The 121896-nt window shown below is 36.2% G+C and overlaps 1 protein-coding gene across 1 annotated transcript; it reads right to left on the reverse strand.

Moving 5' to 3' along the window:
• Nucleotides 1–14891: 14891 nt before the first annotated feature.
• On the reverse strand, nt 14892–114775 carry Pkn (serine/threonine-protein kinase N). Its single transcript, XM_089104598.1, has 18 exons — nt 114639–114775; nt 94995–95382; nt 87242–87327; nt 82180–82354; nt 76247–76398; nt 66769–67022; nt 63006–63142; nt 54458–54711; nt 49380–49515; nt 45597–45859; nt 43744–43929; nt 39685–39873; nt 37409–37588; nt 31559–31710; nt 25254–25473; nt 23059–23166; nt 19233–19373; nt 14892–15464 (listed from the first exon to the last, which is right to left on the reverse strand). The coding sequence occupies exons 1-18, from the start codon at nt 114645–114647 to the stop codon at nt 15321–15323; spliced, it is 3174 nt and encodes a 1057-aa protein (XP_088960724.1). The 5' UTR covers nt 114648–114775; the 3' UTR covers nt 14892–15320.
• Nucleotides 114776–121896: the final 7121 nt, after the last annotated feature.

Genomic DNA, 121896 nt, shown 5'->3' on the forward strand with positions numbered 1-121896 from the left:
TATATTTTTTTTTTTACTGGGGATTTACTATTTTGTATACATTTTTTGTATATATGGCCCAAAGGCTTTTGAAATACACTTACCTATCTATCTATCTATTGGAAGTGAAGCTGGATCCTCCGTCCCTTGGTAGCATAGAAAATCCTTCAGCGCACCTCAAAGTGGTGGAACTTCCTGGGTGGGTGTAAAGAGGAGGCGTTGAATAAATTGGGATGGAGGAGGAGCATGCGTAACTGTGTTGGCCTCAGGCGGCTTGGTGCTGCAGTGAGTTCTTAGCAGTAGTAGTACTAATATCGTCGCTTTCACTTCAAAAAAGTCATATCTGACACTTTCAAACTCTGAAATAATTTCTAAAAACTGTTCTCAAGGAACAGCCTGATATCGTCGCTAAAAGAAACATCTTTGTATAGAATATTGTGCAAAACATGAACTTAAAGATTATTTTTGAATTTAATATTAAATCATGGAAAATTAGTGAATTGACCTGCGCCTGGGAATAAAGGGCCCGATGTTCTTTGACTTTATTGAATATGAACACACAAATAAAAGACAACTCCAGGAATTGATCAATGATCCATAGAGGCCAAATGTAGCCTATGAAGAAGAGCGACCATTCATATTAATATATCACTGATTATTGACAGAACAACAAAGTGTTAAACTTTGGAACAGAAAGAATACTCAAAGACGGCACTGATAAATACTGAAAAAAGGCACTAAAGAATACTGAAAAAAGACACTTGAGAAGATAATGTTAAATAAAAGTAAAAGAGAATCCTCCAGTGCTAGTAAAAAAGAAGATGTTTTTTATAATTGTATCGAAATGACGGAACTGAAACAGAATTTTTTATTCAATTCTAAATCTGTGCAATTCCAAACATATAGGAAGACAAGTCTGCGAACCAAAATTAAAGCATTGGAAGCTACAGGGATGACAGCGGTCAAATATGGCTCTGAAGCATGAGCGCCCCAAAAAAGGATGAAGATTTGCTAGATGTTTGCCAAAGAAATTACCTACGGATTATTTTGGATATCAGACTGACTGACCGTGTCTCAAACAGTAGGCTGCACGAAAAGTGTGGTTCAATCCCGCTTTCTAGGGCTATAATGAAAGAAAGGTCAAGATGGCTTGGGCACGTTCGTCGGATGAAAGATTACCAAAGACTGTCCTTTTCAACCAACCGTCAAGGGCCAAACGAAAACAAGTTGTCTCCGGCTAAGGTGGGGAGGGGTTGTAATGGAACATTCCCTGTCCCTAAAATAGTATCTCCTAGAAATAGAAAAATGGTCTGATTCCGGGATGGAAAAGGAAAAAAAGTCTTGGAATTAAAATCAGAATATTCAAAGTCACTGTGCTGACAGTAGTGAAGTCTCGCTAAAAAACAAAGACACTGTAGAAAGTTAAGGAAGATGTGAACGGTGTTTTCCAGGAGATTTCCTTAAGGATAGTTTTATTTCCTCTGAGCGACCGTATAGCAAACAATATTATTCACGAAAAATGTGGTTCGATCCCACTTTCTACGGTTTTAATTAAAGAAAGGTTCAGATGGTTAGATCACATTTATAGCGATTAAGATTGGACCAATCATAGGCACCATTAAGCTGAATTTCAGGAGGGGGGGGGGCTTACCTGGTCTAATCGGCATTTCCAATCTTGTATAATAGAAATCTCAAAACAGAAATATAAAAATATAAGGCAGCGTCATTCAGCCAGGGGGGGGGGAGGGAGCTGGTGCCCCCTCCCCTTATGGGCGCCCATGGGACCAATCAATAGTGGAAACATCTTCAATGAGGATGGGAAGAAGTTATAAAAAAAGAAAAAAAAATGCAGGAGATTGGTGGGAGAATAAGAGTGGAGCTCAGAGGAGGCTCAAGGAGGAGCATGCGTAGTGATATTGGTTTTAGGTGGCTTGATGCTCCACTGAATTTACCATTACCAGCAGTTTTACCATAATAACCAAGCAGAAGTTAAACCTAGGAAAAAATATTCTTCTAATGTTTAAAATGGACAAAGTCTACTTATTTATCCTCACTGGAGAATGCCAAAGCTTAGAGGTGAGTATACCCTTATATCAACCAGATGTTACTTGACACCGTTGCTCAAGCGTTTTGTCGAATATATATATATATATATATATATATATATATATATATATATATATATATATATATATATATATATATATATATATATATATATATATATATATATATATATATATATATATATATATATATATATATATATATTACTTACTTGTACTTGTGGCGGGAATCAGGCGTTTCCACCTCGCCCGGCATCGATGATCTTGAGACCTTCATGGACCATGTTGAGCGATCTTCTGCCAGCTGCTCTGCAAAAGTAAGCCACTGAGTTGACCATCTGTGTCCGAACTTTCTGAATCCCCCGATAGGTTCAAGGTCTGATTTGGCCAGGTTCCACCAGTTTTTCCTCTGTCCTCCTTGGTGTCTCTTCCAGGAGCTAATAGGCTCGACCAGAAGTATTTGGTGAGGCAAGTATTCTGGCGGCTTCCGTAAAACATGGCCCAACCATTTCAAACGGTGTCCTTTAATAGTGAGCGCAACATCTCTCTGAATATTGCACATTCAATGTAGATCCGCGCTAGATATACGGTCACGCAGCTGTATTCTGAGAATTCTTCGCAGACAGGTATGCTCAAACACCTTCAGCGTATTCTCATGCTGTAGTTTTACCGACCATGTTTCGCATCCGTAAAGGAGAACGGTGCGGACTAGTGCCATGTAGATTCAAACTTTCGTTCAGACACTGACTTCGCGGCGATTCCATAAGGGTTTCCAAAGGGAGGCAAAGACTGTCTGCGCTTTCTATATTCTCTGTTGGATATCAGCGTCGGAGGATCCGTCAATACATATTTGGGAGCCTAAGTATGTAAAACAGTTGACTTTTTCCAGCTGAACTTGATTGACAGTTAGTGTGAATGGTCCTGTGTCGTGGTTAATAGCCATGAATTTCGTTTTCTCTGTGCTGATTTTCAAGCCGATCAGGTCTGCCCAGGCCACCACGTTGTCAAGCATGTTTTGAGCTTCTACGGGTTCTGACAGGAGGCCAACATCATCCGCATAATCGAGGTCAGTCAGTGAAAGATTCTGTCCGATCTGAACTCCTGGATAGGACGACAGTGCATTTTCAAGCACCCAATCGACGCAATAATTGAACAGAGTTGGAGAGAGGACACATCCTTGTTTAACTCCAAACTCAACCAGGAATTCTTCAGTTTCTTCACCATAGGCTCGAACTCGGCTCACTGACGCGTCATAGTATGCCTTCATCAGTTCAACAAACTTCAGCGGCATTCCGTCATTCTCTAGGATCTTCCAAAGTTTCTGGCGAGTGACAGAGTCGAAGGCGGCAATGAAGTCCAGGAACATCAAGATCAAGGGTAGATTGTACCTTTCAAACTGCTGGATAATGAGGCGAAAAACGAAGATATTATCAGTATAGCCTCTACCTGGCCGAAAGCCGGCTTGATTTCCTCGGGTTTTTTCCTCCCTTGCCCCTTTGAAGCGGTTCAAGAGTATGATCCCGAATATTTTGACCGCAATGTCTATAAGACTTATTCCGCGGTAATTTTTGCATTCGGTTTTATCTCCTTTCTTATAGAAGGGGAGAATGACTGATGTCTTCCAATCTTTTGGGAAAGAATTGGTCCTCCACACTTATTCGAGAATGCCATGGAGCTGTTCAGCAGTGACCTCAGGGCATTGTTTGTACACTTCCGGGGGGAGGCCGTCTTCACCTGGGGCTTTGTGGTTCTTCAGGGTCTTGATCGCTTTTAGTATTTCGGCTCTGGTCGGTGTATCCAGCTCGACGTCGTAGGGTTCTTTAGAAACGGCAGGTGGGAAAGCATCAGGGGCGGATGATGGGGATGGGTTTAGGAGGATCTGAAAGTGATCCTTCCATCTTGCTAAGCGCTCCTTCTGACAACTGACTATTTTTCCTGATCTGTCTTTGACTATTTCTGAGACGGCAGCTTTCTTACCAACGGACTCTTTCAGGATCTGGTAAAGCTTGCGGGTATCATGTGAGCGTGCTGCTTTCTCTAACGACACAGTAGCATCTTCCCACATTTGGCGGCGGTCCAGACGAACAGAGCGTTTTACCTGTCTGCGCAGCTCTTTTGTTTCTTCTTTAGGGCCGCTCATCTTTTGTCTTCGCTCACCGACTATTGACAGGGTCCTAGCGGTAATCCAGTGCTGTCGTGTGATTTTTGCGCGGCCGAGGATCTCAACAGCAGTCTCTGTCATCACGGTTTTAAAGGTCTCCCATCTCTTCTCGGGGGTTGGGTTTTCATCAGAACTGAGGGCGTCAAATCGGTTAGTCTGTTCCAAATTGAGGGCCTGCCGAATTTCTTTGTCTTGGAGCTTACCGATGTCGAATCCTGCCTTGGGTTTGGTTTTTCTCCGAGTTGCAAGACGTAGCAAAATTTTTGTAGCAACAAGCCTGTGGTCAGACCCAGACTCCGAGCCTATGTCCGCACCGTTGTAAGAGTGAGAGTCCAGTACGGAGCTTCTCCAGCGCTGGCGTACGACACTGAAGTCTATTTGAGCCTTAGTGACACCGTCATTTGAATGTCAAGTTAAAAGATGGCTAGTTTTGTGCTGAAATATGGTATTGGTGACAACAAGGTGGTTCATCAAGGCGTAGTTGAACAACCTTTGCCCATTCTCGCATCTGTGACCTTGTCCAAATTTTCCCAGGACTTGTCTTGTGGTTTGGTGAGAGGGACCAACTCTTGCGTTGAAGTCTCCAGCAACATATATTTATATATGTATATATATATACATATGTATATATATATATATATATATATATATATATATATATATATATATATATATATATATAACACTGACTGCTACTACTACTACTGAAACTCACCACAGCACCAAGCCCCCTGAGTCCAACACAACTACGCACGCTCCTCCTCCATCCCAACCTATTCAAAGCCTCCCTCTTTACACCCTCCCACCAACACAGAATCGAACATAAATTCACTGAAAAAGTGGGGAAAGCAACCGCGCACTGTTAGAGGAGCATAGTGTGTCTAACAAAGCTGTCAATTCTTCAAAGGCTAACCCACTTAATTTATGACTACAGTTGAAGCAATCACATCAATTAATTACGTAAGTAGCACTTTAAATATTGACAGTTTGACTCAAAATCCCTCAACAGGGACACACTCAAAACATAAACACTCCCTCCCATGGACAGGCATGTTGCAAACTAAAATGCCAGTTTAATAGTTGAAACAACGAGAAACAGAGAAATTACTTATAAATAAAAATGTTGTGATTCAAAAACCTTTTGCTGTTTTGGTTGGCTTAAAATTTCACTCAGACGAATCAATCAGGCGGAATTTAACTTTGCTCCTTTACTGGCTTAAAATTTCACACAGTAGAACCAATCAGGAACAATTTAACTCTCCGTTTCTTTTGCTGGTCTAAAATTTCACAAAATGGAACCAATCAGGTGTTTAAAAAAGTGAGCTTACATGGCTTTCCTGTCTGAGATTCAGTTAAGGGAAAATGCTAGTGGTTTATGAAAATACGTCACAGAAGCAAAATTTTTCTTGGCTTTCATGTTAAGGGAAAATGCTACTGGTTTATGAAAATACGACACAGAAGGAAAATTTTCCTTGGCTTTCATGTCAAGGCAAAATGCTACTGGTTTATGAAAATACGTCACAGAAGGAACATTTTCCTTGGCTTTCATGTTAAGGCAAAATGCTACTGGTTTATGAAAATACGTCACAGAAGGAAAATTTTCCTTGGCTTTCATGTTAAGGCAAAATGCTACCGGTTTATGAAAATACGACACAGAAGGAAAATTTTCCTTGGCTTTCATGTTAAGGGAAAATGCTACTGATTTATGAAAATACGACACAGAAGGAAAATTTTCCTTGGCTTTCATGTTAAGGGAAAATGCTACTGGTTTATGAAAATATGACACAGAAGGAAAATTTTCCTTGGCTTTCATGTTAAGGGAAAATGCTACTGATTTATGAAAATACGACACAGAAGGAAAATTTTCCTTGGCTTTCATGTTAAGGGAAAATGCTACTGGTTTATGAAAATATGACACAGAAGGAAAATTTTCCTTGGCTTTCATGTTAAGGGAAAATGCTACTGGCTTATGAAAATACGACACAGAAGGAAAATTTTCCTTGCCTTTCATTTTAAGGCAAAATGCTACTGGTTTATGAAAATACGACACAGAAGGAAAATTTTCCTTGGCTTTCATGTTAAGGGAAAATGCTACTGGTTTATGAAAATAAGACACAGAAGGAAAATTTTCTTTGCCTTTCATTTTAAGGGAAAATGCTACTGGTTTATGAAAATACGACACAGAAGGAAAATTTTCCTTGCCTTTCATTTTAAGGGAAAATGCTACTGGCTTATGAAAATACGACACAGAAGGAAAATTTTCCTTGGCTTTCATGTTAAGGCAAAATGCTACTGGTTTATGAAAATACGACACAGAAGGAAAATTTTCCTTGGCTTTCATGTTAAGAGAAATTGCTACTGGCTTATGAAAATAAGTCACAGAAGGAAAATTTTCCTTGCCTTTCATTTTAAGGCAAAATGCTACTGGTTTATGAAAATACGACACAGAAGGAAAATTTTCCTTGGCTTTCATGTTAAGGCAAAATGCTACTGGTTTATGAAAATAAGACACAGAAGGAAAATTTTCCTTGCCTTTCATTTTAAGGGAAAATGCTACTGGTTTATGAAAATACGACACAGAAGGAAAATTTTCCTTGCCTTTCATTTTAAGGGAAAATGCTACTGGTTTATGAAAATACGACACAGAAGGAAAATTTTCCTTGCCTTTCATTTCAAGGGAAAATGCTACTGGTTTATGAAAATACGACACAGAAGGAAAATTTTCCTTGCCTTTCATTTTAAGGGAAAATGCTACTGGTTTATGAAACTACGACACAGAAGGAAAATTTCCCTTGCCTTTCATTTTAAGGGAAAATGCTACTGGTTTATGAAACTAAGACACAGAAGGAAAATTTTCCTTGCCTTTCATTTTAAGGGAAAATGCTACTGGTTTATGAAAATACGACACAGAAGGAAAATTTTCCTTGGCTTTCATGTTAAGGGAAAATGCTACTGGTTTATGAAAATACGACACAGAAGGAGAATTTTCCTTGCCTTTTATTTTAAGGGAAAATGGTACTGGTTTATGAAAATACGACACAGAAAGAAAATTTTCCTTGGCTTTCATGTTAAGGGAAAATGCTACTGGTTTATGAAAATACGACACAGAAGGAAAATTTTCCTTGCCTTTCATTTTAAGGGAAAATGCTACTGGTTTATGAAAATACTACCCAGAAGGAACATTTTCCTTGGCTTTCATGTTAAGGCAAAATGCTACTGGTTTACGAAAATACGTCACAGAAGGAAAATTTTCCTTGGCTTTCATGTTAAGGCAAAATGCTACCGGTTTATGAAAATACGACACAGAAGGAAAATTTTCCTTGGCTTTCATGTCAAGGCAAAATGCTACTGGTTTATGAAAATACGTCACAGAAGGAACATTTTCCTTGGCTTTCATGTTAAGGCAAAATGCTACTGGTTTACGAAAATACGTCACAGAAGGAAAATTTTCCTTGGCTTTCATGTTAAGGCAAAATGCTACCGGTTTATGAAAATACGACACAGAAGGAAAATCTTCCTTGGCTTTCATGTTAATGGAAAATGCTACTGGTTTATGAAAATACGACACAGAAGGAAATTTTCCTCGCCTTTCATGTTAAGGGAAAATGCTACTGGTTTATGAAAATACGTCACAGAAGGAAAATTTTCCTTGGCTTGTATGTTAAGAAAAAATGCTACTGGTTTATGAAAATACGACACAGAAGGAAAATTTTCCTTGGCTTTCATGTTAAGGCAAAATGCTACTGGTTTATGAAAATACGACACAGAAGGAAAATTTTCCTTGGCTTTCATATAAAGGAAAAATGCTACTGGTCTATGAAAATACGGCATAGAAGGAAAATCTTTCTTGGCTTTCATGTTAAGGGAAAATGCTACCGGTTTATGAAAATACGACACAGAAGGAAAATCTTCCTTGGCTTTCATGTTAAGGGAAAATGCTACTGGTTTATGAAAATACGACACAGAAGGAAAATTTTCCTTGGCTTTCATGTAAAGGAAAAATGCTACTGGTCAATGAAAATACGGCATAGAAGGAAAATCTTCCTTGGCTTTCATTTTAAGGGAAAATTCTACTGGTTTATGAAAATACGACACAGAAGGAAAAATTTCCTTGGCTTTCATGTTAAGGGAATATGCTACTGGTTTATGAAAATACGACACAAAAGGAAAATTTTCCTTGGCTTCCATGTTAAGGGAAAATGCTACTGGTTTATGAAAATACGACACAGAAGGAAAATCTTCCTTAGCTCACGACACAGAAGGAAAATCTTCCTTGGCTTTCATGTTAAGGGAAAATGCTACTGGTTTATGAAAATACGACACAGAAGGAAAATTTTCCTTGGCTTTCATGTAAAGGAAAAATGCTACTGGTCTATGAAAATACGGCATAGAAGGAAAATCTTTCTTGGCTTTCATGTTAAGGGAAAATGCTACTGGTTTATGAAAATACGACACAGAAGGAAAAATTTCCTTGGCTTTCATGTTAAGGGAAAATGCTACTGGTTTATGAAAATACGACACAGAAGGAAAATCTTCCTTGGCTTTCATATTAAGGGAAAATTCTACTGGTTTATGAAAATACGACCCAGAAGGAAAATTTTCCTTGGCTTTCATGTTAAGGAAAAATGCTACTGGTCTATGAAAATACGGCATAGAAGGAAAATCTTTCTTGGCTTTCATGTTAAGGGAAAATGCTACTGGTTTATGAAAATACGACACAGAAGGAAAAATTTCCTTGGCTTTCATGTTAAGGGAATATGCTACTGGTTTATGAAAATACGACACAAAAGGAAAATTTTCCTTGGCTTCCATGTTAAGGGAAAATGCTACTGGTTTATGAAAATACGACACAGAAGGAAAATTTTCCTTGGCTTTCATGTTAAGGCAAAATGCTACTGGTTTATGAAAATACGACACAGAAGGAAAAATTTCCTTGGCTTTCATGTTAAGAGAAATTGCTACTGGTTTATGAAAATACGTCACAGAAGGAAAATTTTCCTTGGCTTTCATGTTAAGGGAAAATGCTACTGGTTTATGAAAATACGGCACAGAAGTAAGCCAGAAAGCCTACTTTTTACCGCAGAATTTTACGAATGGTAAAATTCTGAATGATATGGTAAAATTCTAAATTACGAATGGTAAATGGTACAATGATAAAATTCCCTTTCCCTTTGCTTAAAATATATGAAAAACAAAACAGTAAACGTATTTTAAACTTTATTATATACTTCAGAATGAACAATCATTTAAAACGAGACAAACACAAGAAAAAATTTCATAGTCACTTAAAATAAATACACTTTATTATTATACGAAAACCTCGAAATATACCTCTACACTAACAGCGCTAAAAAACGTAATTCACAATAATTAGCTGTTAAAACTACTGCCCCGTTGGCGGTTAAAACCACCGCTACGCATCACTCCAATTTATTCTAGAGGCAGTACTCGCTTTAAAAATATGAATTAACAGATACACAAATCTAAACAAAACCAAACCTTAAACGCGTAGACACTATAATATATAAAATATTACAATTTTGTAATCATTTTCGTGAGCCCAAGTAAAAGTTAAAAAATATCTTTTGTAAGTAGAAGCTGAAAAGTTTGAATAAACCCTTGTCCATATCAGCACCACTGCCCTATTAAATCCCTCACATTTCTTCGCAGTCATCAACAATCAAAAGATTGTGTTCTTGCAAGCAATTATAATTAATGATAATTAATATTATTTACGTTCCAAAACACCAGATAACAAAGATAACAAAATTACGTGAATTCTTTGAGTTATAAGAGCCAAGATATCTAAAATATTATCCTGTTTGGTCTATTATGGACATATTAGGGGTTTATATGTATAATCATTTATAAGCCCTTTTGGGATAAATTTAATAATAAGTGATTATTTTGATTAATGATAATTGGTACCTTGGACGCACCCACATTTTTCAGAATAAAATTTTACACTTTAATGGTAAAAAAAGAAGAAAATTCGTTTTTCCTTTTAAATATAGGTTTTCAGTTTTATACATATGATTTTGGTTACACAATAAACTAGTGAGCTACATGGCAGGTGATGATTATGAAGAAAAGGGAGGCTAATTGACAGGGCGGTGCTGAGGTGACATACTATTAACAATTTTTCTATGATGCTGGCAAAGTAGAAAAACATTGGGAAAGAACTAGTTAAGTAAAGCATCTAAAACAAATGATTGTCATTTTCACACGGGATAAGAAATATTCTTTTAAAAAGAAAAAAATGAGGAATTCGCTTTAAAGGCTTCCAGATCAAGAGTTCACAATCCTTATTTTCCACAGTAGGCAATAACAACCCCCTTAGGGGTCGTTTGGAACTCTTCCAAGGGCCATTGCAAGTCTTCGAGAAATTTCTTTAAGATCCCTTTAATAATCAGACATTTTGTAATATTCCATATTTAACATTTCTTATACAGTGCTGGTATTATACAATTTTTAGAAAATATATTACATAGCTTATAAGCAAATTAATCAATAATAAAAAAAATTACGATCACAACTTGCAATATGCATTATTGTTAGCAGCGCTAATAGCCGAGGGTTCTGAAGTTATTTTCTATTGGTGAAAACCCTAACAATGATTAAGATTAAATTGGAGGTTAACAACTTTATCTCATTTATCTTTTAATTTCTAGACTCGACACTGTGAGTGCTGCAAACAATAATGCATAACCCTCGTTGAAGAGGAAGCCATGTATATATACAAAAATCTCGTAAAACATACTCTGCAACTGTTAAACTATTAGCTAGAAATCCTCTTTCACTGTTTATAGAAACTCCATTTTAAACTTTTTTTTTTTTTTTACTCGTTCCAATCAAAATGGCTAACAATATAATGAACGAAACGTCTGGTTCGACCCTACTTTCCATGGCTTTAATTAAAAAAAAGGTTCATATACAGAATCAGGGCCATGTCCAGGATTTACAAGGCCGTATCTTGGATTTTTGTCGGAGAGGGGAGGGTGCAAAAACTATTAAAAACGCATCCGAAATTTGCTTATATGCATTTTTGTTACGTTTTTACAAGTCGGACGAAATTTCAGCGGGGGGGGGGGGGGGTCAACCTCTTCCCCTCCTGAATATCACCTTGTACAGAACAGACCTATACGGAACAGACTATTTTTATGCAAAGACGTTTTTACGTTTAGTATTTTTCGTTTAAAGTCTCTGCAGAATTTGTAGTTTCCGGAGAAGGAAGAAAATTCTAGCTATTGATGTACAAGCTGAAAAATCGTATTTGCAGTGTCAACCTTTGTATCCATTTTTGATTATATTTGAAAACAAAATACTAAAATTTCGAAAAATTCATAATTAAAACTCGATAGACATTTTTAACTTTCGGGTAGTTTTAATTTTTTTTTTTTTGGTGAAAAAAGAAAGGAAAAGAAACCTGTTATCATAAACTGATTTCAGATGTAATGAAAGCTGCACATTTCTATTTTTGGTTTTGCCAATTTTTTCCTTTTTTTTAGGGAAAAAACACATGGCCAAAATTTTTCAATTTTATACGAAGGGGGGGGGGGATAACCTAAATTTAACAAACAAATTTACACATAAATAGAAAAATAATATTTACACAATCAACTTTCTTATTCAGCTTTTGCTAAGCTAAACTGTCAAACCGAAGCATAAACATTCAAAAGAATTCAAAATTAAAATTAATTAGGCACTTACAACTTCGGGGCGGATTTTCAATTTTATTTTGAGCAAAAAAAGAAGAAGTATAACATAGAATCATAGATCAACTTTATAACAGTTGGAAGAAACTATAATTAAAATCTCTAATTTACTAAGTATATAGCCAAAAAATTAAATGGCAATACTAAGTTTTATTTTCATTTCTTTTTTTTATATTAATTATTAGCACATATTTATGTGACTTTAATCATTTTTGGGCATATTGTCATCGGTATTTCCTCTTTCAAAGCAATGTTCTTTTTGGATTTTTTTTTTTTTTAGGAATTCAACGCCTTAAAATACGTTACACAAAAAAAAAACGAACTTGAAATGCTGCTGAAAAACAATAATTTTTTTTTTACAACAGTCCCCTGAAAACCAAGGGTATCAATTTACTTTCTGACACGGGATCCAGGAGCAGTCCTTACTTCAATTACAATTTTAGGGGAAAATATTCCATGCAAACCTAAATTCCCAAGATTTTGTAGTAAAAAAGGTAAAAGTTCCCAAGATTTTGTAGTAAATCGAAATTTTAATGTCCTGAAAATCGAATACGAAAACTAATACTCCTAAAAGTAGTTAGTGTTATTAACTTAGCAAGAGTTTAAAGTATGCTTAGGCCACGTTCCAAAGGAAAAATGATCATTAACTATAACTTCTACCCCTAGGTAGGAATTAGACCTACTTATTATTTAAATTAAGTTTTCCTGGAAGAGAAAATATGAGTAGAAACCTGGCGAGATTGATGCTTTTTTCTGATTGACCATATTCTAGTTTTGCGTAGCTATGTGTAAGAGGAAACAAAATGTCCTATTATCCCAAGTTGAAACCAAAATAATGATACTCTTCTATTAGCTACAAGACACTCGAGAAGTGAAGTTTAGTTAATGCTGATGAAACAAAACAAAATATGATGAAAATATAATATTTTTGAAACAAATTTCGGCTATATATTTGTACATTAGGGGAGTGAAGGGTAAAGCATAGCATATATTAAATACGTAACCTAACCTAGGTACCCTTTCCCCCCTAAATCCCAAAAAACTGCAGTCTAAATATTGTAAACGCAGTGATATATCACTGTTTGCAATCAAATTCCCCGTTGAAAGAACCCGTTTGACTAGTTTCTTTCATCATCTGTCTTGCGTGTCTAGTAGTTAATAGAACATTACCAAAATAATCTACGATTAAGGATCACAATTAATAATCAATTGATATTATTAATTAATTAATAATCTGCAACTAATAATTGATAATCTACAACAAAATGACGATAATGAATGACAATCTACTTCAGGAACATGACATGCTTGTATTTTCCGGTATTACTGATCAAAACAGAATCATCTAACTCTTTTTTACCAAATCACTGGACTATTAAATTGAAATCCCTTAGAATGCATATTGAGTGCATACCGCCAAATTAGCGACAACTCCAAAGTTGCATATCATCAACTATTGTCAATCAAAGAAGAAAGGCAATACTAGCTATAGTCATTTATCACAATTTGAAAGCTGAGAAACTGAATTCCCTAAAATCAGGCGGTTAGAATTAACGAAATTAAATTAGCAAAAGCTTAAATTGTCAGTCATTAGTAATCAATAAAGAACAACCATATTCACTGACTGAACAGAGAAGTTGGAAAGTGAAATCCCTAAATTTGGATATCTAAACTCCAAGAATAAAACCAAATTGCCAAGAAGACAAAACTTGCTTATAGTTGAATCAGATCAGGACTAGACAATGTACTAACACAAAGCCATCACGCCCTTTGATTTCTTATCTATTAAGTGGAATAGAATCAAATTTACAAAATAAATTAAATTTACAAAATAATGGCAGTAATTTAATAGCGGAAGTAATCTAAAAATGGGGGACGCAAATGAAACGGAAGTAAAAAGAAAATCGAAGAAATCTAAAATATAAAATAGACAAAATTTTGCTTCAAACAAGAATTGCTAAATAATTTTTATCTACGTTTCAGAGACAAAATATACATAAAAGTCTCCCCAAAAATAAATAGTAGATTTCACTTGCCTATTACGACTATAATTGCTACTAATTGATAAATACCATCAAACCGCTCAATTGACAGCTCAGGTTAACCATAAAATAAACAACAGAACAAAGTTGCAAAGACAATACATAACGGGTTTTTATCCGACTGTACCCGAAACCAGGCTAAAACAATGTAATACCCATGGCGTATTGCTATTTCGGTGCTTCTTAGTCATAATATAGGCATTAGGGGTACCAGCTGGGAGAGGGGATGGATAACTCCCCTCCTCGATTTTGAAAGTACTTATTTTGGCATGTGCATTCAAAAATACCTTCTTTGCTATTTTTATTGGAAAAAATTGAGAAAACAGAAAAATTCCCCTCCCCCCCTTCCTAGATTTTCAAAAAATACATTCTCCCTTCCCTTCCTTTTCGTGAATTGTCACCCCCTGATATATCCCTAACAGACATCTATAATACAATATGCAGGAATAATGGGTCCCAAATAAGGAGCAGTAATTGCAGCCAGTTTTTTTGTTAGATTTTCAGATTTGCCTATTACAGAAAAATTATAACTATTTTATATATTTCTCATTTTTTATTTTCAGGATTAACAAAAACTTGAATCTCAAAATAGCTGGTCAAGGCACCTTTCTCTCTTTAATATTTCAACACTTTCTTTTTTCTAGAAGAAACACATAAATCCCCTCCTCCTTTATATAAGCTGGTAATATTAAGTAACAAATATGCATTAAAACCAAGGCCAGTAAGTTATAAAATTTTTAATTTAAAAAAAAAAAAAAAAAAAAAAAAAATCCCTCCCTTGAACAGATAAAAGTACAGAAGCAAATATAAACTTAATCTTGAAACACCCTAGCAAGACTCACATTAACTCTTTTTTCAAGAAAGACGCAATAATACACCCCCCCCCCATCCCCCGGCAAAAAGAGGAACATTTAAAAATAAAATAAAATAGAATCTCGAGCAAACCTATCTATACCCCTTTATCTCTTGGATAGTTCAACATGTAGTAAAATTGTGACGCAACACATGGATCCCCCTCCCCCTCCCCAACAAAAGTGGATGAAATTAGCGACACATATTCTATTACCTTTAGGGTACGTTCCAGAAGTAAATTATCAATATTAATAATAAATAATTATGGACTATTACTTTTTAGTTCCCGATAATTAGTTAAAAGTTGGACTCATTCTTCCTTATCCATGAAAATAGGACTAAACCGCTAGCCCTTTCTGCTTATTTCTAGCCCCAAACGCACAAAAAAAACTGATTACGTTGTTATCAGCCATTACAAATCGATCACTAATAACTGTCTTGTGCAATACACCCTGAATGTCTCAGAAGCCTAGAAAGACTTGCACTTCTATTTGTCATCAATTTTTCAACACCAGTCTGCCATGTAATTAAAGTCTTTAAATTGATTTTGTTCTATTTCACTGAGAGGGCGCTGATCCTTGGGCGGAGTCAAAACTGGACGCTCAGAGGTGAATTCTTCATCAAAGTTACTTACATCTTCCATGGTTCGCTACAATAAAAAAAATTATATTAGTTACAAGTAAGTGGGAGAATCGAGTCGAAACTGAATTATTCAGTCACAAAGCAATGAGTGGAGGAGGGAGTGGGGAAAAGAAAAGGGGGAGTGGAGGAGGGAAGTGGATATGGGGAAAACCCATATCCACTCCCAAAAATCTTGAGTACATACATGCCACAGTACCTCCATAATGTCTTGGGGTTTCCCTGAATTTCACTGTAAAAAATTGATATCCCTTAAACCTCCGCAAAACCAACGATTGTAAACACATGAACCTTAGCACAAAATAAAACTGGTAGATTATCATTGAATTACAAATAATTTAATAAATTGATTCAAAACATAAACTTAGTGAGGCACAAATGCAGTAAGGGAGGGATTAGGGGAGGAGAAGACATTCGGGCCCATGCCCACCGAAATCTAAAGAATCTTTCAATAATCCCTAGAATTCGCTTTTTTTAAGTCGTACCCCCTTTCCCCAAAAGAGATTCTTCGGTACATACCAACACCAGAGCTTCCACTATCCCCGATGTTTTAGAGTTTCCCCGAATTTAGCCGAAAGAAATTTTCACTCGAAAATAGAGTTCTCTGATATCTCCATAAAAAATTAAGGTTATAAACAGATAGCAGTGGTTTAGTTTCAGCAACAGCTTTTTTTTGGGGAGGGGGGTTGATTTTTTCTTCCTTCAGAATTAGTCAAGTTCATGTTTTTTGTTAAAATAACATTCATTTATTCAGTTAGAGGTGCTAAAACATTTTTTTTTTTAAATCACGGTTGGTCTGTCTTATTACCAATGAGCAATCCTCTCTTCAATACCTCGCTCTTTACAGTAAAGTTTGATTTTTTGTCCCAATTCCTTAAGAACAACCCCTGAAACACAAAGGCCATTTAATTAGAATAAGAGGCTTTATTAAAGTATAAAAAACAGCAAGGGATTAAGGAGAGGCGTATATGAAATCATTTCTGTTCGTTTTAAGTTTTTATGTTGCTCCTTACTTTCAGTTGAAAAAAACTTTTTTTTAAAAATTTAGTATTAGCTCGGACAGATGTACTAGAATCGAGACTGACAGTTGTTCAAATGTAAATATCCTCCGTCATAGTTTGTACAATTTTCAATAAATTTATGTAATTTTTCAAAAGATTTAAAATTTCCTTTCAAAGGTCGTTGTTTCAACTGTAAGACTTTTATCATCGCAGCAAATTTTTCCGAAACTTTGAAAATACTTAAACCCAGGTCTTGAAAGGATATAAGATACGATGCTGGACTGGGTTACGATACGTTACAATCCATACGGTATACCATCATACGTTACGATACATATTACTCAGTACAAAGGCCCAAAATTTCTCAAAACAAGATAATTCATTTCCATGTTTAAGATTCTCTTCCTTTCTATGTTTTTTCTCGTTCTAAATATTAGAAAGGTACAACAAACTGAACCCCCCTTGATATAAGACCCAAACCCTTGATATAAGACCCAAACCCTTGATATAAGACCCAACAACAACAAGAAAACACCAACCTGCAAAATTAGGCTAACATACACAATTAAATTACCGCATATTCAAGCACTTTACCATGATATATCAGAGCTTGGGGGGTAGCCAAGACCTTCCCTGGGCTGAGAGAGAGGGGATAGAACTCCCTATGGTATTATTTAGAACCACGGCCCAAAATAAAAAAACTAAGAGCATTTTATTTGACACGCCTTAGAAATATCGCAAGTATACACACAGTATATCAAAAGCTATATAATGCGTTAAAGGTATGAGCTTTTGAGCAATGGTAAATTATGAGCAATGGTAAATTATGACCAATGGTAAATGAGCTTTTGATCGTGGTCCTTCATTCTACCTATGTGTCATTAGAAAGCTCTGAGCTGTTCTGCGTTTCTCAATTAAACAAAGGATAGAGAAATTATAGAGGAGTCCCAACTGATCCTTTACCTTATTTCTTTGACGTTATTAACTCTTCTTTTTTTTTATTAAAGCAACGCCACTGGTATATCTTACAAACAGGGCCATTTCTATGAGGGGGGGAGGAGGAGGATTTTTCGCCTGCATTTCTAGGACCAAATTAAGTTGGACAACTTTTATTGGTTATTTAGAAGAAATAGCCTTGTTACCTGCATTGAATAACTAAATTTATTTGAATCAATTTCCTTTTGAGGCAGTTTTGTGCCCCTGTGCGTATCATTTCTTTGCACAAAGAACAGGTCTCCCTGATTGAATGGTCTATATTGAATCATGAATACGTATTTTCTAATGCCGAAAAAAAAAAAAAAAAAAAAAAAAAAAAAAAAAAAAAAAAATCGACTGAAGCAACCCAGCTTACCGAGTGCAATGATTCAAACAAGCTAAATATTTTTTTTTCTGCTAGTAGTGATAACTGAGCAAAATATGACCGAAAAAATAGCAAAAATATAGCAGACAACCTGAGTTAAAATTTTAACGACTAATTCTAATTAGTCGTTAATTCTAATTCTAATTAGTCTAATTAGTCACCAACATCACTCATTGTTTAACTCACTCACCAACATCACTGTTTAACATCACTCACTCACAATATTTAACTCTACGTTTAACTCACTCACCAACATTGAAGGACCTTAATGTGAATTTTTCCGTTTTTTTAAGGAAAATTCGTTTTGTGAATTTTCCTATTTTTGTTGTTGGCAGAGCATGTGCAGTACGGCTTATTTGTTATGAAGTTTGCTCATAGCCTAACTGGTTTTTATCTTTGTTTTCTATTGTGCCCCGTCGACGTCTTCAACTCAACGACGTTTGGAAAAACTCAACGTCTTTCCAGCACACTCATTCATTCACTTATCACAAAAAGCAATTATCATTAGGATCTTTATCGTGAATTTTTCATCTAAAATCCTATTTAAAAACAAAGGTAAACACAACGTTAAAGGATTCGAGGAGTAGGCCCTGTTTCTCATTGATTGAATACATTTTGGCAAAGCTTTGAAAAGAAATATCCTAAACAGCACAAAGAAGGCTATAGGTTATGCCGTAAACGCCAACCAAAACATAGAGCACATGTGTAAAAGAAATACCTATTACATGGGGGGGGGGGGTACACATAAAAAAGTGTTTTCAGGCCCAAATACGAGGTTGTTTTTCCCATCTAAGATATTTTACAGAATATTAAGCCAAAGATATCTGTCAAGCTTACTTTTTCTATTGCAGGTTTTCAGGCTGATTACAAATATGAAAAATGTTTTACTCTCTCCCGTCAGGTTTCAGAACTTATCGACAAAAACATATTGTTTTAATCCCCTTTCGTAAGAATTCTTTTCCGTTTTTTTTTTAGAACAACGCCGAATTTTCCCGTTGCTTGTGAGTACAGTTCAGCCCCCCACCCCCCGCGAAATTTTAATACTCAAATGAAAACATACAATTTAAAATACTATTTAAAAATGTTTATTTAAATATATTTTAAGAATTTTGTGTTTTTAAAATTTTTCCCCCTTTCCAATCTTAAATTTCCCTACACATTCCATTACTTACTACCAAGAATATCTATTACGAGAAAACCGTTTTACGGGCACGAGAGCTCCGACAATCTCTCAAGCAGTTTCCAAAATTTTATGAACATTCCCCTCCCATATCCATGCTGTAAGTTCTTGTAAATAAAATTCTACAAATAAAAATTGGCAATGGAGAGGGAGGGATGGTGCTGGAGGGTCATCTGGCTCCCATTGGTTCTCCTTTCATATAGATTAACTTCCTGTCGGGTATTTTTAAATACATACCACACATGGGACGAAAGGGGGCTTAATTCTCCTAGTAAGTAAATCCTCCCAAGAAATGCCTTTGAAAAACGGCTGGCGTCGGACGTCTTCCGCGTCTCTTTCGGAAGCTCCCAAACGTCTTTCTGGATTCTTTTTTAGAAGCTAAAATAGAAAGCAAAGCTTTACTCATTCAATAACAATTGGCGATAGGATGAATAAAAAGGAAAAAAAGTCATATAGAAACAATGAAAAAAAAAGTTTCGAGCATAAATAGTACATACATAATTGTAGTACATGCATTGTAGTACATACATTGATGTAGTATATACACAAATACACGCATAAATGAACATAATGTACATACACAAATACTTATTACAGTTACATTGCAGTACATGCATTTATGTAATGCATACACAAATAGTAATATATATATACAATGCAGTACAATGCATACACACACACACGCCCACACACATATATATATATATATATATATATATATATATATATATATATATATATATATATATATATATATATATATATATATATATATATATTTTTAGTAGAGGTGGCACAGCGCAAAATTTTAACAAAGACTTGTACCTGCCGTGAGATTTTTCCATTTTTTTACACTTCCAGCGGTCATGCTTCAAGCTACCGCAATTGCCTCACTAATTACAGCATTAGGGATGTGAGACAGAGAAAGCAGAACAGAGACAAAAAAAAAGAGATCAAAAGATGTCATTTCCGGGCCGTATAGCTACACTACTATTTTGCAAATAATACATAGCAAATTGATCCTACTGGGGGAATCCAAAAATGCCTATTAATACTGCTTGGTCATAAGACAAAAATCAAGTTCAAACGCTATAGATACATCGAACCATAGATACATCAATATTTAGTGCTTTAAAGCCACAAGGGTCCAGGCTCCAAAAAGGAGAAAACACACACACACACAACTAACACTTATTCAATATTATTTCCAGCTCTCACCTCGCCCCTCCCCTCCAAAAGTCTTTCCTAATGTGTCATTCCCAATTTAATGTAATATGCTATCTTTTTTATTGTCCCATAACCTTTTGCTCCCATTACCGAAACTAACCCCCTATTTGACCCCACATTACCAGAAAATGTTTTTCCCTTAGACTTTGTAGTTTGGGACAAATGGCCATAAGGTCAAGCCAATCCATACCAGTTTCGCCACACATCGGGCATGAGTAAGAACCATCCATCCCCCTTATTCTTCCTAAATATTTCCTTCTTTCTTTGATCTACGTGCTAGAAATCCTTGACCTAATCATTAAATTTCTTAACTACTTAAACCTGGTTTAAAACAAATATCATTCATTTAATGTCTCTCCCACCGATCTTCTGATCAATGATCCGATCAAATCAAAATTCTGATCAAACATCACTTTTGCCTTGCTAGACAAAAAGATGTCTAATATAGAGGTTAATAACTTGGCAGCAGTCCTTCATGTTGGGGATTCAGAAATAAAAGAAGTAAATGATTTTCGGTATCTGTGCTGTGTTTTAATACAAGATGGCAATTGTGAAAGGAAAAAAAAACACTTCGGATTGCTAATGCAGGGGCAGCGTTTCCCCAGCCAAATGAAAACTGGCAGTATCAAGCTGCGATTGTTGAATAGCACTATTTCATCGGTACTCCTATATGGTATATAGGAGTATTTAATTACGGAGCATGCTAAAAACTATCGAAACAAGACTGCTCGGATTTGAAAAAAAATATCTCAGAAATATATTTGAGTACATTGGACAGAAATTATACCGAATATGCAGAGTAGAGCCCAAACACAGCAGCCTCTAATCACCAATGAAATTCCTAAGAGACGTTGGAGGCACAGGGGATATATGACAAGAATGAAAGGGGACAGACTCTCATAAGATGTGGTGCTGTAAACCGCCTGGTCTGCGCAGAAACGCTAGGCAGAGTATAAACCTTGGTCGGTCACTGGAGGAGCTCTGGTCGATGGCCCACGACCGAGTGATCTGGAGGTTAATAGTTGCTGCCTTATGCGCCTCAAGGCGTGGGACGACAAAAGTCAAGTTTTGAAAAATACCGATGAAGAGACTGAATAACAACAAAAAACGAAAAAAAGTTATTTTTATAAGTTCAAGTACAGTTTGGGACAGTTTGACTATTTCTGGACCATAGATGGATTCCCAGGTATGAATTCGATTGAAATTAGCTTGAATTCGTATGAAATCAGTACGAATCCGTATGAAGGTTCGATGAAATACATATGTCGGAAGCTCTTTCGGCCAATTAGCGTAAAGGTGTTTCAAAAGGGGAAAAAGCGAGGACAAAAGGGGAAAAGAGCTAATGGATGAATTGAACTGCCGTGGAAACGGACCTCCTTTCATGATGCAGACCCTTCGAAAAGAGCGGCTGAGGGCGTGAATCCGGGTATTCAGTGAGTTCTAAGAGAATGGAAAGCTTGAGTCAGGAGAGGATCGGGACAATTGTGAACAGAATTGCCAACTTGATTCTTTGATAAAATAATAATGACAATAAAAAAAAATTAACATAAAATAAAATAAAATGACCATGTAAAAAAACAAAAAACCCCGATATGACACAAAAAATAAAATCATAAATAAAAAGGCAAAACTGTAAAAATGAGGCAAGGACATCGTTTTAAACCTCGAGTTTAATCATCTGGGATATTTCCTGATTATCGATCTCTGCAGTGAAAGTAAGAGTATTATCAGTGCGTTTGCTATAGTTCGCCCACACACATTATGGCAAAAAAAAAAAAATCACAAAATATTTTCATCTAGACCTATAAAATATAAAATTATTAGTATAATTTTCAAAATACGATAAAATATAATAATATGTAGTTAAAAAATTATAATGTATGGTATTTATAAACAAATAATGGTTTAAATTAGAAATGAAGTATCTTTTGCACTGGTTCTCAAACTGGATGATCCTAAAGGACATATTCCCACATTTTGAGCATAAACCCTAGACAGACACCAGGAAATGACATCCCCGACGATAAAATATAATCCAAAGAGTATGGGTAGCTTATAAGAGTGGAAACTGACACTACGAACTTATCAACGCCACCTAGCGTTTGGCGACACTTGTTTTTTTTTTTTTTATCAGGAACTAAGATCAAACACTCATTACTACCCTAATTTTACCAAGTACATAAATTAAATTAATTATTCTTATTATTACACTGGAAAAATGTCAAGTGTTGCCAAACGCTAGATGGCGTTTACGCTTATTGTCGACACTTGCGACAGTTCCCACTCTTATATGTTACCCGTATTCTTTGATATAATCCTTAAAAAGCGACAAAATCATTAGCACAAAAGATCAAAAGTACTTTTTACCTAAAAAAATCATACCACTGTTTACTATTACTATTGACAACGCACTACAACATCAAACCACCTAAGACCAGCACAATTGTGCACGCCCCTCTTCCACCCCATTCTACGGTGTTTGAGATTAGGTTTCCGTCTGGACGGCAGAAACGAGCTAGCTCTCATTATTATTATTTTTTTACTTTCGTTAATTAGGTGTTGTTCAAACCATGAACAACTCTGGTTGAGTGAATAGTTTTTTTCGATTGTTTGATTTAAATACAATATTTAACAACAGCCCAATCGAGGACATCCAGCTTTTCGTTTGGCAATTCCCCACTATCTTAGACTTTTTCTTTTACAGGGTTATAGTCCCAGCGGAATCAAACTTCCAGATTTATTGTCATTCAAACGTGCATTTAAATTATACTTAGACAATTCAAAATCGACTGAAAGCCTAGATCCATTGGTAATAAGGACAAATAGTAATACAGACCTTTCTCATAATGGCAATGGATTCCACGCTCAAGAACTTTGGATACCTGACTTCATCGTTGACAATACTTTCGAAAACTTCTTCTTCATCATCACCCGGGAACGGAGACTGAAATTAAAGAAAACGTTTTTTAGAGTTCATGAGTAAGATCAACACTGGAGCCCCACATCTACTATGTCGTAAAATAACAACCGAAAAGTAAAAACTATTTCCCCAGAATTCATACAGCACTGTTTTTCTTTTATCGCACATTGGTCTTACATACCAATTACAGCGAGACACTTTACGGGGTCATCTGTTGTCAGTTTTAAAGCACAATGAGCAAAAGCCGAAAGAGAATCTAGTAGAAATAAGGATGCACATAGTTTGAACCCTCAGATGAGGGGAGTTAAAAAGATGAAAAAAAATATATCTTAGGCCATTTCTTTTTTTTACAATGGATCCTCTGGACCGATCTCGGGGAGGCGAAGGCTTGTATGCAGAAATGCGTAGAAACTAAAAGCGGGTAAAAACGCAGCGAATGTCTTTAGTCTTTAGATTTAAACAACACAAAATAGAAATTTTCTGTTAAAGATGACCAAAAATTACCAACTACTTACGACGAGCTCATGCAACACCGTTTTCTTTTGTCGCAAAACGGTCTTATATACCAAATACAACAAGGCACTTTGCGGGGTCATCAGTTGTCATTTTTGAAGCACAATAAGCGAAAACCGGAAGAGTGAATTTAAAAGAAATAAGGTTTGGACCCTTAAATAAGAGGAGTCAAAAACTTAAAGAATTTATTTTTAGGCCAGTTTTTTAGACGAATCCTTCGGACCCATCTCGGGGAAATGGGGGGGGGGGCTTGTATGTAGAATGAGTATAAACTAAAAAAGAGAAAAAAAAAAAGCAGCAGACGGTCCTTGGAATATAGGTTTAAACATGACAGAATAGAAACTTCCATTCTCTCATCAGTCTTCTTTTTCTGTTCAGAATTGTTCCTGTTAAAGATTTTCAGTCCTTTTCATGTTCAGAATCTCTTATTTAGAATCAAAATCGATTCACTCAGCGTGTAAACATAATGGTAAATTTTATAATTGGCGCGTCTTCCACCAGCTTGTTATAACCAAACAGAAGAAATATAATGTGAAAAGTAAAAACTTCATTCTTATTAAAAAAAATGCGCCGAGGAAAATTTTAAGAACTTATATCAGGCAGCGATCCGGAAAGTTGGGGAAATGCTAATCTGAGCTATAAAAAGATCCAAAGTTCTATAAGAAATTACTAAATCATTTCAGCCACTCAACGATTGCAAGCAAGATACTAAAGCAAGGCTAAATCACTGTCTATTTCCAACATTTGTTCATGAGCATTCGTTCCCTTCAAACATCACTTACACCTCTGTTCCCTCTCTACAGCCTTTCTGTCACCTGCAACATTATCTTCCAACTTCCCCTGCAACATGTCTCCGAGAACTCTATGCAACATTTTCGTATTCTACAAAAGTCCCTTCAAATATGCCCTGCCACTCCGTCCCCTACAACACTCCCTTCAAATGTCATTTACATGGCTGTCTACTCTCTACATCCTTTTCGTTCCCAAAACATTCCCTTCGAGCATCGCCTGCTAGATATGTCCAACCCCTCTCTACAGCCCTACCGTCCAAAACAAGAATGCCGCTTACCTCTCTGTCACGTCTCTACAATATCTTCGATCAGCTAGACCATTTCCTCCAAACATTATCTACAAGGTGTCTCTACCCACCCTCTGCATCTCTCCATCCCTAAGCGTCCCCTGCACCATTACCTTCAGATATCCCATACAAAATATCTTCGTTCCGTCTCTACAACTTTCCACTCCCTAGAAGATTCCCTACTAATGTCCCTTCTCCGTCCCCAACAACACCCTCTTCAACAATCACTGGTCGCTTACATATCCGTGCGACCCATCCATTCTCAACCAGATTCCCTTGAAACGACCCCAGCAGCATCTCTATATCTCTTGCAACACTCCCTTCAAACGTCACTTACTTCTCTGTCCCCTTTCTAGAGCATCTCTGTCTTTTAGAACATTCCTTTCAACTCCCCCCCCCCCTCTACAGTATGTCTCCACCCTTTCTCTGTAATTCTTTATCTTCCGTTACAGCCTTTCCTTAAAACATTGCCTACATTTTTTCTGCGTACCCTACACCTTTCTTTTCAAACGTCACTTACCTCTCCAACCAGCATCTCAAATATGAGCACACCCAATCCCCACCAATCAACGGCTCTTGTATAAGTAGGTTCCGTCAAAACTTCAGGGGCAAGAAACTCTGGAGTGCCACAGAAAGTACTAGTTCTATCGCCAAAACCCATTCCTTCTTTGCATAGACCAAAATCAGCTATTTTGACATAACCCTCAGTGTCCAATAAAAGATTATCAAGTTTCAGGTCTCTATAAAATAAATCCGGTCTCTATTATTGGACAGAAAAAAAACACACACACAAATCAAAACATACAAAAACCTCATATATCATACTGTACTGATAAGCAAAATTTTTTTTTTTCAAACAAACCCAGGGAAATTCAAATTCTTAACTAAAAGTGAACTCTCACTAACTTACACTCTCACTAACTCACTAAACATTCACTAAAAAGTTAACTCTCACTAAAAGTGAAAGCATGTGAAGGTAATGATATAGAAAACTATGTCAAGACATTCCATTTTTTTTATAGCAGGACCAAGTTTTTTTTCCCTTTTTACTGCATATTTAGGTAAATACTTTTTTTTTTAAATTCTATTTTGTTCTTTTTAAGCTTGGGCGCATCTTTTGGGATAGAAAAGTAAATATTTTCATATCTTGTCATATCGATTCAAACTCTATACTACCGACCACACCCACCTCTAGCTTAAAACAACGAATACCGAGAGCATTACTCGTAATTATAAACGCTCTGTAAATGAATACAGAATTTGTAAAGATTTGACCTTCGATCCTCTAAATAGCTATATAAAAGGGTTAAAACATTTCAGCAAAAATCCGCTATGTTAGGAGTAATGATAATATACTGCTCTCCTTAATAAACACCTTTTTACCATACTACAGGCAGAAAGCCCTCTTAATAAAGTTCAAAGAAAGATTTAAAGGATTACTTCCAGTGGAATACTGTTCCACTTGGCAATTGGTCACATTTTGATAAAACTCCTAGGGATTAAGTTAGGGGAGACCAGCTCACCTTCATCACGGCCCAGGTTCGTCGTTTCAAAATTACACAAACGCAGAGCGCTCAAAACCCCCTGAAACTTTACCGATGGAAGAGCCATCTAATAGCGATACTTTCTTAGTTCAGAGAATCTGTCTTTAGTTGTAAGTAACTTTTTCTAATATTTGGTATTTTTTTCCCCTGTAGAATGCGATATTTTTTCTCTAAGAAAAAGAGCTGTTCAAGGTGTTTTGAAAGATTTAGTAATTGTCTGTTACCACGCATATCTGACAGGTTATGTTGCCACTCACGTCAAAAGCATTTGGCACCATCTATCATAAAATACAGACTAGATCAAAACTACCTGTAGATGACCTTATATACATACTTGTCACAAATTTCCTGCTTAGTTTCGCCAGGCTAGGGTAATGAGAACATGGGCCAGCTTTCCTTTTGTTTTGATTGCAGCGTTTTGTTATCTGTTGTTGCTGTACTATTTTGTATTTTACTAGTTCTATATTGTCTTTTGTATTGTTATAAATAATTAAAAAAAAGTTTGTTTTTTTTACTGAAAGTAACTCACTTAATAAATTAAGTGAGTTAGCCTTTGAAGAATTGAAAACTCTGTTAGACACACTATGCTCCCCTAACAGCGCGTGGGTTGCTCTCCCCCCCCCCTTTCCAGTGAATTTATGTTCGATTGTGGGTAGGTGGAGAGGGTATAAAAAGGGATGCCTTGAATAGATTGGGATGGAGGAGGAGCGTGCATAGCTTATATAAACTTATACATTTGAATTCAGCATAAAAATCTGATTCTTTTGATGTATCTATTCGTATCAAAATTCCGTTTTTTAGAGTCTTGGTTACTCTTGGGCTGGGTCGCTACTTACTTACAGTTCGTTACCACGAACTGTTTGATTGTTATTATATTAAAAAAAAAACAAGTTTTTTTTAACTGAAAGTGAGGATCAACATTAAAACTTAAAACGAACAGAAATTATTCCGTATATGAAAGGGGCTGTCCCATCCTCAACGCCTCGTTCTTTACGCTAAAGTTTGAATCTTTCTCACAACTCTGTATTTTATAACAATAAAAAACTTTAGCGTAAAGAGCGTGGCGTTGAGGATGGGACAGCCCCTTTCATATACGGAATAATTCCTGTTCGTTCTAAGTTTTAATGTCGCTCCTTACTTTCAGTTAAAAAAAAACTTGTTTTTTATTTAATTTCTGAACGTTTTTAAATAATGCATGTTTTGATTTTGGCTCGCCGTACATGAATAATTAAAACGAAATTTGTATATTAATTTACTTTTTTTCTGCTAAATGGCTCTCTCGAAAGTTGTTTAATTTTATTTACGAACGTTTTTATTAGTAGTAAATAAACGTAACTTACAAATTAACTTACGTAGCGAACTTCTATATTCGTATGTTTTTGTTACGTAGGCTATAATTTATTGCAGGTAATTACTTGGAAAAAAAAAAAAAAAAAAAAAAAAAAAAAAAATGTCTTCCTAATTTAGTAACTGAGATAAATGAGCAATTGAACAAGGTCTAGACCTTACTCATCCATCTAATCACCTAGGACAAAACAGTATATCCAACCCGATAATCCGAAAATCAAGTCCAACATAAAGAAAAACCAGCATTAATAAGTATTAGTCATTGTCCCAAACCAAGCCATAGCACCTTAAGTCTACAAAATTTTAATATTCCCCAAGTAATCACCACATGTCAGGGCTCCTCAGATGAAAACTCATTGCCTATATAGGTTTCAGCGCTTAAATTTCATTACCCAGGCAAAATGAGCGGGCCATGCCATACCCCCATTTAGTGACACCTGTGGAACACCTATGAACAAAAACCAAAATACCCTAAAAATATAAAAATATACCCAAAAATTTTTTTACAAGCTTCCTTAACCAACCTTCACCTAGCACTAAATCAAAGGGGGGTTCGCCCCCTAGTCAATACCTCGCTCTTTACACTAAAGTTCGAATTTTGTTCCAATTCTGCAAGAATGACCCCTTAATCACAAAGGCCGTTAATTAGAATAAATAGCTCTTGTGAAAGTACTAAGAGAACTTTAGCGTAAAGAGCGAGGTATTGACTCGGGGGCGAACCCAATCATATACGTAATAGTTTTTGTTCGTTTTAAGTTTTGATGTTGAAAAGTTTTCAGTTGTAAACTTGTTTGTTTTTTTTTTATTTAATTTCTGATCTTTTTTTTAAATAATGCTGGTAAATCCGGCGCCTCCTTCATCGCAATGTCCCTTCCCCATGAGAGCTTCCTCGATGGAAAGATACTCCCACGTAACCTCCAATCCCCCCCCCCACTACCAGAAAAAAAACCCCTGAAAACGTCTGTATACTTCCCAATAACCAATACTATATGTAAACATTGGGCAAAGTTCTTAACTTGCAGCCCTTCCCCCAGGGACTGTGGGGGATTAAGTCATCCTCAAAGACATAGTTTTTATATTTTTCGACCATGCTGAACAAAATGGCTATATAAAAATTTTGATCGGGTGACTTTGGGAAAAAATGAGCGTGGGAGGGGGCCTAGTTTCCCTCCGTTTTTTGGTCACTCAAAAAGGGCACTAGAACTTTTTATTTCCGTTTGAATGATTCCTCCCACGATATTCTAGGACCACTGGGTCGATACAATCCCCCCTGGAAAAAAAACGAAAATAAAAAACAAACAAATAAACACGCACCCGTGATCTCTCTTCTGGCAAAAAATACAAAATTCCACATTTTTGCAGATAGGAGCTTGAAACCTCTACAGTAGGGTTGTCTGATGCACTGAATCTGATGGTGTGATTTTCACTAATGTGACTTTTAGGGGGTGTTTCCCCCTTTTTTCAAAAATAAGGCAAATTTTCTCAGGCGCGTAACTTTTGATGGGTAAGACTAAACTTGATGAAATTTATATATTTGAAATCAGCATAAATACTTGATTCTTTTAATGTATGTATTGGTATCAAACTTCCTTTTTTAGAGTTTCGGTTACTATTGAGCTGGGTCGCTCCTTACTTACAGTTCGTTACCACGAACTGTTTTATTATTTCCCATAGGTGTTAGAATACAGTGGCACTTCTTGAACTGGAATGAACTAAAATTAAAATGGATAAAAGAAAAATGTGTACACTGGACTTGTGTGCTTGGCTCAATAGTCGAATCTTGAAATTTATCTAGTCCTTAGTTTCCGCAAGTTACGGTTTTTAGAAAAACGCAATTTGAGCTACGCATTTAATCTGTAGGAGACAAACACTATAAATAACAACCATTTATCTTATATAATTAATAAAAACCATATTATCTTATATAATAACAACCATTTATCTTATACAATTAATAAAAACTATATTATCTTATATAATAACAATCATTTATCTTATATAATACGAGTTTCAATGGATTTGCTGATGCTAAACTTTTGTTCCTGCTACGAACTAATTAACCAAATCCCACGAATTACTACAGAATCTTGAAAAATCATGTTGTGATATACAGTTTAAGCCCATTCGGTTTGTCAGAAGCTAAAAAGTGAAATTTATAGATGAAGGGCTGTTAAGGCAATTATAATTGGCAATAATGGCAAAATAATAAGATAAAAATTGGATGATGTCAATTTGCATGCCCAGAAGCTGTAACGTTGATTCGACATTGAAGAGCTTGTTATGTTGATGTAACATTTAACGAAGAATATTCAGGCGAAACGCTATACATTAAAGATACAACGTAAAAGAGTTTTTTAAATTTTATTTTCTCTTCCAAGTTCTGAACATATCAGATTTCTGATAAAAGTAAACAAAAAAAAACAAAACTGGGGAATCCAACTAGCACATTTTAAAAATTTGAAGTATCGGAAGTGCGGTTGAGGCATCAGGTATATATGCCCTACTTTAAAATAAGCGATGTTCTTGAGCTTTTTAATGATAACCAGAAGATGGACTAACTAGATCGTTTTGGCATAATAAGTGTTGTATGTTTGGTTTGACTATTTCTTTATTACTAATTACTTATTGATGCTTTTGCCTGTAACCTTTTAGTCAAGTCCTATTACTGTTTGTATGCTTAGATCCAATGAATATAATCAATAATTAACCTACTTCTTCCCCTATAAGACTCCGCAGGTTATACGCCTCTAATTTAGTCGGCCTTACTAGCTATCGAGGTAGGAATCTCAAGCCAAGTTTAGGACCAAGAAAACACTCGTAAAAAGATAGGGCGCGGGACCCATTAATATATTTGACCCTATAATAAATTAAGTTTACGGCATCTAGAAGCTGATAAAAATCACTTTATAGTATTATCATATATTTTTTTTTATCGTTGGCCCTCCCGATACGCCCGTGTCTGTCATAAGTGTTGATCTCACGCCATAGGGCAGAGATGCAATTTTGAGCACCTCCTCCTCCTGTGTTTAGGTATGACAAAAAGTAAAAACACCACTCAGGGTGACCACTTAGCGCCATTTGGGCATATATGATTCACGGTGAGTTCCTAACACGGCCTTCTACCATGCGTATCAAATTAAAGAATGTAAAAGGCAGGAGGAATAAGTTAAACAAAGGCCCAAGCAGAAATTCCTTTGCAGGATTGGAGGGGAGGGGGGTGGTTAAACACCAACATTACACTAAGCGAAAAGGGATTAAGGTTCGGAAGAAGGACTTTTTACAAGACAATTATGATATTGTCTAAAATGGTACAAAACTTTCAATAGTCCAGATCGCAGTATTTATTAAAATTCATATACATTTTTGGGTCGATTAAAAAAAACTACAAACATACGTCCAAACAAATCTGACCTTTGAAGGAAGGAGGCCATTATTTCAGAATTAGGGATCCCTCCACCCCTTGTGCGTAAGTGTGAAAAAAAAATACATAAATGTAATTTAAACGAATTCCAGAACAGTATTTGAAACAAGTTAATAAAACGGCAAAAAAAAAAGAAAAAAAAGATTAGAAACACTAGGGCGAAAGCTTTTGTTTTCCAAGCAAGTAAGAAGAGCAGACACAGCAATTATTCGCAAAACCACCATTTATAAGGGTCTTGGCAAATGGGTGACTCAAACGACCCGGCATACCCACTTTCTGTCAATAGAGAGGGGGGAGGGCAAACTTAGGAAATTCCGCAGGAACCCCTAAACTTTCATGGATTCGATACTAAACACAAATTTAAGAGCAAAAAGTGAAGATTTAAGCATAACCGAAAGGAAAGATAGAAGCATTGAATAAACTAAGAATAGTGAAAACATAAAAAACATACAAATTATAAACACAAAAACGTAATGAATGTGAAAAAAAAATATGCATAACCATAAAATGTACCTGTAAATAATTTTGTTTTCGTGGAGATACTGAAGTCCAAGAACAACACAGGCAGCATAGAAAACGGCACGCAATTCACTGAAAACGTCTGCATGGATATGCATCATCAAATCCCCACCCGCAGCATACTCCATAACAAAACAAACATGAGCCTAAATAGTAAAAAAAAAAGTTAAAAAAATACCAAATCTCCAGCCGCAGCATACTCCATAAAAGAACAGACAAGAACCTAAATAGAACAAAAAAAAGTTAAAATAAAACACCAAATCCCCACCCGCAGCATACTCCATAACAAAACAAACGTGAGCCTTAATAGAACAAAACAACGTAAAAAAAAATCGTCAAATTTCCAACCACAGCAAACTCCACAACAGAACAAACTTGAGCCTAAATAGAAGAAAAAAATAAAAAACAATCGACAAGAGGCGGTAAAATATTGGGAATAACTTAGCAATGTAGACTTATATATTACTGGGATCTAGGCGTTTCACGGATCCAATACTAAACACAAACTTAAGAGCGACAAAAGTGAACATTTAAACATTACCGAAATGAAGAAAGATAGAAAAACTTACTGTGGACCAACCAGCCTCTGTCCTAATAATGTTTATGATGTCTGGCCCTTTATATATACATCGTTTCAAAAAAAAAAAATTGATGAGGGGTAAAGAATATTACATAAATTAATATACTCTAAATTTATAGATCCCTCCTCAGTGAAACAAAGGTTTTCTCAGCCTAGAAACGATTTCTTCCCGCAAAATGTTTCTTTTTTATTCCACAGAAACTCACGTTTCAATAGAGAGCAGGGAGGAGGCTTAAGCAGTTTGAATCTTACTCCATAAATTAACTAAAAAAACAAGTTTTTTTACTGAAAGTAAGGAGCGACGTTAAAACGAACAGAAATTATTCCATATATGAAAGGGGCTGTCCCCTCCTACACGCCTCGCTCTTTACGCTAAAGTTTTTTATTGTTTTAAAAAATAAATTTGTGAGACAGAGTCAAACTTTAGCGTAAAAAGCGAGGCGTTGAGGAAGGGACATCCCCTTTCATATACGGAATAATGTATTTTCATTTCAAGTTTTATTGTCACTCCTTACTTTCAGTTAAAACAAATATTTTCTTAGTTAATTTCTAGACGTGTTTGAATAAACTCAGCTTTGACTTTTGATCACCATACGTGGATAATTAAAACAAAATTCGCATATTAATTTTCCTTTTTTTGGCTAATTGGCTTTCTCGGAATTTTGTTCTGACGTAACTTACGAATTAACTTACGTAACGAATGTCTATGTTCGTATGTTTTTATTACGTATATTAGGGGGTTCGCTCCCTAGTCAATACCTCGCTCTTTACGCTAAAGTTCGAAGTTTGTTCGAATCACAAACCCCTGAATCACAAAGGCCTTTTAATTAGATTAGATAGCTCTTTTGAAATTACTAAAAAACTGTGGCGTAAAGAGCGTGGTATTGACTAGGGGGCGAACCCTCCCGTACACTGAACAATTTCTATTCATTTTAAGTTTTAATGCTGTTTCTTATTTTCAGCCGAAAAAAACTTGTTTTTTATACAATTTCTGATCGTTTTTAAAAAAATGCTGCGAGATCTGACGCCCTCTTTATGAAAATGTTCCTACCCCCCGATAAATATCCTCCATATACAAATCCTCCCCCGTAACCCTTACTCCGACCCCGACCCCACACTAGAAAAAATTTCTCCTGAAAACGTCTGTAGACGTCCCAATAACCAGTACTATACGTAACGACTGGGAAAAGCTTGTAACTTGCAGCCCTTCCCTTGGGAACTCTGGGGCATTAAGTCATCCTCAAAGACATATTTATTAGATTTTAGACTATACTGAGGAAAATAGTTATCTCAAAATTTAGATTAGGTGACTTTAGGAGAGAAATAAGCCTGGCAGGGGGCCAAGTTGCCCTACAATTTTTTTTGGTCACTTAAAAAGGGAACTAGAACTTTTAATTTCCGTTCGAATGAGTCCTGTCACGATATTCTAGGACTACTGGATCCATACGATGACCCCTGAAAAAAAAAAACAAAAAAAAAAACATCCGTGATTTTTCTTCTGGCAAAAAATACAGAATTCCACATTTTTGCAGATAGGAGCTTGAAACTTCTATAGTAGGGTTCTCTGAGACGCAGAATCTGATGGTGTGATTTTCATTTGGAGTTCTATGACTTTTAGGGGTTGTTTCCCCCTTTTTTTGAAAATAAAGCAAATTTTCTCGCGTAACTTTTAATGGACTAGACTAAACTTGATGAAACTTATATATTTGAAATAAGCATAAAAAGCTGCTTCTTTTGATATATCTACTGATATCTAAACTTTTATTTTGGACTTTCGGTTACTATTGAGCCAGGTCGCTCCTTACTTACAATTCGTTACCACGAACTGTTTGATTAATTAAAAAAAACTTTTCCCACGAACTAAGTTTTTCAAAGAAAAGTAAAGAACTCCATTAAACAAAAAATGAGCAAAAATAAAATCAAATAATTTACCAAGCGTGAAACTACCACAAATCAGCATCGATAAATAAATGAAACCCAAAACGAACAGAAATTACAATAAATAACCGAGTCAAACTCAAAACAAGCAGAAATTAACATAAGTTGGGCGTAAAACACTTATGCCTTCCCCAGACCAGAACAGAATTTGCACTTTACTGAAAAAATTACAAATGAATGTGCATTGCCAGTTTAATATACATATACTGATGTTTAGTAATCAAAATATTAATATGATTTGATCTATTAAAGTTATAAAAGTAGAAACACTTATATTTTTTTCAGTAAAAGGCAAATTTTGTTCTTGCCTTGGGAAGGCATAGGCGTTTTGAGCCCAACTTTTTCGTTTTGATTTTAACTCCAAACTCCAACCGAGTCAAACTCGTTTTGAGTTTGACTCGGTTATTTATTGTAATTTCTGTTCGTTTTGGGTTTAATTTATTTATCGATGCTGATTTGTGGTAGTTTCACGCTTGGTAGGTTATTTGATTTTATTTTTTCTCATTTTTTGTTTAATGGAGTTCTTAACATTTCTTTGAAAAACTTATTTTGTGGAAAAAGTTTTTTTAATTAATTTCTGTTCGTTTTGTTGACTTTATAGTTTGGCCTGCTATTTGTATGCTGGAGAAAATTTTAAGCAATTTTTAACAACATACACCCTTTTAAAAATCTGGACACAAATAGTAGTGTTTAATTTAGTTTTAGTTAACCTGAAATGGAAAACTTGATACCATTCGCAAAAAAATCTGTTTACTTTCTTTGATAGCTTGGATACACTTACACTACTTTGATTTGGTTAAATTTCAAGAGCAGAAGTAGCCCCGAAAGTTTGAACATAATACCCTCAGTCGTTCTTGGAATACTGCTGAGATGCCATATAGAGATTTAACATTTACACAGAGTATTTGATTTAATCTTAAGGCAACATTTAGTTTTTAAACATAATGGGCAAATCCCCCAGGGCATAAATTACAACCCTTACCCTAGGCGCTGTTAGGGTGGTTGTCATCCTCTAAGACCTAATTTACAGAACTTTCTACTACGTTAAACAAAATGGCTATCTCAAAATTTTGATTGGATGTGCTTGGGAAAATGGTGGGCGTGAGAGGAGCATTAGTCGCTCTCCAATCACTTTAAACTATTGTAAATGGCACTAGCCCTTTCAAATTTCCAATAAAATGAGCCTTTTTGAAGTTTCTACGACAACACTTTCAATAAAAACCTTATATGCCCCCAGGGCATAACTTGCAACCCTTAACCTGAGGGCTGGGGGGGGGGTCATTCTCAAAAATCTAATTTCCAGAACTTTCTACTACGTTGAACAAAATGGCTTTCTGAAAATTTTGATTGGATGTGTTCGTAGGAATGGTGGGCGTAAGAGGGGGGGGGGGGGGTAGTTACCCTCCAATCACTTTCGACTATTAAAAAGGGCCCTAGCCCTCTTAATTTCCAATTGAATGAGCCTCTTTTGAAGTTTAACAACAACTCTATCTAAACAAACCTTATATACCCCAGGGCATAACTTACAACCTATACCCTGGGGGCTCTGGGGGGGGTGTCATCCTTAAATACATAATTTCCAGAACTTTCAACTACGTTAAACAAAATGGATATCTTAAAATTTGATTGGACGTGTTTGGGAAAATAGTGGGCGTGAGAGGGGCGTTAGTCACTATCCAATCACTTTCAACTATTAAAAATGGCACTAGCCCTTTCAATTTCCAATTGAATGGGCCCTTTTGAATTTTCTACGACAACGTTTTCAATAAAAACCTTATATGCCCTCAAGGCATAACTTACAACCCTTGCCCTGAGGTTTGTGGTGGGGAGGGGTTGTCATCCTTAAAGACCTAATTTCCAAAACTTTCAACTACGTTGAATAAAATGGCTATCTAAAAATTTGGGTGGATGTGTTTGGGGGAAAGGTGGGCGCGAGAGGGGGGTTAGTTGTCCTCAAATCGCTTTTGACTATTAAAAAGGGCACTAGCCCTTTGAATTTCCAATCAAATTAGCCCTTTTTCAAGTTTCTACGACAAAGATTTCAATAAAACCTTATACGCCCCCAGGGCATAACTTATAATCCGTGCACTAAAGACTCTGGGGGGAGTGTCCTGCTCAAAAGTATAACTTCCTTAACTTTGAACTGCGTGGAACATAATGGATATCTCAAAATTCATAAGTGACAACCCTTGCCCTGAGGGCTGTGGGGGAGTTTCCTCCTCAAAAACATAATTACTATATGGAAATCAACTACGCTGAACAAAATGGCTATCTCAAAATGTTGATTGGATGTGTTTCGGGAAATGGTGGGTGTGGAAGGGGTGTTAGTCGCCTTCCAATCACTTTCGACTATTAAAAAGGGCACAAGCCACTCCAATTTCCAATTGAATGAGACCTTTTCAAAGTTTCTATAACAACTTCTTTGATACGAAGTGCCCTGCTCCAAAGGAAAAAAATAATAAATGATACATTGTGCAAACATCGTTCTTAAATGCCCCCAAGGCATAACTTAAAACCCTTGCCCTGAGGGTTGTGAGGGAGTGTCCTCTTCAAAAATATATGATTTTATGGATGTGTTTATGGACAAAAATATATGGATGTGTTTGGGGGAATGATGGGCGTGGGGGTGGGGGTGGGGCTAGGTGCCCTCCAATTACTTTTGACTATTAAAAAGAGCACTAGCCACTCCAATTTTCAATCGAATGAGCCCTTTTCGAAGTTTCTACGACAACTCCTTGGATACGAAGTGCCCGGGCATGAAAAAAAAAAAACATTATGCCAACATCGTTCTTTACTTAGGTAGCGCTATTTCGCTGCCTATGATAAATCATTGAAAGCTCCCTTAATGTTGATTTTATTAAAACCCCCTTTCAATATAGCCTAAAATGAGGGTTTTTTAAATGTTATTTTGCCCGGATTTGTTGTGACAAGTTTCACCATAAAAAACGGCAAAATTACATGAAAAATTTAGGATTTTTTGACAAAATAATAAATTGCAAAATCTCGAGAAGAGGGGGGGGGGGGGGGAGGAGAAGCATGTAATATGCCCGTCTGCGTGAATGTAGGTCCTAAGGTGTGATATCTAAGGAGCAACTTATTTTTGTCAGTAACAATTTTTTTCCTCTAATACGTCTAGTACAAAGAAAAAAAAACAAACAAAGATTTCTACAATATTGCGTCCTAACATCCTACAGACTGCATTATGCATTGCATTACTTTGGACTGATTTCCAATCTTCTACAGTTTTAGCTGAAATTAGGAATAAATATAATATAAAATCAACAGCGCAATATAAATTTTTTTTCCATAACGAATGATATACATACCTCTGTCTGGAAGCACGCGAAAAGGTTGACTAAGAAGGGATGTCGTGTAGAATTGGCTACTTCGAATATTCGTTTTTCGGCAAGTAGGGATTCCACTTCATCTCGAGCTATTATATCACCTTTCTTTAATGCTTTAATGGCGAAATATTCCCGTGTATTTAAATACTGAGCTAATATTACCTAAAATAATAATAATAATAATAAAATTTCAGGTTTATACCAAGATAAAACCAGTGTTATCATTATACCGTATTTCAATGGCAAAACAAGATTGTCTAAGAATGGGTGTTGTGCAGAACTGACAACTTAAAATGTTCATTTTCGAACGTCCCTATACCAAGATCAAACCAGGGTTGCTAGCATGCCGTTTCATTAATGTTATATTGATAATTTTTATCTTCGATTTTTAAACTTTTGGGTAAAATATAGAATTTCTTGGAATAAATGTCACCTTTTGGTCATTTTCAATTCAGAAATTAAGTAAAGCGTCAATTTAGAGAAACTAACATAGATTTCAAAGTCAAACAAACACACCATCTTCTTTATCCCTCTATCACATTGCTAAATATGAACAATATTAAACACTTTTTGCTCTAGTGAAACTTGGGGAACAACTTTCTTTATATGCATTGCGACTTCATTACCAAAAACCCTTTGATTTTATATCTATGTAGTCTTAAGAAAATAGTTAAAAGGAAGACATTTAAAAAGAAGAAAATGGAATCCGTGTGCTGCAGGGGATGAAGAAGCCCATGGAAGAATTTAAAAATACTTCTTCTAGAAATGACAATCATGGTTTGTAATTTAGCTCAATACGAGTTCAGTATGGTATCCCTAATTACCCTCAAACTAAAAAAGGGATTATAGAATAAAGACAAAAATAAATATGACATCAGCAGTAAAGTAAAGGCATAAAATCTGTAAAATAGGACAAAATTTTAGTAATTACTCGGAGTTGCAGTAAACATTTGCTGCAACTCCTTCTCATCGTGGCATGGTTCATCTGCCAGAAGTTTTGTTTAGTTTTCTTCAAACCCTGACAAAAACTCAACAAACCAAGAAGACAAAAATTAATATGTCCTGCCATTGCAAGTTTAATGCAGTGATTGCAAGTTATGTTTGAGACATTGTTTCTGTAAAAGAGTAATATCTATTCTGAGTATTAAAACTTCAGTGGTTCTGCCAGGGGAAGGGGGAAGTGGATACAAAATATTGTATTCGACACTCCAATCCTCCTGATTTTACTCCGAAATACAGCGTTATTTTTTTTTCAATTTTGCATTATTTTAAAAGTTGTTTTTACCCTAAACTTTTGTTTGATAATTATATTGTTAGCTATAATATTATTAATTGATATTATATATTAATTGATATAATTATAATATTGATAATTATAATCATAAGGGAAAGCAGGAGAAAAATTCACATTTCTCTTTTAAGAAAGAAAAAAAGATGTGAATATATTGGGGGGGGGGGGAGCAAATACGGTTTTGACGTGTATCATTGGTGTCTATAACATTTGTCTGTCTCTGAAAAAACTTAAACAAACTTCACTGACTGAATCAGAAAAAACTTTAACAAGGACAAACTATGCTTCCAGCAGCTAAGTGCCACTACAATATTACCATCTACCATTGTCAAATTGTAAAATTTTTACCATTTACCATAATTACAATCAAATAGTAGCCTATGTTTTAACCAATATTTTTACACTTTTCTATGGCCAGAAATAAGAGAAAAAGGTCTTATCTTTAAGGGGAAATAAAGGGTTTCAAATTAAGTTCCTGGGTAAAACAATTATTATATTTGGAAAGAGCATAAAAAGACATCATATTCTTCTGATATAGCATGCTATCCTTTGATAATATGTGATCATCCACTGGTTGCATAACCCAAGCCTTTAGGAGGAGACAGGATTGAGGGATTTTCAGTAAGGATGCAAGTATGCATAAGGATGATCCTCATAAAATCGTTAAGATAATATATAAGTTTACTGCTCAAACTAGTTAGAAGGGCAATTTTTAAGTCTTTTTTCATTTTTGGGCATGTCATAAAATGATTTCGCCAAAGTACTGATAATATTATCCACAAAATAAAAGTGACTTTCACAGGGGAAACTAAACCTCCCTGACTAGGTCCAAACAATTTCAAGATTACTCCCTTGACCCCTGACTCCCTAGGGTAAAAGATCCCTGACTAGGTCTAAGCAATTCTTAAGATTACTCTCTTGCATGTAGACCGCATATTTTTCTTCGGTAAGCAGGAATTAAACTTACTTTGCCGAAATGACCCCGACCAAGGACGCTAATGAACCTAAACTGATCTAAAGCCATTCCTGCAAATTCTGGTTTGGGTGGACGCTGCAATCTCACATCACTGACAAAGCTGGACCGCAAATCATGACCAGATACATGGTGCCCCCTTGGGGGTGCAAGAGGGTGTCGAGTGTGCTCAGGCAAGTATACCTGAAAGGGAAAACAAGCCAAACTTAAAAAGAGAAACAATTCTTGGAATTTACGTAAAATACAATTATGAAAAATCCCATTAGAAAGAACAGACTCAAACCTGAAACAATGGCAGCAAACAGAAGTCAAGAATAAAGTCACTGTTATTGTCACTACATAAATGTCTTAAATCACGAAAATCATAATGTCACTGTCATCTAATTCAAATATTGCTTTCAACAAAATACCTTCTTATGAAGGGATGCCACATTCTTTGCAGAGAACATTTGAATTAGCCTATCTTGTCAATGACAGTGGTTGCGCATTTAGACATAAATAAACGAGAGGAAATTGGCTGTGGTAATTGCAAGAGCGTTATGTGACATTTCTTGTCCAAAATCATTGTCACACTATCTAAAATTAATTTTCAGGCCGACCTCTCAAACAAAGCAAGTTCATTGATTGGTTTAGTCTGTTTTCTCACATCTTTTTGGGTTCTCAAGATATTCAGAATTTTTTTAAAAAACTTTTTTTTTTCACAAGAATAAGTTGGGAATGATTTTAATAAAATTATCATTGATAATTTCTAGAACGTCGTTCTTGTATAAAACAACCTTTTTAATACATAAAAATGGTAAAAAAATGGTAGCAAAAAAAAATTTTTCAGTTTTTTTCTCTTCTGCAAAACCACAGCCAAAACATTCAATTTTTTTTTACTCTAGAAATTTTACTCCAAGCCAAGCTAACGCTTGTTTAGCCCAAGAAGCTTACCTTGTTGGGGGCCTAACAATTAAAAGATAGTATACCCCAGGCACATTAAGCAATAAACTAAAGTAGTACGCAAGATTGCGATGTGATACACTATAAGGACAATAACTAATCTTTCTATTTTGTACCATCTATGTTCCTTTACTCCGTGCATAGATGGCGCTGATACAGAAATACGTCTGTTTTATAAGTATGCAAGGAAATAAATGATTTCAGGATACCACAGATAGTATACCACAGACACATTAAGCAATACACTAAATTACACGATACAGAAAAAAGCAAAAAGAAAGGACAGCACAGAGAATACATAATAGAATACAGTAAAAAACTAATCAAACAAAAATAGAGTTAAAAGGAAGTAGAAACAGAGAAAGCATAGTAAAAATAGAAGACTTGCTCGCTATTCGATCACGAAAAAAAAATACGAGGACGACTAAGAGGATTTTGATGGAATTTACGAGAGCTGCCGTAAAGATTATATTAATTGGATTCGCTGCTAGGTCAATAAATATGAAAGCTTCAATAGAATTATTCAGATAGCATTTTACAAATCAAATTTTCTAATTATCAAATCTGTCAGCTTGTTGATTGTATTAAAAGTTAAATTGGCAATCATAAACATCACAAGTTCGTTATTATTCTTTTGTACTCGCGTCATTTGATCTAATAAAAATATCTTTCCATGGACCAAACTCAAGAAGAGAACCGCCAACCATGGTATGGTCACATCTCATAGCTTTTCGTAACAATAGTTGAAATTTGGCAACACTACTGAAACAACACTTTACAGGCATTAGTAAAAACTGGCAAAAAACAACATTTTTTTTTAGGTTAAGGTGGTTGTGTCTAGATGCATTTCTAAGCCAAGCTTGAAAGTGGATTCATTTTTAGCCATGCAGATTTTACGGTATTTTTAAGACTACTTTAATGAATATACTGACCAATTTTTGTAGCCTTTTTAGAACACTATGGACAAATTTTAGTTTTGAACTATAACTATAAACTTTATGTCATAAGCAAAAGGCTTTGAATAAATTCATTTTGAGCCAGGCAAATTTTAGCAAGGCTAAGACAAGCTTTAGCCAAGGCCGTCCAGAGGGGGGGGGGTTAGGGGGGTTTGAACCCCTCTTTAAATGTTTTTTTGACTCGCAAAAACGTAACAAAAATGGATATAAAAAAATTTTGTATGCTTTTTTTTAATTTTTTTTTTGTGTACCCCCCCCCCCCAAAAAAAATCTATGAGTAAAACCGACTCCGAAAAAAAATTTTTGGGTATGGCCTTGGCTTTAGCAGCCTTATTTTGCCATGTGAAAGATTCATGAATTAATGTATGCTATAAACTTGAAGAATTTTTATGATCTTCTATGAGCTTCACAACATCTTGGTGAAGATACTGCTGTTATTTACAAGTTAATTCCCCCCAAGCAATTTTTAGGGATACTTTCCAGTAATCCACTCAACTACATCAAACAGGGTTGCCAACTAATTGATATATGAATATCATCCAAAAATGTGTCCTTTTCAGCTAAAATGTGCCCATCTTGATATCTCAAGTACTAGAGGTTATTTTTTTTTTAACCAGTTGTATTATTGACCAAAAGACGTTTTGTAGACCTCTTTCCAAGCCGTCATTTGAAATCAAATATAACAAAAAAAAAAAATCAACATAAAACATTCATATAGAAAAACTTAGTCTGAAATCACGAAAATTACGTAAATATGTAAATCCCTGATTTTGGAGAGAATAATTTATCGCAACATTTTTGGCGAAACCTGGATGCTCAGAAAAAAATGGTGAAATTTGACGTGTTTCGTTTTTTTTTTACCAAAATATACATCCAGTTGGGAAATGTTTCGTTAAATTTCTAAAATGTGTTACTTCTTTTCCCTTTTATGTCATTTGGTCCCGGAACATGGGAAGGTTTAAATGTGTCCAGTTGGCAATCCTGGCCTCAAGGACAGTACTTTGACAAAGTATGTCGGCTTCAAGTCACTGCCGTGAGAAGGAGGATTAAGAGTTGTCACGGTCATCACCAAGAGATTTTCGACCAACTCGGGACAGGTTCCAATTCTAGTAATTACTACTTCTTTTAGCCCTGACTATAGATAAAGCTCTGTCTTCACTACGGCCTTTTTTAAGGCAAAGACATCCGATTGAAAACAGCTTTTAATTCACCGGGTTTGACTTAAAGGTGAAAAAGTTACTTTAAATGTGCCTGATTTACTTATTGAGCTTTGAAACCATCAATGGAGACTGGAGCTGCCAGAAGAAGTAAAAAAGCACAGGCGAATTTACCTAATAAAGCCTCAATTTGATTCACCCCCACAAAAAAAAAAAAAAAAAATCAAAAAAAAAAAAAAACCTGAATTCCGTGTTATTAGTTTTCGTTATTAACTAAAAAACAGAAGAAAAAAAAATACCAACTCCTCGAAGCACAAAGCCCCAAGAGGTAAACGTAATCTTCTCAGTGCAAAGCCGTGCCAGTTTCTCGGCTATTTTCAACAAGAGAATTAACACCCCCTGAGTGCCTTGCGACAGGCCATAGTACCTAGAGTTTCGAGGTGCAGCTTTATCCTCTATGCTGTTACAAGTACTTTTTGCACAGCAATGCACTATTCCGAAAATAATTTTCCCATGAATCGACACGCCACACCTTCATCATCAGTTTTGTTTCACAACCTAAATGGATGACTCAATTTTAGACAGTCATCCTAATTCTTAAATTTTCTCAACAAGAGTAGCATGATGTGAAGCAAAAGTATGTAAAAACTGAATCTAAGTGGGCTTGAAGAGAGATTTTATTGACCAAATATACTCATTGCAAAATATTTAGATATTATTTTATGATTTATCACTACCAGATAGAAAATAACTTTATTTTATTCTTAATGTATTTTTACGATTTATATTTTTACAGATGGAGGAGGTAGTGATTAACTTTAAGGACCAAAACAAATGAGATAAGTGAAGAGATGATTCATAATACTTTTGAATGACTCTTTACTCAACCCCATAACAGATTAAGAAAAATAAAATTCTTTGAAAACACCAACGACACCTTGAAAACAACACACTGGAATAAACAACAATACCCATGGGTATGAAAAAAAAAACCTTACTGAAGGTGTTTGTACAATATCTGGTGGTGGAGGCAACTGAGACTGAGAAGGTCTTGGGTTAAAAGTGGGAGGTACTACAGGTGGAAGTACTCTAATACCACCAACAACAGGTCCAGATGGCCTATCCTGAAGGGGTTGATGATAGCTTCGTGGAGCTGGCTGAGGTTGAGGTCTTGGAGCAATTGGCTGAAAAGAAAGAAAACGTACAATACTGGTCATTTTAAGACATATGAAGGATTAACCTGATACTGGAAAGAGTTACCGCTGGTCCATCTTTAATAAGCACTTGCTTGACAATGCTCACACTCGCTGTTTTTTGCGGTTAGTGAACCTCGCAGGAAATCTACTGCTACGTCGGCTTTGTAATTACTCATTTGAGGTCAAGAACTTTTTTTTCCTGTTTACTGCACCCATATTCTTGGGCTATCTCTTATTTGTTCACACTATTCATGGTTTACATGAACTTGAAGCGACGTACACCTGTATAAACTGCCCGTTCTGTTAGTATAATTGAACTATGTGTTGATTTTCGTTTGCTACTGTCTAACCAGCTAAACGTATCAGCTCGCTTCTCGAATTGTCGGCGTCTATTCGTATCAGAAAAGCTGCATGAACCTCATGATCCCGGCTCGATTATTATTTCAGAAAACAGACAACAGATGAAATTCAAAAACAAAATGTGTTCCTAGTTTTGACTTAACTATGGACTGGCTAACACCATATACAGTGTGGGGTAAAGGAGAAGCTTGCACAAAGGTATTGGCCTGAGGTCGTTTCGCGCTACAATAATGTTAGTAGTTTAAGTAAAGCGCAATATTGTCTTAGTCCAACTGGCTAAAACACAATATTGTCTTAGTCCAATTTGCTACGGTACAACATTGTCTTAGTTCAACTGGCTAAGGCACAATTTTGTCTTAGTCCAATTTGCTACGGCACAATATTGTCTTAGTTCAACTGGCTAAAGCATAATACTGTCTTAGTCCAATTGGAGCACAATAATGTCTCAGTCGAATTGGCTAAAGCGCAACATTGTCTTACTTCAGCACGATTCTATCTTAGTTCAACTAGCTAAAGCCCAATATTATCTTAGTCCAATTGCCTAAAGCACAATATTGTCTTAGTCCAATTTGCTACGGTACAATATTGTCTTAGTTCAATTGGATGAAGCATAATACTGTCTTAGTCCAATTGGCTAAAACTCAATAGTGTCTCAGTCCAATTGGCAAAAGCGCAACATTATTTTACTTCAGCAAAATACTATCTTAGTAAAATAGCTAAAGCCCAATATTACCTTTGTCCAATTGCTGAAGGCACAATATTGTCTTAGTCCAATTTGCTACGCCACAATATTGCCTTAGTTCAGTTGGCTAAAGCATAATGCTGTCTTAGTCGAATTAACTAAAGCACAGTAGTGTCTCAGTCCAATTGGCTAAAGCGCAACATTATCTTACTTCAGCACAATACTATCTTGGCTCAACTATAACAAAGCCCAATATTATCCTAATCCAATTGCCCAAGGCACAATATTGTCTACCTCCAATTGGCTAAAGCACAATATCGTAATAGTTCAATTGGCTCACAATATTATTGCAGTCCAAATGGCTAAAGCACAATATTGTCTTACTCAGTACAATATTGTCTTAGTTTAATTGGCTGAAGCTCAATATTATCTTAGTCCAAACAGCTAAAGCACTATAATATGTATCCTAGTCCAATTGGCTAAAGCACATCATTGTCTTGAGAGAGAGAGAGAGAGAGAGAGAGAGAGAGAGAGAGAGAGAGAGAGAGAGAGAGAGAGAGAGACTCCGCAAGGCGGTTTCCTTTTAAGCCTAAATTTAGTTAGTTAAACTTACTTCAGGGATTCCATATGTTGATCCTGGTATCGACAGAGCCTGAATTCGTTGTTCCAATACTTCCATTCCTCTAGCTAATTGAGCAGCAGGGTAAGTATTAGGGTAAGGGGTTGTGGCCTCTACTCCTAAAGGACGCGAGACAGATAGTCCTGGATCCATCGCCTCCTTTCTTTCTCCGGGCACTTCGGATATTTCTTCATCTGAAGTTGCACTTGACAACTCGATACTTGTGCGACTTGATATTGGCCGAGAAGGGGGAACATCTTAAAAAGAGGAGTCAATGTATTTCTTAAGAGTACGAGTCGCACCAACTTCATTTAAAAAATAATAGTTCGTAAGGATATAAAAGGGTTAAGGGACATGGACGAGAAATTTTAAGAAAAATACATCAATTCCATCGATTTGTTCACTAGCTCGATTTTTCACGACAATACTGGCGTTGGCTAGAGAAAGGGCAAGCGTTACATATTAAATATCCAAACTAATGTCCAACCCACCATTCTTTTAAAGCAGGGCAAACACGACAAACATAGAAAAAAATGCATTCCTGAACAAGGCTTCCGTCAGAAACTGGAGAAAAAAAAACAATATGCAAGGGGTGTTTCAGCCCCATACCACACTTCGCTCCTCCAAAACTTCAGTATTTTTATGAAGTTACCAGTAATGGTATATATTCCCGTTTAATTTGCCTTTTTTTAAATGTGCCCACTCCTAAAAACCTTCTACACTTTGGCTGCAGAACACAGTATAAAGATATAGCAGCAAGTTTACCGCAGATAATTTCTGGCTCTTCATTCTCGGTGCGAACAAACAGCTCCTCCCACTTATTCTTGCATTAGCGCGAACAAACAACTCCTCTCTTTTGATCTGCCATCCGCGGTCCAATTACCCTGGAACACGTATTTTGGCAGAAACTTTCTCAAAATGCCTTTGAAACCAACTTCAGACTTAGAAACCTACTTTTAATTCCTAAAACATCTAATAATAACATTGCACTACTAATTACCGATTTTCATATATGTATTGGAATAAATTAATTTAAAATTAATTTCTTAAAAATTTAGTGTTCCAACGTTGAAGCCAAGTTTCGCGTTCAAGAGATATCTGACGTATCAACCCGTGAAAATATCTAATGTCGCTTATGTTTATACGTTCTCTGGAGCAATCGCACCTCGGTCCGGGTTTTTATAATGGGTGAGATAGGGAACGACCATACTGCCTATCATTTATATACTTTGTTGCAGAAATACGAAAGGGGTTAAGTGACATTTTCAAATGTTCAGGAGAAGCAAAAAACTGTTTTGGAAAATATGCCCTCTTTCAAACACAAATCGTGCTTTTCTGGCCATCTCATGGTGAGCCTTATGTGACAATCTTCGTGGCTGTGGAAGAGTCATGGCCTTAACGCTTTTTGGCCTGCAAAGCTGGTCGAAGTTTGGTTATAGCGTGTTTTGAGTGGATTAAAAAACCAAGAATATCTCAGGAACGAAAGGGGATAGGCGCATTCTGATTGAATCAATCGATCGGGCGTGCCTGATTTTAATAGAAGTGGTATATACCTCATTATTGACTGATGTCACTAAACACCTTTCGTATTTCCATGGCCGACTTTTTTGTAAACGTTTCCTAAAACTCATTATTTTGCATTTACGGAGGAAGTATTTTATTTCGCCTAAAAATATTCTAAAAACTGGTTTACCTAAGATAAGGGTTATTTCTAAGATTCCGAAATGCATCAAATATTTTATATATAGAAGATTGAACTTCATCAGCACACAGGATTAAAGAGGGAGATAGCTTCAGTTGCTGGCATTACAAAGAATATTAAACATTTAAAAAAAATTATGTTAAATTGTTTAAAAAAATCGTATCATTTTGTTTTTACAAAGACAATCTATGCAGAGCATTACATCATGCATTAGTCGGAAAGGAAAATCCAAATACCATAAACACTGTCACTAGTGCAAAACTTATTCCTTAATTTTTGGCCAACCTATACAAGCCCAAATTAATTTTTCTAGTAGTACATATAAGTATATTAGCTTTTTTTGTAGTTTCATTTACCCACTTTGTGACCAGACCAGTGACCTTTTCATTTAACTTTCTATTAAAAAATAGCCGTTGTTTAAGTTGTACAGCCATGTGGCGTTTTTAAAAGAAATAAAAATTCCTTTGAACAGTAAACCCTGACTTGAATTCTTGAATATGGGTTATTATATTACTACGAGTCATTAACAAATACAAAATGATTTATATCCTTAAAAGGGTTTTAGATTCAAATTGAAAGAGCCATAAGAGAACCGGGGGTTGTAAGCAGCATTGTCCTGCTTTATAACAAGTAAGTAATATAAAAAAAATAGTAATTCTTTAGATTTGATTCTCCTTAAACAACGGCATTCGCACTCGTGACACTGGCGCTGGTACACTAATTGTAAAATCCCGTTTTAAATTTGATTAGGCTAAGAGATAGGAGGACAGAGTTTTTTCTTACTTTCGTGCAATGGTTAACGATATTGGCACCTGAAAGATTCACCGGTTAAATCTTAACAAAAAATCGTTTTGTCATAGAATTAGAAAGTAATGTGACATAGATATACAAATTAAATCAAATAGAGACAAACAAACTTGGAACAAAATCCAATAATTGGCAAAATGTTGAATATAATAACATAAATAAAAAAAAAACATTGTATTTATGGGAAAAGATTTTAGTGTACTCAACAAAATATTCCTCACAGAGGATATGAGAGAGATATGAACACGGGGGTTAAGAACCACACAAAAAATCGCGCAGGGCCTTCATTTCTCCCCGTTTAATCTTTTTCTTTGTCCGAAGATCTTAAATCTTCGTTTATGTAGTAGGCTCCTCACCGAACTTCACTCTCCGTATGCTGGGGTAGAGATTTTGTTGTAATTGTGTTATATTAGTAAAATTTTCCCGTTCATGTTAAATAGGCCAATAAATACACTCTTGACTAATAAGAAAAGAATGAACATGATATTCAAAGCGGTTCAGGATCAACTAGTCACGTGTCTTGGTTATTTCGATCCCATCTCACTGTCCTTATAACTCAAACATATCACCTACAACTGTAGACACATAAAATCCACTTCAAAAATAATACTATCATGGATATTGGTAGTCCAGATCTATAGGTGAGGATTAGAGAGACCTTTTAAAATTTGAAAGAAGGAGAGGGAATGAACTGACAGACAAAACGTTATTGTTACGTTATTTATGTTGTGTTTTCCTTATTATTTCCTTGTGGATTATATTATTTTGTTTTTTATTTTTTTACTCCGCATTTATTTTATATTGCGGGTTACAAATAAACCGTCCTGGCTAAGTGGACGTGCGCTGGTTTGAAAATTCTATGTCCAAGGTGCACGGGTTAGATCCCTGGCGTGGCCGTTATTTGGGTTTGAGACCGCGGGTCAGTGGTGTGACTCTGTAAGCTTAGCCAGAGTCGACCCAACTCTAAATGGGTACCTGGAAAAATCTGGGGAAGGTAAGCAGGAAGGGTGTGCGAAAGCACAGGATGGCTGGCCCCCAGCCCCCCATTGCACTTCCTGGCTAAAGGGCAACGAAACGGAGATCAGCCTCGCCCGTTTGGACCTTAAGGGTCTAGTACCATCATACTTACTTTTTTTTTGCTTTTACAAATAAACTTACTTACTTACTTTACTTATACAATTGGTCCGAAATGTGATCTTTTGGAAAATGCTAGTTAGGAGTCCTATCTCCCTTTTTTACCACCTTAAGCTAATCAAATATGCACTTACTAACGACTCTTGAATCATCACCACTTTTAAGTCGCTTATGCCATTTGTCTGGCTTTTCATTTTTACGACCTTTGAATACTTTATTTCCACGTCGAATATTTGGTATACGCGAGATCATCGGATTTAGGAACTTAATCTAAAACGAAGAAGGATATTAATTCAGACTAAAGCACTTTGGATGTTCGACCAATTTTATAATACACACACCCACGCATATATATATATATATATATATATATATATATATATATATATATATATATATATATATATATATATATATATATATATATATATATATATATATATATATATATATATATATATATATATATATATATATATATATATATATATATATATATATATATATATTTATAGTTCATTTCATATATAACATATAATATAAATTCAGAAGGAGTGTGAAACGAAATTAATTAGACGACATTCAAATTTAACCCATAAATTACTTTTGGAAATTCAAAAGGCCCGAGACTAACTAGGTAGTTAAAGAGTAAAAAACCCTTAAAAACGCGTAAAAAAAACTCTTGATGAAAGTGTACTCGATGAAGTTAAGTCCGATGGAAGCAAAATAAACTAGAAAAATCTGGAAAATTTAAATTAAGAAAAAACGTGAAGTCATAATAATAAGCATGTAAAGGCTGAAGACCCGAGCTGCCTACGGTAGCAAGTGAAGAGGGCAGAATAAACCGAGGTCATATTTGCGAGGACCAACGTCCCCAACAAATAAAGAAAGCCAACTAGAAGTCTGCGAAGTGGATTTTCTAGCCAAGAGGCTTTTTGACTAGTACTATATTGTCCAAAAGAAAATTAGCCAAGCTATTATACCAATTTTATATTGACGCAGTATTTTATAACATTGTTGCAGTTAAGCATGCAAAACTTGGCAAGAACTTAAAAAACGGATTTTTTTTCAAAAACGTTCACTACACTTAGAAGGTGGGGGAGAAGGAGTGAACGACATAAAATCTGGGGCATACCAGCACCAGCTTCGCAGGGACGTGGGTGTAACTTCAAAATTTCAAATAGTAGCACTTAACTATTTTGCACATTTTAATTCTAAGACAAAAATGAAGTATAATTTGTTCACAAAACCTTTTTGAAAATGGTTCGGTCAAAATTTATAAGCATTCAAAAATTACAGTCAAATTAAGCCTTTTTAGTGTTTTGACCCGTCAAAACCACTTGTAAGTTTCAAATAGGCCAACCTGTTATTCTATACTATCGTAATAAAGAACAAGGAAAATCAGACTGAAAGGCAGAGTTAACAACAACTAAATTGAGACAAAACTTAATGACAAATATAAAATCGAACCGTAGAGATGCCCTACCAGTCGGTTTACGGACTCTTTTGTTCCTACATTTGATCATTCGGAATTTATTACCCTGATGTATAAGAAAATAGCATAATTTAGTTGCAGCCGAGGACGAAATTATGAAAGATGTTTTTATTAAATGAATCTTGTATCTTTTAAATCTTTGGCTAACCGCATCATATTGGCCCCAAAAGGGTATTTTTCGTATTTTCAATTCTTATTCGTATCGTATTACGTATTTTTAATCATTGTGGTTAAAATAACCACCTTGATATTTTCGTCCGATCCCAGATCCCAAAGAGCGATTGGTTACCTTTCAATCGATTTAGTCACATAGGAAAGGCAATATACCTCAGTGTGTTTTTGAATTAGCCTTCTCAAACCTTTCTTTAATCAACCGTTCTATGTGAATAGGCAAAAATAAATGTGAGAATCAAAATACAAGGGTTAATAGCTATATTCAAAGAAGACCAAATCTTCAAATATAATAAAATAAAAGTTAACAGATGGAAATCTGTTTTCATGAAAGAGAGGTAAGTGTGATCTTGGAATAAATTGCTACAAGCGAGAATCGTTAGCATGAAGTAGGAATTTCTAATGAAGTGTGAAAGGTAAGAGTCGATTAAAAAATCTACAGAATGCTTAAAAAAGCAAAATTAAAAAAAACAACTTTATCTTCAAATCTATCAAAAAGTAAAAAAATAAAAAATTCCCTACCATCTGGAAAGATAAAAATTTCTAAACTTAATGGGTGACCGTCTTACTGACGTGTTTCAAACAATAAGCTTTACAAAAAATGCTTTCTAGGGCTATAGTGAGAATAAAGTTTGATACGAATAGGACATATTCTACGGGTGAATGATGATACATAAAGTGGCTCGTCCCCTAAGTGGGTGAGACGAGGTCATAAGGAAGGATCTAAGGAAAATTGGAACTTCTTGGTATAGTGTCAAGAAGGAGGCTTTAAATAGATTAGGGTGGAAAAGTGTGAAGCTGTAGTAGCCTAAGGTCGCTTGGTGCTGCACTGAGTTGTTAGAAGTAGTAGTAAAAAGACGAACAAAAGTAGATATATTAGTTTCTATGTTATAAAACAATCAAAGCTGAACTGACAAGCGAAAGATTGCTCGTTCGAGTCTCAGTTGTGTCTATTGCTTGGTTTGGGGTGAGGGTAAGTGGCGTTTCCCTGAAAGACAAGCCCAAAGTCTATCCAGCTCCAAGTGAGTACCTAAGGGAACCTAGGGAAAAAACACGAGGAAACTAGGATGAATTGCCCCCAGCCACACATGACACTTTGGCCGAGTTCAGAACATTAGAAGATCGGCGCAAGCGCTACATGGATCACCTTGGTCTCCATGGGACATGCAGACCAAGGTCTGCAAGGTTTTTTTTTTTTTTTTTTTTTTTTTTTTTTTTTTTTTTTTTTTTTTTAACACAAAAAAGAATCTTTTCAGGATTGGATCAACTTTAACATTTTGCTGAAATTGCCCTTCAAAATAGTGCCTTGAGAGCCCCCCTTTAACAGCCTGCATCTCCGGAAAGGGTCTAAACAATGTTATAGACAGTTCGTGGTAACGAACTGTAAGTAAGGAGCGATGTAGCTCAATAGTAACCTAAAATCTGAAAAATGGAATTTTGATAGCGATAGATACAACAAAAGAATTAATTTATTATGTTGATTCCAAATATATAAGTTTCATGAAGTTTAGTTTTACCCATCAAAACTTATGGGCCTGAGAAAATTTGCCTAATTGTCGAACAAGGGGGGGGGAGACATCCCCTAAAAGTCGAAGAATCTTAATGGAGATCACACCATCCGATTCAGCTTATCAGAGAACCCTACTGCAGAGGTTTCAAGCTTCTATCTGCAAAAATGTGGAATTTTGTATTTTTTGCCAGAAGAAAGATCACGGATACGTGTTTATTTGTTGTTTTTTTTTTTCGAAGGGGTGACCGTACCGATCCAGTGGTCCTAGAATATCAGGAGAGAGCTCACTCGAACGGAAATTGAAAGTTCTAGTGCCCTTTTTAAGTGATCAAAAAGTTTGGAGGGCAAATAGGCCCCCTCCCGCCCCCCCTTTTTCTCAAAATTTTGAAATAGCCATTTTGTTCAGTATAGTTAAAAGGCCCATAAACTACGCCCTTTGAGATAATATGGACCCTTTGCCCCAATTGTTTAAGAACGACTCCTGAGACACGAGAGTCATTTAATTAGAACAATAAGAAGCTTTTTCAAAAATACTTCAACACTTTAGCGTGAAGAACGAGATGTTGAGGAGGGGAAAACCCCCCTTATATATTTAATAATTTCTGTTCGTTTTAAGTTTTAATGTGGCTCCTTACTTTCAGTTGAAAAAAAAACTGTTTTTATTATTCATCTATGGTATGCGTCCAAAGAAGGGTTTATTTGCAACTGAATATGATTATGATTATAAATATTATAATTTTGTTTAGTGCTGTTTGGAGGTTCGGTGGTTTTCCGATCCCTTAAGTTAAGCTCTAATTATGATTTTTTTTTACTATTATTATTATTTTTTTTATCTTATTTTTTTGGGGGCTTATTGATTTATTAGGAGGGTTTTCTCCCGCACAAGCTTGTTTCAGGGAATCGATGATGTATACTTTATTTTTAAATAAACCCAGTGTTACTTGAAAAAAAAGAGAGAATGTTATCTGAAGATCTTCTACAGAATTTCTAAAGAATAAACTGATTACTTAATTTTTCTAACGTTAAAATAAACATGTTGGAATCAACAAAGTGGAAGAATAAGAACACACGATGCTTCTCTTTTTCCTGTCTAACTTGATAAGGAATTTAGACCAAGCGTTTTTGTTATCTGATTTTTGACATGCGTTGCGAATATTTCGAGAGGACAACCGCCTCCCTTCTTCAGCGGGAAACGAAATAATGTATTCAAGAAAAGTGCCGAAGAAAAAAAACATTTGTTTTTGTTGTTTTTGTTTTCTTCGGCACTTTTTCTTGAATACATTATTTCGTTTCGCGCTGAAGAAGAGAGGCGGTTGTATTCAAGAAATATTCGCTTTTTTGGTTTATTCAGTATTCTCGTTTGGCCTTAAGAAACCCCATTTTTGATCGTTTCTTTTTCTTATATTATGGCAAGCCAATGTGGTTTAAGAAAAAAATCGACTGTTCTATTTTTTTTTTCTCTCTCTCTCTCTTTCGTCTGCTGCTGGTGAACGTTCATGATGGCGGACTTACAGAAACAAAACGCAGTGAAATCTCCCGTAAACCACAAATCGTCCGTATGTGCGTGACAAGGCAGTTATGTAAATCCAGGGTAATGAAATTTTTTGTTCTGCTTTAATTCACTAAGCACCACTATATCGCGTGTAGCACTTTCGATTGTCGATTAAATAACAGCGTTTTTAGACAGCTGAATTCTTACTTATGACGTTCCGTCTTTTTGGGTCCAAACTTTTTGAGGGTGGCAAACTTTTGGTGGATTTGCGGTGGGAGTGGCAGATATTTTTGTGTGATCCTTCAAAAAAATCTTTCTGTGTTCCAATTATGAACATTTTCATATTTTCCAAACCATTTGTCATACTAATTCTCTGGCGGGTGAGGGAAAGGGGGAACAGATGATATTTTCGGACAAGATTATGGATAATGGTATTTGGACCCACCCCCTCTGAAGAATACAGAAAATAGTCATTTAAAAATTATCTTTCTTCGTGGCCGTCGCCCTTACATTTACGGAGGTTTCACTGTCCCTATGAACTTACCTCAGCAAATAATAATCCTTTTGGCTCCAACAACAGCGGTCTGCCCTGGCATATATTGTCAACAAAGTCTTCCAGTCGCAAAAAGGTCACACCACACAATCCCCTCCAATCTTTCCAAAAGATATCAACTACCAATTCGCGTGATTTTTCAAGATCTATTGAGAACCTTTGATCCCATGCTTGCTGAGAGCAAGGCTTCCAAGCTGTTTGGCCCACAACTTGGTTATCTAATCGCAAGATGGCCATAATGTCGTCTAAAAAATAAATAAATGATGATATAAGCGAAAACTAAAATTAGTTTTTAAGGATAATGGTAACATAAGACTCTAATAAAATGGTCGCAGGCATTGAGTTCACTTTTACGCACGAGAGGGAGAAAATTTCTTGGAGATTTCGCCAAGAGAGGGAGCGGGGGTTCACTGGATCAAACTTAGAGGAACGCTTATGTTTGAAAGTATCAGACCACTACAAAATGGCAATTTTAATCACAAAATTAGAAGAAACTACATTTTAGGCGATATTTTTCCCTAAAAAAAAAAGCTGATCGCATGTATACAAAAATGAAGCTATTATCTTCAATGTCTTCGTGAACACGCTAAATAGAATGTAACAAAAAGCTGAATAGCAATGAATTACTAGAACACCAAGCTATTACCAAGAATGGCCAAAAACTAACCAAATAGGAATAAATTGAAAAAGAAGCAGATTGAAAGTAATAATAATAACAAAAAAAAACTACCGTTATCAACATCTTTTCCAACATTCCATACGGAAAACCACAAGTAGCCGAAAAGCAAGAAACTACTCCAACACCAAATTACTAACAAAAATAGCAAAAAAAATAGCCAAATAGCCAATAGCTAAAAACAAGCTGATTGGAAGTAACCAAGAATAAACTACTATTATCAACGTCTTCTCAAACACTCCAAGTAGAAAACAGCAAGCAGACCAATAGTATGAAACGACCCGAATATTAAACTACTAACAAGAATTGCAGAAACATGCCAAATAGTAAGAAACTAAAGAAGGAACAAGGTAACAAGTGACCCCCTTCAGGCAACCCAAGGAAAAGAGAGGCGGTTCTGCCTGAAACTGTTTTTGTAAAATTGCTCCAATAAAAATTAATACGCTGTGTATCAAAATGAAATGATTTCAGTCTCAATGCGGGTTTCAGAAAGCTTCAAATTTAATTTGATAAGCTACAGCAACGTAGCCTTTCGCATGGCCGAGAAATATGGCGCTTTGAGGATATATTTTTGTCCAACAAGATCTACTGATTTTCTCAAACAGATTCCAAATTCCAGAATTGAAAAAATTAAAATCTGACATCTTCTAAACGTGTGCAAAGGTCATTCAAGGACACATCCCCCCAAACCTCCTCCCAACTCCCACCTTTTATCCCCAAAAGCTCTTCAACCTCTTCCTAGCGGCAGTCCTCTCTCCAAATTAATGGGGAAAAGCTTTGCTCCTCACTACGATCTGGACCTGCTTCATCTAGCAGAAGACCGTGAGACATACAGAAGGAGTATACATGCCCTTACGAATGTGTCCTACAATAACCTTCTAGGAAGAATAAAACTGAACTCAAGTAAGCCAAAAAGTAATTACAAAACCCTTAAAGTGATTTCAGATTTATTTTTTATCAGAGGAAGAGAAGGATTTCCAAACAAGTATAAAAAAAAGAACAAACGTGGCGCGAAGAAAACTAAGCGCTCCATTTTATAGTTGGCCCAATAGAAAGAAAGTGCAATCCTTGCGTTTCCAAATACTGCGGAAGTCGTCTCAATATACAAAATCCTCTGACAAATGCTGGGTTTCTTAAAATAATGTTTATGATCTGCGCAATCCATATACTTAAACAGAAGAAGTCGTAGGAAGCAACTAGAAACTGATAGAAGTTCACTTTCTCTATAGGCGTGTAGATTTCCAAGAAGTTATTTCAGACACCATCAACAGCTTGTTTTAGATAAGGCTTGTAAATCTCGTTGGAAATCGTTTCATTTCCACGCTCGTTAGAAATCTTTAAAACTTTAGAAATTCGCCCCCCCCCCCCCAGTACCCACTCCAGTGGGTTGTACAGGTGCCTTTTCCCCTGAAAAGCCGTTTTATTATTTTCTTTCTTAGATAAATCAGCAATGAAGCTTTTGTTTTATTCAGTTCAGTGCAAAATTTTTAAGATATTAGCTTCTCACATTTAACTGGGGACACTCACTGTTTATTCGTACCGTAAATCCACTGTAGAGAGATTTAACAAGTACAATCATTGTCTATATCAACCATTAAACAAAGCCGGACCGAGGCGCACCTGCTCCGGAGAACATATGACAAAATCATTTGTTTTGACATCTGCAAAAGTCTTTTGCTATGTCATATTAAAGTTTAATAATTAAGCTACAGAAAATTATGCAAGCAAGGCCATTGGTGGATCTAGTGAGGGGCCATACCCCCTCCCTCTGGCTCCAAACATGCCCTGGACAAAAAAAAATCTGATTAGCAAATACCAACTGACAATAAACTTGGTAACTAGAATGATTTCAAATAATCTTAACACAATTCTGAAACATTCCAAGTTTTATACCAAACTTGTACATAACCCGAAACTGGAAAGATAATGAAAAAAATCGTTAGGGTTAACTTAATGAGTCTATAAAAAGCTTTTTGATGAGAAGTTTTACGTAATTTGCAAGTTCGTGGCAAAATATTTACAAAATAACAACAAGCTTTACTTTATATTCTTCTTATAATACAAATACAGTTCTTTTCATCTTCTTCAATTTCCTGAAAACTCACTAAGAATTTCACGAAAAAAAGTTCTTAACAGACACTTGGCATTTTCTTGGATAGGTCTATTCCACCAGTTATTAGAAGAAAAACAAAGGCCCTACATCAAATTTCAAAGGCCATTTTCATGGCTCACAAAAAAAGCATATAAGAGGAAACATCCAAGGGAATATTTTTCCTTATCAGGAAGAAAAATGTTTTGACACTCCATGGCGCAATATTACTATCTAAAACCACAGATTACTGTAGTACTAAAAGATAATCTGTGCTAAAACTATTAGGTTGCCCCTTTGTGGTAAAACATTTTGTTGGATCCCTCTCTCACAACTTATGAAATTCCGGCTATTTGTTGTAGTGTCGGTTAGAAGTTAGGACTAGACATTTCCATATTTTTTAAAATTTAATTCCCCCCTCCTTTCAGAAATCCTAGATAGGCGACTCTCAAGTCATACCTGTGAGATGGGACGGTAGCAAATCATTTTGTCGGCTTACCCCATTTCTTTCTGCTTTCACAGCCATAAATAATACAAATTCGCACCATTATTCACTGACTAAGAAATATATACTGAATTGTTGATGGGAGAGAAAATGGGAGGAACTTCAATACACGCGCGGACTGTAGTAGACAAATATTTTTGATTATGATTCTACTGGTTAAATCTCTCTACAGTGCGTAGATCAAAGGCTTACTTACATTTATTCTTTTATCCTTAATATCACGGGAAAACTTGCGTATATGGGGGAGGGGTAGTAATTGATTGAATCTAGTTGAAGAGAGAAAAACGGGTTTGATTTAAATAAAGCAGTGACAAACGTACTAAAAACAAAAGCAACAATAAAACATTAATAAATAAAAAAAATCGAATATTTCGATTCCACATCCGGAAGCCTTTATCAACGGAAAAAAAGGAAAAACAAAAAATATAAAAATTAGTTAATCATGTGCTTTTCTTTGTCTTTTTCTTTGGATGATTATATAATTTTTCTCTTTTTTCTTTTTTCCTTTTTTTCTGTTGATAAAGGCTTCCGGATATGGAATCGAAATATTCGGATTTTTTTTATTGATTAATGTTTTACTGTTGCTTTTGTTTTTACTACGTTTGTCACTGCTTTGTTTAAATCAAACCCATTTTTCTCTCTTAAACTCTCTTGTAAATGGAAAAGTAGTGTGGTCTAAGAAATTATTTATCATTGAATCTAGATAAAAAAGAGAACACATTTGCTGATTAAGATTTTCATAAACGTAGAAAAGTCATTTTTTTTTCACAGCCTTAAGCAAGTTCGGGTCCAAATTTGGGTGTTCCCCAAGAATACAACTTTCATACAAGCAACTCCAAGACCATACACAGCAGCCAGGAAAAGCTTGTCACTTTATCATTTACAAAAGCTTATGAAGCATTAAAAACTTACTAAATACGGCAGTAACAGCAGCCAGATAAACTTAGGAATACATTAAAAGTAAAGTACCGATTCAGATTTCAGAGACAATAGATTACTTATTATATTTACCCGTTTAGCATTCAAAAACTACAGACGTAAGGCGGATCCATAAACATAAAACATTAACGTAACCCTAATTGGCAAGCAGAAGAGGGACAGTTTCCCCGTCGCAAGCGCCATTGTAAATACAGGGAGTCTCCTTTAAACTGCGGGGATCAGGTGAACGGCGACTGACGCTTCCCTTGTTCATTAGGGTACATCCAAAGGGGGAAGGTGACGTCACATCAGTATTTCCCTGCTCCCATGTGCTGCTGACTATAGCGTCCGGAATACATACTGATCAACTAGTATGGTGCCCAGTACTGAATTTTTATGCAGGGCTCGTAAAGCTGCAATGTTTATATCGATAATGTTAAAGCTGCGTCGACATTTTTTTGAAAATGAGAATATTCTTGAATCTAAGAAAATGCTTTGGGTATTTGCAAATGTTTCTATCCCTCCTATTCATGGGCAAAAGTCGTCGGATAGCTATTTTGATATTTTGAAAACCCTTGAAAAGCGTTGAAAAAAAGTGCCGCTACCAAGGTTTATGATTTATGAAATGGACGAAGTGCCCTTAATGGCGAGGGAAGTGAGTGCCATGTTGTCCCGTAAGTCAATGAACTGTGCGTGAAATTTGAGAATTTTGTTTGGACGGATCGCAGCCCCTCATCGTTTCCTCTACCCGTCCTACTACCGACCCTGGAGCCTTCTTACTCAGTTGTTTTGAAAAATCCGCCTCAGCAACTGAATGACTCCAAGGAGCGAAAAGTTTACATAAATAGTCTTTGTGATAACTCTAAAACGGCAGTTAGTGAACTAAGAACCGGTAAAGATTCGTGGCGACTCGTTATCAGTGACCAGACCGCAGAAACTAACATAGCGGATACTTTTAAGACCAAAATCGAACCCTTAAAACCTTGGTTGAAAATCCCTATGTACCATGGTATTGCTCGACTTGTCCCAGACTCTTTCTCCGACGACGAAATGAAGAACATAGTGCCCGGTTGTGGGAGAGCCTTCCGCATTGGAAAAACTAGGTCGTTTAAGTTGAAGTTCTCGCGCCGTGATGACCTGACTACTGCCATCTTGAACCCTGTTGTTATTGAATATGAACAGATTAAAATTGATGAATATGTACCCCTGCCTCCTCGGTGCTCAACTTTCAGGCTTATGGACATATGTCCGGTGCTTGTAACGCTACCATTTGCTGTGGACAAAAGGGTCATTCGAGTAACCATAGCTCCCCTTGCCAGAACAGTGTCATGTGCGCTCTGTACTCCCAAACTGATCATCCGTGTTATACTTACAAATGTCCTGTAGCACAGAAGTTTTTGCGTCCCTCAAAATTAATACAGGACTTAGAATAACGTCGTGGAATATAAACGGATATGTAGATCTGAAGCTCCTATTGATACAAACACTATGTGATGTGAATGACGTAGTATGTCTGCAAGAGCACTTGCCAACTACGGAAAGTCTTAAGCTACTAAACATCCACGTTTCTACTGTTATTTACTCTCACGCTGCTAAACGCTCCGATGTGCGATGATCTAACGGGGCATTGCCATTCTCGTGCGAAACGAACTATTGCCAGAGCCCTTCCAGGACTAGGATTATTTTGTGGCAGTCAAAATACAAAATTGCGTCGTTGCCTGAGTTTACCCTCTCACTGATTATCGGAATTCTAGTTCCGATGTGCTATTTGATAAAGAATCCCCGGCTCTTAGCACTCTTGCCGCTGATTGTGAATCGAGGAATCTGACTTGTCATATTGGCCGGCGACTTGAACTGCAATCCGTTTGATGACTTAAGTTGAAGAGAAAATATTCTGTGTAGCATGTTTCCATAGCTTGTCCTGGTACAAAATGACCTTAGATTCACACACATCCATAATTCTGGCAGAACGTCTTCTCTTGATTTCATGTTTTGCTGGCCTGAAATACTGCCGATCTCGGAAACCTCTGTTATTACCACATTCCAGACTTCAGATCATCTGCCAATCACAAACACTTTTCCCATTGTGCTAACTCCATCTGATCCTGTTACATCAAGTGATACCAGCAAGTCGGATGAAATCTGCGACTAGGGTAAAATTGACCTGCCTACTTTTAAAAAGCGTAAGTGATGCTATCCTTGGAAAAATCAAAGTACCGTTCTAGCTTCTGTTTCAGAAGTGTGGAATTAATGTTTCTGAATGTCACGTTTTACTCAACACGTATTATACTGAAATTGTGCATGCCCTACGCATTGCTGAGGAGATAAGTGTACTGGTCAGTAGAGTACAGGTCGGAGCTGCAAAGCCTGGCTGGACCAGCAATCCGGAGCTCACCAAGTCGTGTGTAAGTTCAAATTTTGGTTTCATATTTGGAAAGAGTGTGGTATGCCACGAACCGATGTATTGAACGAAGTCCGCCTCTACAGAAAGGGATGCTTAGCGAAAGATCTGAAATGACATCAAGCAAATTCTATTACCACAATGTTCAACAAGGCACGTAATGACCCAAACTTTGTGTGGAAAACGTTAAAGCATGGTAAATCCTCACCAGGTAGCAATTATATCCTTACTCGTGACCAGTGGTGTAATTACTTCAGCGCTGAATTTTCGGAGCATGGTGCTGTCTTGGAAAGTGTCTATGAGTAGGAGCTTGATAAATGTTTGCTCAAGTCTAGCAACGACCTCAGTTTTATCGTTACAAGTTCTCTGGTGATTAGCTGTATTTCTAAGCTCCGTAAAAAATATCCCGTGGCATTGATGGCATTTGTGCTAAGCATCTTGAAGTTGGCTTCCCGTCTTTAGTTGAGCACTTGACACTGCTTTATCAAATGATTTTTGCTCAGAATTGGTGCCAGATCTATTTTTGTGCTGGTATAATAAGCCCTGTCATTAAAAAAAAAAAACCTTCCAACCAGTGCTCTTCGTTCAGACCGATTACTTTTTCCCTCTGTTGATATCTGAACTAATGCTTGTTGATGAAATTACGATGAAGTGTAATACACAAGATAATCAGTTTGGGTTTAAGAAAGGGGTTGCCGGCGATCATCCACATCATCTTATTGCTAATTTGTCGGTACATGTTGCTGAAAACGAGGAAGCACTTTACTTTGCCGGTCTTCATGTCTCGAGAGCATTTGACTCCCGAATCCATGCCAACATTCTACTGACAGCTTACAAACGCGGAGAAAAATTCTTCAGTTGTAAAATCTTGTCGGAAAATGTATAGGAACCTGAACGCTAAAGTTAATATTACTATATCCCCTGGTATTACTGAACTTACTCCGCAAATCCCGATTAAGAAAGGTATTAGACAGGAAGCTCTGGCTTCCCAACCCCTGTTCAATAATAGCATTGCTGAACCTCAAGATAAAGCAGTTATGACTTGTGCATTTAGAGGGGTTGATGTATCCTTAGAAAGTTACGCTGATGATATTCTGAACGTTGGTGGAACACAGGCTGGACTAGAAGAGAATTTCCGTGTACTGTCGGAGGAGTATGACCATATTGGAATAAAGTTCAATGAGAGTAAAACTGAATTCCTGGTTTTTAATCACCGTATCCAAGAGCCAGTTTGTTTGTCTCTGAGTTCCCATGTCGTTCATGAACTTACCTTGGAGTACCAACTGGGAAAAATTTGCGTAACAACTCTGTTGAAAGATTTTTTTTTACGAATAAGAGTAGAAAAGCTTATGTCCTTTTAGTTGCTATGAAATTTAAATTTAGTCGCCGTATCCTAGGATCTCTTTACAATGCTTTCGTAGTCCCGCATTTGCTTACTCTTTGGCTTTTTGGTAGCTTTTCACTTGCAGTGATATTGCTGATATCAGAAAGGGTTTTTACAGATATGTGAAATACCTTCTTCGGCTGCCCCTATGGACTAGCAACACCACTTAATCAACCAGATATAGAGTCACTAGCCCCCTAGATGCTATCCGATGAAGAACTGAGTCGTTTCAAAAGCGGCTAAATTTTGATTCTACTTTCTTAAATATATTTATATAGGCTTTTTAATCGTTAAACTTTGAATTTATTTTCTTTGTGTCTAGTTTTTGTTTTTCCTACTCTGTCAGTTGTGTGCTTTTGTACATTATGATGGACAATAAAAATGTATTATCATTATTACTATATAGCCTTTAGCCTTACTGGAGTATTTAATTTTTATTCTGTATCGATTGATGTTCGTAACTAAATTACTTTGTAACTTTATTGGTTATTTCTTAAACATTATTTACATTATTACTTATTTTCACATGAATTTATAGTTTATTTAAAATTTAAATACGAACTTACTTGATATTTCATCTTTGACATTGTAAGATTTTGACTTGCTAAAAAATGACTTTAAATCACCACTGGGACTGTTTGTCAGCACAGGTTTTCTACTTCTTCCAGGAATGTCTTCCATTAAATCTTGACAGCCCATAAGCCTGTAAATACAAGACCTCAGTTTAGTAAAAAAAAGAGAGAGAGACAAGAGCAGAATTTTTTAATCGCTTCAAAAATGACACGAAAAAAAGTAACTAACTAAGATAAGGCAATTAGAAATGCATGTAAGTAAATAATAGAGAAGCCAAGACACACAAAAAAATGAAACAAAAAAAATAGTAAAAAAGAGAAAAACGATGATTATACAAGCCAGTGAAAAATATGGACTTAAATGCAAATATTTCGGTCAAGACCTCCGCTTGGCCGAAATATTTGCATTTTAGTCCATATTTTTCACTGGCTTGTATAATCCTCGTTTTTGTCCTTTTTACTATTTTTTCTTTTTATCATGATTAGCCAGTGTGGTCTCAGAAATTATTTAAGCCAAGGGACGGAGTATTTTCCACATTAAAAAAAGTTTGGAAGAATAGGAATATAGGTCATACAAAGAAGATTGGAGAACTAGAAGCCACGGTGGTGGCATTTGCTAGATATGGTTCTGCAACTTGCGCTCTTGGAAGAATTGAGAAGGATTAGGTACATATTTTTCAAGTGACTGTCAGTTTAAAGTGAACTTGTTTTTGGTGCAGCCTATTAAACAATAAACTGGACAAAAATCGTAGTTCTACAGAGGTGGGTCTAGAACAAAAGAAAGGGTATGGCTAGTTTTAAGTACATGCTTGGGTAGCTTTATATTAAATAGCTTAATAAGGTAAAGAATATGACGTTGGACATTACAGTTCCTATCTCCAAGTACCGATTTAGAACTGGGTCCACTCTGGCTGAGCGTACAGAGTCACACCACTGAGCCCCGTTTCAAACCACCTAGCCAGCGACACCAGGACTCGAATTCATGTTCTCATGGACAAAGGATTTCAGCTCAAAGGATCTATGATGAAAGAAATGTTGAGATTATTAGGACGAGTTTTGCAGATGAAGGATGATCGCCTGCGAAAAACTGCACATTTTGTAATCAAGCTTGAGATAAAGGAAGAACCTTAGATGAGGCAGGAAAATGTAACAGAAAGGATTCAAAAGAATTTAGGAGTTCATGGATTGGAGTAAAGAGTGATGATCTAAACAGAGCGGGGTGGAGAAGGAGCGTGAAGCAATTATCTCAGGTGGCTCCGTGTTGCGATAATTTTTAACATTCATAGAAGTAGTAACAAAAATATAAGCCAGTACACAATTTGAGCAAGCCCAACATAACCCAAAGTGTAATAATACTGAAGTCTAAAAAGTGTAATAAAATCTAAAAAGTGTAACAAAAAGTGTAATAATAAGTAACCTAAAAAGTGTAAAAGTGTAATGATAGACAAACACCGCACAAAGGTCAACACTATCATAGTCTGCAACATCACCTGAGGCATTCAAGATGTCTTTGGAGAAAGCTCACTTCTAACATGTCATTTAAGGCAAAAAAATTGGGTATGAGCCTCTCATAGGAAAAGAAAGAGGCTCTAGTGACAGTATGCTTATTGCTTTATGGTGCGAGTCAAATCCCCACATGGGTATTGACCAGCTATGTTCACTGACTTACTATGGGAGGCTGAAACACTGAGAAAGTTATTTCTAAGTTGCATTACATTATCCCCCTCTATTTACTCATCTTCAACAATATTACCCTGTTCAAAGCTTCTACTGCTAACGTCTCCCCTAGAATTGACAGGCATTATAAAGGTTTTTTTTTATTCTCATCCCAGACTACTCTTGGGCATCCAGCTTTTCTCTTACAACTTAGAACGTAACTAGATTTGTAAGGGCAATTAACTAGACTTTTGGCAAATTATACAGAATAAGATACAATTTGCGTCTACTTGGAGGTCTTGCCAAAGATAACTCAGTTGCCAAATTATAGTTACGAAAATTTGCGATTAGAGTCTATTCATAATGAGATTTGGCCAACCTCAAGTACTGTGTCCACTGTCTGTCTCTTGTACACATATGTTTCTTTTTTGAGGAAATGCCAAAAAAGCTATTATGGCCCAAAAATTGGAATTTCGAGTTCAACGCCTATTCATAGAAAAATTAGGGCGAAGAGCTGACATTGGGTAACGAGAAAATTGATAAAGTGGAATACTCCACTTACATGGGTAGTACCATAGACAGCAAAATAGCTCTGCCTAAATTAAGAGCGACATGGCTTCAAATTATTATTTATCCCCCCCCCCCCCCCAGCAAAACTCAAAGACATCCAATCAAAACTTCGAGAAAGCCATTATGTTCAAAATAGTCGAAAATCGTTGTGGTTGAACATAGTTTCTTCAAGATAATTCATTGCCAAAGATTGCACTATTTGGGCTTCTAACAGGGGCCAAAGGAAAAGAAGAGCATCTCTGATTGAAGCTGGATGAGGTGGTAAGAAAGAACTCAAAGAAAATCAGAGTTTCATGAGAGGGAGTAAAGAGTGAAGCTTTGAACAACTTGGGTTTGAGGAGCAGTATCCACAGCTGTGTTGGCCTCACATAGCTTGGTGCTACAATGGCTTGTTAGTAGTGGTATATTGAGAACTAGAGAATGTCAAGACTTAAAGTGACGCTGAACTAGTGGCCATGAATGATCTGATTGGTTAATTCTGACTGCTTAAGATAGAAAATATCCTTGCGGCAGCCCAGATGGAACCAGAAGTACTTTGGTAAGGAAACACGGTTTCATCCATGGCATCATCCAAAAAGTAAGAAAAAGAAGAATTCAGATTTTTTTTTTTCTATACAACTAAGAATTGGCTAAATTTCAAAATGTTCAAATAAACTAAACTTCGGAGCCGGATCCACCTAGGACTAAAATTTAGCAAAATCCTATTATGAAAGAGTCTAGAACTATACGATTCCTAATATAATGGCTAGCTAAATTCCATTTTAATTTGGTCTTTTATCCTGAACGGTTGAGGTGAATAGATACGAAACTTAAGGAGGGTTGGGGGTGGGTGAGATTGGAAATTTTTTTTTCAGGGAAGGGATTAAATTTCTCCTGCTAAAATAAGGATAAATATTCAAATTTCTAGGCAAATTCATTTGCTTTTATCAGGATTCTGATATGAGTTTTCAGCCACTTTTAGGAGAGCTAATACCTCTTCCTGTACGCAGATAGGATTATGAATTTAGCAATTTTTGTTTACGAGAACGTGCAGTAGAAACTATATAATAGAAAGGGGTTTAAAAAAATGTTCATCCAGAAAATAGACTAGATACTTCCACCACAGAATAATAGAAAAAAAAAGATATTCAAAGCAAATTTGTAGGCTGTCTCGGAATACTGACACGAATTTTATGATACTTCTCAAAGAAACAATGGATCCTCTCTCCTCTGCACAGCTATACTTATAGACCTAGACAAATTCATTACCAAGATTGGAGATAAAGAAAATGCTTCAGAAAAGATGAAAAGATGAAAAACAAATAAACGAACACATGTATTAACAAGACAGGAAAAATCACCCTTCAAACTTGCTAGTGATTGCTACCGGTAAAAAACGATAAAACAGAGTTATAAAAAATGAACAAACAACTAAAAAATAAGGGAAAACCATAACCCATGCTTGCCAGTGATTAATGCTAAGTTACCAAAATCAAATAGATAAAAAAAAGGGTTTAAAAATAAAAAATAAGTCAACAAAAACGGAACAAACCGGACTTCAAGCTTGCCAGTAATTGCTGCTGGTTTTGTATATGGCAGTCCGCGAAGATTATTCGTCGAATTTCTTCCATGTGAGTTGACGTAGCTAATCGAACCAGGACTCGAAGTGATGGAATAAACACTTTCTAACTCCCGTTTCAGCTCCATGGCTAAAGGTGATTGGGGCGATATTTCTTTTAAACGAAGCTCCAAGGAGTGACGTATTAAATCAAGCCTCTGAAGGGATTCATTTAGACTAGTCTGTGCCTGAAAAGTATAAAGGGAAAATTAGAACCAACGCACTAGGACTCGAAGTAATCGAATAAACACTTTGCAATTCTTCTTTCAGCTCCAAAGCTAAAGGTAATTCAGATGATATTTCTTTTAAACAACGCTCCAAGGAACGACATATTAAATCAAGTCTCTTCATTTGGAGTAGTTCGTACCTGAAAACGACGAACAAAAATTATGCTTATTTTGATGACACAGTAGCAACGGGTAGCAACGGTAGCAACGGGTAGCAACGCTGGTGGCAACACACTTTCTAATTTCTTTTTATTTCGGTATCTGTTTAAAAAAAAAATGTGTGATTTTTTATTTTAAAGTTATTTGTGCTTATGCTACAATTTGCTACAAGAAATTTAAATGCGCAATCGTAATATTTCTATCACCCACAATTTTCACAATCTAAATTATGAAAATGTAATATTTTTTATTTTAACCCATAGTTTCTTGCGCAATGATTATTTGAAGTTTTTGGTGGAAATTTGGTACCCCAAACAAAAAGGAAAAAAAAAGAAAAAAATGATTCAGCTCTTCTTTCAGCTCCTAGGCTAAAGGTAATTCAGATGATATTTCTTTTAAACAACGCTCCAAAGAACGACATATTAAATCAAGTCTCTTCATTTGGAGTAAGTTCGTACCTGAAAACGACGAACAAAAATTATGCTTATTTTGATGACACAGTAGCAACGGGTAGCAACGGTAGCAACGGGTAGCAACGCTGGTGGCAACACACTTTCTAATTTCTTTTTATTTCGGTATCTGTTTAAAAAAAAAATGTGTGATTTTTTATTTTAAAGTTATTTGTGCTTCTACTACAATTTGCTACAAGAAATTTAAATGCGCAATCGTAATATTTCTATCACCCACAATTTTCACAATCTAAATTATGAAAATGTAATATTTTTTATTTTAACCCATAGTTTCTTGCGCAATGATTATTTGAAGTTTTTGGTGGAAATTTGGTACCCCAAACAAAAAGGAAAAAAAAAAGAAAAAAATGATTCAGCTCTTCTTTCAGCTCCTAGGCTAAAGGTAATTCAGATGATATTTCTTTTAAACAACGCTCCAAGGAACGACATATTAAATCAAGTCTCTTCATTTGGAGTAAGTTCGTACCTGAAAACGACGAACAAAAATTATGCTTATTTTGATGACACAGTAGCAACGGGTAGCAACGGTAGCAACGGGTAGCAACGCTGGTGGCAACACACTTTCTAATTTCTTTTTATTTCGGTATCTGTTTAAAAAAAATGTGTGATTTTTTATTTTAAAGTTATTTGTGCTTCTACTACAATTTGCTACAAGAAATTTAAATGCGCAATCGTAATATTTCTATCACCCACAATTTTCACAATCTAAATTATGAAAATGTAATATTTTTTATTTTAACCCATAGTTTCTTGCGCAATGATTATTTGAAGTTTTTGGTGGAAATTTGGTACCCCAAACAAAAAGGAAAAAAAAAAGAAAAAAATGATCAGTAGGCAATAATTTCCCTACGTTTTTGACCTTTCCGTGTGAAACTGTACTAGAAAACTTTTCTCAATGATAAAAAACTTGCTGCTTAGATTCAGTCTCAAAAGTTTTATTAGTTATATTAGTTATTATTAGTTTTATTAGTTACAAAAAAAAAAAAAAGAAATAATCAGTAGGCAAAAATTTCCTTACGTTTTTGACCTTTCCGTGTGAAACTGTACTAGAAAAATTTTCTTAATGATAAAAAAAACTTGCTGCTTAGATTCAGTCAAAAGTCAGGTCAATTTCAATCACTCTATACGGCGTTAAAAATGGAGTTATCAGTCACTTGATATGGAGTATGGAGTTATCAGTATATGGAGTTACAATTATGCCTCTACATGGAGCTATCAACCATTTTATGGTTGATTAAACTCCTTAGATTACAATTACTAGACTTCTTAGACTACAGTTTTTAAGATAAGGCAGGTAAGCAGTAATATTGGGGGGGGGGCGGGATAACTTTGAAAAAGAGCAAGCAATAGGTAAACTATATGAAAAGTATAAGAATATAAATAAGCATGAAAATAATAAAGGGGATACTAGGATTCTTTTAAAGGAAAAGGTACATGCAGCAGCCCTGACCAGCAGAACCAATGTTTGGTTCCAGCCTCATAATTGGTATAAGATGGGTTGATACCCAGACAGGACTTTTTTAGAACTACTTTTACAAAAAATACAAAGACAAATTATCCATGAAGTAGGATTCTAAAAAAACTGGTAAAGAAGAAATACTGAAAATAGTTTGAGGAAAGAAGGGAAATTATATACGAAACTATAGCAATCATATACGGGGAAAAACCGTCAACCAAGCCGAAGTCTGATCCTTGGTGGGGGTCGTATTCTTTTTTTTTGGAGGGTAGGAGGTCAAATACAACAAAAAGACAGTTCTGGTCCTGTTTTTCGAATTTTTGGATCCCTCCCCCCTCCATAATAGCATTAAATCGGATAAAATTTTCATTGAAGGCGATGAGTTAGATTCTACAATATAGGCTATATATATGTATATATATGTATATGTATATGTATATATATATATATATATATATATATATATATATATATATATATATATATATATATAAAGCTGGACAATACTTCGGCAAATTTATCTCCCTCCACCTCAAGAAAATCAGTTCAGGATGACCTTGAACATTAAGACAAATCATAGACGCAAGGAAGTTTCTGGCCTATCCTCTCCCTAATACATGTCAAGATTGTTACAATCCTTCAGTGTTTCCATAAATCTATTATAAAGTTCACAAGATTTAGATCGTTTTCATGAATTTCCGAGCATCAGAATGCAATCCACTTTATCTTACAACTTTGTCCCTCACCTTTCAATCTCCCCCAGAAAATATTCCTGTTTATATGGCTGATTTAAGAGGACCCACAAGGAAGGATAGACAGATATATCAGCCCTTCCTCCAGAAAGAACAAGAAGACCAAATATCCAGAAAAAATTAACACTTTTTAGGAAAAAAATCGCAAACTTTTAATGCTTCCCCCGGGCCAACTTCCGCAAGCATACCTCCCCACTGTTTATTTAGGCACCCTTGGCCTGGATATGCCACAAGCTCCCATTCCAATTTACACATTCCAGTTTAAAGGGTACTTATCGTGTAGAGTAGCAGGGGGCACTCTCCCCAGATATTTACCCCCTCTCGCCCTAAAAATAATTTTATGGAGTATTTTCATTGAAAAGTGCCTTATTCACATTTGCATTAAAAAAAAAAAATAAGAAAAAACAATGAATTCCCCCCTCCCCCACTACACGTTGAAAAATACTTTTTGCTTGCCTACATTTTCGTGAGTTGGTTCCACTGCCCAGTTTTGTGAATTGAAGCTAACAGGGCTTTTGAATTCAAAACAAGGGCTTTTGGATTAAAAAGAAAATGTCCGTGTTTATTACATCATGGATCGTGGGAAGCCCCTTTTCTTCTTAAATTGGATAAGTAACAGGAAAACGTATAAAACCACAAGGTAAGCCGCCTCAAGCATATACCATACATTCAGTTGAAATATTCAATGTTACTTGAGTCCAGACTTTATTAAAACCACATAATCATCAAATTTAAGACATTTTCCCATACAAAGAGATTTATAACTGAGCAATCAAACCACTTAAATTCACTCAATAGAATGACAGACGTCAATTCAATTATAATTTGGCAAAAAGTAAAACTTGTTGCGGCAACAATAAAATGTAATTGTATTGTTTGTTTTTTTTTTCAAAATCGTTGACTGGAAAAATGAATCAAATCCATATTTTTATATCTATTAAAAAAAACAATATAAAAAAAAATATTTGCAGTGAGCCGAACACGGAAGATTTCTTCCGTTATATTTTGTCCGCAGTTCTGACAACTGCACAAAAGAAAAATACTGAATATTTGAGCACTGACGGCCCCCCCCCCCCCCCACAAAGTATTTGCTACTATATTATCTGTATCGCTGGTGTAACTAGGCAACGGCTATGAGGAAGGGGGGGAGGGCTTCAAAGGGGTAGAGATTTTCTTCAGAACGTCAACAGAAAAATATACAAAAAAATGTAAAAAAAACCTCAAACAAAAACATATTAAACAAATACTTAAGAGATGCTGGTACCTTAATTTCAAAATTCCATCAAAAGAAATTAAGATACAAACTTTCCTATTTGGTGACGGTGGAAAAGAATTTCTATGCGACAAGGCTTTGTCAAATATGGGTCTACCATATCTATATAATAAATATGTCACGGGGAATCCCCTTATCATAGCTTTCTGAGTAGGAGCTGCTTCTAGTTGGCAAAGGGATAAAATCACTATCTTTTTTGTATTTTAAATGCCTAGCAAAACAAGCAGAACGTTTGTCTGATTCCTAAACTTTACGTACAAATATATTACATATACAAAAAACATTAAAAAACACGTCAAACAATTTTTTATATGCATTTTGCAAAGTTTTTACGAGTTGGACAAACATTTTTGGGTCGGGAGTTTCAACACCCTACCTCCCTGGATACCGCTTTTCGTGCCTCCATCCGAAAAAGTCCTCTAATAGTCCTTCCTTTAAGATTTCAAGGGCTGTATCCTTGAACCCCCCCCCCATTAATAGTACAAAATTTCATATACTTCGGATTTTTTTTTTAAGGAGTCCCCTGATAACCCTCCTCCATATCTAAAGCATTGAATTCTTAATTTAAAAAAATGGGCAGTAACAACTTGAATTTAAGCAAAGGATTAGAGAAAAGATTAAGGTAACTGGAACTCATACCCACCTTGAAAAATCCTATGATACCATACCCCCCCCCCTAAATTTTGAATGGTATTGCCCGTAGTCCTCATTACGGTATTATAATACTGTAAACTAAAAAAATTCAAATGTGTTTAGAATTTCCAATAAAAAAAATTCACAAAATGAATGTAAATATTTCCTCTGATAGGGTCTACCTCTAACGCCATCCCTCATCTCCCTCCCAGTCATAGCTACGTGACAGAATGATAACGAGAAATAATAACGTCATTTCAAATTTAATCAAATGACTAAGGAAACAATTAAAATAGCTGGGTTCACTGAATCTATCAATTCTTTTAACACATGTACAGTTAATAGTTCAAATAAGTATATTAATAGCTGTGAAAATTATTATATACTTGTCCAAATTAAATAAGCAACAATAAGAGCAGATGGTATCGAAAACCACAACCCGACAGCCAAAGGGTCGGTTATATCTATCAATAACAAGGAATGATATACTCATTCAATTATTTTCCTGAAAAAAAAATAAAAATAAAAGTAAAATTAAAATCACACCCTGGAAACAGACGTTGTTATTAAAAAAGGGGGATTCAAATTTGCGATAAAATTTTAAATAGCATTAAGATACAAAAAAAATTATAATGAAGATTAATTCATTTTTTGAGCTTGACAACTAACATTGTTAGTAGAAAGAAAGGATTCAAGTCAGAGGTAGCGATCCAAAAGGCATAAAAAGACAAAATAAAATTAGTGCTTAAATAAAGAAAAACTCCCTTTTCAAGCCTGAATGCTGATGTTACCGGCAGAAAGAGCAGGATTCAGATTGCCGGTAACAATTCAAAAGACATTAAGGGAATTTGATACCTTAAAATCATTTTGCGAGCCTCAGCATCGGCTGACCGCCTCAAAGACATAGGGCCCATTTGCGAATTATCCATCGGGACTAGCCACCATCAAGAACCATTGAGAATCCGGGGTTTGATTACGAGATTTGATTCAAAAGACAATGAAATTTTACGTCCTTTGTGTCGGCAAGGGTTTTAAACAAAGCGGATTGCAACATACGGAACTCCCAAAGCCGCCAAATTGTTCTAGTGATATTTCTTTTGAGCTTATTTTTACCATTTTCCTAGGAGGCATGTTAGAAAATTTTTAGGTACTTACCTTCCTGAACTTTTATAGGAAAATACGGTACTCTTGTACTAAACGGACTTTTCTATATACGGTAATGCATACCAGTCAAAAAATAGACAGAGACGCGTGATGAAAACAGGTTTACAGTGCCTTCTGGGATATAAACAAAGACGAGAACTGTATTTAAATTGTTTTTTTTTGGGGGGGAGGTTTAGGGGATGGGGGGAGGTACCTACGTTAGGTTACGTATTTATTATATGGTATGCTTTGCCCCCCACCCTCCTAATGTGCAATCATATAGCCAAAATTTGTTTCTAAACTATTATATATTCATCCTATTTTATTTCATTAGCATTAACAAAACTAGCACTATATAAAATAGTACGATTAGTACAACAGTACCGAAAATACTACTCTGTGATTAAAAGTGGTTATTGAAAAGGCGTTAAATAAAAAAGATGCATTGCTAAAACAAGCTTTTTTTTTGTCAAACCTGAAAACCAACGTTGTTAGCAGTGGAATCCATTGGAGGGGGGCATATGCCTCCCCCAAAATTTTTTTCTCCCCTCCCTCGATATTGAAAATACCTTTTTTTTTTGAAAAACAACCTTTTTACCCCCATTCCTTCCACAGATTTTAAAAATACCCCCCCCCTCAAATTTGAAAAACACATTTTGCCTTCCCTCTGAGTTTTGTGACTTGCTGCCGATGGTTGTTGGAAGAAAAAGGAGGATATAATTCAGTGATAGCGCTTCAAATAGCATTCACGGACAAAAAAAAAAATAAAATAAAAATAAAAAAATAATAAAAATAAAATTATTTTTAAACCTGAAAACTGACCTTATTAGCAAAGTGAGGTGAGTTCCAGCCTTAAGTAGTAATTGAAAACGTATTAAATTAAAAAAAAAATATATAGCATAAATTTTTTTTTTAAGCCAGAACGGCAGTAAATCAAAATAGAATCCCATTTCCGAGGAAATTCTTTTTCAAGCATGAAAACTGACACTGTTCATAGAAAAATGAAATGCAAATCATTCAAAACTTATTTAAATTTAGAACAAATTATGAAGGGAAGCAAAACAAAACTTACACTAACTTTTGGGTTAACTTCCCATATAAAATCACCAATTTTCATTTTTTTTTTTTGTAATAGGGCTGGCTTGTTTCAGATGGTCTTTAAAAAACGGTAAGTAATTTCTTAGGCAACATTGTATTTCTATTTAAAATAGAAAAGAATAAAATATTGGAAAACGGGTGATTTTTTTAATAAGAAAGTGAAAAAAACAAAATAAGTTATTCGTAGCAGCAATAATAGAAGTCAGAATAGTTGGGTTTCACATTCATAAGCCCTTATCAACGAGAAAAAAACATAAAAACTGAAAACTTAGCTTAAACAAACAAATAAAGAAAGGACGAAAAAGAAAATGAAAAAACCCCAAACACTATACAAAAACAAAAGGAAAAACGAAAGAAAAATCCTATCTAAATAAAGTCCAATTTGGCATTTCAATTTAATTTTTTTTTCAGGGGTTATCATATTAAGCCACTGGTCCAAGGTGATCGGGATAGGGCTCATTGGAACTTAAATTGAAAGTTTTAGTGCCTTTTTAAGTAACTAAAAAGACTGGAGGGCAGCTAGCCACCCTCACATTACGCCCTTTCCCCCAAAAACACCCAATGGAAATTTTGAAATAAGAATTTGGTCCAGCTTCGTTGAAAAATTCAATAGCTATGCTTCTGGGGATGACATGACCCCCAAAGTCCCTTAGGAAAAGGCTGTAAGTTATGTAATTTGTCGGTTGTTTACATACAGCATTTGTTATTGAGAAATATACGGAAATTTTTCAGGGAGTAGTTTTCTATGGGGAGGGATAACTCTTTGTAAGAAATTTTCCAGGGAAAATTTACAAGGCGGGGGGGGGAGGGGGTTTCCTGGCATGATTTGGAAAACGGTTAGAAATTAAATAAAAAAACAAGTTTTTTAACTGAAAGTAGGCCTAAGGAGCAACATTAAAAATTAAAACGAACATAAACTATTCCGTATATGAGGGGGGAGGGGCTACCCCTTCCTCATCCTGTGCTCTTTACACCAAAGTTTGACTTCTTGTCCCAATCATTTAAGAAAGAATCCTGAAACACAAAGGCCGATGAGCTTGGATAAGAAGTATTTTTAAGGAACTTTAAAACTTTAGTGTATAAAGCGAGGGTTTAGGAAAGGGCAGTCCCCCTCAGAAACGGAATAATTTCAATTTGTTTTTAGTTTTAATGCTACTCCTTACTTTCAGTTGAATTTTTTTTTTTTTTAATATGTTTGAGGTGGGGTGAGGGGGAGTGGCGAGAAGTTGAAAACACCGTTTCGTGCCAAATTTGGGGTGGAAATATATAATCATGTAGGCTCATTTACGTCCCATCACAAATTTCTGAGTTGCCAAGTATTAGCTGTCTGCATCTTTACATGATTTAAGCATAAGCACGGAAATATAAATATTGACACGCAAAAATGTTTTATCAATAATTCGCTGAAATTTATGGTTTGGAATGAAATTAAAAATAAAGCAATAATATATAAACAAACGTGAAATAAAACACATTTTAAAATTCAAAAACCAGCATAGAAAGAAAATAAAAAACTTAAAATTACAGAAACAATTATTCTTCAAATGAAGATATTCAACATACTGAAGATACGATGAATGAGGATACTTTAAATGAACTTCCGATTCCAGAATGTGATTCCTTTTATCTCATGCTTCAAATTCGTCAATAGTTTTCTCCAACAACGTCCTTTCTGTTTAAAAAGTTCAACAATGTAACTGTTGGCAACCAGGTGTAGGTGTCAGTGGCATAATTTCATCAAAATCCTGGGGGAGGGGCAAAGTTGAAGCCAATTATCCCAAATCAAGTGAAAATGACAATAAAAATAAAACAAATAAGCCATTTGGCATCATAAAGGTACTATTTAGTACTATAAGGGTACTTTATAGTACTATAAAGATAAATATAAACTAAAAAAAACTGATCTGTTTCTATTGATGCTTGAATTATTTATGATGCAGATTTATCTCAGTTTTGACAAGATTTTGGAAGAAACTAAGTTTCAGCTGGGGGGGGGATATCTGGGATGGGCAGTTGCCCCCCTGCCCCGTAGCAAATTACGCCCCTGGTAGGTGTTGACTGATATTGGTTTGTAGTTAGAAACTGCTACTAGCAATTTTTGAAAAACAGATCTACTGTCCCATAAAATGAGCCTGTGAGTAATACCCTGGCAAAGAATACAACACCAAAGATAAACAAAAACTAAAACAATAAGAGCCTACCTCAGATAAAGCTTTCTTGTCTGTTTTCACTCCTTGTAAGAGTGTTATGGCGTTTTTGGCTCCTTTAACAACAGCTGCTTCTATTCGTAGATGCCTTCTTAATTCTTCTATTCGTTCATCTAAACTGGACATGATGCCATAATCATTGGACTCTAAACCATCAAATTAATAGATTAACACAAATTGAATGCATACACAGATGCATTCAGGTCTAACACTGTGAGAGACTATTATAGGAATTTTTCTCGGTCAAGAAGGGAGGGAAAGGGATAAGACAGAACAATTTTCTCCAACAATATTTTAAGTTCCTGGAATAAGTCGCTTGAACCAACCTAGGAAGGAGAAGATTTTCTTTTCCTCTTTACTAGCAAATGTGGTGACATGGTATTTTATTTCTTCTAGATAATGGTCTTTGAGGATGGCATCATTATAGATTTAGCCTTTTTCCGAAGCCCAATAGCTTTCTGAAACCAAAAAGAAAGAAAGAAAAAAGAATGTATTTTTAAGTATATACTCCCTCTCATTCATTTTAACACAGTTTAATACAGGGTAGAGTTAAATTTTTATGCTGGGTAGAAATAGAGTTAAACAGAGAAAAGTCGGATAGCATGACATATTTTTATTTGTTTGATTTTTATTCTTATCAAATGTGTATGTGTTGCCAAAATTTTGGTGACGTGTTCAATCTTTCTGATTTTCATTTAAGATTTTTCGAGTTCAGGAATAGGTGAAGATGAAAAGGTGACGTTGGGTAATGAAAAGATTGATCAGGTGGGCAGCTTCACTTAGCTTGGTAGTATTATTAGTAAAGATGGTGGGAGCAGTGAATATGTTAAAAGTAGAATAGGCAAGGGTCAGGGTGTTTTTGACAGTTAAAAAAAGTTTGGAAAAATAGGAAGATAAGTCTGCAAATCAAGATTAGAATATTAGAAGCTACAGTGATGACAGTGGTCAAATATGGCTCTGAAGCACGGGCGCTCCGAAAAGCGGATGGAAGTTTGCTAGATGTTTTCAAGAGAAACTGCTTTAGGATTGTTCTGGGTACCCGGCTGACTGACCGTATTTTAAACAATAGGTTATACGAGAAATGTGGTTCAATACCGCTCTCTAGGGCTATAATGAAAGAAGGTTTGAGATGGCTTGGGCACGTTCTACGGATGAAGAATGACATATTGCCAAATATTTTCTTTTCGGCCAACCGTCTTGGGCTTAACGGAAAGCAAGTGGTCCTCGTCTGGGGTTGAAGGACGTCATAAAGAAAGATTTAAAGGAAATGGGAACTTCATCGGCGGGTGTAAAAAGGGAGGCTTTGAATAGATTGGGGTGGAGGAGGAGCGTGCGTAGCTGTGTTGGCCTCAGGCGGCTTGGTGCTGCGCTGAGTTGTTAGTAGTAGTAGTAATATTTATAGAGCCGTCTTAGCCAAGTGGTTAGCACGCTACCCTTGGAATCTTTTGTCCGTACGACAGGGGTTCGAGTCCTGGTGTCCCTGTTCTTCCGTTTAGAACGGGAGTCAATGTTGTGACTCTGTAAGCTTACCCAGAGTCAATCAACTCTGAATGGGTACCTGGAAAAATCTGGAGAAGGTAAATAAGAAGGGCGAGCAAAATCATAGGAAGGCTGACCCCCAGCCCCAATTGTACTTCCTGACTGAGAGTCATGAAAAGGAGATCAGCATCGCCGGTAGGGACTGTGAAGTCCAGTGCCCTATTTTTTACCATTTATTTGGCTATTTTCAATAGTAGGCTTAATTCTTAATTATGAGGGTAGTAAGACACATACTGAGTTCAGTATGACAATTCTATTCTTGCGTTTTCTTATTGTTCTCGCTCAACACGTTCAATTAAAAAGAAGTAAAAAACAACTTGGACTATCCTAAGTTGTAGGTAGTCAGGTCAACAGGAAACGAAATCTGCTCTGCTAGGCGGCTGGTTCCACCACTGATCTTTTCTTTAGACGAATGATGCAGGCTTACGACTGTTTACATATCTGGCAGAATTTTCATTTAAGAACTCAATTTCTAGATCTACCACTTCATCACTGACAGGTCCTAATATTAACTTTGCTCGATCCGGTGAAGTACACTGGCCATAGATCCGGTTGAACGCAATCCTTTTGAAATTGGCAAAGCTGCTTATGTAAACTATGTTCAAACACATGCATTGATGCCTGGAAAGTTTTCAATATAATCCTTAGTTGTGTTGCATCTGGATTCAGGTTATCAGTAACATAAGATGACCAAAACATACATTCAGGTATTGCATTTTTGTTGAACGCTAATATGCTTTTGTGTCAAAACCCCTCACAATATTGGTCACGGTAAAAGCTCTTTGAAATGCTCTAGTAACAAGTCTTGCAGTATCATATACTGCCCCGGGCTTCCCAGGGTGACGAATAAGTCCATGAGTTCATAGCATTATTGTAATAGCCTTCTGTGGACCATAGACAGAAATATCCAGTGGTTGAAGTTTATATCTACAACGTGATAGAACAGTGAGCAATACTATTCCTTGATTGTTCGCCAGGTTGAGAATCTCAAGGGAGAAGTGACTATCAAAATAGTGTAACAACAGCTGGTTCTACCACTGATGCTTGGGTCAGGCAGAACTAGCTCAACATCCTTTCTTTAGACGAATGATGCAAGCTTGCCACTGTTTACAAATCTGGCAGAATTGTCATTTAAGAACTCAATTTCTAGATCTCCCTCCTCATCACTGACATCGTCTTCACATTAACTTTGCTGGAGCCAGGAAACTACACTAATAGTAGGTAATAGTTGAGCGCAAGTCTTTTGAAATTGGCAAAGCTAAACAAGCAAAACGATGTTTAAACATATGCATTGATTCCTGGAAAGTTTTCAAGGTCATGCTTAGTTGAGCTGCGATCCGCTGCGTCTGGGTTTAGATTACATATATTCAGGTATTGTATTTCTGTTGAACTGTAATATGCTTTTGCGGCAAAACCCCTCACAATATTGCTCATGATAAAAGCTCTCTACCAACTAGTCCTACAATATCGTATATTGTCATGGGTTTCCCAGGGTGATAAATCATCCACGAGTTCATAACATCATTGTAATAGCCCTCCTGTGTACCACAGACAGATATATCTAGTGGTTTAAGTTTAGGGCTAGAACATGGTAGAAAAGTCGGTAATACAATTCCTTGATTACTTGCCAGGTTGAGAATCTCAAGGGAGAAGTGCCTTTCAAAATAGTGTAACAACAGCTGGTTCTACCACTGATGCTTTGCTTGGTAACATAAGATGACCAAAACATATATTCAGGTATTGTATTTCTATTGAACTGTAATATGCTTTTGTAGCAAAACCCCTCACAATATTGCTCATGATAAAAGCTCTCTACCAACTAGTCCTACAATATCGTATATTGTCATGGATTTTTCAGGGTGATAAATCATCCACGAGTTCATAACATCATTGTAATAGCCCTCCTGTGGACCATAGACAGACATATCTAGTGATTTAAGTTTAGGGCTAGAACATGGTAGAAAAGTCGGTAATACAATTCCTTTATTACTTGCCAGGTTGAGAATCTATAGGGAGGAGTGACTCTCAAAATAGTGTAATATCAACAGTCATATGCTCTCTTTGATACATTTAGCATCTTTGCAGAATTTTGCATGAAACAAGAATTGAATATTTCGGTGGTCATCCTGCCATTAGGGTTTGGCGGCTCAAGCAGACGACGGAGGTGCATTTGGCACCATTCTGTTCGTTTTAAGTTTTAATGTTGCTCCTTACTTTCAGTTGATAAAACGTGTTTTTATTTAATTTCTGACCGTTTTTAAAATCATGCCGGGAAATTTTGGACCATTAATTGAATCTAATCATAGGACTCTAAACAATAAAATACATAGATTAATACAACTTAACTTACACAGAGATGCACTCAAGTTCTAACCTGTACTTGGCAGGGGTAGAATTAAATATATCCGTTTAGTTGTAATACTGGGTAGACTTAAATATACCAAAAAAAAGAAAAAAAAGAAAAAAGCATTCAATTATTCCCATAACTACATTATCAACTGTTTTCCTAGAAATTTGAGTGATTGTAATGGACATTCTAAACCAATATCCAATGTGAGCTTTACTTTCACCCCCAAAATTCACAATCTTCACTTTATTTTAATAGCTTTTTTGGTTTACTTGAATTATAATAAGCATAACAACTTAAAAAAAAAAACTCAATCAACATAAAACATTACGAACATTATGTGAAGGCTTACAGAATGGATTCCAGAAGACTAGACAACCTCGACCACTCTTAAAAGGGGATCCGGCGTTTACCCCCCCCCCCCTCGGCTGGTTGGTCTCCAATTACTTTTGACTTATAGAATAGGGATTAGAACTCTCAATTTCTGATCGAATGAGAACCCTTCGAAGTTTCTGTGACCATGAGGTGGAGGTGGGGATAAGGAAGGGGCAGTCTCCTTACTATATGGAAAAATTCTGCTCATTTTGGGGATTGTTGTTACTCTTTACTTTTATAATAACAGCGTAGACAAAAAATATTGCCAGAAATCAAGAAGGATTAAATATCAATTACACCCCCCCCCCCGAAAAGGTAACCCCATAAACAAAAGTCCTGGATACCGGCCCTGGGGAATATATATCAATTTCTACCTCCACCCTCCCCTCGTCTCTCCCTTAGAACTAATTCTGTATTTATCTGAATACTGAATGAGAGTTTGGATGATGCACACTTTGAGGCATCTCCCTCCCTCCCTAATAACAAAACAATCATAAACCCCACTGCAGAGGCTTAAAGCCCTTATATACAAATATTTGGAATTGTAAAACAACAGGGAATTTACCTAAGACAGTGAAATTTGTTTAGACCTTAGAATATTTCGGCTAGTTAGGTAGGGAGGGAGATGCCTCAAAGGGTGCAATTTAATACCAAAACATCCGAACTCTCATTGGGCCTTCAGATAAATGCAGAATTAGCTCTAAGAAAGAGACGAGGGGAGGGTAGAAGTAGAAATTGATGTATAGTCCCCGGGGCCATATTTAGGACCTTTGTTAGGGGGGTTATTTTTTGGGTTGGGGGGGGGGGACAAAAACTTTTAAAAACGCATCAAAAATGTGAAACTGATTTTTAATCCCTCTTGAATTCTGGAAATATTTCAGGTCTACGCCGTTATTATAGAAGTAAAGTGTAATATTAAGCCCCAAAATGATCAGAATTCATTCCTTATAGGAGTCGGACTGCTCCTTCCTCATCTCCACCTCCACCTCATGGTCACAGAAACTTTGGAGGATGCTCATTTGATCAGAAATCGGGAGTTCTAGTCCTTTTTTATAAGTTAAAAGTGATTGGAAACCAACCAGCCGTGGAGGGGGAGAGGGGGGTAAACGCCTAGGCTCCCTTAAAAGACAAGTATCATTCCCAAAGTAATACAAGATTAATTTTTCCGCCTTTTTTGCACTAAATCAGACATCCATCGATGTTGAAAAAGTAGCTGGGGTTTAGACTTCAACAAACAATTATCAAAAGTGGGGTTCAAGCTCTTTTGGTGATTTCAGCTGTGATGGAAGGAGACGCTCTGTAGGTGCATCATCTGGAAAACAATGCACCAAATGGTCAATCAGCACTATGCAACACAAACTTATGAACGGGTACATAGATGCTGGAGCAATAGCAATGAGTGGGTTCTCTAGTTTTTTAAGCGTTAGGAGCGTTGATAAAGCGAAACCCTGTGTAAATAAATCGTCTTGCAAACAACCAAATGAAACAACCAAAAACAGTTTCACGCAAATTCGAACAAATTCAGCAGTAACGCCATGGACATGCTGGCGCAGGCCTTTCTTTTGGAGCGTACCTTTTATATTCAAGGGTAAAACGTTGATACAGCACTTAATTAGGCTTGATAATTACTAATATGAACCGTTATTTCCGCGAGAGTAGACCTTACCTTTTTTGGATTTCAAGGTTCCATTCGTTTCTTCTTCAAGGAGCTTGGCGATAGTCATCTTTAGGAAGTCTACTTTGGCCTTGGAGTCGCTATACATTTTTTTGGCCTGTTCTAAAGACTCCTTATCCTTAGTATGTTGAAACTGCTGAACCATGTTTTCTGCTCCTTGTTTCATCTGCAAAATAAATACACACTTAAAAAGTATCAAGGCTGCAGTGGAGTCAGAAGCAGTAGAACACATCACACTATTCCAACAACGCCCTTTTTTGCACAAAAGCAAAAAGTTAAAACTGCCAGTAACTCCAATAGTGCCTAAAAGTAATAGCTGTCATAAACATCTTATGACAGTTTTCGAAAAATGTTTGGAAGAATAGGAAGATAAGCCTTCAACCAAAAGTTGAGTAAGATATTTTGAAACTTCACTCTGAAATTTCTCCCCTTTACAAATCTCTTATATATAGTCCATGCATAGAGACTTTACACTTTTAAGATCTCTCTCACGTCCTTAGCCGAGAATTGTCATTCTTTTAGTCATTGCATCTTTTTGCTCGAGTTTCCAGCAAGTCTTATTTCGTACTTATTGTTACTAAGTTTGATCAGGTTGAAAGCGGTGTAAGCTTCGTTGCTAGTATTTGACTCGACCTGATACTTAAAAAAAGAGCACAATATATGTTGATAGGTATCATAAAGGCGAAACGAAAATGTATACAATTTTTTTGTCGCTTTTCCAAAAGACTGCATGTACCTGATGAAGATGGTTCCTTAACTCCTACTGTTCATATATTTTTCAGAGAATCATCCAAGAGTTACTTTTGGTATTAGTCTGAGCAAATTTACATCAGATAAGAAGCTATACGAAAAATAAGGTTCGACAGTAGTCTACTTTCTAGAAGAAGTAAAAATAATAAAATTAAAAAATGGTTGGGTCATATGTTACAGACGAAAGGATGATCGATTTCGAAAATTGTGATTTTTCGGCAACCCGTTTGGGGTCAAGCAAAACAGAACGTTCTTGAATCGATGGGAAGACGCTACAAGAAATCCCTTAAAACAAGTATAAACTTCATGGGAGGGGCCAGAGAGTGTAACTCCAAATAGAGAGGGTTGGGAGAGGGGTTGCACGCAAATGTGTTATTCTCAGGCGACTTGATCCTGTAATGGTGGGGTAGCATAGTGGCAAAGCTACTTGGCAGTTTTCATGGCTTAGTGAAATTTGTTGGCCGATTTTGTCTGAAAATACTATTTTTATATACAAAAATACTTTTTGCTCAAAAAAGCTGTCAAAACCCTGGTTGTCCTGCTAAAGTGTTGGCAGCTTTTGGGATTCTGTCGAATTCTGCTACTGGCAGCTTTGGAACTTTTTCCATACCTGTACCTCAGCATTTGCATTGCAAGATGACACATAGCAAATCACTTTTTTAATGCATTTTTTAAGGTTTTCAAGGTAACCACAATCACACACAGGAAATAGGAACAAGGCTTCCTCCCAAAGATTCTTTACCGGGATCACCTCCCCCTAAAAACTGGAAAAAATAAGAAGTTTCTTGCATGACACTCTCTTTCCATTTATAAATAAAATCGAAACATAAAAATACATAAGTAACGGGTAAAACTTTCAATCAAGTCAGTGAATAAAATAAATTAAAGAGCTTTTCTGCTTATTTGATTCACTCTCTAGAATATTAGTTTAACCATTACTTATACATTTCTATATTTTCAATGTATTTATAATTGGAAATTATAGCCGAAATTGCACTCTTAACTGTATTTTCGAACCACCCTACCCTCCTAGTGAGGAAGAGGGTTCGAGTCCTGGTGTCGCTGGTTATTTGGTTTTTGGAAAGGGGGTCAGTGGCGAAACTCTGTAAGCTCAGCCAGAGTCAGCCCACCTCTAAATAGATACCTGGAGAAATCTGGGGAAGGTAAACAGGAAGGGTGTGCAAAAGAACAGAATGGCTGGCCCCCAGCCTCACATTGCACTTCTTGGTTAAAGGGTATGAGACGGAGATCAGCAACACCGGTAGGGACTATAAATTCGAATGCCGTGTTCTTTAGCTTTCCCTACCCTCCTGAGCAGAGGCCTTAGACTATGGCCAAGCTTAAACGGCAGAACTGTGTGCAACAAGGAATTACCAATCGGAAATTTTCAAGAATATTGTTTAAATAAATTATAACCTTTAATATAACCAGTAGCTTAGTAGATGGAACCATGCTCAAATAAGTCCATTCTAGAATTGGTTCTAATTGTGTTTCCTATTTTTCAATTTTGGAGAAAAAATATTTCATGCTCAAGCCTCTCTGGATCCAGCCCTGTTCATTCAAAGATTTTAAATTTCATGAAGACAGGACATTCTCAACGTTATAAACAAAACTAGTAACCTTAGAGCCTTAGACATAAAACTAGTAGCCTCCGTTTAGCCTAAGACGGTTGGTCGAAAAGGATAATCTTTGGCAATCTGTCATCCTTCATCCACAGAACGTGCCCTAGCCATTTTAACCTTTCTCTCATTATAGCCATAGAAAGCAGGTTTGAAAAAACTAAAAAAAAAATATCCTAAAGAAGACCCATTGACCCAGATGACATTACTATTACTACTGCTCAATGGGAGCCACAATAGTGGAAAAACATCATATTTAATTTTCTTGTCAAAATTATAGTTTTTACATTAATGAAAACTGGAATTAAACGTAAACTATTTTTTTTCAGACTTTGTCTTTTACAAAAAGGGGGCACGCCTTTTCCTTGCTTGGAGACAGAAACAGCCAAAAAGGGAATTTTTAATGGGGGTGGGCTGGATCCCTTGACCCGACGTAGGAGAAATAGTCTGATTTTTTTTTGCAAACTTTGCAGACACAATACTTTCATTATACTCACCCATCTTTTGGGATTGGGTCCTCTGAAATAAGCTGTTTGTACTTCTCTGGCGATTTATTTACATTCAAAGCCCCATTTAATGAAAATTATAATCAAAATTAAATAAAAATGAAAGAAGTTGAGCTTGTGACCGTTATTTTTTCAACGTTTTATTTCTAGTTTCGTCTTATCTTTCCTTTTCTAATTAAAAAAAAAACATACCGATCATCTGATATTTACAAAAGAACATGTGGGCAGTTTCAATCAAATCTGTTGATAAACTTCTATATCAAAGGAAACTCTTTTTTGTTTTCAGATAAGACTAATTGATGGTACATTCAAAATTGAATTGTTCAGAACGATTGAACAAATTGAATTGATTGAAAATCAATCAATAAATTTTTACTGATGTTAATGCACAAGTTCTTTATTGTCATTTGACTTTTATGTTCATAAGAAAATTCCTTTTAAGAAGGATCGTTTGGCCCAAAATGATTAGAATTTTTTTTTAAGTCATTCTTAAAGTCTTTAAGTCTCAAGTATTTTGCAGAATTGAGTCAAAACTTCCACTATACCTGAATTTTTTAAAGTTTCCCGAATTTCCCCAAAGGAGCATTGGGTTCTCTGATATCCCCTCCAAAACTAACGTTACAGAAACTAACCACTTTCCGTTTTGCGCCCGTCAATTCTCGTGAAGATTCTGGAAAACCCAGTTTTACAGTAGCAGACAGTCGGGAAAATCCAAAAAAAATTAAGGATAGTGGAAGCACTGGCAAGTCTTTAAGTCTCAAGTATTTTGCAGATTCTCTGATATTCCCTCCAAAACTAACGTTACAGAAACTAACCATTTCCGTTTAGCGCCCGTCAATTCTCGTGAAGATTCTGGAAAACCCAGTTTTACAACAGTAGACAGTCGGGACAATCCAAAATAAATGAGGATAGTGGAAGCACTGGCAAGTCTTTAAGTCTCAAGTATTTTGCAGATTCTCTGATATTCCCTCCAAAACTAACGTTACCGAAACTAACCATTTCCGTTTAGCGCCCGTCAATTCTCGTGAAGATTCTGGAAAACCCAGTTTTACAACAGTAGACAGTCGGGAAAATCCAAAAGAAATGAGGATAGTGGAAGCACTGGCAAGTCTTTAAGTCTCAAGTATTTTGCAGATTCTCTGATATTCCCTCCAAAACTAACGTTACAGAAACTAACCATTTCCGTTTTGCGCCCGTCAATTCTCGTGATGATTCTGGAAAGCCCAGTTTTACAATAGTAGACAGTCGGGAAAATCCAAAAAAATTGAGGATAGTGGAAGCACTGGTAAGTCTTTAAGTTTCAAGTATTTTGTAGGTTCTCTGATATTCCCTCCAAAACTAACGTTACAGAAACTAACCATTTCCGTTTTTCGCCCGTCAATTCTTGTGAAGATTCTGGAAAACCAAGTTTTACAATAGTAGACAGTCGTGAAAATCCAAAAAAAAAATGAGGATAGTGGAAGCACTGGCAAGTCTTTAAGTCTCAAGTATTTTGCAGGTTCTCTGATATTCCCTCCAAAACTAACGTTACAGAAACTAACCATTTCCGTTTAGCGCCCGTCAATTCTCGTGAAGATTCTGGAAAACCCAGTTTTACAACAGTAGACAGTCGGGAAAATCCAAAAGAAATGAGGATAGTGGAAGCACTGGCAAGTCTTTAAGTCTCAAGTATTTTGCAGGTTCTCTGATATTCCCTCCAAAACTAACGTTACGGAAACTAACCATTTCCGTTTTGCGCCCGTCAATTCTCGTGAAGATTCTGGAAAGCCCAGTTTTACTACAATAGAAAGTCAGGAAAATCCAAGAGGATACAGGTATGCCAGCATCGTTACCAAGAACTGTCTAATAAGCTTAAATATAATTACAAAAAAATTTTTGTCAAGACCAAAATAAAAAGAACGAATCAGACATTTTATTTTACGTGCCCCTTTACGTGGGACCTTTAGCAACGTTCCTCCTGTGAACCCACTGTTCAAATTTGCCTAGTTGTGACACTAAACACGATTGGATAGCTAATATGAGTGTATGTTTTATTTGCCAAATAAGATAAGTGTTTTTGTGAAAAGCCTTAGAGACTTATTTTCGCTCTTCTATAATTTCTGAAAAATTTTAAGAAGGCCATTTCACTTAGGGCCCTACATTAGGTACTGATTTTGTGAAGATTTTCAATCATTTTACCTTCATTTCCCGTTCTAGCTGTTTTTCCAACGTGCTTAACGAGCTAATATCTTGCATAGATTGAGGTCCAGGAAAGCTTGCGAAATCTGAAAAAAAATAAAGCTCTTAAGAGATAGAATTTCAGTTGGAACTAGCTTCAATTTCAAAAACTTGAATTGCATTTGAATTTTAATGAGACAGAAGAAACTATGGGTGGCTTTTTATTCAGTAGTTTCCAAAATATATTTAAGGAGCCAAATATCTAAGAACACAGGTGAAATTAAAATGACTAAGTCCTATTTTCTAATGAAGAATGATTTATTGCCAAAAATTGTGCTTTATGGCTAACCAGCTGGGGCTAACTGGAGAGCAGGGCATTTTAAAGTAAGATGGGAAAAGGTTATAAGAAAAAATTCAATGAAAGTGGGAACTTTCATGGAAGGGACCAAAGATGTACAAAGAATTGAAAAGCACAAAGACAAATAAAACGAAAACAAAGCAGATATTTGGCAAAGACTTTCGCTAAGCAGTCTCATCTTGACTTTTTTTTATTTCTTTTTTATTGTTATTTATAACCATTGTAATTTTAGAGTCTATTTAGGGATATAAGGGCAAAGCATAGAAGAAGAGTGTGCATAGCTGCGTCAATCACATACAACTTAATACTATAATAACTTCTTAGCAATAACATAGATTGGCAGAGGTCAGTCCGTTGGCGGGAGGGGCGGCGGGGTGCTAGAAGATAGTTCTTAAGTGGATAATGGGTATTTGTAGGCCCCATTTTTTTACCTTTCAGGGAGAGAGGTCTTTTGAACAATTATAGGGCATAATTTATCCTATTCCTTTCTCCCCCTTAATGTGCAAGGATGTCCTAAAGGATTATACATTTCTAATGATTGAACTTTTTTAAATTTGCATCTGAATTCAGCTTATGTTTATGTTTTATTATTAAAAGAATAAGGATTCTCATCAACAAATCTATATACTTAAAAGCGTGAGTTTTGAAGACACATTTCCCAAATACTTTGCCGATTATGCTTGCCAAGTAAAAACCGGCGCTATTTATCTGCTGATTTTGAAAAAAAGTAGCCTACTAGAATCGTTAATTGGACTTAGGTTACTGAGTTTGAGTTTTGGACTTTGGTTTAGTTTTAATTGATTAAATAAAAAAGTAAGTTTTTTAAACTGGTTGTAAGGAGTAACATTAAAACTCAAAAGGAATAGAAATTGTTCTGTATATGAAGGGGTTGCAACCCTCTTCAATACCTTGCTCTTCACGCAAAAGTTTTTAGCACTTAAAAAAAAATCCTATTCTAATTAAATTACCCTTGTGTTTCAGGAGTCGTTCTTAGAAAATTGGGACAAACAGTTGAACTTTAGCATACAGAGGAGGGTATTGGAGGGGGGCAACCTCTTAAAGTACGGAATAACTTCTGTTTATTTTGAGTTTTAAAGTTGCTCCTTACTTTCAGTTATAAAAACTTGTTTTTGAATTTAACTTCTGGTCGTTCTTTAAATAATGCCGGTAAATTTTGGATTCCCTCTGAGAAAAATTATCTCTCCTCATTTGAAACTTCCTCCCACAGAAAATACACCCCCCCCCCCCCCTTTTAAAATTCCTTCCCAACAATTCCATCCTCACTGAACCACCTTCCCTAAAATTTCCCGGAGACGATCCAGACTGAAAAATTATTCTTAGCATATTTTCATTTGAAAAAAGACTTTCTAATTCCCTGGAGGGATTTCTGGAGGGATTTCCCTCCAGAAATCCCCCTTCCATCGAAATTTTTTCCCGGATATTCAAACACGTTGAAAATTTCCCTCGGACAATTCCCACGGAACATATCCACATTCAAAATTGAGTTGGCAAAAAGAAAGTGAGACAAATAAGAAAAGGTTTCGTATAGGATTTCTTTCAAATCCCCAGTGTAAAGTTCCCTCCCCACGGAATATTAACCCGATGGAAATCCAGTTCAAGTAAAAAATCCCTCCTCCCCAAAAAATGTCTGCATACTTCCCAATAACAAATATTATATGTAAACAATGGGCAAACTTGGCAAACTTGGACCTATTGTTTGGCAAACTTGGACCTATCTTCACGGGCTGTGGGTGATCATGTTATCTCCAAAAGCATATTTTTGGGGCATTTCAACTATGCTGAACAAAACGACTATCTCAAAATTTTGATCGAACGATTTTGGGGAACACAGGGACGTGGGAGAGGTGCTAGTTCCCCTCCAATCTTTTTGGTAACTTAAAAGGGCACTACAACTTTTAATTTCTGTTCAATGTTCTAGGACCATTGGTTCGATACAATCACCTCTTGAGAAAAAAAAAATAAATAAAGACGCATCCGTGATCTTTCTTCTGGCAAAAAATAAAAAATTCCACATTTGTGCGGATAGGAGCTTGAAACCTCTACAGTAGAGTTCTCTGATACGTTGAATTTGGCTGTGTGATTTTCATGAGGATTCTTTGACTTTTAGGGGGGTGTTTCCTTTCTTTTTCGAAAATCAGGTAAAATTTATCAGGCTCGTAGCCTTTTATGGGTAACACTAAGCTTAATGAATCTTATATATTTGGAATCAGCATAATAAACCAATTCTTTTGAAGTGTCTACTGATATCAAAATTCGGTTTTTGAGTTTCGGCTAATATTGTGCAGTTGCTCCTTACTTACAGTTCGTCACCACGAACTGTTTGACTGGATTCTGGAAATCCTATTTTAATATAAAAATGTACTACTACTACTACAACTACTAACAACTCACCACAGCACCAAGCCACCTGAGGCCAAAACAGCTACGCATGCTTTAAAAGAAAATTTATTTAGAAACATTTTTTGTTTGAAATATATAAAGCTCATCAAGTTTAGTGTTACCCATCAAAAGGTAAGAGCCTGAGAAAAATTGCTTATTTTCGAAAAAAGGGGAAAACACCCCCTAAAAGTCGAGGAGCCTTAATGAAAATCAAACCGTCAAATTCAGTGTATCAGAGAACCCTCTTGCAGAACTTCCAAGCTCCTATATACAGATGTGGAATTTTGCATTTTGTGCCAGAAGGAAGATCACGGATGCATGCTTTTCATCTTCTTTTTTCCAGGGGTGATTCGTAACTGAAATAATGGTCCTAGAAGATCAGGAAAGGGTGCATTCGAACGAAAATTGAAAGTTCTAGTGCCATTTTTAGGTGACCAAAAAAATTGGAGGGCAACTGGCCCCTCTACAACGCCTATTTTTTCCCAAAGTTATCTGATCAAAATTTTGAGATAACCATTTTGCTTAGTTTAGTTGAAAGATCAAATAACAATGCCTTTAGGGTTAAAATGAGCCCCGACAGTCCATGGTGAGAGGCCTCTAAGTTATGAAATTTACCCATTGTTTACGTATAGTATTAGTTATTGGGAAGTATACAGACATTTTTCGGGGGGGGGGATTTGTGCTTTGGGTGGATTTCCATAAGGAGAATCTTCCTTTTTTTTAAGGGTGATAATATCAAAACAGTGGTCATACAAGATCGGAAGAGGGTGCATTCGAACGTATATTAAACGCTCCAGTGCTCTTTTTAAGTAACCAAAAAGATTGGAGGGCAGCTAGTCCCTCTCCAAGCCCCTTTTTCCTCTAAAGCTTTCCGATGAAAATTTGGAGATAGTCATTTAGTTCAGCATAGTTGAAAAATTCCTATATGTACCGTATGTCTTTAAAGGTAACATGATACCCCACAGCCCTTGGGGAGAAGCCTGTAAGTTATATAATTTCCACATTGTTTACTGATAGCATTTGTTATTGAGGAGTATACAGAAATTTTTTCTTTCGGGGGGGGGGGATTTTATGCTTGGGGCGAGTTACAATAGGGAGAATTTTCCATGGAGAGGAAGCATTTTCTGGGGGTGAACTTTCCATGGGAAATTTTACACTGGGGTGGGGGGGATTTGCCAGAACTCCTACACGAAATTCTTTTTTGTCTTACTTTCGCTTTGCAACTTAATTTTGCATGTGGAGATCTTCCGGGAGAATTATCCGGAGGCTATTTCAGCATTTTGGAATTTCCAAGGAAAAACTATCAAATTAAAGTATGTTAGGGAGAATTCTTCAGGTTGAATCGTCTGCAAGAAATTTTATTGAATAGCCACGATGATGGAATAGCCAGGAGGGAATTTTACGGGAGGAGAGGGTGTATTTTAAGTGGGAGGAACTTTCCATGGAAGAGTTTTTCGCTAGGGAAGGGAATTTTTCATGAAGGGTGGGCCAGATTTACCGCAATTATTCTAAAAACGACCAGAAATAAATATATAAAAACAAGTTTTTCAACTGAAAGTAAGGAGCAACATTAGAACTCAAAACAAACGGAAATTATTCCGTATATGAAAGGGGGTCACCCCCTCCTCAATACCTCGCTCTTTACGCTAAAGTTTGACTGTTTTGTCCCATTTCTTTAAGAACGACTCTTGAGACAAAAACGATAGTTTAATTAGAATAATAACCTCATTTAAAAGTTCTAAAAAAAAACTTTAGAGCAAAGAGCGAGGTATTAAAGAGGGACCAACACCCGTCATAAGGGGGACAGATCGACTAGGAAAGCAGGGAATTACCCCCCCCCCCCCCCAATTTCTAAATAATACTTTGCTTGGTATTTTCACTGAAAAATGCTTTTTTTGTGTGTGTGTTGCCATTGACAAATTGAAAAAACAACAAAATCCATCCTTCGTGATTTTAAAAAACGTCTTTAACCCCTGCATTTTCAGAAATTGGCACCACTGGCTACACTATAACCAGCAGAGTGCATGATAGTTTTAGAGAGACAAAATACTATAATTTTCCCATATAATTGGCTAATGTCCATAACTCTAAGCTATGAAAACAACCGTTTGACACTTTACGACGGGTATCTGAAGCCTCCCTCTCAAGCGAGTATTTCTCATTATAGTCAATACATTTTCGATCGTCACAAAAGAGCACAGGCAAGTTTTTTTTTTTTTTTTTTTTTTTTAATGCCTGTTGTCTGACAAGCTCTTCTTCTACTGTTACACATACTGTTACAGCCCTTCTTCTACTGTTACATATTTTCTGCTCCCCAGATTAAATACCTTGCTTGAATTAGAATGATACAAGAACTTTAATGCAATAATCTTCCCTGTGACCCCTTGAACACCCCACCCAGCTTTTCAGCAGAAAGGCAAACATGTTGCATCTTATATGAAGCAGGATATCATAGGAATTTTAAATCTATATTAATCAAGGCACAAATCAGACCGTTAATCACTTCAAAATCCATCTGTCCATCCCAATGCCAACTTTGATCAGAACAGCAGGCACGTTGCACCATGCTTGAACTGCAATCACACAAGGACATTCAACCTACATAAGTGAAGAGCTGATGTGGGGCAGTGGCTCCTTCAAAATAACTATGCCAACTTTTTAGTGGAAAGGCAGGTAATCGGGACCTTGCTTTAGTCAGAACCTGCAACAGTTTACAATCTGCATGACTTGAGACAAAAAGTTGGTTCAAGGCCCCTCTACAATCCTTTCCCTTCTCCAACTCAACTTTTCAGCGGAAAAGTAGGCATGTTTCACATTGTTTGAACTGGAATCATCAAAGAATGTTATATCTACACGGTTTGAGGCACAAAGTAAACATATGACCCTTCCACCTCCCCTCCTACTATAACTGACTTTTCAATAAAAAAGCAATATTTTCTAGATTATTGCTATGTTGCAGCACACAGGTGGGGAGAGAAGTCCCTTTAGATTGGTCAAACAGACCTCTTCCCCCAAAAAAGTTTGGCACAAAACATGATATTCCTGTTTAAATCATTCTCCCTTCCACAAAGAATATATCTTCTAGCCTCTCCTCTATGATTTGAACCCAATTGCATTCATTCCAGGGGCAAGGGGGTCTAAAACACAAGCAAATTTTTTTCTGGCAAATTTGTTACTTTATCCATGGGGCTGCACTGGACCAGTATTAGAGAGGAACACCCTTACCTGCATCTCCTGTTTGTAGGCATGCAGGCATACTGTAAACCAATCTTTTGGTACGCTGCCTCAACATACCTGCATTCAGGGGAAGGGGATAGGAGGGCTACTTGCACACCTATGAGGGCAAACACAGCATCAGGAGACATTAGTTTTGAGACTTATGGCCTGAGTCTCAAAATGATGGTGTTTCCTATATTAGGCTACAACTATCCCATATAGATTAAAGCATGGCCAAATTCAGTTTTTTTCTAAAACTTTTTTATTACATTACATTTCCCTTGCTCTGAGTTACAGCCCTGGCTGGATTGTGTAAACCCAAGACTCATTTGGTTATAATTCCTTCGATTTTTTTTTCTTTTTTTACTCAAGAATCCACTATTAGGGGAAGCATGTGACAAAATAAATATTCCAAATATTATCCAAAGACAATTCGGAAACCTACGCTCTACATCTACCACCCACTATCTTGTTCACCTTATGGACACAATATGTAACACACTCGAAAAACCCAATACCTGGCTCAATGTTATCCCTGTTCACTTGTAAAAAGCTTTTGATTTAATCAACCACAATATACTATTAGAAAAACTAAGAACTTTCTTAGGTCCAATTTTATTTCTTACAATAATAAACAACCTTGGTGTTTATTTTCCGGATAGATGAAAATTCGTTGATGATCTAACTGTCTTAGAGACAAGTTTCAAAAATTTAAAAAGCAACCCAATGGACATCTTGGAATTGATATCAGTCGAAGCTCTTACTAACGATATGAAATTCAACCCTTTAAAGTCAACTGTTCTTACTATTAATTTCCTCAAAACTCCCCCCTCTTTCTCCTGTCCAATCGCCCCTGAATTGTCTGTTACCACTATGACATTACTGGGCGTTACCATCTCAAGCGACTTAAAATGGGATTGTCATACTAATGACATCTTAAAACGTGGAAATGCCGCATTTCCCCTCCCTAAACTCCTTAAAAAATTTAAATGCCCTAAATCGCATTGTCTGAGGATTTTCCTGTCATTTGTACACCCAATCCTTGAGTACGCCTGTCCTGTTTGACATCGTGGCATTACCATTGAATTGTCGGACGGAATAGAGGCAATCCCAAAAAGGTGCCTAAAAATTATCTTCAATGAGGGTGAAGTACCTTATATTTCCCTTCTTAGGAGAGCTAATCTTGTCACCCTTAAGGAAAGGAGAGCAAAAATTACCTTGCGTTTTGTTAAAAATGCCCTTCACAACCTTCGAACAACTCCCCTTTCCCTGGTCAATATTCACCCCTTCGACCCCGCCTCCCGCTTTCTGTGTCAACAAAAATCCCCTTCTTGCCCCAACAAGACTTTGCACTGAAAGAAATAGAAGAACTTTTATCCCTTACATAGTTGACATTTTCAACCAATGTCTTTCCGCAGCCGCCCCCCCCCCCTTCACTCACTTTTTACCTCATAGTTATTAATTTTAATTCCCATTTTTGCTAACTTGACATTGGCCTTCTAATTTTATGAGTTTAATTTGTTTTTGTTCTTAACATTTTTACGTATTTGACACTGACCCTTTTATAATTTTCTGTTGTTGTTTAATTGTTTTTATTGTTCTTTTTTTTGCTTTATTTGACGCTATAGTGCGAATTCGGCCCTTATGGGCTTGTGATAGCCGTTTTTGAGCAATTAATCTTATCTTATCTAAGGTAAGAAAAAGAAATGCCCTGAAATAGTACAAAATTTACTTTAAAATATTTGTTTTACACAATTAAGAAAAATTCTTCAGTAAAAAATAAATAAATAAAAATATTACCTCTCTCAGTGCCAGAATTGGGTCTGCTCCTTTCATGTTCTGGCATTGTAATATAGGTCTGATTAGCAAAGTACATTCCATCATTTTGTACAGCTGACTGGGTTTGAATCATTATCAATTCTGATTCAATATGAGAGAGTTCATTAGCTAATTCCACAAGCTTTGTATTAGATTCCTTCACAGCCAAGTTCACATCTGAGGTTTTCTTACCCCCATGAGCTCTTTTCATTCGCTCAGCGCCTTCTTTCAGCCTTAACTCTTTGTTATATTCATCCTTCAATACTTTTCTTAACTTTTCCAATCTCTGAACCACTGACATATTCCTAAAGTCATCACGAATGGAGAATCTTTCACACACATCATGTATAATGTCATTGACATATTCTTCCTGAAAAAATGTCTGTGTTAATTTATAAGCAGCATCTTTATCATAGTACCTATAAGAGCACACACTTTGTAAGGGGCATCCCAACATTCTCCTGATAGGACAAGGAGGCTGCAACTTCAACATTTTACAAGAGCTTTCCAAGATTTTCCTAAAAGTTCTTCAGTAAATTCTCTGAGCAATAAATCTGGTACATTCCATAGATATCTTCCAGTTCAAGTGCATTTGACAAGTTTTGACTGACTTGGCTTCCTTACATCATTAATATTGTAATGGCAATGTAATATAATTATTCTAGTGGCGGTTCTAGGCCTTGGCAGGAGGGGGGCAGCTCCCTCTTTTAGTTTTCCTGGCATTAAATTCCTTTTATTTTAAATTTTTACACTCATATGATATACCTTATCCCCCAGATTGTGAGGCCTAAAACCGATACTGGATTAATATTTGATTATTTGACTGACTTGGCTTCTTTACATCATTAATATTGTAATGACAATGCAACATAATTATTTTAGTGGCGGTTCTAGGCCTTGGCAGGAGGGAAACAACTCCCCCCTTCCAGTTTTCCTGACATCAAATTCCTTTTATATTAAATTTTTACACTCCTATGATATACCTTATCCTCCCAGATTGTGAGGCCTAAAACCAATATTGGATTAATATTTGATCATTTGACTGACTTGGCTTTCTTACATCATTAATATTGTAATGGCAATGTAATATAATTATTTTAGTGGCAGTTCTAGGCCTTAGCAGGAGGAAGGCAGCTCCCCCTCCCAGTTTTCCTGATATTAAATTCCTTTTATTTTAAATTTTTACACTTCTATGATTCACCTTATCCCACCAGATCGTGATGCCTAAAACTGATACTGGATTAATACATGATAATTTACAACCATCCCCTGAATAATGCATAAGCAATCATGAGCCACATAGGGTACACAACATCTGTGGGAGGTAAGTTAGAGGTATGGAAGGGCATTAGAGGGGGCATGTGAAAAAGGATCCTACTTTGATCTCTCTAACCACATGGATATGAATTACTTGCATGACTTTGGCTTTGTACTCTGAGAGGTGTGAGACTTTTTCTGGGGGATAAGATTTTCGGATATGACAGTGAATTGGGTAAACTGAAAGAAATTGATCAAGAGCAAAGAAAGCTTATAGCAGTAGAGCAAATGAGAACCCATGATCCTCAGAGTTCTGACTTAAATCTTTATGCGTAGTGGGGCAAATAAGTGATGGACAATGAATGAATGAATGAACTTTATTTCCACTAAAAAAGACATAATGTCACTAGCAGAGTAATAAAAGGAAAGATAGAAAAAAAATGTGCAAGTATATACAAGCAGAACAGCAAATGGACACCAATATTGTAAAGCATCACACAGTTCATTTTCCACTAAACTCATATAAAACTCCTCTAGTCTTTTCTGAACAACCATGTACGGATTCGGTATGTTATATTGGTTGATAATAGCTGCGTTACGCTTCCAAGGAGGCCAGCGCAAAGAAATTCACAAAAACGGTAGTAACAAGAACGCACTGTATGTTTATTCTTATCAGGATAGGAGAATCCAAAAAGGAGAGAGCGCCAACACATGTGGTGTAAACTTCACCGAAAATAGCTGGGCCCGAATCCGTCGACTGTATAAAGCTTTCGAAGATACAATCGTACCGTAAGGACTTTACTTTTTGGACTTTACTTGTTAAATCATCTATTAACAAAAGACGAGTCAATTTAACATTACAACACACAGGTAGACCAAGATGCACTATACTTGAAGAAGATTTTACTATCTTGTCACAAAGTTTTACTTCTGAGACAGGAACGCTACCTTTATGATTGAAGACAATAAACTTTGTTTTAGTCTTGTTGAAAGACATACCTATTTCCTCATATGAACTTTTCAACGCCATAAAACTTGCTTCAAAACGGGAAAAAGAGCAGCTTGAATACAAAATATCATCGTCATAATTCCATAAAGAGAGATCTTGACCAAGATACAGAAAACTCAGCTTAACCACGAGCTGAGAACTACACTATTATTGAAAAAAGTTGGCGAAGAGACAGCTCCTTGACGAATCTCTTTTCGAACTGAGATAATAGTAGTTTTTATTCCACTCAGTAGAGTAATTTTAATCTTCACTGCAAGTTTTCGATACAAATCACAGAACGTAAGGACTATCGACTTGTCAAGACCGCGGTTATATGCACTAAAAGGAGTTGACCTTTTAGGACCTTTTAGGAGAATACCGGAATTGATTGCTTGACTTACATCTAAACCTGCAATATCAAGATTCATCAATTCACTCACACTCCATAAGAATATTACACTTAAGATGGTGCACATATTCTCTACTGCTGCCCTTTCTGAACCCAAACTGGTTGCTGGGCATGTAACAAACTCGGCTTATCTCATCAATTACTAGTATTTCAAAAATTTTACAGAGAACCGAAGCAACAGTAATTGGCCTATGTGAGCTGCACTGAGATCGGTCTTTCCCCTTTTTTATAACGATACCCATACCAAAAGAATTGGGCACTAAGCAACACAAGAATATCATTTGGCACATTAAAGTTAAGAGCTCAAACAGCATTGGACTGCTATTCACCAGATGCAAGCCAAAAATATGATCAACTCCCTTTGAGTATTTTTTTTTACTTTGCTAATGCCATCACAGACACTGGAGAAAGTTACTACTTTCAGTAGGCTTTGAGAGTCTTTTGTCTAGTTCCCTAGCAAAGCCGGTTCAAGCTGGGGATCAGGTGCACAATACTTGGAAGCGTAGTAGTCAGTTCATTCTTCTTCCGAAGGGCTTACAAGTGGAGGATCAGAATTCTTAATACCTCTGTTAATTTTCACAAACTTACAAAATAAGGAAAGGTTGATCTTCATTCGAGCGCTATTTTCTTTTATAATACGAGCCTGGTGCTGAGCTAAACATATTGCAAATTAGAGTTTCGTGTACAATCTGATTTTATTCACTGTGCCCCCTTTAGGCATACCATTGTCACACTACAACTGAAACCAAAACTGCGACTGACAGCAGGCTTCACTAACCTTTAGGTTTTCATTCCACCTTGGTATTTTTGTTCCGATTCGAATTTTTCTAGTAGGTAGAGCCATGGTTTCAGCCACTCTCAATGCTTGTACGATTTCACGGCAAAACGTGTTCAGTAATAACCGCTTGTCAGTCTTACCTAAGCCCAAGTTAGTCTGCAATAGGTGATAAGGAACTTTAATTTTTGACAATATGTTATAAGAAACTAAATGGTAAGTTGGGATATCAATTTTTTGCTACTCCTGTTCCAGACACAGCGGTTAGGATTCTTAAGTGAGGTAATAGGAATACTTGAACTAAGGAGGAACATAGTTGAAACCGGTAGATGGTCAGAAACACTGATTGCATTGTTAACACGGGAAAAGGGGTGAATTGAATTCGATTTCGTCAAAGGGAAAAAGCCAAGATTGGATGTAGACCCACTATTACGCACATATGTAGAAGCCAGGTTGATGTTAATAACCCTGAGTTGAGGACAGGAACTAAGAAGGATCTCTGTCCTGGGGCTATTAATATCACTAAAATTACAGTTCATATCCCCTGCAATAATAACAGTAAAGCCTTTTTTCTGTGCCTCTGACACAGATTTGCAAGCTTATTACAAGCTATGCTGAACTTCCGCTCTAAGTATAAGTCACAGTAATCAGTTGGCATATATGTTGAAAACACACCAACGTCTAAGAGTTGAACCAACATAAAGAAATCAGAAGACGAAATTGGTTTGTGCATAAGTTCGACACAAATAAGTAGAGTCACAACTCTGGAGGGTTTTCCTCTCCCACTCGACAATCCAGGCATACCAAATACTTCAACCCAACCATAAAGTTGCAGCAGGGATAGTCCCTCTTTTGATAAGAAATGCTCCCATAGATAAAGTACATCACAATCCCCCATGCGCTGACATAAAAGAGGATTTTTTCTTATCATTGCCCCATTTATATTCCAAGAAGTAACTCTTCTACAGCAACTCATTTTAATAGTTTCTGAGCTACAGGGCACTTGTACATGTAGCATAGGTGGTCAGTTTTACCACATAGTGCACACTTCAGGGCTAGCTGCAAAGGACTGTCTTTAGAGTTCTTATATGGACCTGCACACTGAGAGCATTTTTCTGGATTAACATAGAATAAAGTTTCAGAGGTTTGGATAGGGACACGGAGACTACATATTTTGTTTTTAAATAGAGAGGATGAGGTGACCTAAAAACTTTTGCCTACAACCTGCCCAAAAGTTCTGTCCTATTAGTCCCAGGAGAATTATGAAGCTATTCATTTTGAAACTCTAATGTAAATGCAAAGACAGCTTTTACCCAATAAAAATTAGTGTGTTCTGTAATGTCTCTAAAGCCAAGAATGATTGGAGCAATGCAAATTGGCCAATGTGTTTCTAGACTCTTGCTTTGCTGTTATCCACAATGTGTGCCTTTTCCTCATCTTGGTACTTCTTGTTTTTTAATTGATCACCTTGATCAGTTAAATACTTATTATACAATTACTATTTTGGAAGTGGCCAAATGCTTGGCATATATAGCAGTGAAGAGGTAGAAACTTGTATTCTGCCACAGGAAGCTGCTAATAGCCAATCTTAGGAGGACTGTCTATCGTTTTTTGTACGTGTTCTCTAGTTTTGAACTTAAGGCGAAAAGATCTGGATGATCGTATTTGTAATACTTCTGCACAGTTCTGCAGACACCTCTGAATGTCAGCAGTCGACGTTCCTGGGGGAGTGAGCTGGATAATTCCAAAATATGAACTTGATTTTACTTTCACATTTGCACGTTGATTAGAGTTAGCAATAGCTTCCACAAGTGCCATTGCGTGAGTTTTGTTAGACACGACAACACGCCATTCATCCTTCTACGGCTTCAAAACAACAATACTTGACCTAGAATTGCCAGCTAAAGAGTCTAGGAAAATCTTGTGGGTATTCGGACTGTCATGATTTTTTGGTGGATTCTTAATGACCACAGCATAAGTAGGCTTTTCAGGCACTATCATGGAAGAAGAGTGCTGAGGGACAGTTTTAATACTTTTTTGTTCTGCAAAACTTTTAAATTCCATCTAGAATTCATTTAACTTGCAAGTCAGTGCGGCGGTAGTTTTGCCTAGAACCACGGGGACTTGACCCAGCTCAATTATGACAAATTAGACACCTTTTTCTTGTCAGACAAATCGAGTGCTCGCACAATATCTATGACGTTGTCGCTTATTTTCTGTTGATCAGTAGGTCACGTAGACACTGTGAGAGCCACCAACATTTTTCTTGTTCCAACAATTCTTCCCCCTTATAGAGACCGCGAGCGATTTTAGTGATGGAGTCTCTGGTAAATCCCACTTTTCTTGCTCAGAAAATGCATTCAATACAAGTTTTTTGCATTCGATTTCACTAAGGAATGCACAGTCATACAGTAGAGCCATACAAAGCAATGCACAGAGCAAAGGAAGCATAGATTTTTGCTACCTTATCCGTGCAGTTTAAGGGACACACTACTCTCAGCAGGTACAATGGCCCCTGCAAAAAAATTTCACTTATTGATAAAATTGACAAAAATGGTTGTACAATAAGAATTAGGTCAAGTCAGGAACTATAATCCCTAGCCAAATATTATAAGCCTTTTACTTCACTGAGATTAGATAGCAAAACTTACAATTTAATAATGTTTGTAAAAGATCCGTTTTAAGACAGGTGTGATTGCTTTGAAGTCTGAATCAATAATGCAAGTCTAATCAGTGAAGATGTAACAAGATCAGTCACGCATGGGACAGTTACTGAAGTTCAGTCAGGAAAATGTATGCGTGATGATATGGCTAGCCCCCATATTGATTTTAATGAGCCTGGGACCTCTTATGCTAATGTAAATCAGAGTATTTTGTGTGAGAGAAGCAGATTGGTAAATTATGCTGTTAGTGGTTAGAGTTTTGGAAGTGCTTCTTCTGTATTTAGTGCAGAAGAGGGGGCCAGGCTGCTTTTGTAGGTGGCCAGTATCATACCCCTGTTAGCCAAGAGCCTGCTGTGGATTTAGCTCAGCAGGGTGAAAGCCGGGTTAAAAGAAATAGTAAGAATATTAGCCGTTTAGAACAGGATAAAGGCGTGAATAAGTGTTCAATTAAGGGAGGCAATTCAGGATTGTAAATCAATTGTGCCTCGCCAGATAGTGAAAGCCCCAGTTTCTTCTCAGGAGCATCCTACTTGGGGGGATATATTAGCACCAGGCAACCAGACAAAATTATCAGAATAGGGAATATAGGCCCATAGTGACTTGTGCTCATGTTCTGTAGTTTGAATTTGCAAGGTAATAGTAGGGAAATGTTAGAAAATCCATCAGTTGACTCCATCAGCAGGTTGTGGAAATTAGGATGTTGTTTGCCTTGTTGAGATGTGGAAATCTCCAGATCATTTTTTGTCATGTAAAGATTTTGATGTTTGTGAGTGTAGGAGAAAAGTTTCAGTGTTTGTAGAGAAAGCTCTATCAAATTTATTTCGTGGGCTAGAAAGTGTCTGGAAATTTATTATGGTTGTTATTGTCAGTTAAAAATGTTTAACTTGCTGTGTATGTTGTATATTTGCCTCTAAATAATAGTTCTTACAGCTGTAAAGAGACATGGGAATTGACTGAAAATGAAAAACAGATGTATAAAAGAATGCACCCTTGCTGTAATTCTGTTTTTCTAGGGGACTTCAGTGCATAAAATAGTGACGAGGACGAGTTGCAGGTTGGTGAACCCCTTGAAAATGAAACAGGTCACAACGTTTGTTTCAAGAATAAATATATGTTTTCCCAATGAGGAAAAGTAGGGATAGGTTTTCTTCAACCTAGTTGAAAGTTCTGGAAATTATGTCTTTGAGGATGACGACCCCCCCCCCCCCCGCCCTCAGGGCAAGGGTTGTAAGTTATGCCCTGGGGGAATATAAGGTTTTCATAGAAAGCATTGTCTTAAAACTTCAAAAGGGCTCATTTGATTGAAAATTGAAAGAGCTAGTGCCTTTTTTAATAGTTGATAGTGATTGGAGAGCAACTAACACCCCTCTCACACCCACCATTTCTCCAAACACATCCAATCCAAACTTTGAGATAGCCATTTTCTTCAAAGTCGTTGAAAGTTCTGGAAATTAGGTCTTTGAGGATGACAACCCCCTCACAGCCCTCAGGGCAAGAGATGTTATTTATGCCCTGGGGGCATATAAGGTGTTTATAGAAAGCGTTGTAGAAACTCAAAAAGGGATCATTCAATTGGAAATTGAAAGGACTTGTGCCTTCTTACTGAAAAAATACAAATGAATGTGTATTGTCAGTTTAATATACATATACTGATATTTTTTATACAAAATATTAATATTATTTGATTTATTGAAGTTATAAAAATAAAAACACTTATATTCTTTTCAGTAAAGTGCAAATTATGTTCTGGCCTTGGGAAGGCATAGGGGTTTTGAGCCCTACTCATGTTAATTTCTGCTCGTTTTGAGTTTGACTTGTTTATTTATTGTAATTTCTGTTCGTTTTGGGTTTCATTTATTTATCAATACTGATTTGTGGTAATTTAATGCTTGGCAGATTATTTTATTTTTGCTCATTTTTGGTTTAATAAAGTTCTTTACTTTTCTTTGAAAAACTTATTTTGTGGAAAAAGTTTTTTTTATTTAATTTTGAAAATAGGCAGTCAGAATATGAGTTGAATGGTTCAGAGAATACAGAGATTGGTCTAGGGATAGTGACGTACCCTTTCAGACAGAATGATCATGATCTAATAAGGCCTCTATCTCACCAAGAAATTTGGGACCAGTTAAACAAGATGAAAGGCAATTTGTGTCCAGAAACAGACGGTATATCTACAAAGACCCTAAGATTAGTAAGGACAACTTCAAAACCAATGTTGGCCACAATTTACTCGTTTGTAGTGGAGAAAGCTTGTTGGCCTTGCTCATAGGACACTTCATTAGCAGTGCCTCTTTCCAAGAGCGGTAATAAGAAGTTGCATGAAAATTTTAAGCATATCTTTATGGAGAATGTGGTAAATTATTTTGTAAGGTTCTGGAATTTAGGATAAGATACTAATAATGAGACTAATTAGGCTAATAAGGAGGAAATAGTACAAGCAGGATTAGATTGATATTTATCAGTGTTGAACATATTTTTGCTTTGAACATACTAAGAAGAAAATATGCTAGAGGGAAAAAATGGCTTGCTATTTGTAGTATTTTTGGAACTGAAAACTGCTTTTGACATGGTAAATAGGAAGTTGTTAATGACAGTCTTTTGTAAATAGGTGGACCATCTTGTTTTGTAGGTATAATACAAGATCATAGGCAGCGCAATCGCGCTGCCTAAGTAAAGAATCATTTAGGCACAATGTTTTTTTTTTTTTTTTTTTTTTTTTTTTTTTTTAGACCAGGGAATTTTGTATCAAAGGAGTTGTCAAACAAACTTTGAAAAGGGCTCACTTAATTAGAAATTGGAGTGGCTTGTGCCCTTTTTAATAGTTGAAAGTGATTGGAAGGTAACTAACACCCCTTCCATGCACACCAATCATTTCCCTAAACACATCCAATCAAAATTTTGAGATAGCCATTTTGTTCAGCATAGTTTATTTCCACATATAAATTATGTTTTTGAGGAGGACACTCCCCCAGCGCCCTCAGGGCAAGGGTTGCAAGTTATGCCCTGGGGGCATATAAGGTTTTTATAGAAAGCATTGTTGTAGAAACTTCAAAAAAGGCTCATTTGATTGGAATTTCAAAGGGCTAGTGCCCTTTTTAATAGTCGAAAGTAATTGGAGGGCAAGTAACCCTCCTCTCAAGCCCACCTTTCCCCCAAAAACATCCAATCAAAATATTAAGATAGCCATTTTGTTCAACGTAGTTGAAAGTTCTGGAAATTAGGTCTTTGAGGATGACAACCTCCCACAGCCCTCAGGGCAAGGGTTGTAAGTTTTGCCCTGGGGGCATGTAAGGTTTTTATAGAAAGTATTGTCGTAGAAACTTCAAAAAGGTCTAATTTGATTGGAAATTGAAATGGCTAGTGCCTTTTTTAATAGTCAAAAATGATTGGAAGGCAACTAACATCCCTTCCACACCCACCATTTATCCAAACACATCCAACTAAAATTTTGAGATATCCATTTGTTCAAAGTAGTTGAAAGGTCCGGGAATTATATCTTTAAGGACGAGACTCCCCCCACAGCCCTCAGGGTAAGGGTTGTAAGTTATGCCCAGGAGGCATATAAGGTTTTATTGAAAGCTTTGTTGTAGAAACTTGAAAAGGGCTCATTTGATTGGAAATTCAGAGGGCTAGTGCCATTTTTAATAGTCAAAAGTGATTTGAGGGCAACTAACCCTCTTCTCACGCCCAATTTTTCCCCAAACACATCCAATCAAAAATTTTAGATGGCCATTTTGTTCAACATAGTTATAAGTTTTAGAAAATATGTCTTTGAGGATGATAGCCCCCTCAGAGCCCTTGGGACAAGGGTTGTAAGTTATGCCCTGGGGGCATATAAGGTTTTATAGATAGCGATGTTGTAGAAACTTCAAAAAGGGCTCATTCAATTGGAACTTAGAAGGGCTTGTGCCCTTTCTAATAGTCAGAAATGATTAAAGGATAACTAACACCTCTCTCACACCCACCATTTCTCCAAACCCATCCAATCAAAAATTTGAGTTGGCCATTTTGTTTGACATAGTTAAAAGTCTGGAAATTATGTTTTTGAGGATGAGACTCCCCCCACAGCCCTCAGGGCAAGGGTTGTAAGTTATGCCCTGGGGGCATATAAGGTTTTTTTAAAGAAAGCATTGTTGTAGAAAATTCAAAAAGGACCCATTTGATTGGAAATTGAAAAAGCTAGTGCCCTTCTTAATAGTTGAAATTGATTGGAGGGCAAATAACCCCCCCCCTCTCATGCCCACCATTTCAGCAAACACAACCATTTAAAATTTTGAGATAACCATTTTGTTCAATGTAGTTGAAAGGTCCAGAAATTATGTCTTTGAGGATGACAACCCCCTCACAGCCCTCAGGGCAAGGGTTGTAAATTATGCCCTAGGGCATATACAATTTTTATATAAAGCATTGTTGTAGAAACTTGAAAAAAGGGCTCATTCAATTGAAAATTGAAAAGACTAGTTTCACAACTCTATTTTTTTTTAAACAATGAAAAACTTTAGCGTAAAGAGCAGGGCGTTGAGGAGGGGACGGCCCCTTTCATGCATGGAATAATTTCTGCTTGTTTTAAGTTTTAATGTTGTTCCTTACTTTCAGTTAAAAAAAAATTGTTTTTTTTTATTTAATTCCTACAGGATCAAGCTAAGGCCTTTGATAAATTGTCTTACTGCTACCTGATGATCAAGCTGTTGGTACATCAGATAGATAATGATGTTCCCCAGTGGATTCAAAGCTTCTTATCCAACAGAACCCAGATTGGTGCTGTATCATATGCAGCATGCTAGTGCTGCCAAAGTAAAGAACAATGTGGGTACAATGCGTGGTTTTTTGGTTTTTGCTTTTCTCCATACCCAGGCACTTTGTATCAAAGGAGTTGTTGTAGAAAGTTCGAAAAGGGCTCATTCGATTGCAAATTGGAGTGGCTAGTGCCCTTTTTAATAGTCAAAAGTGATTGGAGGGCGACTCGGGCCCCCCCCCCCGCCCATCATTCCCCCAAACAAATCCAATCAAAATTTTGAGATAGCCATTTTGTTCAGCATAGTTGATTTCCTGATAGAAAATATCTTTTTGAGGAGGACACTCCCCCGCAACCCTTGGGGCAAGGGTTTTAAGTTATGCCCTGGGGGCATATAAGGTTTTTATAGAAGGTGTCGTCGTAGAAACTTCAAAAAAGGCTCATTCGATTGGAAATTCAAAGGGCTAGTGCCCTTTTTAACAGTCGAAAATGATTGGAGGGCAACTAGCCCCCCCCTGCCCACCATTCCCCAAAACACATCCAATCAAAATTTTTAGATAGCCATTTTGTTCAGCATAGTTGATTTCCCAATAGAAAATATCTTTTTGAGGAGGATACTCCCCCACAACCCTTGGGGCAAAAGTATTAAGTTATGCCCTGGGGGCATATAAGGTTTTTATAGAAGGTATTGTCGTATAATTTTCAAAAAAGGCTAATTCGATTTTAAATTCGAAGGACCATGGCCCATTTTAATAGTTGAAAATGATCGGAGGTTAAATAGCCCCCCCACACCCCTCAGTCCCCCAAACACATCCAATCAAAATTCGGAGATAGCCATTTTGTTCAGCATAGTTGATTTCCAGATAGGAAAAATTTCTTTTTGAGGAGGACACTCCCCCACAACCCTTGGGGCAAGGGTTTTAAGTTATGCCCTGGGGGCATATATGGTTTTTATAGAAGGTGTGGTCATAGAAACTTCAAAAATGGCTCATTCGATTTGAAATTCAAAGAGCTAGTGCCCTTTTTAATAGTCAAAAATGTTTGGAGGGCAACTAGCCCCCCCCCCCCCTGCCCACCATTCCCCAAAACACATCCAATCAAAATTTTTAGATAGCCATTTTGTTCAGCATAGTTGATTTCCCAATAGAAAATATCTTTTTGAGGAGGAGACTCCCCCACAACCCTTGGGGCAAGGGTTTTAAGTTATGCCCTGGGGGCATATAAGGTTTTTACAGAAGGCGTTGTCGTAAAAATTTCAAAAAAGGCTCATTTGATTGAAAATTCAAAGGGCTAGGGCCCTTTTTAATAGTCAAAAGTGATTGGAGGGCAACTGGCCCCCCTCCAGGCCCATCATTCCCCCAAACACATCCAATCAAAATTTTGAGATAGCCATTTTGTTTAACATAGTTGATTTCCAGATAGAAAATATGTTTTTGAGGAGGACACTCCCCCACAACCCTCAGGGCAAGGGTTTTAAGTTATGCCCTGGGGGCATATAAGGTTTTTATAGAAGGCTTTGTCATACAAACTCCAAAACGGGCCCATCCGATTGTAAATTCAAAGGGCTAGTGCTCTTTTTAATGGTCGAAATAGATTGGAGGGCAACTAGCCCCCCCCCCCCCCCCCCACGCCTATCATTCCCCGAAACACATCCAATAAAAATTTTGAGAGGGCCACTTTGTTCAGCGTAGTTGATTTACAGATGGAAAATATGTTTTTGAGGAGGATACTCTGCCAAAGACCTCAGGGCAAGGGTTTTAAGTTATGCCCTGGGGGCACATAAGGTTTTTATAGAAGACATTGTTGTAGAAACTTCAGAAAAGGACTCATTTGATTTGAAATTCAAAGGGCTAGTGCCCTTTTTAACAGTCAAAAGAGATTAGTAATATTTTGTTATTGTTGTTGTTGTTTAGACCAGGGCACCTTGTACTGAAGGAGTTGTCATAGGAACTTCGAAAAGGGCTCATTCAATTGAAAATAGAAAGGGCTGATGCCCTTTTTAATAGTCAAAAGTGATTGGAGGGCAACTAATCCCCCTTCCACTCCCACCCTTCACAAATTTGCACTTTACTGAAAAAAATATAAATGTTTTTACTTTTATAACTTTAATAAATCAAATAATTTTAACATTTTGATTACTAATTATCAGTATATGTATATTAAACTGACAATGCACATTCATTTGTATTTTTTCAGTAAAGTGCAAATTTTGTTCTGGCCTTGGGAAGGCATAGGGGTTTTGCGCCCAACTTTTGTTAATTTCTGCTCATTTTGAGTTTGACTTGGTTATTTATTTTAATTTCTGTTCGTTTTGGGTTTCATTTATTTATTGATGCTGATTTGTGGTAGTTTTTGAGCTTGGTAGATTATTTGGTTTTATTTTTGCTCATTTTTTGTTTAATGGAGTTCTTTACTTTTCTTTGAAAAACTTATTTTGTGGAAAAAGTTTTTTTAATTAATATAATGAAAGTTCATGTTAATAGAGGTGTCCCTCAAGGGACCAAACTAGGCCCAGCATTGTTTAACATTTACATAAATGACGCTCCTGAGGTGGTCAAGAATGGCTTGACAGTTTATGCAGATGATTCCAAACTATTTGGTCCAGCAGCTTATATAGAAAATTGCTCTTCTCTGCAAGAAGAACTCAACAACCTTTGTCTGTGGGCAGCAGCCTGGATGCTTGAGTTCAACTCATACAAATGCAAAGTCCTTCATCTTGGTCCAAACAATCCCTGGCATAGTTATCAAATGATTGACTCTGCAGGTTATAATATGCCCATTCAGAGTGCTGAGGAAGAGCATGATCTTGGGCTATTAATTGATGATAAGCTTAAGTTTCATAGTCATTGTCAGAACCAAGCAGCTAAGGCAAACAAGGTCTTTGGTTTGATCAAGCATTCAGTAACAAGTTGCCAACCAAGAGTTATCAAGAAGCTTTACACTGCTCTTGTTTGTCCCCATCTTGAGTTTGGTATGTTGGTTGCCAACCCTCCACTTTAAGTTTGACATGGAGATTCTTGAGAAGGTCCAGCATAGAGCAACCAAGCTCCCTTTTGCAAAAAAAAAAAAAAACAGATCTCTTACAAGCAACAACTAGAAAAGCTTGACCTACCTACCCTAATGTACCATAGAGAGAGGAGATGTCATCCTTGCATTTAAAGATGATGACCAGTGACACCATCAAGCCTGTTTTTGATGATATAAAAAAAACAAGTTTTTTTTTAACTGAAAGTAAGGAATGATGTTAAAACTTAAAACAAACAGAAATTATTCTGTATATGACAGGGGCTGTCCCCTCCTCAATGCCTTGCTCTTTATGCTAAAGTTTTTCATTGTTAAAAAAAAAAGAGTTGTGAGAAAGTCAAACTTTAGCATAAAGAGCATGACATTGAGGAGGGGACAGCCCCTTTCATATACAGAATAATTTATGTTCGTTTTAAACTTTAATGTTGTTTCTTACTTTCAGTTAAAAAAAACTTGTTTTTTTTATTTAATTTTTGAACGTTTTAGAATTAATGCAGGTTTTGATTTTGGCTCACTGGTAGATGAATAATAATAAAAAAAAAAAATGGAATATTAATTTTACTTTTATTTGGTTAAATGGCTTTCTTGAAACCTGTTTAATTTTATTTACAAACGTTTTTATTAGTAATAAATATATGTAACTTACAAATTAACTTACATAACAAACCTCTATATTCTTATATTTTTAATACATATATTAGAAAGTTTGCCCCCTAGTCAATACCTTGCTCTTTAAGCTAAAGTTCGAATTTTATTCCAATTCTTTAAAAATGACCCCTTAATCACAAATGCAGTTAATTAGAATAAATAGTTCTTATGAAAGTACTAAATAGTCTTTGGCTTAAAGAGCAAGGTATTGACTAGGGGATGAACCCAATCATATATGCAATGTTTTCTGTTGTTTTAAGTTTTGATGTTGCTCCTTACTTTCAGTTAAAAAACTTGTTTTTTTATATATAATCTGATCTTTATTTAAATAATGCTAGGAAATCTGGCTTCATAGCAATGTCCCTTCTCCCATGAATACTTCCTTCATGGTAAGATCCTCCGACATAACCCCCAACCCACTCCCCCCCACTATCAGAAAAAATCCCATCTGAAAACGTCTGTATACTTCCCAATAACCAATACTATATGTTAACATTGGGTAAAGTTCATAACTTTCAGCCCTACCCCTGGGGACTTCGGGGGATTAAGTCATCCTAAAAGACATAGTTATCATATTTTCGACAGTGCTGAACAAAATGGCTATTTCAAAATTGTTATTGGGTGACTTTGGGAAAAAAATGAGCATGGGAGGGGGCCTAGCTGCCCTCCAATCTTTTTTGTCACTTAAAAAGGGCACTAGAACTTTTAATTTCTGTTCAAATGAGCCCTCCCACAATATTCTAGGACCACTGGGTTGATACAATCACTCCTGGGGAAAAAAGTAAACAAAACAAATAAATATGCATCCATGATCTTTCTTCTGGCAAAAAATGCAAAATTCCACATTTTTGTAGATAGGAGCTTGAAACCTCTGCAGTAGGGTTCTCTGATGTGATGAATATGATGGTGTGATTTTCATTAAGGTTCTATAAGTTTTAGGGGGTCTTTCCCACTTTTTTCGAAAATCAGCCAAATTTTCTCAGGTGCTTAACTTTTGATAGGTAGGACTAAACTTGATGAAACATATATTTGAAATCAGCATTAAAATCTGATTCTTTTGATGTATCTATTGGTATCAAAATTCCGTTTTCTACAGTTTCAGTTAACATTGAGCTGGGTCACTCCTTACTTACAGTTTGTTACCACAAACTGTTTGATCACAATGAATATACCAGAACATGAGGAAATCCCATAAAACTGCATAAAAAATTTAGCACAAAGCACAAAAGTTCAACTTCTTCACCAATCACATTGTTCCATTGTGGAATTCACTTAGCAAATCTACCGTGTCAACCAGATCAGTTGATAGCTTCAAGGATGGTGTTGACTGTGATTGGAGTGACAAGTCATTGAAGACGCACTGAAAGAAACCAGTATCATGGAGTAGGATCTATTAGATGCCACCCGCCCCCTTTAACCCCAAAGTATGCCCAGCCACCAATACATATAGTGAACCCAACAACAAAACCAAACTGTCCTGTAAATATGAAAATTCTGTTAATTATCCTGTAGTTATGAACTGTTGTCCTGTATATATATAAATAGTGATAATCCAACAGTGAAATGAAGATCATCAAGTCAATGTTACCTGGCAACATCTACAGGTCCTTCAACCTTAGTTGCTAGAAGATATAATTTAAGGTATAAACTATTTTAAAATTGTGTCCTTTAAAGCCTAAGTGGTGCCATGGATAGGGTGTTGGAATTCTGCTCTAAAGGTCATAGTTTCAATTCCTGCCCAAGGCAATTTTTATACATTTGTCTTTTTAAAGTCTAAACAAAACTTCTATTAATAACTACTACATGAGATCCTCTTGACTAACACATTTTATAATGAACTACTATATATTTCTTACTAAACAGTTTGTTACCACAAACTTTTTAATTGTTTCAAAAATCGAATATCTTTTTGAAAGACTGCAGTATGAAAAGACATCTGTTTTTTCTGAAAAAAGTGATTCTATTTTTAACTTTTTTGTTTTTTGATTAAAAAAGACACTAGAACTTTTAATATCCATTTAAATGAGCCCTCTTGCAACATTCTGGGTTGACTGAGACCACTGGGTTGATATGATCACCCTGGTAAAAAAAGGGGCAAATAAACAGGCATCCATGATCTTTCTTCTGGCAAAAATATACCAAATTCCAAAGTTTTTGCAGATGGGAGCTTGAAACCTCTACAATAGGGTTCTCTGATATGCTAAAACTGATGATATGATTTTAATGAGATTCTATGACTTTTGAGGGGTGTTTTTCCCTTTTTTTTAAAATAGGGCAAATTTTTCCTGGCTTGTAACTTTTGGCGAGTAAGGCTAAACTTGATGAAACTTAAATATTTAAAATCAGCATAAAAATCCAATTCTTTTGATGTATCTATTGATATTAAAATCCCATTTTTTAGAGTTGCAGTTACTATTGAGACAAGTCACACTTACTATACAGTTCATTACTATACACTACTATACACTTACTACAAACTGCAAGATTCCATACAGTTTAAGGAAGATACCAGTCCTGGCAGGTACAACAATACTTGCTACAGAAAACCTCCCCTCTTCTGCTTAGTAAAATGGGCAAAAATAAATATTCAGTCAAAATGATTCAATCATTATTATCATAGGATTATCACTCACTTATTGAAAAACTGAGTAATGATTTTATTTAGGTCAGGAACTATAATCCTTTGCCAAATATTACAAAATCTAACTATCTTTACAGGAATATTCACTGAAAAAGCTTACTGGTTTGATAATTAATAGTAACCAATACTCAACAAATTCTTTCACCTTGAACTCTGACTTAATACTCCCTGGATTCATTCCTTGAGGTTTTGTTCACCTTGCTCAATTAGCTTACTTCCTAACATAGCAAGAAGCCCCTGAACAGAATTTTAGACTAATGCATTTTTAAAATTAAGCCAATAAAAAAGAGCTTGAAAACTCTAAATTAGGGGTAATCAAATCAAAATGATGTCTTTTTTATGCTCTTTCATCATTCAATAATTGCTTCTGGGGCTAATTGCATCTTGAGCCCTTAAAGGGGCCCCAAAAGAATTTTATATGAATAATGAAAAAGCATTAAATGACATTTTCACTTTCATCCTAGCTAAATTATATGGCCTACTGCTAATTGACCATGAAATTTAGCCACCCCACCCCCCTAATATGCAAATATATACCCTGAATAGTTGAAAACAATGCTTTAAATCACTTCAGCACTATTTTTGTTGATGGCATTCAAAAAAATTGAAATGACAGGAAAACACTTTATATTTGAGATGCCTAATAAATGAGGTTTGAATTGGGTTAAGTTCTATGAAATCATATTATTGAGTTAGGACTAAAGTGAATACACCATTTGATGCCTTTTTTTTATGCTGATTACAAATATAATAAGCATTTCTATTGGAAATGAATTTCAGCCCCCCCCCCTATATATGCCAATTCAGGGTTAGGTTAGGTATAGCCTATATAGGGGGGGGGCTGAAATTCATTTACGATAGAAATGCTTATTATATTTGTAATCAGCATAAAAAAAGGCATCAAATGGTGTATTCACTTTATTCCTAACTCAACAATATGATTTCATAGAACTTTACCTTGAATTGTTATAAATAAGTATTTTTGGAATAAATTATTCTTGAACAACCTATTTATAAACTAGTGATATGTTTTTAACTACTTTTCAATAACTCAGCTAGTGTTGATAACTTCTTTGTGTGAATACAAAAATAGAATACCTTAAGGGCTAAAGGTGCAATTAGCCCCAGAAGCAATTATTGAATTATGAAAGAGCAAAAAGGCATTGAATGACATTTTCACTTTTATCTTAGCCTAGCTAAATTCTAAGGCCCACAAAAGATTTATCAAATTAGGGTAGGCTAAATTGTTTTTCTTTGTCAGAATTTAAAGAGGCTAGGTAATAAGCCTGTGAAGCCTGTATTCTCCTAAGTAATGGGAAAACAAAAAGAGTTCAAATAGTAACCTGGCAAGAGGCTAATTTCCCAGGACACATTTTTGGCCTTGGGTTTATTCTTAAAATTTTCACTATTCTAACACAACTACTTTCCAAGATAACAAGCAGCCCCTGGACTAGAATTCTAACAAAAATGCAGTTCCTGTTACTTCAGTAGAATTTTAAGCTATATCAAAGGTTGGTTGCAAAATTTACTAGACCTTGATTCACGGACCTTTAAAACTTTATAAATGACAGTTAGCCTAAAATACTTTTCTCGGTGATACATTTGAGTAGAAGTTCTATTCTATTCAGCAAGGTTCAAATTCAATAAAATAAATTACAAACAGTCATTGTCCTTTGGGACAGAGAGGGGTAGAGTTCAGGCACTTCAAAATACTTCTGAGAATCATTGAGGCTCTAAATCCACTCCTGAGTTTCCTTTGTCGGTAAAATTCTACTTTAGCTACTTCTGGCTATCTTGGAAAGGGATTAGGACAATGAGACTTTCAGGGATGGGTCTACAGGCTCAAGTATGTCCCGGGAAGGTATTTTGAAGTACCTACCTCCACTACTTCTCCCTCTAGAGGGTCCTGAAATTTACCTACATGACAGGTCTATACCCATTGAAATTTTGACAAAACAACATTTTACCTTAATTTTCAGTTATCAGTTTCTTTTTCTCTGGCTTTAGCTCTGAAAATGCAATTTCAGTTATTTGAGCAGAATTTTAAGACATAGAAATAGTTTATTTTCAAAATTTAGGCAATGTATTTGCATATCTTTAAAACCTTATAAATTGGGATTGAGCAAAGTTTTTAAGCTAAAAACCATTGTGTTGTACTTTATTTACGCAAAAGATCTATTTTGCAAGGTTTCACTTATATAACTCATAGATTGTTAAAGGTCATCAAAGGTCAGGACCCTCTAGAGGGAGAAGGAGTGGAGGTGGGTACTTCAAAATATCTTCCCATGACATAATTTTGCCTGTAGTCCCATCCTTGAAAGTTTCATTTTCTTAACCTAACCCCTTTCCAAGATAGTCAAAAGTAACTAAAGTAGAATTTTACCATAAAAATAGGCTATAGATTTCTAAAAATATTAAAGGAACCTTGTACAATATTGACATGCTGGCCCAGCCTTAGAAAAAAAAATACAAACTCCTGTTATTACCATTTTCATTTTGAAAGAATAGTAGCAGAGCTGGGATTTTACAAATATTCGCTAGGGCTTAATCCGTGATAATGTGCAACACTTTAACATTTTTAAACTAAATAAGACACTAGGCTATCGTTTGTTTTGCTTTTTTTATGCCTTTCTTCCTTGAAACTTTCTTTCGGCAGGGCTCACACAAGTAACGAAATCGATGCAAAAATATACAGTGGATCGACGTCCCTTTGAGAAAAAAATGGGGACTCCCAATTAAATTGAGAAGCCATTGGCAGGTGGACGACATTGGCGTCCAGGCGCTTCCTAACAGCATTGGCTCTCGGCAAATAGCTTTCATAGACAGAATACAAACCAAAACAGTTTTTGTGTTGCATTCAGGGTTGCCAACTTGCACACTTTTCGTGTGATATGCACTATTTTTTTTCGTTTCACTCTTTCACACCACGGACCAGATTTGCACTCTTTTTCCCCATTATTTGCTCTTTGCCCTCTTTTTTGCACACTTTTATGAAATGATGATAGAAAAAGTATTAAGCCAAATAAAAAATTTAAATTAAACTATTTAAGCGCAAAAGATAGAACAGTTAGCCGGTGTTATCTTTGTTATGTATACCTGGCCCGTCCCCCAGGCCTCTTTCTCGTGTTTTCAGCCATTACCAATAAGTAGATCAAAGCATAGATAACCAATAAAAACGTGGTAAATTCAAATCAAGTTTTATTGAAGGAAATGGAAAATTCTTCATGGAAATGGAAAAGTGAGTATGAAACATGAACTAAGGCGATGTAGAAGCAACAACCAAATTTAAATTACTACAGTCTAATCTCAAACTGATAAAATTCTGCAAAGACTTCAGGCCTTTGCATCATTTTAAAGCGTGAATGATCCATAATTTCTTGTTATAGCCATTGTTTCTGAAATAAACATCTTATCTTACCAGCCTGGGGTCCAAGAATCTTGCTTTAGATGGGAACCACAAGGGCGTCCTGAGGTTCATTTTATTGGGGGGGGGGGGGGGCAATCTTCGTAAATTTTACCGAATCACTATTTAATTTGTGCCCAATTTTCGGCAGAAATAAAGAATTTTGCTAAATTTCAGCCGATTTTGCAAATTTCCGCCAAATTTTCGCCTCCGGCGAAAATTTTACCGAATGCCGAAAAAGTTGGAGGGTGGTGCGCCCCTCCCTCTCCCCCCCCCCCTCGGGATGCTCCTGGGGACCCATACTATCAAAATGATATAAAAGAGTAAATTAGGAAAATATGGGGTAGCCTAAAATTGTAGTTTAGACTTTAGACGCTTTTTGCTGCCCTGGAAAGCAGTTGAGTTAGGTGAATGACATTTTCAGAAATGAATCCAGGGCCAAAAATATTAGAGCCAATTGAAAATGACAATGAAAAATGGGCAAATATTGAGAAGTTCATATTTTTGACCTATGAATAAAGTGGACGTATCACTTAATTACTTTTCATATCTCTGTTTGGCAATAATAATCTTCTTTAAAACAACTTCACTTCACTCGGCCCCAATATACTGATTCATAGTGTACACTTGCATAGTGTGATGGGGGTGAGGGTAAAGTTCAAACTTACCTCTTAAGTCAGAATTGCAGCCTGAATCCAAATTTATCACTTCTTTGCGTCAGAAATGAACTTTACAAGCTCCCCCCCCCCCTAATGAGTAATTACATAACCTAGGGGTTGGGAGTAAAGAGAATTTATACCAAAAGCAATTAGTATATTTGGAAAGAACATAAGAAAAGGCATCGAGTAGTAAGTTTACTTTACTCATAGGTCAATAATATGAACTGCTCAATATTTACCAAGAAATAAACAATATAGAACCAAAAAGACAGGTATACTAAAAGAAATTATCCTTTTCTTTTCCTTTTCGTCCTTTCGTTTGATAAGATTTTTGAAAATTAAAAATTTCAGTTGAGGGAGGAAGCAAACTGTGCCCAGGTTTTAAAATCCTCCACATCCATTTCGCTTGCTGAATTTTAAGTAGGACTCAGTTCAAAACATTTTTGTCTTTGCCAAGTTTTGCTTATGGACAAAGCTTGGCAGAAATACTAAGTGCTTATATTCTCAAATTTAAGCAAAGCTGATTGTAGGCTAATCACCCCTTTTAACATTCCCGAGAGCTTATACAGTAAGCAAGTAATCTTGTACAAGAGACAAGAAGAAAAAAGGTGCCTAGTATTTCTGTCCAAGCCTTTTTCCTTTTTTGCATACTTATTTCAGCCTTGGTTTTTACCACTATTAAAAGAAACAGGAAGTTTTTCAACTGAAAGTAAGGAGCAACATAAAAACTTAAGACGAACAGAAATTACCACGTATTTGAAGAGGGTCGCCCCCTCCCCAACACTTTGCTCTTCACGCTAAAGTTTTTAGTACTTTTAAAAAAGCTTCTTAAACGAGCTTCTTAAGCTTCTTTGTTCTACTTAAACAACCCTTGTTTTTCAGGAGTCTTTTTTAAAGAATTGGGAAAATTCAAACTTTAGCGTAAAGAGTGAGGTGTTAAGGAGCAGACAACCCCCTTCATATACGTTGTAATTTTTGTTTGGTTGAAGTTTTAATGTTGCTCCTTAATTTCACTTTAAAGATACAGCTGACCAGTTAAATAAACATTTAGCAAAAATTTTACAGTCACTCCCTTCTTTGTCTGAACAGATGGGAGATCTCCCGTCAACAACATCTATAGACGCGCTGGCGGAAATCAGTGAAAAGCAAGTTTTTATTAAAATAAAGAAGCTGAAACGAACAGGTATAACCCCTATTTATGCTCCTGTGGAATTACTTAAAGCTTTCCCTGATAAGATTGCTCGCCCTTTGACTAATATGTTTTACTTGATTTCAACACTACTCATGAATATCCGTCCATTTGGAAAACTGGGTACATTACTCCTATTCCGAAAAAAAGACTTGAGCTGGATTTTGATGGAGAAAGACCGATAACTTTAACCTCCACTTTTAGCAAAATTTATGAAACTTTTTTAGCAAAATGGTTAATAATTCAAATTGAACCACTAATTGATCCAAAGCAATTTGGCAATATGTCACAGACGTCCACGACACATTAACTGATTCGTCTGCTTGATTTTATTTTCAAACATGTGGATGAACCAGGTGGATGACTTAACCTTATAACAATCGATTTTAAAAAAGGTTTTGATTTAATACAGCATGATATGTTAATTCAAAAGCTACTTGTGGAATTTTCTGTAAATTCCTAATTTAGTTTCTGTTATTCGAGGTTTTTTATCTAACCGATTTCAAAGAGTAAAGTATAATTAATTTTTTCTCAGATCCTCAGCCGGTTATTTGTGGAGTCCCTCAAGGGACTATTTTAGGCCCAATTTTATTCCTAGTCATGATCAACAACATTGCCAGTGATATGGAAAGTAGATGGAATTACGCCGATGACTTAAGCATAGTAGAAATATGTGATAAAGGTGACTCCAGCACAGCTGCGGCAATCATAGAAAAAGTGAGACAGGAGTCGACGTCTTCACTGATGACCGTGAATGAAAAAAAAGTAACATTTTACCATTTTATTTTTTTCTAGAAATTTAGCCCTACTTTTGATCCCCCTGTCCCTGAACAACAAATTGTAAACAAAAATACATTACTAGGGATAACCATTACTTTTGATCTAAAGTGGGAAGCGCTCACTACAGAGTTGGTGAAGAGAGGTAACGCTAGCTTACAAATGTTAAAATTAAAGACAAAATTTCGCATTCCACCAACCCATCTTTTAAGAATTTACTGTAATTTTAATAGACCACTTTTGGAGTATGCTGCCCCTGTGTGGCATTTCGGCTTAACTGTGGAACAATCTAACCGCATCGAAAGAATCCAGAAACGTGCTCTTGTTATAATTTCCCGTGGACCTGATATTCCGTATTCTGAACTATTAGTTAAATTTGAGTTAGTTTCGCTGGAGCGAAGAAGGCTGATACTGAGTATGGATTTCGGCAAAAAATGCCTTGATAATAATAAACACCATGATATCCTTCCCTCAGATTTTAACCCTAAGCGACCAACAAGGGTTGTCGCGGGACCAGTCACGATGGTGACAAAATTAGAATCCAAAGATTTGCGGTATCATGGAACGTTTTGGTCCCAGTTTCGTGACTGAGTACAATGATACCCTCTAAAATGTAGCATCTTTATCCATGTTTATTTGTGTATTTTTATGTATTAATATGATGTATCTTTATGACACATTGACCTATGATATGTAGCATCTAAAAAGTAGCATCTTTATTTATGTTTATTTGTGTATTTTTATGTATTAATATGATGTATCTTTATGACACATTGACCTATGATATGTATTTATGACGCAAACCGTAATTTGGCAATTGCTATGAAAGTGGTTTTATAATAAAATGATTTCATTTGATTTGATTTGATTTCAGTTAAGAAAATTTGTTTTTTTACTTATTTTCTGATCGTTATAATGCCAGGACTTAGGAAAAGACATAATCGGGCGGGACTGTAGGACTGTAAAGTGTGTTATAAAGACATAATCGGATGTTTGGCAAACGTAAGGCGCCATCTTAGAACAAACTTTCACTAGAGCAGGGTTCAGATTAAGCAGACATCAATGCTGCAGTATGAAGACCTTCCCAAAAAATTGCATGCTGAGTCTGTGATTGAAGCCAGCTTGAAGCTTACGTCGTGGGTCGTCTTGGACTACGTTCCCATTACAAAAATGGACACTTTAATCCAAGTCCTGAAAGTGCTTTGGAGACTCAGAACTCTGTAAAAGCTTCAATCAGGGCAGAAGTAAAACTAGTGGGATAATTAGACACGTCATTGCCCTTGTAGAAAGAGTTCTGCTTTCTTGTGAACTGAAGAAAGCTCAAATCTCTTTAGTAGTTGATGAATCTACCAATAAATCTTGGCAGAAGGTCTTGGTCCTTACACCAAAGTACAAAGACTCCAAAAGATATAGTGCGAGAAGACTTTCTGGGTCTATTGCAAGTAAGTGTGGACCGTTCAGAAGGGCGAAAACGTCTAATACTTGGACATTTGGAAAGCGTAGGAATACCTTTGCAAAATTTTATGGTGATTACCTTTGACAATGCCAGTGTTAACGCTGGACATTATAAAGGTCTTGGTGTACCGTTAAAAGAATATGTGCCAGATTTGCTTGTGATAGGCTGCACTAGCCATTCTTTTGCTCTCTGTTCTGCATATGCAGCTAAGAAGTTGCCAGATGGAATTGACATTTTTATTCGTGACGTAGTTGTATATGTGGCAAATAGCCCAAAAAGACGGGATGAACTAAAAATCTACCAAAATTTCTGTCATGTGGAAAACCATAAGCTTTTGCAGACTTCAAGTACGCGATGACTCACCCTTGAAGCTTCCGTTGAATGGATCTTTTCGCAGTGGAACCCGCTCCTTTTATTCTTTACCAACCATAGAGAAGTCGACTCCGCTGGAGATAGAGGAGCCAAAGAAAAGGCTAATAAAATTCTTTCTTTTATCTGTGACACATCTGCGAAACTTACTTTGTATTTTCTTTCATTTTTCTTACAAAAGATCAATATACTAAACAAAGAGTTTCAAGCTGAGGGAACATGGATTCACAGGCTTTTGGAAACATCGCGAAAGAAATATTTGTTGTTCCTCAAGTACTATGTCAAAAAGAAAGAAATAGGGCGGGTACAAGATCCATTTAAAATTCAGTTGAGTCCTGCTCATTTTCTTGTACTTTATTGTATAAAGTTTGGACCAAATTCACTGTGCCTCATGAGAAGCCTGCAAAACACTGGCCTATTGAGTGCTCAGCAGGTTCACTGCATCCAGATGAGCTGTCTGCTTTTTTTTTGGAGTTGTGCTCACAAATGAGCAAACGAATTGACTACAATGAGCTAACGTTCGAAAATCTCAAATTCTTAAGTCCAAATGTTACCTTATCTGGAGATATGAACACTCTTGTGCCTCTTCTTCAACGGTTTCCAAATTTTCTGAGTGACACTGAGGCACAACGTGATAAACTTTTTTGGCCTTAATTTGCACTCTTTTTTGACGTCGGCTGTTGGCAACCCTGGTTACATTTGTTATAAGCGTAACCACATCAAAATTAAGTGTGAGCACATAGTTCCCGCATGTTTAATTTGTATAGAAACGAGGAATGGGTTACAATCAAGGAGCTTGTGATAGAAAATCGCCCTGTAAGAACTATAAAATCTATGGGCACTCTTCCTTACAAAAGCAAATATACCGTTCGTACCCCAAAAGAGCTGTTTTAGTAAAAATGGCAGAAATTCATCATTCATTCATCAGTCATTCATCGCAAGTAAAAAGGTAGCCCTTTAAAATATGTTCATTTTATAGCCCAAACGGAAGAAATCGAAATATTTTAATTGAAGACCTGACACGGTAAAACTCAACCCAGTGTATTGGTTTTATTGCCAACAGCCGCCTTTGGGAAAAGTTAAGTAAGTTAAAGACTTTGGGAAAGTGTGTTTAAAAGTCATTTTAGAGGTTCCAGGTGTTATAGTCCTTATGCTATTTGGCTGAATTACTTATAACACAATAAGCAACGAAAAATACTTAGTCATAGACTTCCTGATAGGACCAGAATACCTTCTTAGACTTGCAACATTGCATGGACTGTAAACCGATTCCGACCACGATAAACGACATGAGCTGTGAAACTGTGCGATCTGCCTCTAGATTGAACCATAGGAAACCTGTTTGGTATCAAATGATAAGGTATTAAGAGCTCTGGGGGGGGGACAAAAAAAACTAAAAATCACCAATATCTTAAGAAATGCTGCTTTAAACTGCACATCAAAACAATCAGCTTTTTTTTTAGATAATTCATCTTGCAAAGATGGCTAGGCAAGAAGTAGTTGAGGTTGTCAAGAAAGAATCAAATTTTGTATCCAGATTCTTAACTGTCATTTTTTTTAAATTCCTTTCCCAAATGTCTTAAATTTGGAAAATCCGCCTACTCTTATAGATCTGATTGGTTCAACGTTCTACAATCTTGATCACAGCTTTCAGACAAGATTAAAAACTGCCCGTCTGTCTGAAGAAGAGTTTCAACTTTAATCTTGGACGCCGTCCAGCGTCTGAACGCATCTATTGTCACCAAATATCCTCAATTAGCAGAGAATTGCATCTCAATAATGATAATCATTTTGCTCTCCAAAGAAACGCTGAGTGGGAGAGATCTTTTTTAAACTAGTTCATGCTTCAACCAAAAATTATTTGATGGTGAGTCTGGCACTTTAGATTTGG

The sequence above is a fragment of the Artemia sp. Qi Xiang Cuo genome, chromosome 18 (assembly GCF_049724085.1).
Source record: "Artemia sp. Qi Xiang Cuo chromosome 18, ASM4972408v1, whole genome shotgun sequence".
In the NCBI taxonomy this organism is placed as follows: Eukaryota; Metazoa; Arthropoda; class Branchiopoda; order Anostraca; family Artemiidae; genus Artemia; species Artemia sp. Qi Xiang Cuo.

Coding starts and splice junctions, on each gene's coding strand:
- Pkn (XM_089104598.1), bottom strand. Junction 54,712..63,005: donor TGTCAAAGATGAAATATCAA/GTAAGTTCGTAT, acceptor TTTATTTTTTAG/ACGACATTATGGCCATCTTG. Junction 45,860..49,379: donor TGATGATTCAAGAGTCGTTA/GTAAGTGCATAT, acceptor CCTCTTTTTAAG/ATGTTCCCCCTTCTCGGCCA.